The sequence below is a fragment of the Hylaeus anthracinus genome, unplaced genomic scaffold (assembly GCF_026225885.1).
Source record: "Hylaeus anthracinus isolate JK02 unplaced genomic scaffold, UHH_iyHylAnth1.0_haploid 12001, whole genome shotgun sequence".
NCBI lineage: Eukaryota > Metazoa > Arthropoda > Insecta > Hymenoptera > Colletidae > Hylaeus > Hylaeus anthracinus.
In genome coordinates this window covers 11945401-12089579 of record NW_026534348.1, presented here as the reverse complement: position 1 = coordinate 12089579, position 144179 = coordinate 11945401, and the positions used below count along the sequence as shown (strand labels likewise).

The 144179-nt window shown below is 39.9% G+C and overlaps 2 protein-coding genes across 8 annotated transcripts in view; one reads left to right on the top strand and one right to left on the bottom strand.

The window, feature by feature from the left end:
- Positions 1 to 24222, bottom strand: part of LOC128890965 (glutamate receptor ionotropic, kainate 2) — a 276750-nt gene extending 252528 nt beyond the window's left edge. For 3 of the 5 annotated variants that reach the window (XM_054150022.1, XM_054150027.1, XM_054150026.1), the window contains exon 1: positions 23728 to 24221. The gene's annotated coding sequence lies outside the window, so the exon portion shown is untranslated. Of the gene's footprint in view, positions 1 to 23727 lie in introns of all 5 variants that reach the window. The other 2 variants (XM_054150023.1, XM_054150025.1) reach the window with 1 other exon arrangement.
- A 32077-nt stretch (positions 24223 to 56299) lies between these two features.
- LOC128890728 (glutamate receptor ionotropic, kainate 1-like) lies at positions 56300 to 124295 on the top strand. Of its 3 annotated transcripts, XR_008460665.1 has the most exons (17): positions 56300 to 56503; positions 72344 to 72457; positions 99276 to 99431; positions 100806 to 101017; positions 103617 to 103916; positions 111191 to 111289; positions 114705 to 114878; positions 115459 to 115677; positions 116191 to 116406; positions 116860 to 116944; positions 117019 to 117157; positions 118279 to 118416; positions 120802 to 121000; positions 121273 to 121501; positions 121618 to 121883; positions 122302 to 123607; positions 123682 to 124295. XR_008460665.1 is itself a non-coding variant. In XM_054149506.1 (16 exons), the coding sequence occupies exons 2-16, from the start codon at positions 72364 to 72366 to the stop codon at positions 122536 to 122538; spliced, it is 2763 nt and encodes a 920-aa protein (XP_054005481.1). In that variant the 5' UTR covers positions 56300 to 56503; positions 72344 to 72363; the 3' UTR covers positions 122539 to 124295. The 3 variants fall into 3 exon arrangements, 2 of the variants coding, with proteins under 2 accessions (XP_054005481.1, XP_054005482.1); XM_054149506.1 differs by having other exon boundaries at positions 122302 to 124295; XM_054149507.1 differs by lacking the exon at positions 103617 to 103916 and having other exon boundaries at positions 122302 to 124295.
- The last annotated feature ends 19884 nt before the right edge of the window (positions 124296 to 144179 follow it).

Sequence of the window (144179 nt, the reverse complement as noted above, 5' to 3'; positions counted from 1 at the left end):
TAATTCTGAATTTACAAGTTTGGATATAATGCTTATAAAAGAGTACAAAAATTATTTTATCAAGCAACATACAATTTCTATAAGTATCGAGTAGTTCAATGTAATCCTTTTGAATGTATTAAGTCTAACAAAAATTTTAATTCTATTAATAGTAGGTCCATGTACTGCGATCGAAGAGTCAATCGATAATATCGTTAACTTCTGATGGCTTATTATGATATACATAACGTTACACCTTCTTGAACAAAGTACTCTGGAGACTGGCCTGCTGAGTTCAATTATCGATCCCGCGTTCCCGTCATTTTCCTGTACGTACTGTAATATGGACGGTTAATCACGCTAATCGTGACTCGCAGCATTTTCCCTGAAGCACTTTATCACCTACTCATTAAAGCTTTAAACGAATTGCGTTAACAGAAATTGACGCGATCTCTGCGAATTCGAGGTCAACGATGAAACCACGGCACACGGTTTATTGGCTTCCGACACTACGATTAATTAATCTACAACCTCCAAGGGTTAGGATAAAAAGATATTATCCTTTTTTTTTTGTGTTTTCCAAATAGAATTTTTGTTCCTTTACGCTTCGAAAAATAAATTACCTTTGTGAATATTTTAGAGGGAAGGTATAAGGCTGATTTTTATTTGTAAAATCAATATAGAATTCAAAGAATGAAAGTAAATAAGTATTGAAATTAATGTGTCAAACGGGTGCCTTCCAAAAAAAATCTCAAATGTCATTCAATATTTAAAGTTTACAATAGCATTTATAAAACTGTCAGAGCAGTGTTTTTCGAACTATGGTCCATGGAGCCTCGGGGAATTGTCAATGCGTCGATGAACGTTCTTTCACTCTGTATGTTTTAAAAAAAAGCAATTACACAGCGGAATAGGAAGAATATTTTGCATAGGAAACATTCTCACTGGAAAAATATCCATTTGAAATTGTTCTGCAATCAGCAGCAAAAACATAAAACAAGGGAATGTCGCTCAATTTACTCTTCAAAAGCATGAATTGTATTAAATATGAATTTACCTAATTTTCTTCAAAAAGTCTTATCACCGTAGTTTTGTAATTACATAATATTCGTAAATACATGTTATAGAGATATTTGATTTTGAATCAGTGCATATGTTTTGCATACGCTTTGCATACAATCGCTACATTTTAATTCTTTTATTTACGACTTACAATCGTGCAACCTTGGGAAATTCAAATGCAGATATTCCAGAATTTGACTTGTGCTCATTAGCAATTAATTTCATTAGGAAGACCGGCCATGATCGTGTCAGGATTAGAGGTTCCTTTAATTATGACCCTTTGGTGCTCTCACGCATACCACACCGTTTGACGAAGTGAATTCTCGTCTGAAAACCCTGGCGACAATTCTACTCGTTTCGTGATGCTACTGCAAACTTCAATGGTAGTTATAGGGAAATAAATGTTATAATCGAGATTTATTTTAACACTTTGCCGGCCGCACTGTTTTTAAATATTTCTTCGCTTGACGCCGGCACCACTAACCCTGTTATTTCGCTTGTCACCGGCTGTTGTCAGGCAATACATTTCGAAGGTCACCACTGTGGTGTCGCCGGACTTCATAGTGTTAATATATATTTTATATTTATTTTATTTTTATTTCTTTTTGTTTGTTACTCCACTATAAAAGGTTGTTTATCCTTTATTTCCCACGCAAGATTTTTATCCAGGTACTAGTTTTGCCTGTTCCTGAGTGAAATTGGAATCGTTTGCAACACCACGAAACCATCCACCGAAAGAGAAGCAAACACGTATTACAACCGAGTACGTACTTGCAGTTTCTGTCTGGGAAATACGTAACCCGCCTTGAACACAGCGCGTCCGTCTTCGGGAAATAACGACATCGTTTTATTATCAAGAAGAAAAGCGTTGTCAACATTCGCATACCGTTCCGATTTATCGGCGAGTCGAAGGAAAATTATGCAATGAAGCACGTGGATCTCAAAAGAATGTGCGTTCATATCGAGACCGTAGATTTCCAGGAATATTATATAATCCAAATTGAATAACCGCGAAGTAGAATGCGAAAAGTTCAAGAATGGAATTTAATACAAAGAATGTTAAAAATCATTGCAATATTGGACTTGAACTTCACGTTTCTGAACAACTACACCTTATGGAATTATGTTTAATATATTCTAGTTCAGGTTTCAGCAAATCTTCGTGAGACCAATAATACAATATATATAATAAAATACAATAATAATAACAATACAAAGCTATAACAAAAACATGACACATATTTACTTGTATATTCTTAGACATTTCTATTCGAAAGAATATAAATAAATTCATAGTGAGGTAGGTACTTACTTTTGGTGACCTAATTAATACATACATTTATACGGTTTTACATACGGAGCACCTGAAGAGTCCACTTCGAATGCGAAGTTGTTCAAGTTTCCCTTTATTCCGTCCACTCGTGAGTTTTTCCCACCCATTTGTTCATAAATATTCATTCGCCTTACATGCACTCCGAATTGCCTCGATACAAAATTGTGACCATGCTCACACAACACGCTTCTTTCGTTGTTCCGACCGTTTCCTGTTGAATCCCAAACTCACATTTACATGCAAACGAAAAATTCAGGAGTCTCTGAGCGCTATGCACGTGTCGCGCGAATCGATAACACTCGACCGCTCGGAGAAACATGCAAATGCGGGAACAACTCGGAAGTGAATAGTTCGGGTCGGCTGGGAGATTCGATTACTGCTATATTTCACGAAGTCCGCTTTGGGAAAAAAACTTGGACCAGAAATGGAACGCGCTACGCGGCTGAGTGATTAATACTTCTTGCACCCTTATCGTGGACGCCGATACTGGCGTTTCGTCGCGATAGTGGAGAAAAAGCATCGATAAAAGTAAAAATTAAGAAAGTTCTTAGAAAATAAATTGTTTTTGGTCCCTTATTTTTGTTGGAATAAACACAGAGACGATTCGTTAAGATTTCATTAGATTGATTAACCCTTTCAGACCTGGCGTTCAGTATCGAGGACAAAAAATTGAAAAATTACCGACACTCTTATACCGGCATTTTCTATTTCGATAGAAAATACCTAGCTAATTGCCTTTTAATTATCCACGGTTAACTGTGCGGCGGTGATTGTGTTAAATTCTCGCTTTATCAGCATACCGTTGGCCTTTCAAATCCTGAAAAGTTTCGGAGGAGCGAGTTAAGTATCAGAAACAAGGGAATCCTTTCAAGGACGCCTAGCGTTACGTAAACGGAAGTTTCAGGATTCTCTTTTACGACGTTGACGTTGGTCGAATGACTTAACGCGCCATCAATGCTCCTGTTTCTCTCTAACACCCCTAACACCCATTGGGGAGGGGAGGGGGGGGGGCTAACAACCGATGCATTCGATTTACAAACAGGCACAACGTACCGTGTTATTGGACACGTTCCTATCTGTACCCATTATTCGTCACGCGTGCACGCGGTGTCCGCGCTGTAAATTATGCCAGCCTGTACAATGTCAGCCCAGATCCCTAAATCGAATCAAAATCTCACGTTCCCCCGATTGGCGGATCCCGTCTGTAAATATTTGTCCACGTCGGTGTCCCCCGGTGCAACAATCCGCGTCAGAATGATAGCTTTTGGGATTCTTGTCCTTACGAAAATTAATATTGTATCGTTTTGCTATTATTTTTAACGATGTAATGGTTGCGCCATCATACTGTAGTGTCCGCGCCTCCCATACCCAACATTAAGGAGTCAAATAAGAACACGAAACGTAGGGTATGGGATTGGTCGCGTAGGTAAAGCGGTCGACTGTGGATCCGAGGATCGTGGCTTCGAATCCCTGTGCCTTATTTTTCGTTAGACTCCTACAATACGGACACTTGATTGTGTAATTAAACGGTGTAACTTGTACTTTATCGATGATATTTTATATTGTTTATCTGGGAAGCCCATGTAGATTTTTGATAGGCGGCACAGGGTTGAATATATCGGAATTGTTGAAAACAAATAACCTGTATGCATCCCTTAAAAGGTAGAAAGGTTATGGAACAAAATGGTACCTATGTAATTCAATAAATACATATCAAAATTCAAACGTGCCTTTGAGTTTTTCTTAAAAATCGTCACGAACTTTCTGGACAACATATTTGAGCATCCATGCATATAATTATAAATTTCCCCATATTTTCATTTAAATGCATAAATATCCGCATTCTAGTCGTCACGAATGATATAATCCAATAAAATTCATTTCGAAAATATTCCACGTGCAAGCACACAGATCGCTCATCGTTATTCGCAGTCCTTTCTCATCTTTCTTTCATATAAAGCCATTCTCAGCACACAATAAGATTATTCTCTGGTTACCTTCCTTCTCCAGAGCTCAGATCCGAAGATTAAGATCGAGAATAACTTCTTATTCTCGATGCTACTCTTTTCTATTCGGTAAACGAACGTCAGACGAAATTTTCGTCGTTACTACGGTATGTCGGGGTAACAGAGATTTACTACCAGTTCATTTGAAATCACTTTAACGATCCTCTCGTAGCACAATTAATTCCACTGCGAGACACAATTCACCGTAACACGAGCAGAAACGGCTAATGCGTTGTCATATTTTCGTTTCATTGCTGCCGTTTGATCCGAGGCAATTTCCGTTGAAAGCAGAACCCACTTGACAATGTCTGTAGTGCGCCGGGGAAATCGCGCGCCCTTTTCTTAGCGAGCACTCTCAGTCCATTAGCCAATAGCTGACTTAATGCTCGATCATTCGATTACAGGGCGTCGAGACTTTTCCCGTCCCGTTTTCGTCGTAAAAGTTTCAAGTTCCGCCTGGCGATTAAGTTAAAATGCAATTTTCCCGTTCGAGCTTCCGGCGACCACCGCCCCCTCCCCTCTCTTGTACAGGTGTTCCCGCCGTTTACCGCCCCCCGCAGTCTTCATTTTTGCTCAAAGAGCTCTGATTCGACTACGAAAAAAAAAAGAAAAAATGGAAGAAAGAAAGAAAGGAGGAAACGAGCAAGACCGGGAACTTTTGCCGCGAACGGTTAATTCGGGCCGATGTTACGCTTATTATTCTTTTATTCAACGAAACGAGGGCACGAGGGGACTGCGCTCCGCGGCTGCGAGTAGATGAGGACAATCAGGCCTCGTGACCGCGGCGAATGAAAATGTTGCGTCAGTGTCGGAGGAAGGAGCCGACTAGGCGAAAATTGCGTCGGTCGCTGTGGATACACAAATTCGATACTCTGCTAACGATGTCTTGTTGCTTTTTTCATTACTGGTCTGTCAATTATAAGAGGGGTTACCTGTCTTTTTTACTCTATTTCACTCTCTATTTCACTGTATTTCACTCTCTGTTTCACAGTATTTCACTCTATTTCAGTCTGTTTTACTATTTCACTGTGTGTACAAACCTTTTACAAACTGCTTATAATTAAGACTGAACTGGCATACTTCATTTACTTTTGTACATAGTGTACATCTTTTGAGGAATTGATTATACAAAGAACACAGTCAGACTCATGAATATTCGTACCCTCTATATCTATTAAAGAAGTTTGTCTAAATTAAATAATCAGTTTGATGTTTTCAAGTAAATGTTTCGTTAAAAAGATGTACATACATGGATAAAATTTACACTTGTAAATTGAAAAATTTATTTAAAGAAATGGGTAATAATAAGTTGTATTTATTATTAAGTTCTTATATTTGTGTATATAAACTGAAACGAATGGTGAAGAATACAAAAAAGAGGTCCACCACTCCCACGCTGACAAACAAAATCCCAAGGCTTCTTTACTGTCGCGCATCGACGGTCCTCTGTGGGAGGTCTCGCCAAGGGAGCCCGATAACAATTCGAAAATAAAACTAACGCGGACAGAAATTCAAAGATGGAAGCCCACCCTCGGAGGAAAGATGAAATCGCCTCAAAAGACCGGAGACACAGGACCGAGATACGAATTTATGGCCGTGGCATTAATATAGACACTCGGTGTTGTCTCGGGCCGAAAATGTAATAGAAACGTAAGAAGTTTGGCCCGTTGAAAGGCGAAACGGACGGAAAAGAAACGGGCAGCCGCGATGAATGGCCGCGGAGGGGTGACTTTCTTATTCGGGCCAGTCACTTGAAATAAAATAATGAGCAGCTCTGGAGGAGAGAGAGAAAAAACGGAGAGAACGAAAGCTCCGCTGGGAGAATGATGAGTTTTCCAGTCGAGCCTCGCGCCTCGAGACGCGTTATTTTCTTATTGCCCGCAGACAACGAGCATTGTTGTTGTTTTCCCATCACGTGGAGAGGGTTGAGAGGGGGTTCATAGTTAAATACTTGCTAAAGGAATTTCGAGATTCCCCTGGAGGGGTTGATCGAACGCGACAGCAGCGAATAATGCGATACGCATAGATGGAAGAGGGTGGGATTCCTGTAATTATTTACACTCGTTGTCGTCGCGAAACAATGATTATTCAGCGCGTCTCGGGTCGAGTTAGCGAAGGTTTTCGATACGTAACGTTAATGAGAGCACGTAGACGGCTCCGGGGAAAATAAAAGAACAAAACGGCGAGACGTCAAATTGTAACCAGCGCTGCTCCGACTGACAAATAGCTGCCACGGAGTTCGTCGAATACACGAACACCCGCGTCCCGTAAACAATGTTCGACGAAATTTTGTGAACATCGGGAGAGGCAACGAGAGAAACGCGAGTCCATCGGAATTGCTCGGGATTTCAATTAGTTTCCGCGTTCAGTAGGCTCGTAGGCTCTATCGCTTTTCATTTCAATTTCCGATTCGGAGCCTGATAAAAGAGGGCGGCATAGGCTGATGGAACAGGTGGCAATCCTGGTAATGATATGAATATCAAATAGTCGCATCGCGAGCTGAAAAGCAACATCTGAAAGTGAAACACGTCTCCTCAAACGAAACGTGCCTTTGAACGTATGATTTACCTTTGTCTTTGACTACTGTCGGGGATATTTCAGTATTATAAGTCGACGGGGACGGTGTTATTACATACATAGTTTCGCTGCTTCATGCTCCGATACAGGGTGTTCCAAAGTTAAGGGGGTGCGTCTGACAGGGTGAAGGTTTTTTCTTTTAGGTGAAAATAGACATTCTTTGAGGGCGATTAAATGGGCTGAGATTTATACCATTTATGCTTTTGTGATACGAACAATATTTTTGAGGGTGAGACATTAAAAAATGGCGACGAAATTAGTAACTGAAGGAAGGCAGTAGGTTCTAAACCTAGATTCTAAAACCCATTTAACCATATAATTAAAAACCATAGTTTCTTATAATCGCTAGTTATCCCTTTATGGTAAAAACTAAGATATTTGCAGAAATTAATATACAGTCAGTCTCATAAATATTCGTACCCTCTATGTCTATTAATGAAGTTTGTCTAAATTAAATAGTAGTTTCGATTTTTTTAAATAAATGTTTCATTATAACTATGTACATGGATAAATTTTACACTTGCATATATATAATGAAAAATTGATTTGGAAACGTCAAACCTGTCATTTAATTTAAACAAATTCCTTTGGTACACACGGAGCGTACGAACATGGGACTGGCTGTATTTACTTTCATAGAATTTTATTTCCAGCCAGCGAAGCGAACCACTTCTCGAAATTGACACGAAAATCCTCTTATACTAATAGCCAAGGACGACTCAAACCAAGAAAATTAATTTCCCATTCCACCCACGAAAATGAATCCTAAAATCCTCATTGTACACACAAATTAAGCACCCAACCCCCTGGAATAACATTCCATGTCACTCTGTGAGCCCCAACAAAAAGGTTGATATCCCACCGAATCATTTCCACTGATTGAAATCCAGCATTACTCGTTTCCAGATCTAGCAACGTCATTCGTTTCCTCTACGAGCGTTTCGAATGCTGTCGAAACGCAACTGTTCGCGCTGTCGTAGCTTATTAACCGCACCTGGCTGACACGTGTAACGGTTCCGCGTCCATTTTTTCCACCTGATCATCCGCATGCGTTTTCCATGGAAACAACCACCTCGCTTCGATGGGCGAAAGACCAGTGGTCGTGGTCCAAGTGGAAATTCAATATATCGAGTGCTTCGCTTCTGTTCAATCCCAGGCCCTTTCCCCTCACCTCCGCCCGCAGCTCTGCCGCCCCTTTTTTCCCCAGTCCACTTCGATCGGGATGAGTGCCCTGTGTACGATGTGTACAGTATCTACGCACCGGCATTGTGCAGAAGTCACGCTTCGCTTTATTGAAAAGCCGCCTTCTCTCTGGCGAATGGGTCGTGCCACAACGGAAATTGCAGGTGAATTCTTTGTGAACAGTCGGGCCGTGAGTCTACGGCTCGGTATTCGGGCGAGAACTTTTTCAGAGACACGTGAAAGGATAAATGAATGGACCCGGAGGTGTGCACGTTGATTGAAACGGGCATGTATCGCGACCAGAAAACGCTCCAAATGCGACGAGGTGGCCGCGAACATTCCTGGAACAGGGAACCTGACAACCAAGGAAATTTCAAAGGAACGCAACGCGAAATTTGGTAGTGTAATGTAATCGCGTGGACGGAAACTCTTTTTCCAAGAACAATCGCGCGAACATGTTCGTGGGGACGAGGGTGGATGGCCAGGAGTGGAAATTAGCTGTTTTCAATATTGATTCGCTGGACGAGCTTCTATGCGGGACACAAAATGTAAATAGAAGTGAGAATAGACAGAAAGTTTTCGATAGAAAACTTTAGAAAGAAAGAAGATAAGTTAAATTGCAGGAATCAAGCACAATACGAGTGGTAGATGAAAAGTTATGAAAGATAACTTTGAATAATGGCGCATGATATTTATAAAGGGAAAAGGAATTTAAACAATAAGCTGCCCTTTGAAAGAAGACGCCTTCATCAAGGCCCCTAGATAAAACGTACAGTATTTTCTCCTTTCGGTTCATTTTATATGCAAAACATTTTTTAATTAATCGACGAAGTATGCTGCCTGAAGCGTCTAGCGTCGTATCGGACCAACGAATCATCCCTGTATCGAGAACGCTTAACGGAAATGCAATTTCAATTACAGTTTGCATATTTTACTAGTAATTACGGAAATAAACGAGATAGCAGCCCACGATGTACGTCAAGTGTAAGCTTACATGATAGCTTTTAATTAATTTTGTTTGTTCTATGGATCGTGAAACAGAAACTGTATGTATTGCTACGTGGTCATAAATTATTTAGAAACATTAAATGAAATTATAATTGGAAAAGGGGGGAACACAGAATTCCGAAGGATTAAGGTCTTATACGTTTGAAATCCGATACATAATATATTCGAAATTGTATTTATAAATGATTCAATTAACAAAAATGAAAATTATTGTGAATTATTTATAAAACTGTAATTCTAAAGCAATTTGAATAATTTTCTATATGAATCAATGTCAATGTAGCTCCCAAATAAATGCTTAGAAATGGCGGCGAAGCGGTGATATAATGGGTACAATCCATTCAGTTTGTAATGGTCTTCCACTAGTTATTATAATTTAGCTGTTGGTAGCTCATTCGCAAACCAAAACTGCGACGTCGCCTCATTACATTTACAGGAAAATTTCTCTCCGACATTCATCCGTTAGAAATATATCGCCTATACATTAATTTCGGTATAACTGTACCTTAAGAACAAAATTAAAATGATCTCGCTCGGTATTTATTGCTATACGCTTGGATATGACGTTATTCAATTTATTTAACACGACTCGCGCTTTGAATTCACGTGTACACGCCGCGAAATGGAGGAATATGGGGAATATAAAGCAAAATCGATATCGTAATATCAAGTTCACTTTGAAATTATCAACAATTGCTGGAACTAAGTACACACGTTCAAAGTTGCCTTCGTGTGGTGGTGTTACACACATTCTAGATGGATTGAAACACATTTTCCTATCAAGAAATATTCAAAATCTGCAGAAAATTGGCAGGGATATAAAATTTGATAATATATATTGTATACACTGCTGCAAACAATGTGTAGCTTGTAAATACAAATTAAAAGCAATGTCGATATTTTGCAAGACTGAAATACTAGACTCCTATCGTAGAATATATTAAAATATTTTTGCAATTTGTAACACGTATTCGCGAGTACGTGAGGCCATTGATCACGGTCCAAATTGACTCATTAAAACAATCGTGTTCGGATCATTACAATTGATAACATAAACGTAACATCCGTAAATATTTGACACAAAACGCAAACGGATGTTCGTTACGTGCACGTGGCATTAAATTTTGTCAAGTTTTAATAATTTGTCGATAATTCGGTGGTATTACGAGTGCAGCGAATCATGCGTTTAATTTACCAGCAAAACATTCAAATTACATATACCCACAAGTTGAGTGCTGTTCCAATCACTGTTTCATCGACTATTCGGTACGTCTAAATCGGAAATAGAACGCTATATTATATAATAAAAGGAATAATTCAACCCTAACCCTTTCATTCCATTTCAAATGCAATAAAGATTGATGTATTTAAATATTCTCACGACAATGTTTTCTTATGAATTACGAATTAATTTTTAACGATAAATAAACAAGGTAACAAGGTGTGTAGTACACAATGTGAAATGTGTTGTGAGAAGGATATGCCGTTCACATTTTTCATTTCGAACGTTTTAGCTTTTTGCGATACTCGGTATGCAACCCGCATGTAATAAATATTGAGAGAAAATACAGCATCGTTGGCAAACAGTATGAAACGAGTGTCATGCATTTGGTGGATTAGCTTATGAAAAATTTGGCCACCGTGGCGCCAGGAAGACGTCGATGACAGTGAATGACAAATTGAAATTGCAACCTGAAAGAGCGTGCATTCGGATGCGAATATTTATTCTCCTCCTTGGGCTGCTTACGAATTCCATATCCATTCGTCCCTATGAATATTGCGAACACATTGCTAATGTATCTCGTATACAGCGATATATAAACGCCGCGTTCATAATAAACGAAGTAAAGAAACAACATAGAAATACAATTTTTAATTTCAAATGGCAAAAATACTACGTTCTCCTTCAAAACTAATGAAGAATGACACGTTGAAGAATTTCTATACTCGTCTATTTTATAAAATTACTTCAACTTTTAAGGTAATGCTTTTACGAACTTCAAATTAACGTGAAATCGGCGTGAAAGATCAATTGGAAACGTGTATTGACTTATTAGCTTCGACACAATTTTCCAATGAATGTACAACCGGCTGAAAATGATTTTCCGAAAAAAACCCTTTTCACGTGCCGTCGAAACAAGTGGATGCAGGAATAAAAATCAGCGATATATAGGGTGCTTCGGGACGAGTGGCTGGGTAGAGGATGATTCCATTCATGAAAATAGATCCAAAATGTGGAATAAAATTTTTTCGTATGAATCTCGCCGTCCGACGAAATACGAGTCTTAAATAACCCGTCCGACCATTATTTATTATTTCTACTTAGGATGGCGTTGGTTCACTGTAATTATATGATATCATTTGGTTTATCTGATTGAAACTACTTGCAAGATAAGAAAAAATAATAAAAGGGCAAAGTGTTAGTATAATACTATACGTTAATGGTTGGAGACACCTGTACAAGTAAAAATAACGTTCTATGGTCGGACGACTATTCACAATCAATTTCCACACAAATGAGGGCTTGTATAAAAAAATTTTCGATTCACCGTCACACATAGACTCGCGCAATAATAGATTCTACACACTGAAACAGTGTGTGTGTGTATCACAGGGAGAAGACGAGATCAATTCTCGAAGGAGTAGTGGCTCGTATTGGGTCAGACATGTCAGTCAGTCATTGTAAGGCCTGCAACTAAATGCAGAGAAAAGTTATTCGACTCTGTCAATACTCTATTCATTCATACTATTACATTCAAATCAGGACTAACCTTTCATTCGACCTACAATACATACATGACAATTTACTTTATATAACCTCAGTACTAATAATGAAGCTTCACTGTTGCTTTCATAAATAACTTCAATTGCATTGTTTTCGAATATGAAAAGTTAATTCAAAACAAAGTATTGTCTCACGTGGACGTTAATGAGTTTTATAAAATCCTCCATGTAAAGGTAAACATATTATCACACGCATTGATTTTCTTTTACTTTGTTATCCGAAATGGTCTATCAGAATCATAAGCCCATGTAATTTAATACAACGACATCGCAGTAATTAAATTTTGTTTATAAATTTGAGGCCCCGAGATATCGACATTCGAGTTTTCATATTTTGTTCACGAGTCGAGTAAAAATCAGTAAATATAAACACAGGCTGCCTATCAAGAGGAGAAATCGCGTTTTAGGGAATCGTTGTACAATTGAGCGACACAGGACAAAAGTGCTACCCCGAAACACGCCTCTCGCACAATCGCTTCGATGGTTCGCTGGAAAAATAAACCAGCCTATCGACCGGCTCCGCGAACGTTTGATACGAACAATCTAGATAAATCCTGTGCGGGATAAAAAATAGGAGAAGGGAACGGGTTGGCGCGCGACTAATCGTTTCGCCGTTTCGCCCTGCGACCAATTAAAACGATTGCCTGATTCATTCCGCGCGCCTACTACTTTCGCGTTCACAAAAAATTCGAACGACGAATCGCCATTGTTGCGACCGAGTTGCACCTAAAAGGGGTCGCGTCAATGGGTAGAGGGGGGGGGGGGGGGCGAGACTCGCTCTTAATTAGTCGACGTGCTCGGGGCACTGCGTGCACTGGTCAGACAGAGTTTACGGGTCTTTGTCCGGTTTAGACAATCAAACGAACCCACTTGCCGCTGATTATTTTCGAGGCGGCGCGGAAGCGCATTTAACAACGCTTTTACGATCGAACGACGCGTTGATTACCATCCAACCACCCCCATCCATTCCATTTGCATCAACGCCGCTCACACTTGGTCCGTCGATATATTCCCTGAACGTATTGACCGCCACCGTTTGCCTCTACCAATACTAATTTCTTTTAGGCTGGGAACTAGACGACTTCGATTTTTGGGGGTGGTTTTCACTCATTGGCAAATTCAGGTACATTTATTTGCGTACGAGAATCTTATGTTTATCAGTCGAGATTCATTTTAATGTGTATTAAATTAGAATACAAACTGGAGGATACACAAATTTTTAAATAAATCAAAAAGCTAGGAAAATAATTACAGTCAGTCCCATAGAAACGTCAAACCTATTATTTCATTTAGCCTTTCTTCAATAGGATACGAATATGTGTGGAACTGACATTGTACTGTGATTTTTTGTTATATCCTCTATTATCAAGTACTTACACATGAAACTTACATTTACGCTAAGTAAACAAACATTTCTTGAGGTTAATGTCATGGTAATCTCCAAACTCTATTTTATGGGTGTGGTGGAATTAAATGTATACATCACGAGATATTTTCAGAATCTTAAACCACAATTTCACGTTCATGCGCCCCAAATACGAATATAATTCCATAGAAGAAATACCCTGACCATTTCCTGAGGGGTATATTTAAAAATACCATGCTAAACGGAGTTTAGAGAATCTCGTGCTCGTGCAACTGGGAAATAATTGTCAGCGACACGTTTTAACGGCAGTTTCGGTGATCGACGGGGTTCATTGACGTAAATGAAAAGGGAATCTCGGCCAATGAGAGAACATTATCCGTAGCCCCCCGAAGCTCGGTTTTTGCACGCCTCGTCGAATCCGTGTTCCGCTGCAATTGCGTCGCTGATGACTTCGGGTATCGATTAGTTGACCTTATCAGTGGTTTTTCCCTGGTTTGGCTGCACTCTTTCAATACTCCTTCACCGACGATATGCATCGCGACGACGTTAACTAAGAAAAATGGCGCTGCTCCTGGAGGAGCTCGAGAAATCTCTTCGCGATGTGATAACACAGTTTTATTAAATTAATTTCGCTGTTCCTTGGAGTAGGAATATTGAACTTGTAGGATTAAGGAAGGAATGAGAAAATTGTTAGTCTACATTAAATAAATATTTGATGATCTTAAAAGTATAAGAACAATTATAAATCCAGGCTTTCCATTACTCTCAAAAGACAGAGTCAATAATTTTGTCATCCATTCTTTGGTCTATTATATAAATTACATACTGCAATACTAATTAATAACTATTCAAAATTTCAGAATCAAAGAAACTCCAAGAACTCAACTACTATTTTTCCCATTCTCCAAGCTCCAAAAACTGTGTCAATTCTATAACAATGCAACGTTACGCAAAAGTCAAACCCCCGTATGAACTGTATCCACAAATATTCAGATACAACGATTTCTTTGGATCTCCGCGTAATTGGTTATGCGATACAAGCGTGCACGAAACTTACAGCGACGTTTAGTAAGCAGCCAGCGAGGAGCGTATACAACCACTCCACCACAGTTTCCAGAAACAGCCAGAGCCATGGAGCGAGAATAGTTTCGCATTTTTTTTCACCCCTGTTACGTGCCGTGCGAGTCCTGCGGTCCCATAAATCTCTCGTTTCGCGTCGACTCCGCAGCGCTCGGTGTAATCGTCCATTTCGTACTAGACTCTCGTCGAACGATGGTTCCTTTATCCGTTCTCTCGTGAAAGTATATCGAGTATAGCGTGCACAGATAGACGTTTCTTCCTTTCGTGGTTTCGTTCGGTCCGTGATATATATGATCGTACCTTTTTTCCCCCAACGCCAGAATCGCGGTCAGTATGCGTCGGTGATAAAGCTGTTTACACGTCGAGAGGTATTTCATTTTCCTGTTCACCCCTATCGACGGATAAAATATTCAGATATTAATTAACAGACTGTTTTCGTTTAATATTCGTTTATTTCTTGTTTTAGAAATCTTACTAGAAGTCTATCGAATTATCATAAATAATGTCATTATTCTTTATTACATCCAATGTGTTTGAAATAAATAATTTCGAGCATTCCACGTTGTTTTATAAAATGAACACTTTTTATTCACCATAATTGAAATATTCTGTGACTCTTCCGAAATAAATCAAATAAAATAAGAAACTTTAGCGAACCTCAGGAACTTTCCAGAGTATACGATCACAGTCACGTTCGATTATTCAGGCAGGCGTTTCAGGAGTCTATTATAAACAGTATCATCGCTACTTGGGAACATTCAATGTCTTAACCATCGTCGAAGGGCTTAAAGTTAGACAACTTAAGCTTGGAAGTTTACGGCAAAGCGAGGGCAGACATCCCCAAACGTTTCGTCAAAAATTTAATCTGCTTGTCCAGCGAGCGGTGAGGTCCGCGCAGAACACCGGGACTACATTAATTAGACCCACAATTACGGTAATGGGGGAGTTCGTGCGTTGCAATTATCGTAGCGCTGCGAAGGCAGTTAATTAAGAGAAATTCAATTAAGCTCTTTCGGCGTGCACCGCGCTCTACAGCCGTAAAAGACAACTGAAGTCGCGTCGCACGCACTGGGCCGATTTCCAAGTGGATAAAATTCGTTTCGTCCACCTCGAAACTCCGCCTCTTCGATTACCATTTCGTTCGTACTGGTACTAGCCTGTCCTCGAAAATTCTTTTCGTTATTTGCACGGCTAGCTTCGTTAGGCATTAATCAAACCATTCATTTGCCGTTTGTGTTACGGTTGGGTGTCTTGTATTAGACTGATGATGATGGAGAATGTTATATGCAAAACTTTGGTATTTTAAATATCTCTATAATAGTAATTATTTGTAATTTGACATATTGTTTTGCTGGATCAGTTCGAAAATATTCGGCGTGGTTAGTAATAAGACTCCTTGGCAGTAAGAATCATTAAGGAGTCTCATTTCTAACCACATAAATATTTTGTTCTGTCTACTCCTTCCTTGAAAAAATTAATATTCTACGTTTAAAAAATTCCCCCACAAGAAATCACCTCGACCATATTTCCCATTTTCAAGACAATTACAGCGAGTGGCACCAGGCCTCTGGAGAAAAAAGTTAATATCAAACTTTAGTGATACACCATAACACGAAATTTTCCAGACGAACCCTCAACAAGGACAACCCAATAGAATCGGGACATCCGACAACCAAAAATCCTGACAGAAATTCCTTTCGCGAGCGTTCGTTACGAGTGCTTAGAGCTGAAATACTTTCGTGCAATCCTCGAAACCACCGATGCTTTAGGTAATTGAAACTGTTTGTTTGCCGGCCACGTAACAACGCGTCGTGAGATAATTTGCAGGAACCAGCAACGAAGGATCCTGGATCCCCGTCGGGTTGCTTTCGAGACGGGAAATCGATATGTTCAGCCGAGTTATGGGATTGGCCGATGCTTAAACCACTCGTTCTATGGCTGAACGTTTAATTATCGAAGGATTTAGCCCCAAGACATTCGTTCGCCTCGGTCGATATAAACGCCGACGTGATGCGGGTACCGAGGAGACGGGCTAGCTTTAAAAGTGCAACGTTGCGCCGCCACTTCAAGGAAGCGAATTCGATCCCGTTCGATGATGAAACTTGGCAATTTGTCCCGGAACAAGTTACCAACAGGTACCGGTTTCTGTTTTCAATTATATGGAAGAGATCGATGGTCGATCGCGCGGGTGAAAAACAACCCTCGCCGTATCGAGTCGCGACGAGGCTACATGTTCGCCAGGTTTCGGACTGCAAAAACAATTTCTGTCGGTGACATTGACCAAACAAGGGACACATGTTAGCTTGTCAGACATTTTTAAAGCTGATGACATCGGGGAGATCGAGAAAGGAACTATTAAAGGAGCAGTAACTACAATGTGCAAGGGACTTTAATTTAAGTTTCTATTCTTCATTTATGTTTCCCAACTAATATTTCTAATTACAATATTTTTTTTCAATCGATAACTTTGAAGTAACATTCCCACCTTAAGTATGAACCGTAACAAATAAAAAAGCCACGCGTACAATATTTTCTACTCATTCACTTGCGTGCAAGGTTTCATTAAAATTCGACGCGCTTAAACGTGGTTTCTTGCAAGAATGCAAAGCATAAAGTTTAAAGAGGATAGCACAGAGCAGCGACCCCCTCGGTTTAATGCATCACACAATTCATTAGTAACTCATCCTCGCCTAGGCAGTACGTCAGCTTCTCGTTTGAAGCAAATACGTTGTGGTTGTCCATTACAGTAGCCTCCTCGCACGTTGGTTGTCTCGACGGATGACCGCTATGGTGGCCACTAGTACACAGAGACACCCCCGCGGACGGCTATCAAAGTGAGCGTCGGTAGCGAACGAGGTAAGCGAATTTCTAATGAATTAAATACAAGGTCTACAGCGGGTAACGTATTCGGAACAGTGACACTTACCCTGGAGCTTAATAATAATCGTGCGGGGTTTGCATGCTTGTTTGAAACAAAAGCTGAAGTCGTTCGCGATCCTCCCAAGCGTGGAGTTTACCGTAACGCTTTCGACCTGATTATGTCGGTCTTTCTTGCCGATGCAGAATAATACGCGAAATTACATGTGAAAGATGTCGAATGTGGAAGTGAAAGAATCTTGGCACACGTTGAAGTAATTAGAATATGAGTATATATTGAAGAAACAAATCAATTTTAATTCAGACTATTTTCTGTTGCAACAGTGCATTTTTTGTGTAGATGTTAAAAGTTATAAAAATTATATAAGCGAAACATGTAAATTACAGTGTAATCTATGTATACGATTTTCTATGTATAAATTGTATACTTTCTAAGGAGTATAAATAATGGCATAAGAATTTCAAAATAATAATGAAATATAATCGAGACTATTCCCTATAGCAACAGTGCATTTTTTGTATAGATGTTAAAAGTTATAAAAATTATATGAGTGAAACATGTGAATGACAGTGTAATCTATGTATACGATTTTCTATATATAAATTGTATACTTTCTAAGGAGTATAAATAATGGCATAAGAATTTCAAAATAATAATGAAATATAATCGAGACTATTCTCTATAGCAGCAGTGCATTATTTGTGTGGATGTTAAAAGTTATAAGAATTATATGAGTGAAACATGTGAATGACAGTGTGATCTATGTATATGCTTTTTTATATACAAATTGTATATCTTCTAGAGAGTGTAAATAATGGCTTAATAATTTCAAAATAATAATAAAATGCGCTACAATTAGAGCTTGAGTTGCATCGAATTCATTTATGTCTGCACTTATAAAGAGCCATTCGAATCGTCTATATTTTATTCCAACCGGCTGATAGGTTAACCAAAGTGCGGGAAGCGTCGATCACTGTGCCGTTGTCGATTACTAGAACGTTTACCCTATGGCGAGCGACATGAAACAAACAGCCAAGCGTGGACAGTGGGCCGCGTCTCTTCCGCCGTCACGCCATTCATAGGAGTGGCCTCATATACGGAGGTCGTTGAATTAAATACCGCGATGGAATACTAATTTCACTCATGCGCACCTTCAATTGTCGGAATTGGTCGAGGTTCTCACCGCGGACGATTGCGGCCCAGTGACACACTCGCGTTGCCATTCATACTTTTACTCTCTGGATGTCGTTCAATTCAACAGGGGGTAAGTGTTGGGATCCTTCCCTTAGGCATTTAACTCTCAACAAGAGTTCTAAGTAACTATTCATCCTTAAAGAAACTGAACCTATTTTCTAAAGCTTTCCTTAACACATCCCCTACGATTGAAGGCAAACTTTCAAATTGCAACTCGTTGCTCCACCTACCATAAATTTCATCTTTCTTGAGAAATTGCTCATAACATTCTGTGATCCACCAGGTAGCCTTTAATTACTGTAATTGATGTCTTACTTACTGTAATGAAAGCCTTTCATTACTGGAATTAATTAATATCTCTTCGCATAAATCTACCACCCCGAGAAGCTAGTGTTTCCTATTTTTCAGAGGAACGAGCTCTTATCCTTGGAGCATTTCTAATAAAGAAATTGAAACAAACGATTTTGTGCTTTAAACGAAAAACTCGTTCGAAAATCACAGAACATAGAAAAATAATTTTCATCTATGAACCATCGATGATATTCGATGTACAATATTTGATACGCGGATGATTGTTTAGAATTCGCAACAGATAAAGTTTGCCACGTTTCTGCAATAACGATCCGACCTTTTTCGCCGACCACGTACACGCAAATTTCAATTTAGACGAGAAGCTGCTCGACAAGGCGGCGACCAACGGGTTCGGCAAAATCAGCCGAAACTACCAAACACGGCGACAACGCGCGAAATTTATTGGCGACTATTCAGAATTTCGTTTGATCCGCGCGGTACAGTGTTCTCGAAATTGTTGTGGTTCCCTTCGCGCTTGCTGCGAAATTGATAGTCAGCACCGTTCGATTCGAGCATCGACCGAGCGCTCCTCGATTCCCGCGATACACCCAGAACGGTAGATTGTCGCGGCTTTAATGACGAAACGTTTTCGTGTGACGGCGAACGCTGTTGTTACGCTATTCGTTCGAAACGTGTTTGGGGAAAGGACAATTCTCGGAAATGGCTATTTTCGGTACGGGTCGGGAGTAAAATAAAAATGTATACAACACTTACACCCAGCACATAACTGAAAAGTTTTATACTGTAATTACTCAACGTAAATGCTTTCGTTTAATCCTTGAAACATAGATTTTATTATAGATTTAATCGCTATTCAAATTTTTCAGGTGGATCCTTGTTTTAAAATAGTTATTGCAATTACCATCTGATGATATGAAGAAAATCTTGGCCTACTACCGCCTTAAAATAAATTACTGGCTTTGGGATGTCCCCTCGAGAGGAGTCGACAGGTGCCAATAATTTATTGGTATTCTTAGAGTATTAAATAAAGTCGAGAGTGGAAACTGATGTTCGATAAACTGAAAACAGAACCTGATACTTTTAATACCTTAACGTCCGTCTCCATATTATCGACAAGCGCGTTAAAGTAATTATGAGTAACTCTATCTGACAAACTTTGTAATTCGTGTACAGGACGATAGAAAGAAGCATTTAAGGCGCGTTCCGCTGCATTCACGGCTCGCTAAAAGGGACGACAAAATTTTAATAAGCGTGAGCTCAAAAACATTCCTTTTAGGCGCGGGGATGAGCTTATCGTTAACGATTACAATTTTCCTTAGTACCTGCTTATCTTCATGATGGCCTTTTACACCTCCGCATTCAAAGAACTGTTTACAGTATAAAAATAGATTTTTAGATGAACGAAACTCACTCGAATTTTTCAGCTAGGAAATATTGATCTGGGGTCGTAGATAAAAAGATAACCTGGAGGCCTAGAAATATGACAAACGTTATTATAGCTTGTAATCACGCGTGCAACCAGTACCGAAAACAATATTTGAGATTTGGAGATACTGATACTATTAATTTTAATAAATCAGTGTCATGTATTACGAAGGGGTTTATAAAAGAATCTTCCAAATTTTGTTTATTAATAAAACGTACGTGGTATGCAATATACTCAATTCTTTTATTTTAAATAAAAGTTAATCAAACGTGGAGGATAATATTCAATTGTTTACTACGATACAGATGTGTATTGTATTATTAAAAAAGAATTTTATTCCTTAATAAAACATATGTGACATGAAACATATCCATTTTATTTATCACAAATAAGAATAAATCGAACATGGAGGATAATGTTCAATTGTTTGCCACGATACACATATTAACAAAGAATTTTCTTTATTAATAAAACGTAGGTGGTATGAAATATATCCAATTCATTTATCTCAAATAAAAGTAAATCAACCGTGATGGATAATGTTTAATTGTTTACCACGATACACAGGTGTATTGTAGTATTAAAAAAGAATTATATTTTTTAATAAAACACATTTGGTATGAATCATATCCAATATTTTAATTTCAAATGACAGTAAATTAAACATGGAAAATGATGTTCAATTGTCTGATACAATTACGCAGGTGTATATTATTATTAAAAAGCTCTTTAAAATGAAGTCTAACATAAACCAGGACCGTCTCCTCTCGATCGCCACTCGGGTCGTCGCTTAAAACCCAGTGGCGACCGAGTGTCGCCCCCTCGAGTGCAAGGGTCTAGAAAATCCCGATGATGCCTCCGTTCCAGAATACTCTGGGCAGATCTCACGGTATATCCAAAGCGGGTTTGCGAACGGAAATGTGCGTGGGGAGGCCTGGCAGTCTGGCAATTCCGCGAAAGCTACGAGGATGGAAGCAGCGGGACTCAGAAACGGCAGTTGTTTGAGTTCCAATTTGCGTTTAATAATTGCATTCGATTAATATTCATTGGAATGCAAAACGGTCCTGTAAAACGGTAAAGCCAGCTTGGCGAGCGGTCTACGTATACTATATGTGCATCTGTGCGCCGAGAAACGCAGCTACGCGGAAGTTCGCTCCTAAATCGCGGATTTTACCGTCCAGAGTGAAGTCGTTGCTCCAGAATGGATAATACAATTCATTTGGCAAATTTATCTCCTCTTTCTTAAGCGTGTACCACTATCGCGCAATTATACTTGCATAAACTCATTGTACGAATGGCTTGTTGATTAAATTACTTTAAGTCGTCGCTATTCGATTCATTTTCTATTAATTTCATTGTTTTTCGTTTATTCGATTTATTTTTGACGTGTTCAAATGTTAACTGTCTATGGGACCGTGTAACTTTCAGATTTCATTCTGATATATCTACATTGAATCAAATAATTTCAGTTTTTTCACAAGAGGACGTATACGTCTTAATTATAGAATGTCTCTAATAATCAATAACTATATTAACCACTGTTAGCTACACTATCAATCTGAATTTATCAAATTAAATGTCTTGTAAACGTTTCTGTAGACAAAAATTCGTCACATAGAGAGTTAATATCCCTGTAGGTATGAATCTAAAATTTGTCTGTCTATTCCTTCTAATGACAAGATTACTTCTTGATAAAACATGATGCTCAGCTACTTTATTCGAAACGGAACGACATTCGCAGACACAGATCCTAGAATTCTTCTCATTATCGTGAAAGAAGTATATATTTGTTAAATATCCATCATTTTAAGATTGAATATTCCCAAAATCATAAATCCGAAATTTGTCCACAGAGATTTCCACGGTAATCAACAAGTACACGTCTATTCAAGCACGTACCTAGCTGCAGCTATGATCTTCGTTTCTAAAGCGCAGTTTTTGCCATCCAGTCTGGAGTCGTTGCTCCAGAATGGATAATACACCCTATCTCTTTCCGCTTCCGCTAGTTTTTACGCGACGACTAATGGATTTCGACCATCGGGGTACACTTCACGTGATTTATTCATAGCGGCGCAACGGGGAGCCGCCAGGAAGACGTCGATTCTCAGTACAACGATCTCTGATTTCCTTTTGGCTATTAAAACGAATCAAATGTGTTACACGGACAGTTTGGATTGTCGACGGTGTCGCGGCGGTGTATCGATGCGTGATTAATAGGTTTACGTCATCCATCATTCTCGTTGCGACCGAGTTTACTTAGAGGAATATAAATGCTTGCTGCTGACAGCTTTCTTTGGCACGTCGCATGCGAAAGTCGCCTAACAAAACACGTTGAAAGGTTATCTCTCCGATGCCTGGCTTCTTTGCTGTGATTTAGGGGCGAATCGCGAAGTAATCGATTAGGTAGATCTGTGCTTCGACGTCTTTGTTGTTTCTTGTCGAGAATTAATCAGGTTTGTTTGTAACTGACACTCGCCACTTTGCAACATGAAATTTCGTCACAAAAACATTGTGTCGTTTAAAGAAGAAATTATTCTATTTTTATGTATATAATCATTGGTTAGTTAACATACGAATTAAAGAGTGAAAGGGTGAATCTGGATGGCTAATAGATGGTCCATAAAAAACACTTCAAGAATATCATAAAATTTTCTCGGAAAACTGTACAGCGATTGTTTTATACAGTTTTGAATCAAGGAAATTGACAAATGTAGAGTTTTTATTAACACGTTTGACCAATCGATTTTATGAAATGATTTGTCTGTGGGCATTTATATTCTTTCATTGTTTTAGTAATAAACTCAATTATCCTTTATTCAGGAGGATCCTTCACCCAGCTCTCTTTAAAAAATAAGAGAAAAATACTATAATTAAGTACATACTTGACAACCTTATAGTTCTAAAAAAAATTGATTAATTTGGTTTAATTAATTAATTGATTAATCTGGTGTCATAAAACTTCAACTGTGAGCTACTCTCACTTTAAATACTCTTTAAGCTGACAAACACGTTGGCTGCTGCACCCTTGTGCTTCATACGACTACATAATGTCACCTCACTCCAACTATGCTTGTAAATTTCAATAAAAGCTTCCATGGAAGCTACACTTTCGCTTAGTCATTGGATTTCAATACCACGCTATTTCTATTTCAATAGCACGTTGTAAAATTCGATACCGTAGTAATCGAAACATTACTGTCACCCACACGCTGCCTTCCAAAAACTTCGAGCACCCTCCGAAATCAATCGAAACGAAGCCTTTCCATAAAATATTATCATAGACACATATAAAATCCTCACAATTCTGAGATCGTTCAGCGAATTCGCGACCTCGACGCGTGCAAAAGGGAAGTCTAATCCATCAACGTGTTTCCGGCTCTTCGAATCCTCGCGCGTTCGAGGCATCAGCGTGAAAACAATACGGCGAAAAACATTCATCATACAGAGGATCACGTCACCACGAGACAGAGATCCTTCCGGACGAAGATCACAACACGCCGAACCCGTGAATCGCGGTTTCAAGATCGAGCGATTCTCTACCTTTCTGGATCACGTTGATCAGGAACCACTGACGTGCCGAGTCTCACGGATTAACCTAGTCTTCCCGTGCTTCGAGGATGTTCTTTCGTGAAAACTTGGTCCGGAACTCCTCTGGATGCCTCCCTCGAGGGCAGTAGGAACTGTCACCGAACCTTGGAGTATCTTTCACACGATTAACCACCAACGCGATACGGTCACCCGAACGAGACAGTCCCGAGTGGTATCCATGTATCCAAAACGCGATTCGCGAAAAAAAAATACGACAACGACACGATCGTCGACGATTAGGTGGTTCGTCGGTCAGGTTGCGTGAAGCATGGAAACGCGACGTCCCGTACTATGCCAAACGGGAGCGGAAGGCAAACTGGACCGAGCGGCAGAGTCTGCCTTTGGCAGCTGCGTGTTCGGTCTGGTGCCGCTTTCGCCGGCAACGAGGACGGGTACGACGACGCCGACGCCGACGCCGACGCCGCTGGTAGCAACGATGGAGCGACGTAGGAACCGCTAGCCAGAGCTCTCTCTCGCCCCCTCGTCTCCTCCGATTCTGCACCAATATTCCCTCACGACCTGATCCTCTTTTCCTCTCGTTTCACACCGCTGTCCATCCTCGTTCCTCTCTATCGTTCTTTCCCACTTTCGGCCCTCTTCCGTCGTCGTTCCCGTTTTCCATCGCTGTCCCTCCCTCTGGCCTGTTCTCAGCCTCTCTCTCCCGCCTCTCGTCGACTCCCCACTACCATATCGATCCTACGGGAAAGGCCCTCTGGTGCGTTCCATTTGCTTCGGCCGAGTGCGGAGGCTACGAATCGGTCTCGCACGGCACCGAACGATTTGTCGGTGAAAAGAGTCGACCTGTCGGCATCCCGATGCCCGTTTCAATGACTCCTCGTTCCCTGGTGACCATCGAGACGCTTCCAACCTCACCCCTGCTCTCGTAGGATCGACTGGAGAATTTTAATCGTCGCTCGTTTCAGCCTCGAGACGACGCGACGCGACGCGCTCAGCCTCTTCGCTGGCGACGCGACGCACGCCGAGACGCGTGTTCGTCAGTAATACGAAATTAAAATACAAAATTTCATAGGTTTAATTCGTATTGTAACTTTGATTTAGGTAAAATTTCCTGATATGGACCTTGGAGATTTGGATACAATCCTGCGCCAATATAGAGCAAAATTATTGGGTGTTGTTGCTATTAGACACGCGTAAACTCATTTAGGTCAAATCTGAAAATTTCGATTTAACCCTTTGAGTGTCAAGGAGCGATATATCGCTGCTCGAAGCTGTAAGTGCTATAACTCGTTAGAAAATCAATTTTTCTTTACGAAAATAAAGTAACAGACAATAAATTATGTTTACTTACAAAGAAAATTCGAGTTCAAGTTTTATAACTACTATTTCGCGGTCGATTAGCTCGCTATTACTCGCAACTAAGGATTGTTCCGTTCCGTTGCGACGAGTCAAAGGACAGGAGGTGTCCCTCAGGGGATGACACGAGAAAGAACACCCCCAGCAGCTTCGCGATACTCTTTTACAAGATTTCTTCTCGGCGCGTGCTGCGCAAAAAACAGATCGTGATCACGACTTCGAGACACGCCGAAACAAGACCGTAGCGCTCAGAGGCGTCCTCTTGAAAATTGCTGCCAAGAGAGGTGCAAGAAAGGGCGGGATTACATTAATTCTGGGTGAGATCCAGTTTCAGCAGTCCTTAGCTCTCCCTGCTGGCCGCGAAACTGCTCCAGCGGATCGACGTCTGAATCTTAATCGAAGCTCGCTTCGGAACGTTCTCATCGCGACTCGCGGGGTCGTTCCCTCGCGATCGCCGCTGGAATATTGTCTCTCGGCTAGGTGTCGAAAGTTTTGCAGGGGGAAGCGCCACGAACGACGCAGGAATCCGAAAATAAAGTTCTGGGCATCCCCGATACACGTATTTGCTTTCACGTGGCGTTCAACGCACGGAGAGATCCGCGCCCTTCGGTCGAATCGCCGAGATGAGAAACGCAGTCGAAAGCAATTCGAATGAAAAATCTTTTTAAAGTACCATGCCTCTGGAGGAACGAGGGCTGGCGGGTCGAGAGCGATCTTACCAGATCACGTACGCGATACGTATGCTGCGAGGGAACTCGCGCTGTGGGCATTGTTCAGTTTCACGAAATAAACAAAAATGAACGCGATGCATAATTCTCGTTCATGTGCGTGTACCTGAAGGGCGAAGTTTTGTGTATTATATTTCTATTTGCTATTTCTGCTCTTACTGACTTACAGTTAGTCTCACAAATATTCATACCCTCTGTGTTCATTATATATATACACACATGTGTTAAGTTGATCCATGTACAACATTTATAACGAAACATTTATTTGAAAACATCGAACCTATTATTTAATTTAGGCAAACTTCTTTAACAGACGTAGAAGGTACGGATATTTATGAGACAGACTGTAGATATTTTAATGTTGTATAACTGAATGTTGTATATCTAATATCTACTCATAATCATTACATTTAAGAAAATTTCTTGGGTGGAGTAGCTGTCACAGGCCAAAGTCGTGAATTTTTTATAGTAGCAACTACAATAACTACTAGCTCTCGATGAAGGCCATCTGCATAACTTTAAAGTCGAGTTCTTAATAAAATACTTATGTCGTAGATTCTACACGCTTCGAAACCGATTCCGTGACACCGATTTCGCATGAAGAATCTTCCCCAAAGCACCATCGCTTGGAGTAGTCGGATCAAGAGATTATTATCAGGAATATCAGCCGGTTATTCCAGCGAGGAGAAGTCGGTTCGTAACCTGATTAGAGGATGAGATTTCTTTTATCCCTCTCCTTCAAACGTTGCTCGTGATAACTCCACGGATGAAAGGATTACGAGCAGAAATTTGAGTGCACCGAATGAATCTGTTCTTACGAGTCCAGGCTTCGTCAGAGGGCGAAAATAGACGAAAGATTTGAAGCATTCCACTTTCCGCTGCGAAAATGAGAAAAATAATCCACGCGGATGAACAGAGGCTGCGAATTGCTTTGGCGCCGTTGCACAAAGCCGAAACGAGTAGCCCGGCCCCCGTAACGCAATGCACTCTGCGCGCCTCTATTCTCCCGAGTGCCACGCATCATCGCGCGAACGAAAAACGGAAAAGTTATTTCCAAGGAGGAGTTACGTTTACCTTCAGCGCGATACGCTCGACGTCAGAATTTTTTTCATTCGAGTTACACGGCGCGATTAACCCCCTTGACACTAGATCTTTAAATATTTCTTATCACCACGTTTCAGTATTTGGTGGCATCGGCATCACTGTGTAGTTCAGTAGGCTCCATTGTTATTTTTAGGATCGCTGAGAGAAATTTTATGCGGAGTTATAGCGTGATTTTTGGACTCCTTTCTCTAGTTGATTCTACTTTTATATTTATGTCAAATATAGTTGTCTATTGTCTAAACTGTCTATCCAAACTATTGTCTACAACTGTCTATTCTATTTTTATTCGGCATAGAAACGGGCGCGGGGGGGGGGGGAAGAGGGGGATGAAGAGGATCTCGGTTTATAAACATTGGCGATCTCTGAGAATATTGTACTGCGCGTACTTAAAAGGACATTGTTAGTTCATGGTACGGTGATGGTCGAACTTTAATCAGGATTTCCTAAGAGTTCTCCTGCTCAATAGGGTACAACGCAACTTGACCTCGTCCTCGAGTTAACAGACGTGCAGGATCGACCGAACAGTTTAGAACAGATTAAGGAGCTCTTCTCCTTGGATGAGATCTTTTGCCACGACCCTGTCATGCATACCTGTGCGCTCAAGGAAGCAGATCTTCGCAGACAATGTGCAACAGATTTGACAGTGACCAAATGCCATTACCGGATCGTTGCGTACCTATTATGAAACGCAGACGCTGTTGCTGAGGGAGACATGAGAGAAAAGAAATAATTGAAATTGAAGGGTGAGAAACACAGACTATAAATTGTGATCACTCGCGTAGGCTGATAAAGAGTCTTATTTCGTTTTTTAAAGATTCATATCTATTTAAAGATTTTGCTTTGGTGTTTGCAAAGTTTCCTAAAATATATCATTCTACATAACAATATTTGTGAACAAAATTAAATTCCGACGTGTCATCAGGCAACTTGAAAAAGAGTTTCACAAGGCTTTGAGAAGTGGAAAGAATGCAGCCGATTCGTTAGAGAGAGGAAACTTTACGGCTGACTTCCGTTTAATCTTTGGAAAAAAATCGCGGCAAACTCGAGGGTGGAGGTGTGGGATTGTCTGAAGATTCCGGAGATCGGCGCGTCATAAAGTGAAAAGGGGAGAATGCGATGCATCGAAGGGAAGAGGTCTTCGAGAAAAGCCGAGGATCCGTTTCCCCTGAAACGGGATCGAATGCTTCAGTAAGCAACGACCCCGATGAGCTTCAACTGTTTCGTGGAATTTCGTGGAAAAAGCATCGATCGAAAACGTCGGTGGAAGCAATGAGAATTTAGCAACGTCGGTGGAACTTTGAAAAATGTAGTCTTTTATGAAACCGTTTTCGGTAAACAGCGAATTCGAAAATATCCGTGAGACTTTAAATTCGCCCAATGGAAACCAGGACAAAAAAAATACTTTTGATGGATCGTTTAATTCCACAGTGCGTTTTCCACTTGCTCCATCTACGCGCGCAAAACAGTCGAGATTTCTTACGTAGCGTTGGACCATTAATCAACGCGGATTCGCTCTCTAATTATTGCTCTTATATTAACTGGCTCCTCCTATCAATAGGTTTCTTTTCGAGGACAGTGAAACGTGGAAAAACGCACAGTTTCGACAGGAAGTTGAACGTTCGCTGATACGGGGAAAAGAGGTACCATATCGAGGACACTCGACCTTTGTCCTCGAATCAAGCCGAAATTGACAGGGTGTAATTGTCTCGCGCCCAGGATCTATTCACGTCAAACAACGAGGAGTAAACATGTTTCACGATGAACCTCCTCCGGGCTTAATTGAACCCCTATACTTTGGAATCCTTTTGTCAAATTCATACGTAAATAATATTTCATGATACATGTATATGAGACAAGAATGATCGTATTTATAATTCTGAGATATTTATATATTTAAAATTGTACAAATTATCATTTCTAAATGCACCTAATTATACAGTAGCTTCCAGTCTAAAAAAAGTAATTTCAGTAAAAACCCTAGTCACCTACATCCAGCATGGGTTAATTAACCCATCATGTTCGATTCAGTGAAATACCATCCCATCTCCGTCACAGAGGAACCAAAAGTTCCCATTGTCTCCCGAAAATGTCTGATACTTCTATGTTCCGACGAAACCAATTTCGTGGCGGTTCGATTCCGCGGAAAAGAAAGTTCAGAAAGATGGGACGCGCACCGCGGTCGGGTGCACGCTCTTAGCTGGAAAGAGGAGGACGCCAGAGGGTTGACGAGCGCGAGAGAGGGAGATAGAAGGACTCATCGGAGGGGTCGAAGTTTCGCGAGAGTGGAAAGTTCGATGATCGTGGCTCGAGAACTACCGTAAGATCGTCAAGAGCTTCGGCCTATTCTCGACAATTTGATTCCGGAAGAGACACTTCTCTGTGGAGTACTCCAGTGTCGGGGTGATTGCACCGCGACGCTCGGGGAATTCGACGTCGATGTCTGGCGACTATTTAATGTCGAAAATTGATCGGATATGCTAGAAACTCGGGCAGAGCAATCGAGACGATCCCCTCCGCAACCTTAATAACTTCTAGCGCATTCCGTGAATCTATTGTGCAATTCGGTCGGAAAATTTACGTAATCTTAATGACACGTTCTCGACCAGCATCGCTAACGATCACTCGAGTTTAATTGGAACCATAAACGTACCTATACGTGCCGCGATCATGTGATACACTAGTGCACCGAGATTTCAGAAAACCAAAAATTTAATAACGTTTCACCCAAATCAGCCACTATGCTCGAGAATTCTTGAGACTCTTTAATTTAATGTCGTTTCGGGTCCTTGATAAAACAATTTTCGTGTTGAGACTCTTGATGACGATTTTTCACGATCTTGAGATATTCGGGAAATATATAAAGTAAATAAATGGAAAGAAAAATTAACGGTAGTCTTGACATCCACTTTCTTGAGATCGAATATAAAAATAATTACACATCAACAGCATGTTTCTTAGAAACAAGAGTAAAATAACGACTCATAAATATCTAAGGATTACTTTCATTTAATTTCAGATTCAGCTACTAATAAAGCTCACAACGTCATCCTTGATGTAAGGACTGGCGCGACCGAAGGACACAAAATTAAAACGAACGACTTGCCTATTTAGAGGAAGCGAAACTCGGGTGACAGTTTTCGGAGTCACGGTAAATACCGATGTTATCATACGCATCGAAAATTCCGGAGGAAAATTGTGTTGCGACAAAGTCCACGAGCTGGTAACAGGGTGACCCGGAGGACACTCTGGTAACTCCTTGGGAGTTTCGGCGGATCGAAGAACTTCGTCGGTCCTTTGGAAGTTGCCCCAGCCCTGAGAATACGACCACTTGCTGCTCTGCTCTGGCTCTACTAGACGAGAACTTTTGCTTTTCTGCCAACGGCGTTACCTTATCTTCTATCCGCTATCTTCCGTTTAACTGTCCCTGTCCCTCGGCTAACCCACCAGAACCCAATCTTAATTACGCGATTACGCGAAGGAAATCGCGCCCGCGTATGAGTGAACTTACACTCTTGGCTGGTAAAATCAGAATGGCAGGAAACAAGGCAAAAGTACTCGCGAAGTGTGGCACATCAATTTTAACCTCGCGAAGGATGATAAATTTTGGTTCGCGGGGTTGGGACACTGTTTTGAAGCTTTTTTTGTAGCTAGGCACTTGCTTTGTTGAGAAACTTCGTTTTTTCGGAAGAATATCTTTGGTGATGTGTCAGATGAAAATTGGATGTCTATTATTATTTGATTTTGTTATATCAAAGCTTTTTGATACAGTCCCTTAAAGATTGACATACACTCACAGAACGTGTTCACCTTTAGATCGGGAATGCAAGCAACAGCAATGCAGCGATAAACGGTAGCTGTGTTAGTTCAACTTAATACACAAATTTCTGAGGCGTGTTGCAGTTTGTCAATCAGTAGAGGAATTGCTCAGCCAATCCGTTACAAGGAACCGGAGTTCAAACTCCGTTTGATGTCTGCGCCTGAGGTCCGACCTCTTCGCTTTAACTATTAATGAAGCTGCAACAGACAGGCCGGTTAATCGACCGCGGGGATTTTCTAATCAAGCACAACACCGTGGACAAACCAGAGGAAATTAGCCATTAACGTAACGTAACACCTGTCTTTCCCGAGTCACTTTGTTCCCTCCAAGAACGAATTACGAACAATTCTGCTCGAAGCCTGAACACATTGTCGTGCTGACAAAAGGACTGCGCTAAGTGTTACGCTCTGACTCTAATAAAACGTAGATGAACGGGGAATTGAAAAGTACTTGACGTTGACGAGACTATTAACGCACCAGAAGATATTTAACGTTTCCAATACCGAGTACTGACGAAAATAAAAAATTCTGAAGCTGGACTAAAAATTACAAAATATGTTTTGAAATATAAACGTTGTATAAAATAAAACGTTGTAAAAAATAAACAGTGTATAAAATAAAATGATTTTCATAATTTATTTGTTGATATCCAGTGCGTTCTTAGACCATTGCATTATTGTTTGAATTTTTTCGTAAAAGAATACAATTTCTCCTCATAAAAAAAAAAACGGTTCATTTCTTAGATTCCCCATGAATGGAGTCTAATTTGTTAAAATTTAAACAAATAGTGAGTATACAGTGGAAGAGAAACATTGAATTCTAATAAAGTTTGCGGCAAAATGATCTCAATTATGAAAATAACGTCGACCGATGGTGTAAATCGATTATCTTTACCTCGAAGCCGTAAGTCGATGAAAATAGTCGCGACTTCGCCGATCGCTGGGTAAAAGTATCTAAAAAAGAAACCAGAGGACGGACACTGTATAAGTCTGTCCTATTAAAAACTAAATTTCGATTACAGCGATATCCTGCATCGCTCGTTTAATCGTGGCCCGAGGCCACTCGTTTTCTCTATTTATATCGAACTTTTAACGATATTTTCAGGAAAATGACGCACGTTAACGAGCGTGAAACACGATATCGTGAAAGGTGTATACTCAGAAGTACCTAAGAGAAACGGGGATCTCACGTTGCGCTTTATGAAAGTTTGACAGTGAATATCGTTTTCGGCCATCGGGACCCTCTTCGTAAAATTTGATTCTAGAATTACAAATTGCCACATGTTGAACACATAATGCAACATTTATCATCGTCAGAAATTAATTTTTTACCAAACAGAGTTGTCTAATTTCAAATATATTACAATGTACACCACTTCTGGGGACATGAAGAAGTTAAAAAAAGACATTGCATTGATATGTCGATTATTAAAAAAATTCAATTTTATTCCTTAGAAAGAATAAGAGGAAAGAGGCCAGTTTCTTCCTCATCTGTGACGCGAATCTCCGCGAGTGAGGGGGAACACAGAAGAATATATCGTTAGAAATGCGAGACGGGCATCTCGACCGCCCATTGAGGAATCGATCCGTCCTTCATTATCAAGTAGACCGACCGCTTTCGCGTATCCCGAGCGACCCTCTGCAATTTCGCTGGAAACTTTTCAACGGGCGACGTCCGCGCTAAATACGCCTGGGCTTAGCTCAATCACGCTAATTGAAGACTTCTTCCAGCGTCACTATGCACAAAACCGCCCCAGACGAACCTCCTTTCCCTCTGCTTTCCGTTGCGTCAAATTGTCAACGCTGATTGCAAAGACGCCGCGCAAAGCTTCCGGGCGCATCCGACTAAGTGAAAATTAAAACTCCGCGGGGCCGTCGATTAACTAGCTGGCAGGTTGGTCTGTGCTGAAAAACAGAATAAAATATAGTTGTGTATAAAATTGCGATTAAACGTGTGCCAGGGTGAATGCAGGATTGGATTAATCGATTTAAAGTGGTATAAGACTGGTGGAACCCTTAGGAGGAAGGTACTTTCAGAAATTCTTTTTGAAGAAACTATAGGATAAATTGTTTTCTAATTTTGGTTGTGATTTATTACACCAGGATTATATTTTTGGCCAGTACAGCAATAAATAAAACAAATGTTTGAGGGTATCTAACAATAATCATAACAATCTATACTGACCTTCAAAAAAAAATTGGACACTATATTAAAACGTCATTACTCAGAGATTTTTCAACCGATCTTCGGGAAACTTCGTGAGGTTTAGTTTTGAAGTGTCCTCTGGGTGTCTGCAAAGTTGTATTGACGAGGGTTAATGAAAAAGCGTTAATTCATCCCTCTAAAGCGGTAATGCAGAAAAACGGCACTTCAGAAGGGTCCAGGGATGACGGAAGGGGGTAAAAAGATCAAAAAAACCTTTGAGGCGACTCTGTTTGATCCAATGTAATGGGATCAAATGCGAAAAGTGACCAGATTTTGATTAAACTTGGTATACAAAAGTATATGGAGTCCTATGGGTCGAAATTGACCCAGTTATGAATGAAGCCCAGACCTGAATCCAATAGAACGTGGACTGACCACGTACGAATTAACCCCTTCACATCAACCCTTACCAATGCAACTTTGCACACACCCAGAAGACACTTGAAGACTATTTCTCACGAAGTTTCACCGAAATCGGTTGAAAACTCTCATAATTATGAACATTTAAAAAAGTGTTCCGCTAATTTTGTCCAGTAGTTTATATACAAACATTCTGTTCTTCCGTCCCGCGATTGAGATCCTTTTATGTCCACGTCTTCCACCTCGGAATCCTGACTTATCTATACTATTCTTACAGTTTCCAGAACTTGGAGAAATTCTAGGACCGTCGAAAGTTCCAAGAGTCAAGGAACTTGTAGACTTTCAAGGTTTCGAAGGGCACTCCACTCGACCGAAAATCCAGATCGTAAGCACAAAGCATGTTACACGATAGGAAGAAAATTCTCTAAAAATTCTTGGTAAGATTTAGCAAAAGAAGTCCCTTCGTAGAGCTTTTTTAATTACAATGCTCTTAATGGTGGTCCTTAATTTCATATCCACTGCAAATACTTACATTGTAGTTAAAGGAAATAAATGCTGGAATTACCACCAAGAATATCCTAATCTAATTTTCTCTCAAGCATATCGAAATGCCATTAAAAGTTCATTCTCGGTTTCAATTTGATAGATCCAAGTATTCACATTTTTTTTCTTCAGAAACTGCGAGCCTAAGTATCCCTATCTCTTTCGATCATTTCAACTCATCCTGTCGTTTCACAAACTTCAAAGCTTCAAAAATCAAGAGTGACGGATTAAAGCGTCGTCTTTCAGGCTCCGATAACGGAGATTTTACTCTCTGCCACATCGATGAAAAGAAAGGACTGTTGCATTCAAGTTCACGCGGCACGATGCTTTCCTCTGCGAAAGAATTCTCGAAAATCTCGCTTGCCAACTCCACGGCGCGGGATTTAAGACGAAAAACAAAAATCGTTTCTCGCTGGTCTCTAAATCTACTTCACTGATTTCTCGAAACTGAAACAAATGATCTCACAATTACGTTCCTCGTTCAGTGGACCATTCAGTCTCTACTTTTTGGCATCGAGTTACTCCGGGAAACCATTTCGCCATTTTCTACTTCGAATATGTGGCAGATTTTAAAAAATATTTCTGTTTTATTTACACTGGGATGCGATAATTCTCAACTTTACTCAAATTTTAAGTATAAGGTTGTAAAAAGGACTGCGAAAATTATTATCGTGTACAAGTTTTGAATAAAATTATTTATCTAATATTTGTTAAAACAGAAATCCGAGTTTTAATATTTACGACGATTCGATTCGATTACGACTTCAATTGCATTTTTTAGATGAAGAGGAAGTGACTTTTTAACCGACTTCGAAAAGGAGGAGATTACTCAATTCGACATGTATATTTCTTTTTCACGTTATGTCTCGTTGTTGAATGAATCGCTACGTGACGTAATTCGTGTAACGTAATTTCCAAAACAATTTGATAATACGGCGTCTGTAGTTCATTGAAAGTCGTCCCTTGTTGGCGAATTAAGCCGTAAATTCCATTACGCCACGCAGGATTTTGCTAAGGGTTCGCGAAGTCCTCCCGTTGGCCCATTTTATTACAAAGTTGGTCCTCGCCTGGAAGCGGCTTTCAAACTCGCTTGCTTTATCTGCGCTTTCACTTCGACGACCACGGGTGAGCAAAGCGTTTTAACAGTTTGGAGACACCCGACTTTCTGTCGATACGAGTCGTTTAACAGATGAGAGGGAACCGTGTGTGACGTTCGATTCGATTAGTCGATGCGGTCAACGCTTCGGTAGGCGACAAATCAAAACTAGAAAGGACAAATTTTAGTCTTCCTTGTTTAATAGAAACGTGTTTAAATAAATTTATCTATATTTTAAATGCACGACGGATTTTCAAATTGCATAGTGAATAATTACTGAAAGGGTTGTTAGATCCTTCGAAATAAAAATTGATGTCATTCATGGTTCTTCGAATACTTTATTAAAACATTTTCAATCTTATTAGTAACAGACTGAAAAAATTAATTTTTTTGTACTAAGTCTTTAAATAAACTCTATGCTTGAAATTTCATCAACTGCCAAACGACAAACTAGGTCTGTTCCTTTACGAATCACGAAGGGAGTATTTCGGAGTCGCAAGTCGAAAAGAAAACAAAGCGAAGAAACGTTACAAAGCCGAATGGGAGACGTTTAATAACATTAGCGAAGTAACTTGTTCGATGTGCGTTTGCATCTGCCGAGCGAACCACGAAAATAAGGTACAATAATGTACACATATTTCGCGATATTGTTCAGCGGTTGTATTCAACGGATAAAATTGCGCACATTGATCGAGAAGTTTGCGTTGTGTACCGTTGAAAAATATTCCCGATGCTTTTCATTGGATGGATTTATAGCCGATATGCTGCCTCCTATTCCGCGTATGTAGAACGAAACGGTCGATAAGTATATTAAACTTTTCGCTGTTGCCTTATTTGCACGCTCCGAAAGGAGTATGTACATAACGTGGAATATCATAGTGAAACCGGGAGACCTATTTAACAATGGAAGGCCACGATACACCGTTTTAATAAATAATATGGATGAGTGGGCAACGATAGAGAGACTTGTATACATGAATACAAGGGTAGCTATTGGCCAATCTTACCGAAATGTTTTCTTCTTTAGAAATTATAAGATTAATTTTATAGCGGCATTCGGTCATTTTCAAGTAATATTTATTTGGTTTTTAATTACAGTTAATGTGATTTTGTGTGGTTACCTTCAACGTCTTTTAGATAAAATTATTCCCAAAGAAGATTGGAAAAATTCTTTATGTAACATGAACTCTTGATTGCAATTTCTTCAGGCTTCTGTGGCTCTCAATAAACAACCGTATCCAGAGGAATATTTCTGATGACTTAGCATACAAGTTTAGAAAGAAAGTATACAAATTAAAAAAATCGAGTATACAATGTTATTACAAGCTAACTAGCTTATTGCTAAACTTTCAATAAAATAGTAAAACTTAGCCAAATGTGGGATAGTTTATAATCCACCCAACATCAACGAGATATAGCATATTGCTTGCCAATGGATAAATGAATTCACATCCTAAGAGGACGTCCACCGACGCATCCGCATGACAAAATTCAAACCCGAAATGGAAGATGCATTCGATTTATCCCAATGCAGACACTCATACTTCCTGTTACTATCGCTGTATTCAACGTCCACGACGAGAACCTTCTTGAACCTCTAAAAATGGAAGGAACCACTACAAATCGCCAAGCATCAACAAATAAAAAAATGAACACAGAAACATTGTACCTCCGCATCCAGAATCGACGCGACGCCCAGCGTCTCGGAGGTACTGTCGCGAAAGAAACGTCGTTGGAACATCGATGGTTGACGAAGCGCATCGAGTGGCCGCATGAGAGACGATAAAAGGATTCTATTGCGCGAATCCCAGTGTTCCAGTCTTCTCCTGGCTGCTGTACGGGGGTTATCACGCTTCATAAATCTTCCTCCAGGCGTGGAACCGATGCGAGGCTCTCGGAGTGCTCGCACAACTCCGCGAGCTACAACGGTCTCTCGAAGTTCAGCTGATTTCCAACGAACTCACCGGGTGACACGAATAACTTCCCGGGATGCGAAGCCCGGGCATCCCGAGTTATCTCCAGCTGTAAATCCGCGTCGTTACGGCGATATCGAGTCGCGCCGCCCCCCTCGACGAGATTGCGAAAATATAAAGAGGAAAATAGGAGAACGGCGAAAAAGGATGTGTGGCTGCCAACTATACGGATGGCTTCCACGCAATTTGCGGGCCCCCGGATATATCGCCCACCGAGTATTATCGGTAACGAGACCAGAACGAAAGTCTGCGACTCCCTTCGTGTGGCAGGATGTCTTCTGTGAGCGCATCTTATTGTAAGTTCGCGAACAACCCCTTCTTTCGTGTGCATTTGCTAGAAAATTTTGCATACTCTTTTACCCAAAACAAATATGTTGACATCATCGATTTTTGTTGATCGTTTTTAACTTTGTGAACGTAGATTAGTTAGATAGCTATTTGGTGGAGGCTGTTTGTGTAAACGTTAATTTTGCTATGGTTAAAAGCTGGTGATTGTAGATCATTTCTATTTAATATTGAAATGTTGACGTTTCTATACAGAATTTACGTAGTATAGAATCTTTACAGATTTCATATAGTATATAAACCCTCGTGGATCCAATTTCTTCAACTCGACGAACTCCGAAAATGAGACGTTCCGTAAATCACAGAGACTTCAACCCAACGAAAACGTGATCGCTTACTTCGCGGGTCTCGTTATCGTCGATACGCAACGTTCGTATTTCCCACATATTTCAAATTGCATCTAAACGTACACAGGTCGTTACGACTTAAGGGTGCACTTATTTCTTCTCGTGCAATGTCACTGTACTTTCTCGCAGGTTCGCCATTCCGACCTTATTCAAAATTGTCAACCTGTTAAATTGATCCCGCAACTATAAAAGTTTAAAAAAAAAAAACTAAAACTGTATTCTCGTAGTAAAAAGAATTAAAATTGAATTCCTGTAGCTTTGTTATTCAAAATTGCCAACTGATTAAACTGATCCCCCAACTATAAAAGTTTAAAGAGAAATTAAAGATAAATTCTTGTAGCTATGTTTATTTGCTTCGACGAATGTGTATGATTTCCACGATCTCGTCGAACGGGGGAAAATAAACGAAAAGCAATCGCAATTAGAATAGTGAGCTTCACAGGCGCAGTTTAGTTGAAACGTGTGTGCCCACTTAGGACCATATAGGCTTTCCGTGTATTTGTGGCAGCGCAACATTTATAACATCTATAAATCGCAACACGGGCAATCGTGCGAGGCAGGACTTGACCAGCTGTTTCGCACGACGATAAAAATTTTACAACACCGTTAAGATTGGCGCTCTCTACGGGGACGGTTTCCGCGATATAACCTGAAAGCAAACGTTAATTCCGCAGCGGAAAATGTCACGCCGTGTGTGACTTTGCTGATAAACTACGATACATCGAACGTAACTCACGAAAGTATCGATCGATAACTAGCCTCCTAAACCCCTTTCGTACTGAGTTATCTAATTGTGATCGTTTCGAAAGTATAATTTACTTGAGGTTTGAAGAAAAATTAAATTGATGATGCATGTAAGGGGAAATCTATTTTATCACAGGGAGTATAATTATGTTTAACAAAGGTGTGGAAATGATGTATTATATATTGTTTCGTATTTATTAGTTTAACGATTCTGATGCAAAAAGAAGAAGACATAAGTTGGCGAACATAGATTAAAATCGCGTAAATGCCCAGAAAGTCTAATTTATGTAACGTTTTCAAACAATTGTTTCGATTATTCCAAATAACAAGTTTGCCATAAAATCATATTTCCCCAATATTATTCTATTCGTCATCTACTATTTGAGTAAATTTCTGCCTTTCTCTGCTGCATACCATTAGAATAAATATTGCTCGCTAACGGATTAATTATCGCATAAAGGATATCATCAATTCACTTTCCGAAAGCACACTCGATACCCGTCAGCAGGACAAATCGCAAAAACCGAGTGAAAGATGCATTCGATTTATCTCGGATACTTCGTAAACATACTAAAAACGAAAAGTATCGTTTCGTTGCTCGTAGTACACCGAAAGTTACTCCCTAGTTAAACACACGACGTCCCTCAAGATGTCGTAGAGATTGCACATACATTCGGTTCTTCTGGTCTCGGAGCTGCAAGGCATTAAGAACCGAACGGACCCGACGAGTCAGTGTCTGACAATGAGTAACAGGAATGAATAAAGAGCGTAAGAGAGGAAACGTTTCTTTACAAGAGCTTCAAACAGTCAGTAAAGAATATTTTCCGTTCGAACAAAGTGAAAATGTAACAAGACCGAACGTTTCCTCGAGCACAATTATGAAGCCTGGAAAAATATGTTGAGCGTTCGCGAAGAAAGCGCATCAAAGGATAAAAATTCTAGCGAAACACGCCGCCTACAAGGGTGAAAGAAAATCGACATTTAAAATTCGAATGAATTTACCGCCACCGATTCGCTCGTAACGATAAACATATACAATTTTACAATTCAAATCGAGTTTCGATGGAGATTCGATGTTATTTGTCCGAATATTAAAATTTACTTGCTAAATAACACTCTATAATAACACTCGTGTACTGTTCGATTTTGACGTTTCGTTACAACGTTCGCGTCGACTGGTCCAATCCGAGCGATAATTGAATTGATAGGAGATTAATTACGCGCAATATTAGTAATTTTGGATAATTCCTTCGCGATTGACGCGCAGGTGTGTAGATTTAATTAAACCTTTGATCTCAAGTTTCGCGTCTGGCACGTGCCTTCGCGGCTAATTTCACGAGGAATTATCCGGATGCTCTAATATGCTACCTTTCTAAAATGTCAAGATCAGAATCAGCTAAGGAACTCGACAACAGTTTATTGCTTCCGACGTCGCAGTTTATTACATTCCTCGTTCCACCCGGTGGAAAGAACCTGCCGAGACAGTCGTCCATCTCTGTAACGTCTACAGAAATTCCCCCGTCGCTCTATTTTTATATAAAAAAATCAAACCTCCAGACATGAAAAGCAAACCTAATATTTCCTCTCGACGCAAATATCGCGATACAATTTTACAGGGTTGACAAAATTTGTATGCGGAGAAAGTAATATAAATGACGTATCTTTAGTTCTTCCTGAAAACTTATTTTGATTACATTTAAAAATGTATCGAAATTACGTGAACCTAAAATGTCATTCCATTTGAATAATTCAACAAGCCTGGATAATTAAATAATAGATCTTAAAATATTTATTCTGTATATTATGTAAGGTACACAGATTTTCGAATATTCAAAACAATTTTCATACGTTTCATTCGACCTTACAATCTACATTTTGATTTTTCTTCAGTGCCTACACATGAAATAAAATATAATATGAAATCTATTATTCTTTTAAATATGGAATGCATGAATGAAAAGAGGATCCTTAATATTTCTTAACTGTAAATGTAAGAGTGCCATAAAATTATTACTCTTTAGCCATTCAAGACACGCTTGACCTCCCCAAAGATTAATACTGTCGAATAACTAAAGCTTCCCGACCTCCCAACCAGAGGTCTTTAAATTTACAAAACGCCGGTACAGTCGTTCTCAGAAACATTCATTATTCTTTACGTAACAGACTGCAGCAAACTTTTCGATAGCCCCAAGAAACGCTCCGGAAGTCTGTTGTGTAAAATCTTTCTCTCGCGTACTTCACAATTCCTTATACTTCAAGTTCTAAAGAAACTTCCATGTTCTTTTCAAACTTCCGCCGGCGAGTGCAGATGACTGCGTTTCGTCCCAGATCTGCTTCTTTCCATCGCGCGGGCGCACCGCGCTTCATCAGCGATCATAAACTTCCCCCGCTGTCCACCGCAAATCATGCCGACGAATATATATACGCGAGGGGATCAGATTAGAACCTCCAAAAATCCGGGACACTGTGGTATCCATTACCAAGAACTTCCAAGCGATGGTAACTCGTGGGATTTAGGAGAATGCTAGCGACGTTGTGGAATTTGTATTAATTTGTAAAATTAATAAAGGGGATTAAATAAAGGGGAAAAAATAATGGGAGTGACGAAATGTTCACTTTGATCGGCTATGATTTTTGTATTACTAATTAATGAGTGTAACATCTGTTTAAATGAATGAGATTTAATATTTTAGAAACTGTGGATATTACAATTATATTTCGAATAAAACTTAAAAGCTTGGAGTTGAAACGTAATAAATATTATTTAATTAAATTTAAATTTACAAAATTATCTACGTAAAGTAAGAGACCTAATTCATCTGGTCAAATCCACTTCGAAATACCAGTACCGAACGAAACTTCATGACTTTTTTTTCTAAACCACCCCTGAAATACAAGTCAGCTGGAAACCCAAAATCCATACATACTCACCCCGATGCATGTAGAATTTTGTACCAATCATCTTTTTTCATTTCTGTAGCCAGAGAAGTCGAATTTGTTCAGCGACACACTCCCTGTTATATTCAATAACATCCGAGAAAATAAAATTGACGTGAACGTCGTTGACGAGTAATGCACGTCACGTGTGGTGGTCGTTGGGTCGCAGACATCCGTGCAAGGGACTAGATGGCAAACGAAAGAGAGATGGCAGGGTTGGCTTTAATATTCGAGTCCTCACCCCCGGGTAGTTGCAGCGAATTCGGGATAGTTTAGTTTCCAGCTGAGGAATTTATCGTTCGTACGCAAAGGCACGAACAGACGCCCGGCAGTGAGCTACCGACAATGATGGATTCGTCGTGGCTTCCCGGATACGATCGCAGATTATTGCATTTCATATCTCGGCAGCCACTTTCGAACGTCCACCAGCGATGTCAGTCTTGTTCGTTTCACGATGGCCAGATTTCCACAGGTCTGCCATTCCTCGGCTGCTTGGCAGGGAGAATAGGTCGAGAATTCGCGATGGAACTGGGTTGGACGAAAGCTAGGACCCTTGGAACTGAGAAATGGTCGAGATAATGATTTGGTAGCTGAGTTTAACTAAACGGCTGATGGTGAATATGTTTGTTTCTTCAATTTTTTATCTAGGTTAAATCTGTGACACTTAAAAAATGTATTTCATAGAAGTCACTTCCATTCACTGTTTTCTATAACATCTTAATATTCGTTTAATATTCATTCAGTGCATAGTGCGCCAAGTTCCATAAAGATCGTAAGTTCCTTCCAAGACTAATCTTCGTTTCAACCTACCACCCTCCGCGGCTCGCCCACCCTCTTGCAAGAAACCAAGATTTTCGTTACGGGATTCGAACCGTATCGACCTTAGTTGACAAGGCTCTTACTTGTAACGCAAGCAGAGCTGAGTGCAACATTAATATTCCTAGCGGAAGAAACTTTGTTGGAGTGTTTCGTCGATTTCGCTTGAAACTAGAATAGCGAGGTAGCTTTTATTCCCAGTCGTTGCCGCGCCTGTGCAATAATTCAGCGTGTGCCTACTCCGCGGTTAAAAATGGTGGAGAATAATGGCAGCCCTGTGGCATCGTGGAAAAAATTGGTAGGGAACATCCCCCCAACAGTTACACGGAGCACTCGAAAATATAAAGCACACGTTCAAGGGGAGAAATCTACCCTCACTGTTGGAACGAAATGCCATTTATATAATATAACTGTGGTATCACATGATATTTATTCATAATTATTTTTAAAAATTATAACTAGGATATTGAACAGCAAGTATTCGCAAGAAAACGCTCCGATCTTGGCGTTGCGAAGATCCGCTCAGAGGTTGGTTTTGCGAATAAAATACTTGAAGAAATTTGTTAAAAGTTTCAGAAAAATTTTCTTCGCAGGAAAAGGTTCACAAAGATTCCGTAAATTAATTTCCACGCAAGCAAGGACAACTGTATTTCTCGCATCGTATTTGTCAAATTCGAAAGAAGACTTCAGCCATTCGGGATTTTCCACCACTGCGCGCCACAGTATCATCCAACGTATTCGCAATTTCGCGATCTTCATTGAACGAATTCCGTGGAAACGTCGTGTTACTTAAGCATCCACCAAATATGTGCGTGCTAATGCAACGACATTACCGGCTAAGGGGATTGCGGAGCAACAGAACCCGCGCGACGCAGTATCTGGAATTTTTACTCCCACCGAAATGGGATTACTCGCGACTTAAAATTTAATCTGCATATCAAACTTTACGCAAACTCGGAGAACCAACTTTAACCTTACTTCCTTCGTTGTCTTGAGCGACTTCCGTGGGTGGTCCGATAAAGAATAAGCCGCGTATGGTTTACTCGAAAGTTTCTAATGACCTTAAGAAGATCGTTAGCCCTCCTCCCCTCCCCCTTTATACGTATCTCGTTACCGTACTCGATTGTAAATTTTAACGAGTTCCGCGCGAACGAATGGGCAATGACTCGAGAAGGAGAAAAGAAGGGATTACAAATTAAACCTTTTATTGACCCTGGAAGTACACATTGGTCGTGTGGAACGTGAATTGTTTCATCGTTTCCTTCATGTTTAATTTATATTTGTGTTTTCTTGTACATTTATTTTCATTCAACCATATCCACAGACCATGTTTTTTCATAACCAGGAATAGAATTTGAAGTGACGTGAATTCTGGCCAGAAGTCGCGAATGTGTTAATACACCTTTTATAAGTTTTTGAAGACAAGGTACAGAGATATGCTATCAAGTCCGTTAGAGATTCCTTCTTTTCTTGTTACACATTTTGTTCCCCTCCAAAACCGCTATGTAAAGGTGAAAGCATGCCATTAATCGCGTAACGCTTCTCGATGTTAGCGAAAACGACATTATTAAGCGCCTCTCGCCACGTTTTACAGCCTGTTGGCCGCATCAGAGCGCCTCGTTATCTGACGATCTATATTTCCGTCGATACGTGTTACGTATCCACTGAAACGTTTACTGAATTTAAAAGATCACCTGCAGACATTCAAATAGCTCGCTAAATATTGGAGCACGATTTTATGCGCGTCGGGCGCCACGTAACGAGGAGGAATTATGCGATTTTAATTCAGAAATGGGTCGGGCCAATTCTATTCGTCTCTACTTAATGTACGATTGGTTCGATTCCTCTGTAAACACGAAAATCGAGATGGCAGAAGCCAAAAAAAGACTTTACAATAGAATAAACTTAACGAGAAAAGTTAATATTTACCAGATTATTCACTAGATATTTAATTAGAATTAATATTGAAAGTAGAATTATCTTTTTCTAGAAAAAACGTTAATGAAAATGCAGACATTTTCAGTTGTTCGTATTGACGAAAGTAGAAGAATTTATTTTAAGAATATTTAAAAATATCTATAAAAAAAAAGGAATCTATTTATATTTTGTACATTTTTATGTAATTCGTTTTTCGACATAGATAATCGAGAAGTGAGTTGACGAGGAACTTCAAGAAGCTTGGAAACCTCGAGAAGTAGATTAGAAATATCATTTAATTTAATAATTTTGTGCTGTTAGTGTTCGATTTAGAGTTTCGTGAAGCAGTAGCTGAAACCAGAGTAAGATTATCTACACTCTCGCAAGATAACATTATTCCAGGACAATGGAAATCTTATCGCGGCAGTCATTGAACGAAAAAATAAACTCAATCATATTCTGATGAACCATGCTCCAATATTTTCGCTCGATACAATTGACACCTGTAAATCCGTCGTTTTCGTTTCCCTCACGAGGTTGAAAATGGAACGATTTTCGCCTTGAGTCTGCGATAAATTCGTTTCGACCGACACGAATATAACTGTAGAAGCACTCGCTGTGAGACACGTGGATTTATTTTTAAATAAGAAACAACGGACCCTCTAACAAAAAAAGAAATGGGTAACTCGGAAATCCAACGAGAATTCCAATCAGAATTAATTATTTAAATTGTACAGCGAGAAAATGTTTACATTACTACTCAAAATATTGAACTATAATGACAATTGTTATTATCTTAATATTAATCCACAAATATGATAACACGTCCAGAGATATCTCGGATTAGAAATTTTTATGGATTGAAACGGCAAACTTTATGGCGTCGATACCGTTTTATTCCGTATCTCTCATGGCCGCTTTTTGTTCATTTATTGCACGACCTGTCCGTCGTTGAATTGCAAAATACCATTGAGCATGGCCGGTTGCTTGCCGTTTTTATTTGCGTAGGTGCGTGAGCTGAATTCCAATGGAATAGTATGTGCATATTAAAACCGCCAAAACTTTGAATGGCCGATGTATCGATTAAGTGTTGCGTAAATCATGGGACAGAAATGAGAAACTAACCTAGTTACCGATGAATCAAGGTTTCAACGTCCGAAATAGTTCACCGCGAAGAAATTCAATGCGCAGCATTTAACATGCAAATTCTTCATTAAAAGTTAACAACGGGAGATTGCAATTATTGGGGAACGAAAATTCCTCAAAAACTGAAAAATCAATCCAGAGATTTTTTTCGATTAATAGCTACACTACCAGAGAAAGGGGGAATGCTCTCGTGTCACTATTTTAGGATTTTTTTTGACAAAACTGACACTTAAAAATGTAGACATTGTAGAAGCGTTGTATACATAAAAAAATCACTTACAAAATTTGCAATATTTTTCTTTAATTTAATTGGAAATTCTATGTTCACACCTATATTTAAAATATAAAATTTGTGTGAAACTGTCATTAGCATGGTAAGTTTTTATTGAGTGATTAAGTATCTTCCTTGGGCTTGGTATCATGAAGGTTAAATCTAGATATTATATTGTAGCCAATGAAATGGATATCGACCAACACTGTATCTCTATAGTTAATGATCAAATTTACACTTCAGCTAACATAGCTATGCTATTCGTAGGGCAGAAGGGCAGAACTGTAAACCGCTCGCGTTAATTACTTTATGGTTTAAATTGCTTTACATAATTATTCCAGCGATAAAATATCGACGGAATTGTTGCTAGCAAATAATATGGTTTCCATTGAGCGATCGTTAACGACCTGTGAACCAACGGTTGCAAATTTCAATTAATTTCGTATGATAAAGGTGTCGTCGCTTCACGACGTAACACGATCCAATTTTCCAAATTTTCGATTCGTATTAATGGCGAATCGTAACCATCGTCGTGCAACAATTCCGTACGTTTAATTTAAGTCTGTATCGTGTGATGCGCTCGATCGGAAACACAAAGCAAAGAATCTCGGTAAATTTATCACGGATTAAATCAATTTTTGGTTACGTTAGGTGCCAATTATCGTCGTGTTGGAAAATCATCCTTTGTCAAGAGCATGTTTCAATCGCTTGCGCGCTGTTTGTGTGTGTTACAGTTTCTGCGAGAAGCAGGATTAAATATTCAATGAATAATATAGACATTGTATTAATTATTTCATGTTACTTCAGTTACGCTGTTGTGTTCATCATACATAAATGTGATACATGGACACGCATTCGAAATTATTCGTTATAAGAAATGTAACAGAGGGTTATTTTATATAACTTGATCATTCCAGCACATTTAATCACCTTTGTCCCACATAGCATCAGTGATGATACTCATATGCTCGATGTATTAATGTTATCGTTAAGCATTAAACGGATTAAGCTTTTCTCTTACCTGCGTTTGAGAATCCCGAAGAACTTTATTTAACTTTGTTCAACGTGGCGGCGCTTTAAATACGGCGCTCCCTGTATAAATTTCTGCTTCGCGTGAGAGCGTATATTATTTCGCCAGAAACAAAACTATCGCGAAAAAACTCGGTTCCGAATGCAAAGAGAATTTAATTAAAGGGAAAAGCTGTTTTTTTCCGTTTGTCGGGCGTGCATGAATTGGCTTCCTTACGCTGTTTGAACACCTGCGGTTTTACCTCGATTCCAGCTTGCATCCCCCGTGTCTGTGTTCAGTTCAGCCATCGCGTTCGACTCTTGACAGCTGATTTCCGGTATATTAAATGCGTTGAATAAATCTAAACAGCGCCAGTTAAGCGGTGTATTGAGAAATTAATTCCGGGGACACGAGAAGTACGGTTGGAATATTCTTGGACTGCATTTTTTTTATCTGGTTATTATTCTGAATGTGAATTCATGAAAAATGAATCGATGAACTTGCTGAAATAATATTTTGTTCAGCTTATTTAATTATCGTTCATTTATGGTGAATTAGGGTCTTATTTATTCGGTACGATTGGTTTAATTAGATTCTTGAAAATCCAACTTTATCCTATTTAAAAATTTTATGTAGAAACGACAAGAGCGTTAAATACTTCTAAGCTTAATATTCTTTAAATGGAAGTGGATGCTAAAACATGAAAGTAACACGAAGTTAGCATGAAATAAATTTCCCGCGGTTATATACCACATTCATGCATCAAACGCGCACCAAAAATTTATGTGGCATAAAAATTACAAGATCCAATTTCAACGTTGTGAAAAATGAAGAACACATTTTTCCGTGCGTGACCAAACTTTGCAGTAGCATTTTCAATTACGAACAGTTTACGATATAAAAATTTAAACGAAGTAAAGAAAAATACGTAGTCACATTCGCTGAAAAAAAAAAAAATGATTGTTCGCTCGTCATAAATTCAAACTCAAGTGAGATCCCCACAGAGTAAACAGAATTTCTTAAATATGGTCCTTCGAACCACAATGAACAACTAATAAAAATTTCTTTCAATCTTTAAGGTATGTATTTCAATTCCATAAAAGGAAAAGTTAGAACTTGTCACAATCTTCTCGCAATTAATTCTCCAAGAAGTCCCCATTTCCTGAACCAATTTCAACATCAATTTTAATGCCTAGTCCCCTTAATTGTTCCCATCAGAAATATTCGCATTGAAAACTGAGTGGAATTCGTGCGTCTCCCGCCCTCTCTACCCCAGCACTCACGAGGACAGACGAAATTCTCAACGTTGCTCGACAAATGTCCCGCCGTTTTACGTCGAATTTCTCGTTAATTCACTGCCGCGTTCGTTCCCTTCTTTACTCCCGCGGAAAATTGAGATCCATACATTCCACGCGTCTTCGCGAACCCCTATCCTCCGGAGAAATTACGCCATTATCGTGCAATTTTTCCGACAAGACATTTTGCGAGACGCTTAAGACACTTTCCTCGCATCGCGGAGCACGAACAATCGCCGTGAAATTTGTTTGGCGCGGGACGGAAAGCCCTCGCGACCGGAATAACTTTCAACAAAATACAAGCTCCAGATTTCATCCAGCAGAAGTAAAAAAAAATGGGTAAATTCCTTGCGTTTGCAAAGGAGATTCTATTTTCAGGTACTGAAGAAGACGTAAACCAGAGACATTCGTAGTTGTCAAGGGCAAATTTCAAGAATTTTTTCTCAAGTATTAAGCTTGATATGTAAATATTTTCGTTCGAATGTATTCATAGATGAGCAAAATATACCAAAGAAATTATTCTGTTAGAAGGTGTCAAAAATATCACGGCAATTTTTAAATATATCTTAACAATAATATTTAATAATATTCTACGCATCATGCTCAAGATATGTATACAATCAATCCCATAAATATTCGTACTCTCTTTTATATATTACCAGATTAATTGTTTCTTATAAATATGTATATGAATAAGCTTATGTATGTATATATTTATATATATAAATATACATCAACATATTTATACAAACATACACTTTAGAACATCAAACCTACCATTTAATCTAAATAAGTTTCTTCAATAGACATAGGGGGTACGAATATTTGTGGGACTCACTGTATACAAATCTTGAAGAAAAATTCTTGAATTTTGCCTGTGAGAATTTAGTACACCCTCTTAAACAGGAATGCTTGCATTCACTACCTGCATTTTCAATGTATCACCCATGAAATCCTTGTGTTTGCAAACAAGATTACACTTTCCCATATCTTAACCTTTATTTCTGAGCCGTTTTACCCGAGGATGACCATAAACTAGTCGCAGCTCTGACGATTCCTTAATAAAGAACGCCAGGCCGCATTTGTTGACAACAATCATTATTCCGTCGTAAATCCTTTTCGCCCTCACGCAAGAGTATTTGCAACGGTTTATCCTTCCATGTTTCGCTCAAGATTTTATTCATTAATTTAAGAGTTCGGCGAACTCCGCCTATTCGCGCTGAGACAGGCGGTGAAATAAAAGTACAGGTGAGACGTGACGAGGGAAGAAGCCGTAAAGTCACGGCCACGGGAATTTCATATTCCCCTTCTTCGACGCGTTCCCGCGAGGGTGGCAGGGGTTTGAGGATCTTAAACTGGAAAGTTTACCCGCCGAAGTGGTTAGCCAGCCGCGATCTATGCCCTTGCCCGGAATTTACAAGTCCTTAAATCCCGCGGAGAGGTTTGTTCGGGGGCGTTGAATTCTTCGCGGATTTCGCAATCGGAACGTCGATGGCTACGTTCCGCCACTTGTCTGAAAGTCCTTCAGAATTTAACGCTCGCGACGGTAATTGCCGAGACCCTCGCTACTCGCCAAGATATTCTCGCCCGTAAATTGCGCGTCGCCGTTTCGTCGCGGGTTTCGCGTTAAAAACTGGGGCGTACACTGTCGGACAAAATTTTTGGGGGCACTTGGTAATTTTCATGGAAATCGAAACTGTAGGAGGCTTTGTTTTGGTGTAATTGAATTTCATTTTTGGAGGGTACGCGAGAGACTTGGTCTGAATGAGGTTCAATGATGACATGGTAAGCTGATTCAAGTGGTTCCAACTAGTTACAAGTTGATAAAATTATTCAAAATACAAATTTATATATGAGTGTATAGAATTAGATGTAACAGATAATACCATGTTCTGATTAATACAGACCAAGTAGAAACAGTGAGAAGTCGACAGACACGTCAGACGAAGCACATTACATACATACTAACCTATTCTGTTATACTACTCGATATAAGCATTTAAATTGCATATAATCATTGGTTTAAAATTCTAAAATGTATTCTACAACACACTCAGATTAATTCATATTAAAAGCATTGAAATAACATCAAGTTATCAAATACATATAATTCCAATATCACTCCTATATTCTTTATAAATATTCTGTACTTAAAAAATCGTTTCATTGAAAATTGTCAACCTTGCGTACCATTTGAGACGCGTTAGAAAAGATGCGTGCACTCGGTGCAATATCTAGCGACGCTATCCGATAGAGATCCTGATCTCTGATCGATTGCAACGTATGGGAGGTTCGACCGTTCGATAGACGACTTCGAAGAAAAGCGTTGCGACGATGATTGATAGTCAAAAATACGGACGTGCCCGCACGTGCTGAAGCCATTAGGACGAGCACTTTAACGGGGCCTGTGCTGTTCGACGAAACAAAAAGGACCCCGGCAGCGTTAGCCATCAATAAGACGTTACGTCCAATATGCGAGCGTTTTTCGCCTAGACCTTTGAAATTATTTCGCGGCATCGACGCCTATCACCCTCCAAGCAGGGGGTGGAACGAATAAAGTGAATCCACCAAGGGAAAATTATTTTTCAGCTTGGTATAGTGCTTGGCCTAATTCGATGATGTGAACAATTGTTAGTAGACGCAATTGTAGGTTGTAAAAATGAGGCTGGGTCACTTTTGACACCTGATACAATTTTTTATGTGGTTAAGAGTATCTAACAATGATAATAACTATCTATTTATTAGATAGTAGAAATTTCGCTCTTTAATTTGCAGTTCGTTAGAATCAAATTGGACGATTTCACGCTGAGTTATGACACTTGAAAGTTTCCTATTTCCTAAATCTGAACTAAAACCTTAGAAATTCAAAATGCCGAGTCCAATATGGCGACCCAAAATACATAAAGTGACTGGATTTTAATAAATACCACATGATATAATATAATATTAAGTATTTAAATGCTTATAATTTATAATACATGGAATCCAGGCCTCAAGTATAAAAACATTCTTAGATCCATCACTACTTCTAAGATTTGATATCACTCGAAATGAATGCGAAGAAAAATCGGCAGGCGTATTCGACGCGAATTCATCGCCAGCGAATTATTAATGACCGATCAGAGCAAAATGTCTGGTTCAGCCGCGCATAGGTTCACTGGTACGATTATCCGATGAATTAGTACTTCCGCGGACATGGCCGAGTAAGCGATTAAATTTGTAACTCGATCGACGTTCTGAAGCATCGCAATTAATCCGATTTACGTGATCATTCATCCAGTCGTTTATTACTCATTTCTGCGATTCTTTCTTCAACACTCGCGTCCGTGCATTTGCATGGGGAGTGTATATTGTTGTGCATTACTGGGATGTAATTTCTATATTCGTCGACTGGAATAATAACAGCGACAGAAACGCTAATTGAGTTTCAGTCCTACTAACCACGGTTTCGAAAGTTTGAATGGGGTTATTAATAACGTGTATATGTGAAATTTCGATTGTGTGGTATATTTATTTCGTGCACCGGTTTAGTAAACCACTCACGGAAAATTAAAATCGAAAAGTATGAAACAATTAAAATGAATTAAAAACTCTTTAAGTAGGTACGTGAAATTAAAGAATAATAATTAAATTCTACTATAGGAAGTCCATCAAAAATGATATTTTACCAAGAGTTTTCACTGAAATGTTCAAATTTTAGAGACACTGGTCTCACAGATCTTCATTTGTAGTCGACGAGAACGATTAAGTAGCACGCTCCAGATGTGGACGCTCCAGATTTAGACATTTTGTCTAAAAACAAAATGTCGCGATTTACCCGATGAGTGGCGACAACTTTTTATCCCGCACGATGTGAAACCACCAAACACGATACAGATAATAGCCAATTGGATTAACGTGGCTGGTTGAATTGAATATTCACACGCAGACGTGAGCTACGTTCGTTTTTCAGCGACGATGATTAACCAATTAGTTCCTTCGGCGACGGCTCTTCACAGCATTTAATTGCCCCTCTATCAACGGGGGCTTTTAATCTTGCATCCTCCCTTATTTCGTTTTTTCTCCTTTATACTTTTCAATCCATAGGAAAAATATGGTGTTCCACAGAAATTTCGAGGAAATTTCCCTTTACAATATTAAATTAATAATCACGAAAACCCTGTTCAATTTAAAGAGTTCCTTTCTAAAATAAAAATGCTGTTGCTGTTAGCGTGACGCGTTCACAGACACCCCCACGTATTTACTTCTAATTATTTTTCTCTTTTTTGTCATCCTTGTCATCATAGCGCCTGCGGAATTATGCGAGGCCGTCGCAAACTTCTCGTGGCTTTACGCAATCTTCCATGAAACGCCGTGAGAACTTTCGCGCAAGAATCCTGAGTTACCCACGGTGATGTAGTACAGCGGGGCTTTAATTTTCCGGCGGCACCGTTCAAAATTTCTATCCAAGTTTTACAATTCAACGGGGCTCCTCCTTCGGCCGCGAACCAATGCGAATCGCGGTGAAACAATCGGAAAGTTAGCGCCGCTAACTGCCCGAGCCGCGAAAATTACAGAGCGAAGAAAAACTTCGCGGGGTGGTTGAAAAATGGGGGGAGGGTGTTCTTGGGCGCAAATTGGACGTTGCGGCGACAACCCGGCGTAGATCACGCGAAGTTACGTTTAATCGATTCATGAGAACGCTCTTCGGTCGAGTGGGAAATTCAATCGGCTGCAAGAAGTTCCGGTTGTTGGGTAACTTGGTGTCACGTGGTGTTTCGATGCGCCGCAAGAAAAAATTTGATTGAATTTTCAGCCGCGACGTGGGAGCATAAACATTGTATCATACATGGTTAGACGGTTATTGATTTAACAGTAAACCGACCACGACCGATCAAATGACCGTTTTCCAACTTTTGTGTACAGTTCTTATATACAATATACAAATTATATACAATTGTTTCGTGTATTATTGAATTTAGTATCACGTGAAATAATTTTGCATGCAATTAGAGAAAATGTCTTTAAGACCCGCCATTTAAGCGATTACGGTAAAAATATGTAAATACAAATAAATGTCGGTAGGTTTAGTGTTAAGGGATGTAAGGGTTCAAGTATAGATCTTTACTGAATATTTTGAGCCTTGGGAAGGAACAAGATTAAAAATATTATTTGAAACTTATGAACGTAACTAAGCCTTATCTCCATTGTCTCGAAACCATGTTTTATCAGGCACGTCGACAGCATACCTGGATGAATAATTACTACATGGGATATTTTATGACGGAGCATTCTTTTTTTAAATTTAATATTTTATTCTCTATGCATATAAAATAGTCGCGTTTCTCGTAAATCTACGGAAGTATTTTTTCAGACTAGTCCCAAAATTGCAATTTTTAATTTTAGAAGTAAATAATAATAATGGAACCAAGCGATGGACATTTTATATATAACCCAAGATTCACGCAACAGAGTCGACTTGTGAATATTTCATATTCCAAAATCAAAATGCACGCGACATAACCAAGCTTTGAATACGTTATACTACAAAATAAAATGCAGGATGTAGAAGCAAGCAATGCATATTTCACACCATAGAATGAAATTCAAGCAATGCATAAATAACGTCACAGAATAAGATTCAAGCAACAGAACCCACCGACGCATAACTTAAACCGTAAAATAAAATTCAAGCAATAGTGGAGGGTGGTGGTTTTCGAAATTCGTAGAAGTTCTAGTCGCCCGAGAAAAATGATTTTCAGACTATGTCACCTGGACGAGAGCATCTTTGAGACCGTTTCCTTGCCTTTCGCGGGTTAGTAAAAATTTTTGCTCAACAAAGACTCGTGCACGGCGAACCTTTGTCGTGGGCAACACGACGGAACTCCTTTCCTAGGTGGAAGGACTCGAATTTCCCAGAGTCGCGCGCGCCACTGCTTTTAAAAACGTAATCCTCATTAAATTGCATCCTGCACAGGTTCCCGCGGTCCTATTAAAGCGTCAAAGTTACTTTAACTTTGACACGACCTGGTATCAGACCCAGCCGACTCGAGCAATTATAGAATAGTCGACGTTGCAATTAACTTGAACATGCATCAGCAACGCGGAACATGTTGCAATCGTATAAACACGTTTGTTTTTCCGATTGGCCAATTAACGCGTGTCGGCCGCCCGTGCTCGAGTACAATGAAATTACAATTAACTACCGTATTACTAAATAATTCCAGAATCCTTTTTAATCGCACAGAAAATACGCAATAAGTGGTTCCATAGCTCGCGTTCGCACTTTGGAATTAAATAAATGTCTGGAATAACTTTCCAGGTAAATTACAAATTCATCGGGTTGGTCATTTTTACGGGGCTGGTACGTACTATCTGTGACATTTTAATAGACACTGATTTTCGCAAAGTGACCAATGTTTAGAGCTACAGGGATTTAAAAGGATACAAAGAAGTGAAATAGTAGAGTGTCTCCTGCTTCGTAAATAAATTTGTAAAACATACCTTTTTTTTTTAAATTTACCTTCGACAGAATATTGTATTGTTCATGCTCTACATTTTGCGTAGATAACAAATCTTTCGTGCATCCTGCAAAATTTACCTGCTGTAACAAGCAACAGCGTGTTCCAATCATTTATTAAAATATAGAGGAGGAATGTACCGTATCTGCTGCAGCTCAGAAATAAATGATATTTTGTACCATGTTTGTCGGAATCCCTTTGTTTGTTTTCAATGAATTGTGTAACAAAACTTCGGAATCACCCTGTACACCGAATCTAATTAAATACCCACGAAATGTGCGATGGCAGAGCCAGTGAGAAACTAGGAACGAGGTTAAAAAAAGACCTAGGTAACCCAAGGTAATTTCAAAATGGATAAGCCGAAAACTGTCCGACGTTGTAAAGCGGCAGAAATTATTTTAACCGCCATAAAGTTTTGTTCCGGCTGGACAAAAATTAAACTCCGTCACGGTGAGAAAAATCCCGCGATATACGTATGTATAAAAATGATTAAAAAGTCGAATCCACCCTCTGTTCCGCATTAATACGCAAAATGTGAAATTGTAACGAGAAGAAATTCGTATTACATGAAGTAACGATAAAATTGCGGATGTAGTTCCTGTGAGCACTGTTTAATGTACTTGGATGTTTTGTCGGAGAGACTTCCTATTAATGATTAGGTAACGAGAGGTCAAACGAATAAATTTTTGCTTAAAGAGAAATATGTAGTTCGAATCATAAACAAAATTCTGTAACGCTTTTCCTATTTTCGAGATAATGACGTATTTTTTCTTTATTAATAGGAATTATTTTTCTTCTTCTTTTACTGCTGATTTCATTTTAATATAAGAACATTTATAATTTTCTTTTATTTATTATATCACTGGTACACATTCATCAAGTAGTATCCAATGTTGAATAATGCCTTTCATCTTACAATTAGTGTAGGAAATATTTCGACCCTTCGTCGGTCATTTGAAACGCAATTGTATTCCACGTGCTTGGAGTTTTCGCGTAGTATTTGCCTATAATTTGAGAAGTGTTGTTACAAGACCTGCCCGCCCTCCCCGTTTCCATTACATTGCTGTATTTTCGCACACACAGCATTAATATAGCAACCAATCTATCGAAGGTAAACGTGCTCTATCCGAGAGGAGCGTATCGAACGAGCGAACCAATTAGTGCACCCTTCCCAACGATTTCTTCCGTTTCCGCGAGTTCGCCGTTCGCAAAAAAGGGAACCGCTCGGCCAACGTAATTCATAATTCAATGAATTCGTAATTTTGCGTTCAATAACTAAAAGCACCGCGTAATAGTTTCATAATTGAACCCCAACCGAGCAGGAATATTTAATCGAGTTTCGCGATTCGCCCTGTAATTCGTTCCTCGTTGTTAACCTATACATCAATAACCAAAATGGTCGCGGTTGTTCGATAGTATCCAATAGTTCGTACTGGAACTTACGTGTCCTGTTTAGTAAATCTGATGCAGGACAATAATGACGTTTCTATGTTGTTTAGAATGAAATGCAGACTAACCTTTAGAAATTTTAGAAAAAAAATTGGCGAAACCAAAGTGTTTTCTGAGAGGTTTCAGAATTTTATACTTTACGTCATTCGTTCATTTTTAAGAACAATTTCACAATTATTTCAAATAATTATGCAATAATCTCTTTTTGACATATTATTTCAGATAATGTCATTCTAAAAGCGGTCGCAGAAAATAAGTATGAAATTTAATAACGTATTATTTGAAATGATATGTCAAACAAAATCATTTCAGTGACCGTACCTGTTGAACATTCATAGGGAAAATATAATAAAATATCCCATAAGAAAATATAATCAAGCATCTACAAAATTCAGCGTAAAGCAGTGTTATTCGTCAACCACGACGACTGATCATCGATTATCAATTTATTTATACTGTAAATCGCGGTAGTTAATGATCGATCGCACTACATTTTCCCCAAACGCTATTGACGATGAAGTAGAATCGTTTCTGTGGTGATTCTTCGAGGTGGGCGATGTCAGGCGCGTATTTAGGCTGGTTCAGTCTATATTTAAATCAGTTCACCGTGGGGCCACCGCACGCGAAACCTCGCGAGACGTTCGCATCGATTTGGACGCTTTATCGTCTTGACGTCCCGACGTTCGAGAAGGTTCCCGTAGTTCAAGTTGAAGCGAGTTCCATTTTCCGGTTTTTCTTTCGGTCGAGTGCCAGGAAATGGTGGGGTGAAAAGGTGCGCGTCGATCGACGTTCGACGAATCGATATCGACAAGGTGAGCTCATCGATTTAGTGACGAAAACATATGTGTGTGTGTGGGTGTGTGCGAGAGTTCAAAGCAGATTGGCCATGTATTTTTTTAGTGACGTTAACGTTACTCAACTGCAATCATAAGTTCTCAATGAATTTCGAAAGCCTCCGTGGATTAGTCCCGTTCGAAATAACTTAAATTTTATTAACGTTTATACACGATACTCCTATGAAGGGAAAATAGAATTTCGACGAACCACGGTTGCGTTCCATTCTGAATTTATCATGAAGTCAAAAATCTGCTTTCGACGTTCGCGGGAATTAGAGAAGCAGATTGCGCGGCTCAAATCGGCGGCGATTCCCCGAAATGGAATTGCAATTCGAGTATTAAACGTTTCTATAGAAAAAAAATGCATCGATTCTCTGTATTCATGTTTGGGTTTATTCTGTATTATCTTACGTAACATTGAAGCCTGAAATAACAAATGTCGAGGTTCTGTATTATTCTGAAGAATATCTGAACAGCGATGGGGAAAAAAAACCATATTGAGAATTGCAGCTCGTAAATCCTATTGAACGATTTTCCAAGCGATGCTTTTCTATACTGTGGTATCACTGCCAGGCCGATCGTATCATGTTCTTTTACCCCATCAACTATGAAATCATACATGGACTTTGAAAAAAGATTCTCAACTTGTATCGAAGAAATGTTAAAATTTAAGATTTGCACTTTAATCCTGCAGCTTCGAAAATCGAGGTTACAACTTTGTTTCGTAAATTTATGACAATTTGAAACGCTCGTTGTATTTTTTTAGACTTACTTTTTTAGACTTACTTATGAAAAGAAAAATTAAATTAAATTGCAATGTCTACAGTTTAACGCTTCTTCGATAAAAGTAGAAAAAAAAGTAGTTATCAAAGTTCATATTTGATCCTCAAAATGGAGGATTTAAAACAATTTGAAATCGCATAGTAGGATTTGAAAGGTGAGTGAAACCTTCAAGCTTCAACATTCCTCATTAGCTCTCGTTCTACAGATATTTTCTTCCAAAATTCGGAGCGTTAGTAATCGTTATTTTTATCGAGGTCTCCATTTAAAAAAAAATGAAAGAACTATCCAGTGAGTGGAAATTAAAAATATTTTCCGTATCTCTAGCACAGAAAGCATCGCTTTTGGCGAACGATCGAATGATGACACGGCATTCGTAGGTTAACAACCGTACGCCGGATTAAACGTACACCAATTCCACAACTGCAATATTTGTTAATGATGTTCGTCCATCTGTTAACTTCAAACACTGTTACGATCGGATTCGCGATTATTTACGTTCGAATCTCGATACGGGAGGGTCACGTACACTGTCGATTCAGCCATTTCCAAGCACTCTTTCGTCGATTCTTTCCCTCCCCAATTTCCAAAAGCTTTCGAGGCCGGGTAAAAATCCGCAGGGTACAAATTTCGAACACAGACAGAATCATTCCGAACACTCGTCGAGATTTATCGAAAGGTGTCAGAACGCCCTCGCCAATTGCCATCGACGGCTTCGAGCTTTTACGCCCCCGCCGAGGTCGGGGCTGTCACTGTTACGCTTTTTAACATTGCGTACAAGAATTTCTCGATGAAAGAGTTCAGAAGAAAATTAAATTACGAAAAATTCGAATTTTTAGAATTACATGTAATATCTAAAATGTTTAAAATTATAGATTATATGCAGTACTTGAAAAGTACTGTAAAAAAGTTTTCATACGTGTGCTCTGTGGACACATGTTACGGTTTCACATTACTTATTTCATTGCATGCATTGTATACATTATAGAGAGAGATATTCACATTCGAATTAAAAACATTTCCTTCTTCCTTTTACTTTACTTCATTATTCATCTACTGCGACGACAACACCAAAATAAAATATAACCCCCGTAACGAGCAGAATAAAAAATCAAGATTTAATAAATGAGGTCATTTTACAATCCACTCCGATAAATATCTGCTGACATAATTCCTGCTACCAGCAAGAATTAACTCGTTCGTTTGGCGCTACCTTTTCTTGACCTCGTATACACTACTAACCTTTTATTACATTCTGAAGATGGCGTGGAAACGGAAAACCTTCGCGCCGGTTAATACCTACGAGAATGGTGCATTTGAATTCATGTACAAGGACATCGCGCTGTTCGAACGCTGGTTTCCCAGCGCATACATGGACTCGTCGAGTTATCGTTCGTGCAAGCGCCTCCTACCTTCGCGGAACGAATTTCCACGGGATGCTGATTTTTCCCAACGATGGAGAATTCGAAGCCCCCGCGTTTCTGCTGGCTAGCTAATTATTTTCATTTCCGCAGTCGTTGAAAACTAGTTCCGTGCATGGCACGCGCGCATTGCGCCGAGTTAATTGGGCAAACATTCCTGTTTTCGTCCTCTTGTTCTTGTCCGCGCTGACATCGCTAATTCCAATTTCCGCGAGGCGCAACAATTTACACGCCATAACTGCGATAACCGTAAGAAACGCTCGACGGAAATACCCCCGTGAGCTTCTAAGGCGGCAACGTTGGCGAGAATCCTCTCGCCCTTTTCGGTTCGTGGGTCGTTCATTTCAAACGAGCCACGCGTCTACGTCCTCCAATTGGCGCAAAAAATGGTTACGTCGTGATTTTTTCACGAATTAACAAGAAAATGAATGTTGTTTAAGCTTGATAATTAAATTCTATTTTCTATTTTTTTCTATTTTATTTTGTATGTAGATTGTGCATCTATTTTTCTATTATCTCCGGCTGAATTGCAGACTGTCAGATTAATACTAAAAATCATATTTTTTAATTTGGATTTCCATCTTCATATTTAATAGAATCTCGTTTTATTTGAATTTTCCATCTGCTTCTAATATTCCCATCACTATTTATATAATATTCTATAAGCTCAACCACTCTTACCAACTAATAATAACCATCATAAATGGAAAACCGCGGATATAAATAAAACCATAAGAGAGTCCACCAATCAAACAAATTTCAACTGCTCTATACTACCAAAGAACCACATACGTACATCCTTCATTTGATATTCCAAATTTTGTATCCAGAACTACACCCCTTTCGATTCGAGTGCCGTTCTTTCAGTACCTTGCACAAACGTTTCCGCGTTCCCTCTGCCGCCACTTTTCCCCAATTTTCCCAATTTTCCAAACCACGAGGAATCATGATATTCATAATCTCGACTGGCCATGGAGGAGCTTGAAACTCCATGGAGGGTGGTTTGACCTACGAACCCGATATTCAATTTCTGTACGAGCCACGAGTGGTTAGAACGCCGTATTTCCGGATCGAGAGATCGCTGTCCGGCAGGCGAACTCGATTCTCGTGTTTGAATCGAGCCCAATCCGAGTATTTCGTGGCTGGAAACCGGAGAACGGCGTAAAAAGGAGAACCGAGTTTATGGTCTTGAGCACATCGGCCACCTGTTTTCAACCGAATATTCCTACTGCACGAAAGGGTAGTAAAGTAATTTTGTCCTGTTTTCTTTTTTTTTTTTTTTTTTTATTATGAATGTAAAATCACATAAGCTCTCAATGCGTGATTTTGAAATTGTTGCCATTACAGTAAAAAATTCCAAATTCCTTTTTATTATTACTATAAATTCGTATAAAAGCCGAAGCGCGCTTGTGCTTGTTAACATTGTCATCGTTATAAAGGTTTCGCTGCGCATTTTGGATATAGTAGTAAAAATAACCAATAATAATCGTCGTGTATCGATATCCCCATCCCTATAGCGCCATTGATCCTGAACTTTTTAATCAAAAATTCCTGCAACTATTGTATCAAATATTCAAAATTCAATTTCACTTGGAATTTTTCACGCGCTCGAATTGGATGAACGATTGCATTCTTCTCTAATTTTAACACTTCTACCGTGATCGGTAATTAATACTTATGAACGTCACCACGGTTGTTCGCAAAGGCTCCCTCATTTACCACGACACGAAACATAGCTCCTCTTGGCGAGCAGTTAATAACGGCTCGATCGAAGCGGGATATTGTATTTTCTCATATTTTTCATTGGACAGGTTCGCAGTTACCTTGTTAAGTCGTTCGCGAGATAAAATGAAAGGTATGGTAATTAACGAGGCATGTGATACGTTTCAGCGTCATAGTTGGCAGCGAACGAACTTTGAAGGATGGGAAATCGTTAGAAAGAAGCGCGGCGAAACATGACCTCATACGGAGCGTCAATTTTCACAACCTCCCAATCGTCTGTGCGCAATTTCTCGGGCGATTGTCGCGCGACAAGATGCACACGCGAGGACAGAGTATAAAAATAGTCCTTTGACGTCAACCACATTCACTATAGGCCCGTTTGCCGTTCACTACGCCCTTAAAACGAACATGTCTGGCTCGGTCTTTCAGATTTGTTTACAAGCGAAATTCACCGCGCGACCCGTCTCTTCTCTGCGCCATTTTCGCCTCGTTAAACTACCGCTGCACTTTAAATTTCGAAAATGAACGCAATTAATAAGCTTAGTAGTTAATAAACGCGGTAGTAGCCTCATTGTAGCCACCCGTCGTAAAATGGTATCAAAAGAGAGTTTAAAATTATGTTCGCGTTCCAGAGGACTTCGTATGGATCGAATCAAAAGAATTTTTCTTTTTGCAGTGGGAGTGCAGTGGGTGTAGGTGTGAAATGAATGCAATTTCTGTTGCGAAGGGCGGGGCAAGAATAAAATTACTTTATATTACTATCCCTTAGTTGTAGATTCTTTTCAGGGAAACAGTGTTGAAGGGAAAATTACAATGCTGTTACAAAGTAACTCGAAGTGAACGGGGATTTTGAATTAACACGAAATAAATAGGAATTTTACATTGACTCGGAATAAAGGACAATTTTATAACGTGATAATGCGGAATGAATAGAAACTTGTAACGGAACAACTATATTACATTTAATTAAGATCACATTTAAACAAATTATTACACCATATCAGGCAGTCAAATTATTTATTTTTTTCCTGTAAAGGATGCAATACAATATCAGATACCCAAGTCCTTGGACATATGACACCAAGCAGTAAGTGCAGTGAGTTTAGGAGCCATCATTTTCGCAACTCCGTTCCGTTTCAGTGCCCACTACCTACACTTATTACCATCGTCATTACCAGCATTACTATCGCTATCATTACCGCGACATTCGCCATTGTCGCTCCCCTAATCTACGCGGCAGCAAGACGAGCTTCTAGACAATGATGGAGACACGCGATCGATGGGCGAGCCCTTGTCGCGAGGCCGTGGTTCACGGGCACGCACAGACACACAAGGGATGCATGCAAAACGTCCAGGAAATTTGGCCGCGTTCCACGCGAGCGTAAAAGTTCGATCGTTAATTTATTTAAGCGACTAACCAAACGTGAAAACAAATATTCGGGGTCCGAATGTTTCCGTTGGGAAATTGACGAATTTTGTATTCGAATTATGTAAAATATATATAGAAATAAGAGAAAACATAAACATGGTGTACTTCTTCTTTCAAGTTTGAAAATGCGAGGGGATTTTAAAGGAGGATTAATTTAATTGCACATAAAATATATGACTACATATTCAATAGGTAAATATGTATATTATTTCTGAATTATTTGCTCTGAATTCGTTTGTTTGGTGTCCCGATAGTATTAAAATATTTTATTATAAATATTCTGTAATCTTTTCTATGGTGTTCAAACTCCATTTTCCCCCAAATATCTGCGAGGATTTTCTCCGAGGCACTTTTTCATGGAAATTCCGAAATCATACCTCTCGTAACGAGTGCGCCGAAGTTTCCGCGAATCCTCGTCCCCATTTCGCCGTAAACTGCGTGCTTGTTCGTCCGTTCGCTCGCATGATGCACGATCGGAGACGTCGTTTAAACGGCGCGGCGGGAAGAAAACTCTCGGTCTCTTTATGGAGTGCTTTCGTTTCCGCGCTGCGGGTTCCTTTATGCGGCAATAAACAGAACCGGACCGCGTTTTCCGAAATACTCGATCATTGTTAGCATAAGACAGAGACGGTTCTAAAATTCCACGAGGAATAAAATTACGCACGGTCAGTCGAATAGTCAAACAAAGCATCTCTTGAGCGGATAAAGGAGAAGCAGCTGAATCAATAGCGTTTCTCTTCGCAGTTTGCAAGGGACGCGAAGTGGTTCCCTATTGGATTACTTCAGCCATTTGTTTGATGCTTCGTCTTCGATCAGGGCGAGGACTAACTTGTACTCCCCCGATTCCGTTGTTCTTGGTTGATCAAAGTATGGAACTTGCGATGAACTCGAGACACGAAGACTGTGATGACGCTACGTCGAACAATATAGCTAGATAAGAGGATATGATAAATGCAATGAGTCATTTCGTAGCTCATAAAAAAAAAATGTGTGCCAAGTTTCAAGTCTATATCTCGACGCTGTGTAATTAAAGAACAAAAATCTAAAATCACGTTTTCGTACAATTTAGTATTTTATAATAAAATTTTTAGGACAAATCTGAGATATTTCGAACCAAAAGTTTCTATCCTATAATGACACGATCATTGTTTTCACAATTGGCCCTGGTAATAATTACTTCAACTCTTATCGAAAATTAATTCGTAGTGACTCAAATCCATGGAAATGTTTCAAATTTTTATGAAACGTTTGAAAAACTATCCAAACTATGAATGATTTATTGAACACGCTAGCGTGACATGGAATAATGATGCAGCATCGAATAAAAGGAACGGGAGCGTCGGATCTCGAAACGGACAAAATTGAACGCCACGGGCAGGGTCTGTAGTTCAAGTACTCAATTTGGAATCAAGTGCCCATCCACAAACGTTCGAACTTTAACAAGGAAGAACAGCGAACTGTGGAGCTGCGCGAACGCTCCCGCGAATAACATAGCAATTAACTTGGAATTTTTCGAATACGTCGACGAGCTACGAAGAATGTACTAAGCGCAATGCGGGTGCAATAGGTAGCCGTTAATTTAAACTTTCGAGAGTTCGCTGGGTTGTTCGAGCAAAAACTTCGAATTCGAAGAGTGCAAGAAGACTTCGTATGCATGAATTTCTAAAGGCAGTTTCATATGTGATCTTGAAATTCCTAACATCTAAGACTCAGTCTCAAGATTCGAAAGACAGAATAATTTCGAGTTCCCATTTATCGCCTCAAATGATTCATTGACATTGTACCGATTACTGTATCGATTACTTACGACATCGAATGAAAATCGTAATTATTACAAATATGACGCAAATAACGTACGGTTTGCACGGTGTCGATCAACGGACCAGTGTCGGAAAATTCACGCATCGATTGATAACGTGCATCGCTGGAATTATTATTATCTGCAGGATCAGTGAATATCGAAACGAGTGCCATTAATTTACCCCCGATTGCAAAGGTTTGCCTTTGTTTCTCCGATAATCCGACCGAATTACGATATATCTCTCCCGCAGTGAAATTATGTAATATTACCTCGGCCCTAATAACTGAAAAATTCTCGTTGGAAGTGCGCGAACGCATATTCCCAGAGAACAGTCATTACCGGCGAACACAATTTTCCATATCGCAAGCGAAAATCCGTAATTACGTTTAAAAAGTCTGCGCCGCTTCCTGCTTCCTTTTTTGTACGTATTACGGAAAGGAAAAAAGATGCTTTGAAGAATGTATCACGGAAAATTTTGAACTGGATGCGCGTGGAATTTTAATACGGCTCGAGCACAAAATATATGGAGATGTGATTCGGGTAAAATATACATATATATGTGCGTTGCACGTAAAAATACAGTATTGAAATGCTTAATTTAATTTCCTTAATTTTTTTTTTTAACTCTATGGAAACCTACGAAAATAATCTGCAGTTTGTTTTATTGTTGAATGACTTGATTTCGATTCTTGGATACTGTGTAGGGAACGACACTGATATTGATCCGTTAATTTTCCGACTTTGTATGTGACCCAATCATTTACGCCTAAATGCTTTGATTCTGTCTTTGATATTGGCTCATGAACATTCTGACTCTGATCGTATCTTTGATCTTTTGTAGACTTTGACCCCAACACGACGCTTCGTTGAAATCACTTTGTCTGTACACTTTGACCCCTCTTTGATTTTTCAATACTTTGTTGTAAAAGCGACGTATACGCGTAGTTTATGGCTTTGTGTATGAAGCCTGTTTGTAGAGATACCATGAAACTAGGAAAATTTTGATAACGTTGCAAACCCTGAAAATTTGATGGACTGAACAATTGATTCCAATGAGTTGACAATAAACTACACGAATTACACGACAACGTTAGATAGACAATAAATTAACTGCATTCACTATTTTAAATACAATGTATGTTCTATACAAATATTTAAAAATGTAGTGTGCGAATGCAAATAAGACTTTGATGAATGTCTTCTTGGATACACAAAAGACATATTCTTTATAAATTCAATTAAGTATATTTCTAGAAATTTAAACAAACAACGAATGGGTATCAAAACAATAAAGCTTCATAGAATTATTATTTCGGTTAATCAACGTTCCACTGTATTTTCGAATAGAAAACAGTGGGAAATGGAAACGTGTATTCTGAATCGTTCTATTCCCTATTTATGTAGAGCTCCGAGTTAAAGTAACTTTAAACAGACCCTGCAATTCCTAGTGCCGTGAAAAATAGTGCAAAAAATAAAAGACGTTTCTGATAGAAAAATCTGTACACTTTATTATACACTTGATACGTCTGTACACTTGATTTCAAAAGTATAATATTTGGAGAAAGAATGTAATAAAAATCAGTTATGAATATACTTCCTCTAAATCTGTAAGATTTTTAACAACTGATAAACCCAATGCATACAGATGCTAAAGAGAATTCGTATAAACATTAATCACTATTTGTTTTTATTATGAATTAACTGTCAGTGGTTAAATAACATTCATTGCAGAAGGTGAACTAATTCCACTGAGATCTGTACTCAAACGTTCCATGCATTCTCTCGGTGGCCGTTTGTGAATGCTTTATGATGTCCCATGAATCATTTAGTTCATTTGTATCAGCTCCTTCCGCGAGGGTACGTCAACTTCCAACACGACGTAAAAACAGCCATAACTCGGAGACAAGCTCTGATACGACCAACGTTTGTACGAACTTTTTTTATTAGTTTGCGTGTTTCGTATACCCTTGAAGTTATGACGATACTTTGTGAAACGCCTTGAATATAAAAAATAGCGACAGGCGTATAACATGAACAAGCATTCCATACGCAAAAGTAAATTGAAAAACCTGTTGTATAGTCCTTTGATACTCCGTTTCGTTAACGAGAAAATCGATTCTGAGCATTCATCGGACACGCGTGAGATTTAGGACAATTCAACTAACATGTCTGACCATAATTCATTTTCTCCGCTTGTGTTGGCGTTTGCTAACATCGACGATGGGGTCGTGGTATCTGTTTTCCGTCAATCGTCGAACAAGTTGGAGCAAGTTGAAACAGGCGATACCGTATCGCCGTTAATCTTTCCAAACGTTAACGCAAGTGGAATTAACGAGGAACGGTCAGACGCATTAGGCGAGTAACAATGAATCCCAGGGGTCCTCGACGAATATTCCAAGTGAATCTTCTTGTAAACCGAACATTGGGTTAAAAGCCTTTATTTCATATTTTCTTTTATTTACTTGTTTACTGGGAATCACTTTGCATAAGCGTTGATCCGTGCAAGAGGTGATGTAAGTAGAATTAGTTAGCATTGGTCAGACACGGTATCTAAGTCGTAGTGGAAAGCACATATTTTCATCAAATTCTTCAAGTCGACTTTCTTGTCGAAGGAATATGTTATTAAGAAATCTCATTCTGCATTTTGGACTCTTTTTTTATATACAAATTAACTTACATAAGATTGTAACTCATTTTCTAAAAATAATTTTAGAGTTCAATTTACACAAATTCTAACATCTTCCTTGTCATTGAGTTTTACAGAATACAAAATAACACGAATTAAACAAAAGTATCTCAATTACTCATCATTTTCTTATCATTTAAGTAGTATAGTTTAATCAACAACAACAACAAAATAAAAGTCTATGACTGTCATCCAGCGAAAAATCTACCTAATCTAATGAGCAGCTGTTAAAGTTAGGTAATAGGATCGAATGATACTTATCATTCGCGACAATTACCCGAAAGTACGAGAAATCTCTCCAGTGCGTTCATTGACGTACTTAATATGGCCCGAGGCGTCGCGACGACCCAAACGAGGGAAGAAACTCGTGGCTCGGTGAAAGAGTCAATTGAATGAATTTCGCCGGTCGCGGATCATTACGGTTTCCGGGCCTTCCCCGAGAACACCGCCTTTAATGAAGGTTGACACAGATTTTCAACGAGCCGAAGGGTGACCGGGGGTGTTCTGTATCCGATAAAAATCGCGCGCCGTTGAAACGCCTGTCGGTGTTTCCTCATCTTGACCTTCTTTCTCGAGCCCGAATCAATCCTCCTGGTATTTTTCTCCCAAGTATAGGAAACCTGAGCACTGCCAACTTTTCTGTTAAATAAACGCCAGCTGCTCCCCTTGGACCGAAACAAAACACTTCCATCAGTCCCCGTCGAACAAATATTTCGATGAAAACTTCGACATTAACAATTGATGAACCCAATGCATACAATGCTAAACAGAAATCATATAAACATTAATCTATATTTGTTTTTATTTTGAGTAATTATCATTCAACTAGCAAGTAGCATACAATCATTCTTCTTTTTCATGACTGCTTTGAGAAGAGATGTAGTTCGATGTAAATAATTCCTGTTTTATTTTTATTAGGAAAAAAATAATACTGTAAGACTGGTTAATGAAGTTTTAAAATAGGTGTATAAATAATTTAGTTTGTTCGACCATGTGTGGATGCTGTTTTATTGCAATTAAATGTGTCTAAAATCGAAGTCTGAGTCTTCAATTTTTTTTCCTATGTGAAAAAATATAAACATGTTTCCTATCCCATTGCGACACCGAATGAACAGTATTATTTAGTTTCTCTGTTAACTGCTCAGTCATTTAGTTCAAGCTTTGCTTCTACTGTCACCACCAGTTTCTAGCACTCGAAGTTAGGGCTGAAAGTTGCCTATGTCTCGACCCATTGGATTCACGAAAACTTCGACCAGGAACGTTCGATACGTTCCCGAATACATTGGTCCCTTCCCGACTAAAGTTCACCGAGGAAAATAAAATTTCGACAGTATCGCTTCATTTAATTTCTGACGAGAGCGCGGAACGTGTTTCCCGCGAAGTTCCAATAATCGACGACGCGAACTTCCTAGTGGTTCCCTTCCTAACATAATTTCTCGTTTTGTTTCACGCACGAGAGCGCTTTCCACCCCCGCACAGGAGAAGTAGACGTTCCGAAACTACCGCGAACAGTATCACGGCCAACTTTCCACTTATCGCCAAGAAATCGAAAATTCCTTTCGGTTCGAAGAATACCCGGGTCTTCCCGAAGAAATTTCGAAAAAGTTTCGCTTCCATTAGGCGACCGAGCTCCATCATGTTGCGGCTTATTGTGTTCGTTAAAAACTCAGATTCGAAACGAGCGAACTTTCGCGCAGCTCGTTACTTCCCCTTGGTTCCATTCAATTTAGGGGTCACCCCGTTTGCCACTTATTTATTGACTGTTTTCAATTTACGACCAACGAAAGTTGGCTCAATTCATTTAATTTCGTTTAGAAGGGGAGGCACTGCAAGGACGTAGCTAAGTTTAACGAATCCTCAGCTAGAAGTCATGTTGGAAGTCTTACATTTATTGAAATAAATCTTAATTTAATGCTAAGTAGAAGGTGACACATTTTAATAATATAATTGAGTATTTCATTTGGGGGAGGGGGTGGCTAAAATAGCGTAGCTAAGTTTGAAGTCTCATTTTTATTATAACAATTCTTAATTCGATATAAAGTAGAAAGTGAGACCTCTTAATAATGTGAGTATCTCACTTGCGATTTCTTTAGAAGCATCCCAAATATTGTAACTCCAATAATTCCACATGTTCTGTACGGATGAATTTCGTAGTGTCCCGTTCTCGACGAATGCGCGCCGTCTGACTCGTGACGGAGCAGTTTAATGATCGTCCTCATTTGATTAAAGCGTTTTACGGCTTTGTTTGCAATCGAAGTCTTTGCCATCGACTGCATTTATACTGAAAAACAGCAAGTGCCCCGCGGGACATTTTAAACTTTTGTTTTTTATCATTATTGCATTGTTCCGACTCGTGCGTGAATAAAAATGTGACGACGTAAAATCTACGAATTCATCTGAGAAGTGTAGAGACGAAGGTAGCCACTAAAAAGTTTTTAGAGAGAGCTAACGTAAGAATTTTTCTCGTTTAATTTAGAAAAGTAAAACGTACGTATTTTCTGGAGCAGTTTCTAACCCAACATGGCGTGAGAAAATTTAATTTCGCTTAACACGACATTTCGTTTTGAAGAATAATTAATCCCCGAGGGATTAGCACGATCTTTCAATTACACGAAGTTCTTCAATAGAGTGTTTCATTACTAAATTACACGCGCACGAAATAATTACAATTAGGGTACATGGGCAGTGCTCCTTTATACGCGGCACGCATTAACAATACGAATTAGCCACGAGATAATGTGACTAATGAGGCGACGTTTCAACCAACAAAGAAACTGTTTCACAAAGACAAGAATTCTATAATATTTTGTTTCGTATCTACGTTCAAATTCTAACTTAATGAAATAAATTTCGTCAACAAAATTTGAATTTTCTTCTTATTCATCCTATTTATAAATTTCCGAAAAAACGAGCAAAACACGAGTTTTCCTAATACCGTTAGCATTAGGTGTCATATCCAAGAGGAAATTTACGTAGAGGAGGCTTTAATTATCTTAAGCAGTATAAAACTAGTTGATCACTAAATGTCAATGCTTTAAAGTTTGAAGGTTCCGTAGGATAACAACGTTAGCGTAATTCAATTAAGCCATAAAGTACGAAAGCATAGAAGCTGATAGCCTTCACGCTATACCGAAGCCTTCCTTAATTAGTAACGTTTTCCCAGATATTCGAGACATTCAACTCGTGATCTTTTCCAAGAAACATCCTTCTACCTTCCCCCACCTAACGTAGATCCGCCCTACAGCCAATCAGATATAAGAATGATTCGCAGCTTTCACCCACGTCTGAACTTTAGTCACGACCACTGTATGGAGTCACAGTCAGTCTCGTGCAAGCTTATGGAGGTCTTGGTTCGAATCTATCAAAGTCTCATTCGTAACCTACCACGTGTAAAGTAAGTTTAAATATTTGAAATTCAATCTGGATTTATTTAAAAATATTGTCAACACCCCTGTGCACAATAATTGCACTCGAAGCGAACAATTATCACGAACAGAATCGGCTACATAAATTCAAGGTTGGAGTTTAAAGGTAACGAGTTCTAATTGATTAAAATCACAGTGAAGTAACGAAATTTGAAAAATAGAATTTGTATTTATATGGAAACTATATTTGCATTAAATGTAATCTTTATAACGAAACATTTACAATATTTTAAGCTTCATAGGAGTGTCTAAGCATGACTAATTGCACTTTACGAATTCTAACACTGAGACCAGCTGTGGCTCTTTTCTAAGGGATGATACAAAAAATTGAATCCCGCAGTGGGGGTATTTTTTGGTCATTATATTTATTCGTGTGCAACGATGTAAATGCATCGCGCGTTTGCATCTGTTTTTCAAACGGAACCATGCATTTTCGCACGTGAAGAGATTCCTCTCGTTATTCTGTGTATTAAAAAAGTATTAAGGTATGCTCATAGGAAGTGGAATGCTTTACGAGATATTCCATATTTCGTATTTGAAATACTTTATCCGAGTCTTTAACGCGTTTCAGCGTTACAGTGTAAACATTTCCTTACTGAATGCATTATATTTTTCGTTGAAGCTTTAAATCGTGTAGCTGTTACACTCGAACAATTAATTCTGATTTTAATCCATGTCTATTTTTGCTCTGGAATAAATTTCGCTTGATACATTGTTCTCTTTTTTACTACAAAGTAATTTAACATTACGTGGTAAAATTTATATAAGTACAATAAATTCGATACGATTATTAGATTAAATATGGGGACTGTTAATATAGAAATTAATAATGTTAAATGTAAAAGTTATAATTAAATTCAGACATTCACTAGTTGAGTGTGTAAGATAGGTTCGAATTGGTCAAAATGTACTTCTAGAATGCATACCTAATGATTGGTCCACACGTGGTACAGGGCTAAAGGAAGTTTCAAGAAGAAAATCGCGACATGTAGATTCCCTTGTGAATAGACCCAAACACCAGGCAAAGGGCAAACAAGCAGAGCCAACGGGTGGGCACGTAATCACTCGAAACCCTGTCCGATCGTTCTCGACGATCAAACCGTTCCCGTGAATCACGATTGACGCTAGTAAAATCGCACGGACACCGATTTCACTCAAGTAGGACCGCAAAGCGAACGTGACGAGTGCTCGCAGCCCCTTAAATTCGGAAATCAGAAAAATCCACGAGCCGGGAAATCACGTACTATCTGTCCACAAAGTTCTCCTCTCTTCTACCTCGGCGAGTCCTCGTTCGAAACGACACGACTCGATGATTGAAACACGCGCACGACGTTGCAATCGTGGCTGACTGACCGTCTGAGGTCAAAGAGGAGTTTTCAGAAGCGTTAAGTCCTATGATAACAGACAACAATAATGCGTGTTATATTTTACTTTAAACGAATTTTTTGTATAAGAATGGATATTGTTTCAAGGAAGGTAAAAATCGTAGCTGTTTCTGATTGAATATTAGGTTTTGGAAATGATTGCAACGAATGGAAAAACATTGTAGCACATTTTTTTTTTTAAATTTGTATTCGTTGAACCTGTACGTGTATTACTACAGTAACCTCTCACTTGAATTTTTCTGAGTCCTTTTTTGGCACGAGTATATTAAAATGCAAAAATAAAAATATGTAATCTAAAACAATATACAAAGATGAAATTATATTAGAATTGAATATGAAAATACAGGTACAAATCTGCCAGAAAATATAAATCTTTTGGTATTACATAAAAAATGAAGCTCCCTTTAAATAAGAAAATCGTATTTTTAGTTTTACACAGTATTACACCCGAGGGGTTTCGCCAACAATTGAAAGAACGTACAATGTATTAATAAAACATAACGAAACATTCCACTCTAGAACTGAAAATACATCCAGTGTATTCGAGGCTTTTTGCTGTTCACGGAAAAACAATTCCCGCCCTATAGATCGATCAACAAGGAAAATAGAAACGGTTAAAAACTGCATCTGGGAGAAACACTCGCAGCTTTCGGTTTTATCTTTGAAACTGCGATACGTATACCCGGTGGACAGTTAAAACAAGAATCGATATTCGGAGGCGGAGTAACATTAAGCGAGGGAATGCAGTAATGGTAGATGGTGAATATCAATTTCCATTGCAAAGTTTCAATTGTTCGCGACACGGTGCTTCCTCGCTGTGGATCCTTTCGCTGGCGAGAACAATTCAAGGGTGACTTTACGCCAAACAAACTATAACTTTCGTGATGACTTCGCGCTTTTATACGTATTTGTCGCTCGCGGTTGCGTTGTAAAATATTTATTGTTACACGCCAGTAAACGCTACTTCGGAAAGTGAGTCAATTTTGTCATCAAACGATCGTCGTTCTACGATTCCAAGGTTTTTACGCGATATGGAAATTGCGAATAAAAGTAGAAACGTTGTTGGTAATTCGAAGGGTTGTGCAGGATAGGAATTATTAATTTTCGAAAATTATGTGTTTTCTTGTAGTAACTATATATTTTTAGATAAGTTAATATATTTTTCAGATTACTCTCGGGTTCTTGAAATGGATCAAAGGTTCTCCACCGTTTTACTCGTCGTCGTCAGTTGGATGATAATTCTGTCAGCAAATTATGGAGCTTCGCATCGCATCAAAATAGGTGAGTAATGAATATTTATTTTCATTAATATTCCAGGAAACTGAACTTCCTTTGCGTTGGTTTCTCAAGAAAAATTATCTTAAATCGTTGATTAAAGTCTGCATTAACTACATCAATTGTAATCAATATTAATTGCAGTTATTACATATACAACACCTCTCGAACTCTATATTCGTTACATCCATTGAATCCTAAAATCACATTCACCGGAATTTCACATTTATCACGTTTAATAAAATACGCATCCATTACATTTATTAAACTCCAAATAATAACACGAATCGAAATCCAAATAACATACGATATACATGGAACATATTTTATTTACCGTCCAAAAAATTGAATACCAAAGAAATCGAACACGCGATATCCACAATATATTTTCAGCAAACATGTTTTATTTATGTCTCATTAATACAGTGAAAAGCAGATAAAATATCCAATTAAATTCTCCAGCGGAAAAATTGCAAAACGAGAAAAAGATTGAATCGAACAAATAGTACAGCGCGGTCGTGGATAAAAATACTACGGACCGGTTAATACGCGCAGAATGAATTTCCATCGTAAAATGGAGTAAGAATGTCGCAAATCAAGCATCCCCCGTGTTACTGGGCACGGATGTTAATAAAACAAAACCCAGGAGGAAACACGAGTCAACGTTTTCCGACGGTGAAGAAACAATGCGACTTACTTTTTGCGCTCGGCAACGACGAGATACGAATACACTTTTACAATAACTATTCCCAGCGGTGCGCGCGAGCACGCGTCTCCTGAAGCCAGCCCGACAGAAAAGAAATGAATATCCGCGATGGTATCCAGTGGGAGGACAGATGCACCATGAAACTAATGAAGCCTCACTTTCAGCCTGGTATTGATTTTTTTATTTAGGTATTATTCGGGAGCGCGAAAGAAACATTTTGTTTGTTCTTGGAAGATAGCATGGGTTATGTAAATAAATTAAATTTGGTTCATTTTAGTCTGAAAACTAGGAGTGTACATTATTTCATTCTAAAAGTAGCGAAACAAGATAATGCGCGGAATAAATTGAACGTACAAGTTTTCGTTAACTTGATAATTCAGAGTTATTAATAACAATACAGGTGCAATCGTTCGAGTGAATATAAAACAAGAGTAATTAACTAAGAAATTTTGCATTTGTATATACATTTTCGTAAATAAGTTATAATATGTTGAGGTTTTGAACTGTCGAACTCGTGCATACCGATTTCAATGAAGTTTGTGTTTCATCAAAAATCATGCAGCTGTCCTAACGCCCCTTTACAATCATCTGCTTTCACGATAGTAAAACTCGCCTTGCATAAAGTATTTTAGGAAGCAGCACAGGCCTGTCAGAGTACCATATTTATCCCCGACGGAAAATATTCCGTCCTTTTACGTCGAATCGAGGTAATTCGTCAGACGGAACGCGTCCGATAGCGCCGTGGAGCGTAAATTGCATGTATCTCGACGTTGGCTATACACCAGTCGAGGAACACCGGCAGTGTTTGGCAGCACTTTAGTGCCGTATTACACGACTGCTCTCACCAAGTCACGTACCTAGCCGCGGGTTACCGAAGAAGTACGCGTTTGTCATAGCCCCGGCTTAGCAGAAACTCCCCTTATGAAAATGCCCAAATATTTAGAGAGGAACGGATGGGTTTCATAAGAGGTCTGTTCCAGCGTATGCAGTGCCTGCATTTACCATGATATGTACACACCGGCTGCACACATTCCTACCTATACCCATGGACGCGAATGGGACGCAGACTGGATACCCGGTTGAGTAGCCCTTGCTGGAAAATCTCGCGAAATACATGCTTTGGTGCGCCTGAAACGTTTGTCCGAAGCGTTCGACCTCCTCTTGCACCATCTTCCAAATACATGGAAAGAATTAATCAAATTTCAGCATCGTGTCTATTGTAAGCAGTTACACTTCTGACACGCGGCATTCCACGCATCCACTTTTTCTTTTTCCTCCACTCGCAGCAACCTTCACGTGGTGAGACCTGGTAATCAGTATTACTCGCGACGAACGATTGTTCGAACGAAGTAATAGCGAGCTAATGGCTGCGATTTTGTAATAAGATCTTTAAATATAAAAAGTGGAATACCGCGCGTTAGAAGTGCAAATGCTTAGGCACAATTCTGAAATTTTATCACTTGTAATCCCTTGCATCTCGTTCTTAATATTTGGAAAGAATGAATAAAATTTGACGACTGTGTCTAAGAAGTTACATAACGCGCGGCATTCCATGCACCAACTTTTTTAATTGTAGACCTGCGTAGAATTTGTAATCTTTGAACTCGGCCTCCTAGGATTATTTTAATTGTAATAAACGTGTCACAGATAATTACATGTTGAAAGATGCGTGGCGATGGAAGATAATGAAAAGTTATCCAGCCATTCATCACTGTCTCCTTAAAATTACGACAGCGACCCGACAACGTGTTTGACGCTGCGTCCCCTTAAATTATCATTTGCATGATCCCCGGTTGATTTGGTAATTAATTTGCACATTTTTCAACTCTTTAACCGTAATACGACGCCAAGATAAATAGTTCGTGCTCGGGGGGCGCAGATTCGTGGAACCGTTTCAGCTCCTTGCTCCGTCGAGTGAGGATTCCCTGTGGCTGACTATAAACGGACCATTCTACTGCGCGAAGTCGAATCCTGTTCATTGATACACCGCCCACTGGTATGACTTCGGTACCAATAATGATATATTCCTCAGACATGTATGCACCTTAGTAACAATTAATTTTACAATTTCAGTTTATGTATGCACTCCGAAAGAAAGGTAATTTTAACGAGGAATATGTTACGTTTTTAACCTATCTTCGTTCGACTAATGAAGAGGGGTATTATTTATATATACTTAAAATGATTTGTTTGCTGAGTAATATCAACAAATCGTTTCTTTTCTTGTTATGTGTAATGAAAAAATGAAACAGAAATATTGCTATCGTGCATCACACAAATGTATATAACAAAAATGAAAATGATACAAGAGTGTATGAAATTACATGAAAGAATATCAATAAAATTATAGTTAAGCAAAATGGGGGTCGAATAATACCTAAAGGAGCAATAAATTTATTTAAATTACCTCTTCCAAATAATTTCGAGTTTACATCATTAATAACAAATCACATAAACATAAGAATGAACCTGACAGTAATTTGTATCTCGAATAAAACAACCAGTAGAAGCACCAGTTGTATCTAGTACGTATTTAAATAATGGATTGCGACTGCTTTTACGTCTGAAATAATTTCACCATTATTCTAGACTGTTAGCGAATAGTGTCGGATATAATCCAGACATTCAAACAATAGCACGCATAAAGGACGGTAAACTACAACTGAATGAGACACATAAACGTCCATTGAAGGCCTGTTTCCACGATTTTACGAGCTCTTGTCGGAGGGGGCAGCACGCGACTCGCCCTTCCCAGCAAAGCCGTTGTTGTTCACGAGAATTCCTGGTCATTCGAAGGGTTTAAGCAACCCTCGCGGGTGATTCGCTGAAATTTCCAACGTTACCTAGCCCCGTCGCGACAGTAAATAAGGATCATATTCGCGTACGACATGTCACGAGTATAAAATTCTGTGTTTCGCATTCTCTGTTTCATCGGACAGTTTTACTTACCGAGCTGTAAACTCCGTCGAACGTTTGCGAAACGATTTTGTTGCAAAATCCGAGGTACTATATAGTAGCACTCTTCAAACAATTGTAGGTTCGAAACAAAGGAGACGAATTAATTAAGAAAATGTTATACGCAAAGGATGATATTGTTTAACTTGATGAAATGGAATGAAAATTGCGGTGGTGATATTTTATAGATACTGGCAATGTATCGCAAGATTAAATTTCGGTGTTACGGTTTTCAATAGTATCTCCGATAGTAATATCGAAACACTGTATGTATTAGAATCAAAGAAAAAGGAAGGGAAGGTTTGTGGTAGGAGATTACTTTTGTGTATTTTCGCATGTGTGCAGTATAGGTGTAAATTGAGGAATGTCACAAGCTTTAGACATTCGTGGTGTATTGCTATTATTTTCGTAACAAGTTTAAATAATACACATTTCAATAAAATTATTATTATCATTACTGTAGCGCCAAATATTATATGAATAAATCTCAAACAATTTCAAGAAATTTCATATAACGATTTGACACGAGAATATCAATTTCAAAGGTCGATGTATCGATACTATCGGAACACGTCTCAGAGCCATCACCAACGATACGTGTAACGAGTCGTGCGTCCCGTTACCCAACAGAGGCAACGTCGTCCGACAAATCTTATCGAAAGGTGATACACCTTATCGTAAAAATGATTACTAACGCTATAACACTTCTGTTCTCAAGCTGAGCTCGTGCAGAGTATCTTTCCAAATGGTCGTTGAACAGCCATACGGGTTTCGAGCTGTCGTTCATCAAACCTGCAGCAGAACAGATTTCACGACAACAGCCGCGATAGTAAAGTTGTTTAGTAACGATACGGGGTCAGACGTCCACAGGGGATCGTCGATTTTCTACGCTCGAGCAGCTTCGCGGCTTCCTACGACCGGAAGAGTGGGGTAACGGAACAGGTAACGACTTCCTTTGCCCACCCCCTCCCGGAACACGCTACTCTTTTCAATCGCGGCATGCCATCGCGAAAATGCCCTCCTCCGAGTAAGTGATTACATCCCTTTCAGACGCGTAACAGGATCGGGCATGCGTGCGCGTCCATTCACCGGGAACGGGACCGGGAGACGCCTTTTCATCGCCGTTTCCCCGTAGAAAAACCATTCCCTCCTTCGACCCGCAGGGAACTTCTGATAACGTTATTAGAAGTTGTCCCTCGATCGACCCGAACCTCCGAGGAAACGACTTTTGTGCTACCGTCATCAGGGGGTCACTTTGTGCTACCAGGGGTTAGATTGTGACAAATGGTGTTTCCGGATGTCCACCCCTTTCTAGCCCCATAGAAATAGCTTCCTCTTTGTGCAGACTCGAGCCTTTAGGCTGCATTCTACTACAGTAGATACCTTGAGCTCTGGATTTATTTTTTGTTGACGTCTATGGTACAATTATACTTATTTAAAGCACTTTGCACTATTTTATTTTAATTTATCTAGGACCTCTGTACTGGTCTATATATTTAATTTCCTTTTTATTCACTAGCTTAGATCTACTCCATTTAATTTTATTTCGTGTCCCTATACTAGTATAATTATTTCATGTCTGTGCGTCACTATTTTATTTCAGTGCCACTTTTTTTGCCATAGAAATCTGTTTATTCCATCTTCATTTAATGTCATTGTTCGAGTATATTTACTTCATTCTTACTAAACGCTTATAAACTACTCTGTTTTATTCTCATTTTACACCTCTCTTGAAACTCTACTTCATCTATTTTTGTATGACGTCCTTCTGCATCTCTGCTTTATTTTCATTTAAGGCCTTTGTTGCACTGGGCAACTTCTTTTATTTTTATTTCCCTTCATCGTGTTACAATATTTACTCTACTTTTAATTAGTCCTTCTACCCTACTCTATTTATTTCATCATTATTTGACAACCCTCCCTCTATATTTTCTCTTCGTCTAAAATAATTAATCATCCCCCTTAAATTCAAAGAATACTCCCATAAAATGACAGCATCTCGCCTCCAAAAACGGCGGTACTTTGCTTACCCAAAATAAAGTCATCGCGACACCGACGACAGAGAGCAGAAGAGGGTTAGAGGGACGGATAGAAGGAGCTGGAGGGTGTTCGATCGATATTCAGTGGTAGATAAAGGTGTGATGTATCGTTGCGGTGAATGTGGGAATAGCCGGGATGGTGCTGGCATCGTTGACGGATGCTGCTGTTGCGGGAAATGATCTGTGGTCCAAGGTGAAGAAAATAGTGGCTCCCCGGCAAGGGGATGCTATGGTGGACGCCACCGAACCGGTTTCCATCATTCCTGGTAATTCTTACACACAGAAAACAATTTAGTTCTCCGTGCACTGTAATCCCACAAACTCTGCGCGCCATACGCGGACTAATAAATCCAAGAGAACCAGAAACATTCCGACTGTTTTGTTTAACTTTCACGGTTGTCGGTGTATGGGGTGGAGGAAGCGATTGTTAAGATTTTAATTAAGCACAGTTGCTCGGTAATTGAAGACCGCCGCTTGTCGGGCCTGTCAAACTTGCGAATTTAATTATTCTGATTTTACTTTAATTATGCCGCACTTCTGGAATTATTACAATGGAACAGCGGTCAGAGTGCTCGTGTGAATTGCGAAAGTGTGTTTCGAAATGTCAACATTTTTAACGATGGCGTCCTTTAGATCACGCAAATTGTTAATGTTTCTCGTCGTGGAAATGTTTTACCGGACACTTTATGGCCACCTTTGAACCATTTGAAATTTGATAGAAAAGTTTTTTTTTTCTGGAAACCACAGGGAAAGAAGTTTATAATAGGTTAAAAATGACTTGGTGAAACATTTTCTTAGTACATTCTTAGTAAACTATTCATAAACTATATAATATGGGCAAATACACCCAATAAATTCCAGCTTTCAATGTGAAAATTCTTAACGAAGATGTTCTTTGATACTTACAACGAAAAGTATGAGATCAGAACTCGTATTCCAACACCTCCAGAAGATTCTAAATTTTGATCACAATATTCCAGAGATAGTATGACCATTCGAAAGCGATTCGTCTAGAATACCGATGCACGAAAATATCAAATTGCAAAGCCAACTAACCTACAGAGACCGAAGTTCCTAATAACAGTTTAGTTCGCTTCCGTCCTCCTTGGGAATCGTAATTACTCCGTGGAATAATTTAGGGGTAATACAGATATTCCACCGACAGGAGTTGATCGTGCCGCTCCTAATGAAGGATAATGATTAGCCCAATCACCGACTATTCACACCGTACGCCAGCCAACGGGAGTATTTTCGGTGCAGTCTCCTCCATTGTACAGGAACCGTGTGCGTTTTACCGGTGTACAATCATGTAACGAGAAACGTTTAATTTAATTACACTTGTAATGATGTAACCTGATCGTCCACTGTGCGAAAAAAAATTCGGTTTGAAGTTACTCCTTGTCGAACATTTGTTTCGACAATAAGAATAATTATATTTGATATTAAAATATCATGACTGAAGTTAGACCAATCAAACTTTCTGCATAAAAAGCAGATATAACTGAAACACATAGAACGAATAAGTAAAGCAAACTTCCTAGCCAGGTTTGCTCAAATTTTTTTCGAGTAGATTTGCGAATAATAAAATCACCCTGTAAAATGAAAACGTTCTCATTGTGTTCTGAATATTCGAGTCTTCGTTCCTGATCAAAGTTCTTCATTTATTACAGCCTTCTTTTTTCCTCTCGGTTACCAATTATCACACCTCGTTTTTTGGAGAAATATTAAACGAAATAATTTATTTTGGCAACCTCGCTAATTATGCGTGTACAAATATTTAACGTGAACCGAGCGGCGGCGAGCGCGGGAGAGAAGGTATTCTCAAAATTTTTAATAACGAAGCCCCCGCGGAAAATTAATTACGCTTCCTTTGAACAGGTCAAACATACAGTTTCTTTTTTTTTTTTTTTTTGATCTTATGAAAAACGCAGCGAGCCGCGCGAAAAAGAAATTCTGCAACGTCGAAAAAGTAATATTGTTACGTGTTCTTTTATTCCTTTTCATTATAATTTCTTCGCCGATATTATCGTTGAAGGAGATACGGAAGTTCCCCGTTTCGTCTTATATCTACGCTGCTCTTTGCTCCCTTTGTGTCACTCTATTGCCAGCCCGATAATAGCACGGCTGAGCTCGACTTTCTGGATAATAGTTATAAGTTTAATTAAACCAGTTCCTCATAGCGCAATCCTCTATTCTTCCTTTGGAGTATCGCGGTGCGCGGTACGCAGGTGATTCCCGTATCAGAGACGAAAAATTGATGGACGCGCAGTAACCCATTGCTGGGAACCGTGTCCATTCAAGACCAATTCGAATCCTGAATAGAATAAAAACTCGGTTCGTTCTAATTAAATAGAGAGAGGAGTTTTGAGCAAATCAAAATTATATTCACTCCTGTTGAGGACGGAAGAAATTTTAATACAATACAAAAAAATATATATGATCACATTAAACTCTTTGTTTTATCTTTTTTTTAACTTTTTTTTTTCTATCCCACCTATGGCTTAGCTTTACTATTTTATATTTAAAGTTTTTCATTCGAGTGGCAATACTATGATTTAACGCTAAAAGTACAATAAGTGCAATCACAAATGTATATAAGTCAAAACGTGTTAGCGAGCTGTTGACTTTCTTTCTTCTTTCGTTCTTCTGTGCAGCTTTTAATAAAAAAAGAATTTCTTATGAGGTTTCTCCTATTTATTACAAGCATCTTTTTCCTCGAAGCATTTCTTCCATTAAACTATTAAATAATTGAATATAGAATTAATATTTTAAGAAAGTATGTGAATTTCAAAAATCGAGTATCCAATGCTATTTAAAAAAACGACTCCATTTTCTACAGCAATAAATTCTACATCCAATGCCAGAGAACTTTTGGCATTGGATGGTGCTTGGAACAGCACCATCGTTAAAAGTCCAAACGCCGTGGACGCAGCTTCGCGATCGGTCCACACAAATCTAGAACCAGTGAAAATGATTTGCCGCGATAGCATCGAGCCTCGGAAGTCCGAGTCCCAGTATATGTATATCGATTCCCGCAGCGCGCGGACGCGAAAGTTTGAACGAACGGATGCTGAAAGGGAATATTTTCTAGCGGTTCCAAGCTTCGTCGTGAACGCGACGCTAGTCAAACGAGTCGCTAAGAGCGACACCAAGGGAAAGAAGAATCCGGAGGCGAGCGAAAGTTGGGTTTTTTCAGCGAATGAAATTAAACGGATCCGACGAAAAACTCGTTTAAAAACGTATTCCCTCTTCCATTTTCGAGCGGCGTAAAAATGCCCGGAGCACCGTCCGAGGACTTTTCGAGGAAACATTAAAATCCGTTAGACACATGGAAGAATCCCCGCTCCCCTCCCCCATGGACGGGATGGGTGGTTTTTTTTTCTTCGTGGAGTTAAAGCAACTACGCGGCGAACCGTGAAAACGTGACTCGTCGCTTTGGAAAATTCCTTTGCGCCACGGCGACGTCTCTTATGATTCAGTGCTGCAAAGAAGCATTTGAATATTTCAACGAGCCGCGCAATTTAACTTGAAATGATACACTATTTCAGGACGTAAACGTTTAGATGTTTCGACCTCTCTGCTGTCTTGTGACATTTAATAAGTGTGGTACTAATCTATGTCGCGTATCGCAATAAAATATCCAAACCATGTCCAGTGAGTTATTTCATTTTAATTTCTTGTTTAATGTTTAACTAAGATATAATCATCCCTGATCAGATCGTTTTTGTTTCGAGTCAGGAAAGAATACCGAGGTGAAAGAATAATCGAAACGGCTGCTGGATAGACGAGTCTTCGAATAAATGCCGGTCGAGTATATTCATTATCCCTCGACCAATCGTTTCTTCCTCTCGACCCTATTCATCGATTCGTTTGCTCGACGCTGCGAACAGTTGGATTGGATGGGATGGGATCGATGAAAGTGAAGAATCAGGTGAAACGAAAGAGCAAGGCACGACGGAACGAAAAATCAGGCTTATTTCGCGTCCGAGGTATGAAATGTCCGCGATAGGGCTGGGATTGCACGATTATTCGAAGACGAATTAAACACAATAAACATTTCTTCATCGGTGCAAATGTTGCACCAAAGGTTCGAGATTTTATATATTTATTGAGTAACCCTGGTTGACTGTCTGGAAATTGAATTTTATTTTTGGACGAGACCCAGTTAGAGAGAGAGAGAGAGAGAGAGAGAGAGAGAGAGAGAGAGAGAGAGACTTTGCTTTGTTGCTAACTAAACGACGTTACACGATTCCTTTTAGTCCTTAGCTGCCTCCTTTGCATCGCAGAGCGCTAAGTTCAGTAACACGGAATTAAAGAAAGGATCCTTGTTGCTTCTCGCTGGAGGTCCAATTAGCTTCGTTGATTTATTATGTTCGCGGGACTCCTTTCGTCATGGAGAACCAAAGGAGGTCTACGAGAAATCTCTCTGTTCGTGTCAAGGAGTTAAACGTAATATCTGAAACAAGACTCGCTAGTATTTCTTTCCCGATTCCTGATTTAAATCTCGCCAACCAAAGAAACGTCCTCATTAAGCGATCCAGAGAAGCAATTTTCATTCGCGAGAAAAGTATACATTTCGTTTCGAGGTATTTCTACAATGGTTTCATTGCGTATCCGTACATAGGAGAAAGATCCTGATAAAATCGTGATCGAAAGTCTCAGAAAAAACGAATTAATTTATTCCAATTGATTCTTAGATTAGGGTCACGATTGTACGGAGGGCGACTGAACCGAAGAGAAGTAAAGTATGAGTATTTCGTGCTTCGTGGAATTTTTTAGCTCGAGAATGTCGGATTGGCGCAGAAATATTGCCCAAACGTAGTGCTAACTCGCGTAAAATAAGGTCTATAAATTTTATTTATAAATGATCTTGTACAACTGTAGCTCAGACTGCTAAACGAGCTGTTTGAACACAAGTTTCTCTCGAAGTGTGAGTAAACTGTAGTATCTTTTTAAGCTCAATTAACGCCAAGAAGCAAACTGGTAGATATATTTGTTTTATTCAAGGGTTGATCGAGAGTATTGGGTTGTTCAGAAAGTTCGTGCCAATGTTTAAGAAAAATTCAAAGGCACATTTGAATTCTGATATACATATACTTATTGAATTATATTTTCCTCCACAACCCTTCCACCTTTTAAGGATGTATACATGTTATTTGTTTTCCAGCATTCCGATATATTCAGACTTCACCACCTAATAAAAATCGACATGGACTTTTTAGACAACCCAATATATGTATCCAATTTGCGTAATTCACTTTATTTCGCGTGCATCCATCTTACACCCACCATTCGTTTCAAGTTTCCAACGAACAAGCCGAGAACAAACTTGCTCGATTTTTCATAGCTCGTTCTTTCCTGGAACAGTCTGGCTCGCACGCAGCTGAGGGTGTTCCTTGCAAACGCAATAATAATCAAGATTACGACCGCTTTAAAAGTTCATGCTAAATGTAACGTCGGTCCCGTTCCCCTCTTTTTCGCGGATAGCGCGACTTTTCACGTGCATCCCCCTCGTTCATGGCGTTTCGCTAATGAGATACACAAGGTTACGGAGATTAGGTCAATTTTTCTTCATCTCGCGAGGAGGATGTTTCGACGCGGGCTGTTTCGTTCCACGGCGTTTCGAAGTTCCCATCGCGGGGCATTATTGTTACGGGAAAGTTTCCACCGCTCGGAGAATGGAAGTTCCCTTCAAAGGACCGTCGTAAAAATTCACGAGAAATTTTCGCAAACAGACGCCCCTAGAATTCTAGCTCCTCCAGTTTTCATTAAAGATTCAAGATATACACGGTCGATCCGTGTCGGATTACTAGGTCACTCGTGGACCAGCTCGAGTATCGTTCAATTTTAACGAAGTTGTAAGCAAATGCAGCTCATTCATGCTGTTTCAAATAATAACTACCTGAATATTATTCTAACGTCTGCAGATTTTATGCAATTATGGTGTACAATATAACAGAGACGCACAAAAAATACTCATAATGTATATAAAATCTATTTTATTACTTAATCCCTTGACCTACGCGGTATAAAGTTTCCAAGGTATAGAGTTTCCTTTTAAATTGCGAACTCTTCCCAAATTAGATCGATAGTTATTATCAATTAACGTCATGGCCGCCAATAAATGCAAATTAGGTGGGTTTCGGTGCCACTTGAACGTTAAACGAAGACATCTCTGCATTTAATCTGGTCGGGTGGCCAAGACGGATTCAATCTACAAAATGACTGCACAGTATCCGCCGAGTTATACAAGCCAGTGCTCTCGGGTACCTTCTTTCCATTCATGAACAGCGCCGGAAGGTTCCAGTCGATTGCGCGCTATCGATTCGACGATCGGGACGCGAGCCTGGGCCGCGCTTTATTTTGTTTTTCATTTTGCGGCCCCAGGAATCCCGTGAAAGGTGACTTTAACGCCGGTAAGACTTTAAAGTGGCCCTTTAGCAACGCAGCCTCGGCTTAATGCCGCACCCAACACTTTGGGGTAGTTTCACCTCGTTGCCTCGTTCAACCCTTTCAGTCGTCGTGGCCTATTATCCACCACTATTAACAGCATTATGCAAATTCTGTTTGCCGTCAACCGACTACCGCGCGAGGGAAACGGAAATAATAATTATTCGAGGGTTGAAATTTTTACACCATTCAATATGTACGCGTTTAGGTTTGTTGGCGCAGGGGATGGATCAATCTTTTTCCCTTTGGATTCGTTCTCCTACATTTTTAATTATTTAGATAAATTTTAATAGGAATAGAGAGGTTTGTTTTGCCAGCTTTTACTATGTTTCTTTCCTTTAATCCTCAGTATAGTAGACGAGCACTTTGTTTAAACCGTTGTCAGTTACATAAATCCATTCGGTATAGATTTTAATTTTGCATCGTCTAAAAGCTTCTTCTAAATATTTTGGTTAATTCACAACACACAGGACAAAAAAGAAATAAATTTCCTCGCATAATAAATGGATCAATACTAATCCCAAATACTACAAAAATCAGCAGCCCTACAATTGATTCCAAAGTTTTCGTTTCATTCAATTCTTGTTTGACAATCCTTTCAGTTCCTGGCCATCGAAAATTAACGAAGCGTCCCTTAACGATGACAGATCGTATTAAATCAATTTCAATTACCCCGATCCCCAAAAATCCACCTGCCAGTCATTCTTCTCGACCATCGATGCTCGAATGCAGACCACGAGAGTCCGATATATTCCATATGTCTTCGTTTCAAGAAAATTTGTCTCAACCGCGCGATAATGTCCGCCCACGTTTTTATTAAGTGACTTTTTCACGCAACAAGTGCCAAGCCATATATTATTCGCGGTTCGCGTCGATATTCACGCGAAACAATTCACTTTTCTGGAAATGATTTTCGATAAACCCCGATGCTCGCAATATTTTTCCCGGTTTCGTCGATTCTTCCAGTAATTCTGCGTCGTCATAACTTTTCATTTGCGCCGATGTAACGATACACGTGTCTGTTTTGATTAAAACTGACAGTGTCACGTATCTCAATTACGAAAAGGGATCCATCAGAAAAGTGACGTCTAAACAAACCTGGTTTTGGATATGGAGATGAATTTTCGGGGAGCAAATCATTTTTTTTTTCATTTTACACTTTACACTTTACACTTTACAAGTTCGCAGCCATTAGCTCGATATTATTCGCAACGAAGGATTGTTCGTCACGAATAATACCGATTACCAGGTCTCACCACGTGGAGGTTGCTGCGACTGGAGACCCGGAGATAGAAAGAATCACAGCAAAATCATATTCTCCATTATAGTTTAAATAATAAGTCTTGTTAATAATTAATTTAACTACTGCCAGATATTAATATTCAGTTGGTTTAATCAAGAGACATTAAAATATTGACAAATTTCTCGTGATTAATGTCTCGAATGAATACTTATTCTGAACCGAAATTGAAATTAATATTTAATCGAACACTGAATGATACTGTATGTATCATAAATGTTTAATTATGTCTGATTAAGTTTTAATTGTTCCAATCAATAGATATTAAAATATAGAAAAATATCTCACGACAAGCTGCAAACACATGTGTAACGGGACATATTTAATCTGTTATTACCCACCCATTTCATCGCCTCGCAGCACTTTTCATCATATAACATGAATTTCGGCTGTTCGAAAATAAAAAGATTTTCAATCTTAAAATAAAACACTGTACCATATTCTACGCAACAAATCACGGTGAATAAAGTAAACAATACCTAGAAAAGGTCGCTGCCCTGAAATCCGACCGACTTTACGTCCTCCAGCAAAGTGGACAATTTCTTTCGTCGTTACAAGACAAACATACTTCTGTCGGAGATCCCTCGGCGTCTCAGGTCGCCCCACTGCGTTATCTATTCAACCCTGCGTCTCGTCGTTCCTCATCTCGCGTAGAAAGGGCTTGATCTTCGTCAAGCTCGCCAGCGATCGATCCTTTCTTCTCGCGTCAACTTGCCTCAGTTTCGATTACACAGTTCCTTACGGGCGGTGGATACGTCGACTTGGAAACTCGGTAATCTGCGCCCGGATACGGACTTAGCGGAACGGGGGATGAGAGTTCAAAGGGACTTGGAAGAAGGAACGGTCGTTGACCGGATAACGGACCAACTCGTTCGCATACGACAATCGTGACAAAGCAATTATGCGCCATGGATCTAATTAAGCGAGCCATTGTTACAGCTGCTTGTGAAATAAACACGATTTAGCGAGTTAATCGCGATTCGTTCGATAGGTGAACTGTGGTTATCAATGGTGGACAAAGAAATTGAATCTCTGTTTTTAACGGATTCGCGACGGGCAGATATTTTACGTTTCTAATACCGAGTACTGACGAAATTAATAAAATCCTGAAACTGGACATCGCAAATTTGTATCGTTAGGGCGAGGATAAAAATTACTAAATATTTTTTTAAATATCAATGTTGCAAATATGTAATGTATAAAATGAAAAGTGTATCATAATTTTGTCATAACCAGGAATAGAATTTGAAGTGACGTGAATTCACGTCAGCGGTCACGAATGTGTTAAGTATCGTTTGTTGACTATGTGATACACTGATTAGTTTCATCTTGGTATTCTTGAATTAAAATCATATTTTGAATGCATAACAAGGTAGACGATACTGTTTACGTTGAAGTTAAATAATTCATTAGCAATACTAATGTTGTACTTTAAACTTGTGGTGCAATTTATGTAGGCACTACTGACACGGCTTGGAGATTACTCTCGAGATCAACAAGGAAAAATTCAATAAAATTCAAAATTATTTATGTGCAAGAAATCATATGTAAAGAGTTTCCATTCACAATCATCATACACAATCTCAGTCTGAAATGAAAACTATTGCAATGCAGAGAGAAAACGCTGTTACTCGAACGCAAAGTGGAACAATTTTTGTCAAACATGCATACAAGAAAGAGTTTCCAACTAAAAATGACAATAGTTCGGTAATCGATATTATCAGATCTAGAGTTTCCCGGAGCTTCGAGGTATCTGGGTCAAATTTATAATGGCCCACAGGGACAATGGCGCAAATTTTCATAATTTCTGCGCCCAAACAATTACGCGACAGTTATGAAGTGCGCGTCGAAATGGGAGTACAAGAGAAACGTGTGGAGTAATAACGCGCACATTCGAGTCTCCGTTGTTTGCCTGATTTTCCATCTGGCGGAAAGTACTATCGGCTACCTACGAACGAACGTTCACTTCGGCTGGTGTCGCACGGAAACACAAACTTCCCTGCTATTTGATCGAGTTAAATTAAACAAACCTCGCGGCAATGACCGATTAGAATTATGTACATTACGCGGCGTGGCTCCCTCGCCAACTCGTGTATTCAAATTCGAGCCACTTTTGCTCTCCACTATTAGCGCATTACTCGAATGACATTAGCGAAACGAGTGAAGTGAATGAAATCATTGAGGGGACATGAAACTAAAATAGTGTGATCTTATGTTTGCTTGTTTGAGAAATTTTCGTACATAGTTGTGCACTTTTAAAGGGCCCTATAGATAAAATTGAAAATCTACGAATACAAAGGAAATATTCATTGGGAGTTGAACATCAAAGAACTTAAATTATTACAAAATTTACAGCAATTCAAGAACGTAAGATGTATTGGCGATTCAAAGAAGTAACCTATTCTTTTACCACCTTTATTTTTTTTTACTCGTGAGTCCTTGTATGACGATTAATAATCACAGCAGCGAATTAAAATAAAAGTTCCAGTGTAGCCATTTGAAAAAATTGCAGTATTTAGTATAGTGTCGCGAGTGAATCGTGAAAGCGTCTATACAGACTGAAATTAACATTCACGGATAGATAATAAATAACAACGTGTGATAGAGCGACTGTAACTGTACCAGTGTATCGTGAAGGCCTCTGGGTCGTCTTGAATCAACCCCAATGGCTCCGATAAAATGTCTCTCTTATTTTCAATTTCTTCGGCCACCTCTGGCAGCGACGAAAAACGGTCAGTCGTACAGGAACGTGATACAATTTTCTTTGAAACTTCCGTTTAGTTCGCGCTGTCACCAGGGGGTTGTACGTACAGTTGAAAGAGACTCGGACGTCGTAAAAGCTACCTTTAACTCTTTCTGCACAGGAGGCGATGCGGTTCCAATTTAACGCAGCCGTAAACCCACAATGTCAAGAATTATTGAACACTGGGGTAAATTATTCGTCGAGGACATGGTAACAGTTGTCTTTGAGCTTTGTACTCCGTTCTTGTCCATTTGGGTCTCTTTTATAGGCACTGAAACAGTGTTTGCTGGACGCTTGAAACCTCGTAATATTTATTTAGCAACCTCGACGGGCGGTAACTCCTCAAATACGGTAATAAACATTTAATACGCGGTACGTGCATGTAATTATTTACGGTCCTTCGTGCCGAGGTTAATTATTTACGATAATGTTGGTTGAGACTTGCGTCGGAACGGTCCAAGTCGCTTGTAATTGTCTCGAGCATTTTATTAAATTAAAATTCATGTACAGTACGAAGTACAGCACGTATTTAGAATTAAATTAACACAGAGTGCTGTGGTAAAAATAAAATTTGTTTATCTTGTGGATGTATTTACTTCATAATGTAATATACTTCAGATTTAAATATGTAATACGATATTCATTGCTCCTGATATAATGACTTCATTGTTACGTTTACCTACTCATCGTTGCGATAAACATAGAATTCCGCTGTTGCTCTAAGAAATTGCACCCACGCATAGACGCAGGACACCAGCAACCAATTTTTTTCTGTATATTACATTTTTGACCCCTCTCGATAACAGTATGACACTTTTTCAATGCTTTAGTGCGCGCTTTCTATCTCGTACAGATAGTGTATTTATCGTCGCCGCAGTTTTTTGATATATTTGGTCGTTAAAAAATGGTGTAAACGAAACATCGACCGCTTTCAATGAGAAATAAATTGCCACCTAACGAACATCGACGTTACATTGTGTGTCATAAAAAAGAACCGTGATCGTTTTTATCTGTTTTGAACAAGGATTGAAACGAATGTGTATTATTCCAGGTCTATTGTTGGCTGTTTCGAACACCTCGAATATTCTACCAACGTTTCCCTGTTGAGTACTCCTTATTCGACGAAGGAACGTCACTATATGAGTTAACGACCGTTTCAACTTTCGGCGCGGGGCGAGTTGGATGCAATTTAATCTCGGGAATTTCTGTCACACGTTAATACGGACTAATTGAACGTGAATTCGCTTTTGGGCCGCAAATACGTGTCGCGCGGGTTGTAAATATTCCCAGCGTAAGGTAAACGTCCTAATTATCGAACCGTTTCTTGACATCGGTGCCAGAAATGGGAGCTACGTAACATTTCGTTCGGTATTCGTTGAATGGTAAGTTAGATTTTGAGTTTATTTAGACGACCAAGGTGTTGAAGGATCGAAAAATAAACGGGTAAATTATAAATATTTTTTATATACTTTTAAATGAGGATAAAAGACGCCTGTATTAACGTTTCTAATAACAGTTCATATAAAATGGACATAATAATGATAATTTATCGAGGTCCACGGTTTCACGATGAGAGTGCGTATAAAATGGGAGATACGGCCGATTTCCATAAGAGAGCGGCGAATCACGTTGTAGATATTGATTATTCGATTTTACGAGACGCGAACGCTCCATTCTCCATGGAATAATATTGTCCCGCGAAAAAAAAACAACCAAACCTGTGTCAACTGTGACACCAAGAATTGCCACGAAACCGCGTTTACACAACGTATCAACGAGGACACAGCGAGACGGAAAAATCGCTAGATTCAATTTTATGAGCCAATGTTCCGCGATAATTCGGCTATTTATTTATTATACACCGCTGCGAGGTTTTGGTATTCGGCGAGAGTGGCAGGGAAGAGACAAAGGAAACACGGGAAATACGTTTGGAATGTTTAATTACGCGCGACAACATTTTAATGAAGACCTCGCCGAGACGTTTCTACCTTTCTACGTCGCGACAGTAGAATGTCAATAATTCGCCCAGCGATACCGAAATCGAAATACGTCGAAAGCATTTATTTTTGGTCCTTCGTAGATATTAAGACTTGGGATTGGATATGATTTGGGATTTCTGTAATTTGTACAAAAAGGAGTGGGCAAAAGAAATTATAAGAGAATTATAAAAGAAAGTAGGAAGAAAAATGTTTAGCAAATGTCGGTACGAAGGCAATGTATTCGTTAAATTCAAATTTTATATCAATATTTATATTTATACTAAAGTTTTGTCGAAACGATAATTATTAATCTTCTTCGCATACATTTATTATGAAAATTCTAAATTCAATTTGATTTTCGGTATGATTTTAATTAAAGCTTTTGATATTAATCAGATTTGTATATTCACGCGAATAAATAAACAAAAATAACCTCATTTTACCGATTCTGGACTAATTTATGACAGAATACGTTACTTCGGAACGAATTGCTAGCACATAATTAAATATCGCGCGCAATTACGTATTGCACAATATATTGAATAAACCTCGATATCATCTCGCCAAAAATGACGTTATACTAACCTGTACACCAACCCACACCTGCGATATATCATCCCTTCTCGGTACTACAATAGTCGCAGATTTAATAATTTTATCCAAACGATAGGAAACACATTCTCACAATCATCCGTCGCGTCAAATGACCTCACTCTCCCCTGGTCATCCTAAACGCGCGCTTCTTGGCCAGCGGCTGTGTTCTGTAGAAGGTCGAAATTAAACCGAAACCCTGTAGTGTTGCAACTCTCGCGAAACCTGTTGAACACGCCACCCCTGTATCGACAGGTGCATCCGTCGTCGCTCCTCGTCGATTTCCCAGCCGAATACGCGTCACGTTCGCAGCATCGATTTTCCTTATCACTCGCCGCTGAGTTGCATTTTTATCACCCGATGGGAAATGAAAGTTTTCGCTGGCAAAAGTGACGCGAAGACAAAGGAGACGAATCGATCACACGCCCTCCCAACCCTCCATCGACGCCTTCGATTTTATTGGCCTGGGCACTTGTAAACGCTGCCCTCGCGAATGGAAAAATTTCGGACCTGGTACCCGTCTCGCGTGGAGCTAAGTTAAATGAAGAATCGTAGACGACGCCCACGGGTCGTCCGTAACGTCACACCGTTTAAGGGTGTTTAACACTTTTATCGTCCTACCAAACACTCGGGTCGTTGCTCTCGACCAAACGTGCACCCAAACTCGAAACTCGCTAACTTCTTTAAATATACGCAGGAAAGTGAAGTTTCGAAACGAAAGTCCTCGTATTTCGAAAACTTACCAGACGCTTGGATTCGACGTTTGCGCAAACTTCACAGCCTGTTTACCGAACGGACCTTTTCGCGCCCGTTTCTATGGGGATACAGTTCCGTGGGCGATCGATGAATCTCTAGGTTCATGGGAACACGAATTTTTTTCTTTTTCTTTTTTCTTTAGTAAATTTATTATATTATGTATCGATTTATGAATTTATACGGGTTTATTGCTGCTTTCAAAAAATATACTCGGTGCGTTATGAAGGTCTTTAAATATTTGTATGTTACGGATACATTTGTAAATGTGTACTCACGGGTATTTATAAATTCATGAATTTTGTACGAGTCGATGAGTGCATTTGGAAATTTAAATTAAACTTGCTACTGCTGAAGTATTATAAAGTCATTTATTTATGTTAAATTCAAGCATCGGACTACGACAGAAATTTAATTGTTTCGATAAAAAGGTACTCGTGGTCTACATGTTCGTTTTTCGAGATCTGTATTAAAATGTACTGAATAATGAATTGGAATAACTCAATCATATTTTTAATTGTTTGTGAATAACATAAAATTGGATATAATACATTTCGTAAATTGTAGTGGTTACACAAAATGATATATTATGTATTTCACTCATCCTTTGGATATGAAGTAACATGAGAATTAATAGGACGCATCAGTTTCCAAGTTGCATGACACATACTCTTCTATTTTTAGATAATTAAACAACTAATTGGATCGTTCAGTACCAGCATTCGGTACAGCTCAGGTTAGCCATAAATAAATGTTGCCCGAAATAATTAACTACATCGTATTCCGTGGATTTCATATAAATAAATTAATGTATATTCTGTACAATCTGGAAGTTTAATTTAAACGATTGTATAGAGCGAATTACTTAATTGTTGGTTTGTAATAAATTCTGTATTACTTTATAAATGTACCAAATTGATTACCTGTCAATATTTAAAGCTTTCGGAGTGAATCGACTATACTAAAATCATTTCTCAAGGTCCACATCAATTTTCTCTGCTTTTTATTTCGTGGAATTTATCCGTCTAGCTCGCTACACTCCTAAATGAAAAACAATATAACCTGTGGGAGAGGTATCTGTTATCAATCGTAGATTCTTTGCAGAATCGTGCGTTCGAGTCTTGTTGAATTCAATTAGATTGCCGGAAAATATCTGCACGCCTTCCGCGGTCTGTTATTTGATTCGCTGTCGATATTAATCGTTGTCGACACGATCCGAAATTCTAATCTATCGTAATGAAATTAAAGCGAGCCAGAAGAGCCGAAAAAATGAAGAGGAATGGTAGAATGATCGATCGCTGAACGATACCGTTCGTTCGAGTGGTATCCGGAAGCATCGAGCACACGTAGAATTTAATGCGGATCTGTAAAAAATGGTTCCTCGCGGAGGTACCATTTTTCTAGCAGAATGAACCTCGCAGAAATTCAATGTACCATCAAACGGTGTAGCAGTCGTAAATCATTTAAAATTATTTTCTAAAGGGACGCGCGTTTTTATCGCGCCGAATACTGAACAAACACATACGTTCGCGGAACGATGATGGAAACTAGCGGTCTCGGAATATAATTACGACTGAAAAATGAAGAAAATAGTGGCCAATGAGGGATTCCCTTTCAGCTCGTACTCGAATGAAAAATTTCCCTGTGGACAATTTCCCCGTGGGACAATTGGTTCACGATTATCGGATTTGTTTGAATGCATCCCAATCCTTTGGTAACAGGATGCACTGTATTTTTGTAACTAACAAAAATAGTCCTGTTCGTGTTTGTTAGTGCTTTCTTTTTTGTTTGTTTGTAAGTCTGCGTATATTTTACCGAGAATTTCTATTTTAACTTCGCTGAAACAAATTTCCGTACTGCAACTTTTGATAGCTTTTCGATTACGTTTCATTTTAGAATCAAAAAGTCACCTGAAACATTATTTTATCTTTCAAGTGTCGGATCTATTTAATTTGTAGTACCATTGAGTATTACATGCAATACAATAATTATTATTTAGACTCCACGGAACAAGTTCAAACTCTTTCGTTTAAATTTTCTTTGTAAAAGGATAGATTGCAATATTAATTCAAGATAAAGAGTTCTCCAAGTCCTGATTAATTCAGCAATAAAAGAATTTTAACGCGTTAATCGTAGGATGAAATAAAATGGGAGACGTAAATTGGGAATAAAAACGCTTCGCGAAATAATCGCGACTACGTTAATGCACTTCTGCGTACGGAAAACAGCTAAAAACAAAACTCTCCATTAATCAGAATGCATGAGTGTTGTGAGAATTCGTTGTATAAAAGTACGCAAGTGTTCTGTTTATTTCGAAAAACACCGTTGACCATTTATCCCGTTTAGTACACATTGTAAAAGTGCAATCATCTCGACTTCAATAATCCAAATAAAATTCAATTTGCTCGGCAATGCAAACGCGAAGGGAATTTTATTAGTTTTAAAACGTACACGTGTACATTGATGAAACGTTTTCAATCTCTTCCGGGGGCTTCATCGGAATCTCATAAATCGTCTTAAAAAAAATAACAAATGGGTTTTCGATATGATACAGAAAATTATAGAAGAACGAAAATTAAATTTAACTGTATTTCCTCTCGAGTTTCCAAGAATAATGAATTCTAATTGAAGTATTTTTCAAACACTCTTCCTGTTCCAGTTTGCCATGTTTTCGATGTTCATAAAATTGTAATGAAATCGTTAATAAAACGTGTAGGTATTTTTATGCTACGCGCAATGAAAATTTATTTTAACAAATACGCGTTTCCCAGCTCGAACTCGAATCGATTCCTCGTCGAAACATTATTTCTGCAACAAAAGGCATAATACATTCTAAATTTATTTCACATGAAATACCAAATGCTAAATATTGATACCAAAATTACTAACAGTCGATGCACTCCTATATCTTTCATTTTAAAAGTGGTATAAATAAATCAATTTATCGATAAACTTACTCCTGTATCTCGATCATTGTCGCTTAAAATTCTGAAACAAACCAGACGCCGTAACGAAGACGCCTGACGTTCACAGTGAATTTTTTCCGTTGTTTGATCACCTTGCTACCCTGATTCATTTGCACTGGCGCGTTCTCTTCGCCGTCGCTATCACTCGACAAATTGAAACTGATTACGTCTCGCGGTCTTGATTTCAACCACCCTCGAACAGCTTTAATTTCCATGAAAATTAGATGACTCTAACGACGAGCACGTTGGTGGAGTGTTGTCGGAAAACCGACACGGTTTTTCCTCTTTTGGATATCAGCGCTCATCGGGGAAATATCCTATGCATGTTAAGTATACGTGAGGAGCGCCTGAGTTGAAGGGAGGGGGAGTGTTGATGGCCGTCGGTTGGAAACCGCGAAATTGCTTCGAGATATTCCGAGTAAAGGATGTCCGCTTACCGCGGGATCGTTAAGGTGAGCGAGGCTGTACGTTGTTAAAATTTTAGGAACTGAAGAGATTGAACATATGCTCAGGACTGGATGTCGCTCAGTCGTAACTGGAGTCGACGATTATTTTAGAATTGAAATAATTTAATCGATGGGTGAAATTTATACTAAAATATTTTGGGAACATTTTTAACATATTTTCAACATTTATATACGTATTTAAGTGCTTGTGATGATTTAAGAATGGAGAATGAATATGTAATTCATTTTCAATTTAAAAGATTCATGTCAGTAACAATGACAAAAATGCATTATTATGTTAAATGATTGAGAGTGTTCAGCATAAATTCTTAAGGCACGTTTCTTATAAGATAGGGACACCCATGGATATCGCAAACCATGAATACGACAATATACTCCGCACTTTGCGAATGCACACGCTTAAGCAGCGCCAAACTGTAGCTGACCTCATATTACTTTTTAAAATAGCCAATCGTAAAATTGTATGTCCCAAGATACTGGAACTATTGAAAATTAATATTCGTAGCAGACAACTTCGAAGCAGCGATATTTTTTACATTGATCCATATCGTACCTCAATTGCGAAACAAAATTGTGTCACAAGAATATGTGCGATGGCTAACAGCCTTAATATGTCTGTCGATCTTTTTCATGGCTTACGTTTAGCATTTGAAAGGTCAGTAGTTGCAATTTTGCAGATACGCAATCAAGGTTGAACACGTTACATCATAGTGATACCGTATTCGTCTCCATTTTTGTTTTGTTTTTTCTTGCGGTCATGTTATCACATTGTACTTGATATCAAGGATAGGTTACCCGTAAATAAAGTATTATTATTATTAAAAGTAATTGATAATACTAAAACGAGTATTATATCTCGAAAGCAACCCTTTACCAGACCCAACCCTCCCTGAAATGGATCCTGAACCGTCTGTCAGATACGAAGATCATCGTTCCATCTATTCTATTATGGCTACATCCCCGTCGATGTTAAACATGCTCCGTGTATCGCCATCGATCCTAACAGGAAGAACCCTAACTCGATAATTCTTGGGTAGAACAGCACCTAGAGTGACATCCCATGGTCTCTTATTGATTTCACGACAGTCAGGAGCCATTATTGCTGGCGTAATCTCGGCGTGGGCGTCGAATCACGACAGTCGACGCGACAGAGGATTACGGGACAATGTCTAAGTATCGATATGAAATACGATACCCAGTGACCTGTCACTCAGTCGAGTTTGGCCACTGCCTCTGATCGGTTCATCGTCTAATCCCACGGCTGCTACCCGAATGATTGAAATTATCTTCATCGTCGACATGGTCGTGTTTGCCTTGGCTGGTGTTGTGCAAATTGACGGACGTACATGTGTATGCGTGTACACATAACCCCGTGTCACGTGCGTAATTAGTATGTCAAAATATGCATTAAACATCACGCTAATTATTCGTATCGTCGCATCGAACGTCCCACGGGACACCACCGTTTCAATCGAAGGAGGGCGATGCATCGTTAACCGTGCACTTGAAATTTTTGTAATCCAAACAGATTTATTGGGAACAGAGCTGAGCGAATTTTATTCCGAGGGGGTTGAGGAATAAAAATTTCGGATTTATTCGCAAGAATAAAAACAAATGAATACTTCAGCCGCTCGTCTGGAAGCAGGCGACGTTGAGCTGCTCGTGAAAGGCTTGTGGGTTTCGCTTGTTTATATTTCCACGAATATATATCTGGAATTTTTATTAAATTTGCCCAACCCCGATATAAAATTAGACGATAGGAATTAAAAATATCGCGCACATAGAGGCGACGCAACGCGATGATAGTAACTGGGGAAATGTTTAAAAACGTATGTGTTGCGCGTTAAATATTTCGGAATAAAATTTTTATGATTGCAATTTTCTGCCTGGGGTCGAACATACCACCCTATTTTGACGCAAAAAGCTTGACAAAGTGAATACACGTTTCGATGGTACGAACGTCAACCTCGATGCTTTTGAAAAATTAAAATCAAATATGGACGAATTTCAAATAAATTCATGGTGGGTTAGCGAAGCAGCAAATAATGGAATAAAGGATAGTTTGATCAATGACAAAGGTTTAACGATGAAAAATATATATCACACTCTAGATGAAAAGCTGGTGATAGTATGGAAGAATATTTCTTTAAAACTTTTGACACTACAAGGAAGATAGATATGAAGGTTCATCTTTAGTTCTTAAAATTCGTGAACTTATTTTTATATTTTAAAATTCATTTGACATTTAGAGATATGAGAAATTAAAAACTCTTCAAACTATACTGATTTGTATATATAATAATAGTTAAAATTAGATATACAAATAGTAACTGAGAGTTGTCTACAGGCAGCAGGATGATGAACAGTAGAAAAACAGAAAAATGGACTGAAGAAAGAATGATAAAAGTAAGACTCCTTACTAGAGAGAAAAATGGCCGTTCAAGCTCATGCAGTTGCTACTCCCACCATTTGGCTACTCCACTACTTCATCATTCATCTTCTCGCTGCACATTATGGTTTGGTTGTAAGACAGAAATTCGCTGCCATTTTCACAGTAACTTAATTAATGTCTATATTCTCCAATTCTCGTTTTCATTTTGCTTCTATGATACATGTTCACGAGCAATTTGTTTCTCTACGAAAAGTAAAGTAGTAAAACACAAGAATAAAATAAATAATCACCCCGTCAACTAAGTACGGTTAAAAAAATATAAAAAGTGACAACAACAGCTCACTTCTTGTTCATCAAAAAACGAATTTTCCTTTGAAATGAATATTCAATAACAGTTTTGTATTTGTTTACTGTGAAACTGATACCCCGTGTTGAGCAATAAATTGCATCGCGGTTCTGTGACTTCGACTACAATATTATACTTTCGTTTTGAAAAGTAAATCACGTAATCGGACACTTTTCTGTAAAAAACGCGTGTTTTATCCAATCTCTCTGACACGTATTACTTTTAATGCGATTTCACCACCGCTGAAATTGGAGTCACACGTTTCACCTCTCTCTAGTTGTACAATATTCTTGTTGGCTTTATATGATTAATAAATACATTATAGTATTTAAGGGTAGGCGAGATAATGTTTGACATATCTAAAGATTTGATGCTTAACATATTTACTCTAGAATTAGAGAAACCGTTGGACAGAATTACAGTACCGGAAGAATAATTAAATAACATCAGAAGTTCGTAAACAAATAACCAGTTCCCAAGCACCGTTATCAGCAAATCCAGCCCAGAAAATGGTCCAAAACTTCGCGACGAGTATTTTGATGTGTGCACCTTCGAGTTTGCCAGCGAATTCGAAAGATTGGCCGAAATCGCAAGGAGCTCCGACGAAATTGGACAATCTCTCGCCCGGGCGAAAATCGCTTTCTTCCGTCGGATATCCAACGATGCGAGCGGAAACGATTCGTAGAATCGGCGGTAACGGCGAAGTTTGAATTTATTTCGTCAGCTTCTCGACGTAGCGATAGTTGGAATTAATTTGCGCCGAATCTACAAACTACAAACTTAACCCTCTCTGGATACACGTTACTTTAAGGTTACATGCTAATATTGATAGATACTTTACCAAGTAAATCTTAATAAAAGTGTCCACCTATCCTATTCCAAGTACACATGCATATTACATTAATTTTTTTTTAAACGGACCACACGAAATCGTCCAAAAATTGTACTATACATAAAATCATAAGACGTGTTCAATCTCAATACGAGAATGGAAAGAACTCACCAACCCCTAATAATTAAATTCAAATTACTCGCTGGAGTTTCGCGACGCTCGAGAAAAGTTTCTACTTTGCCAGAAGGTGGTATCTTTGATAAGGCGTCCCCGACTAATACACCACGTCTCTCGTTTGTTGTCAGGCGCAATCTTCCACGCGGGGGATGAGGAGCACAGAGCGGCGTTTGAAAAGGCGGTGTACGAGGCGAGATTCGAGCGCATCGCGCCCACATTCGAATTGCAGGCCGTCATAAAGGAGGTGGAGGTTAATACCGACAGCTTCAAGACCGCCGCCGCTGGTACGTACGGATCCACTCGATACGGCTTATAAGTAGTTTAGCGTGGCAGACAGCCGCGACGCAAAATCAACCCCCGACGTTCGGGATTAAAACAACTAATGAACCAATTAACGGGGCGTATAGACGCGGCCGTTCGAACGGGAAACTTCGACGTCGCGTCTTGATTAATTGCACGGGCGCTGGAAGGAAACGCGAGTGTCAATTACCAGGGCGAACAGTGTCGGGAGAGGGGTGGCAAGGAATAACTATCTCGTTTGTTACGGTTTTCGCTGGGGGTCGTCCGGTGCCGTGGACTTCGACGCCAGTCGTCGCTGTGGCGCGATAAATTCAACGTTAAGCCCTTTCAAGGGAAGATGGCGGCGACAATGGAGCCACCGAGGAACTTCCCTTACCTTTGCCACGGGGATTTGATACCCCAAGGAACTCCTTTTTCATGTCCCTCCGTCAAATAGGAACGCCTTCTCTTCTGTGTGCGGCAGAGTGTCTCGATGCTTGGGTATGGTAAATTTAGCGAGTTTCGACGCGTGTTTGGACGATGATTTGAATGGTGATAGGAGATTATGGGAGTGTCAGTTTCTACGTCTTGTCATTTTCAATGACGGAGTGCTTGGAGGGAATTCATTGGTCACAATTTGCGTAAAGAATGGATGAAGAACCTAAAGAACACGTGTATAATGTAGAGAACATGCAAATAACATAGAGAATTGGTAGTGAATATAGGTAATTACAAATATGTGATTAGAATATATTTACGAATGCAAAGTGTACATGTTTAAAATTTTCAAAAACATTTTGAAAATTCTACACAGAAACTGTATTAACTGTAATAAAAAATTTTCACACGTACCATCGCACTTTTAAAAATGTCCAAACGAAAGTAACGAATACTGGAATAAATATTTAAAATAAACGTTACACGGAAATACAATTTTTAAATAAATTATTATTGAAATCCCGCTTATTTTTGCGATATTGATATCAAACATCAATATTTCACATATGTCCTATAATATTTCAGAAAAAATTACATTCGTAAAAGCCATCGTACATTTTACGCATTACCCCAATAGATATATCCCACTGAAAATCGATATGCAACTCGAAATTTAGCTTGCCAGTTCAATAGTTACCCAATCATACGGGTCCCGACTTGTCAAAAAAAAAAAGAGCAAAACTACGGTAACTCGAATTTCCCTCTGCAATAATATCCATACAGGTGATAATATCGGTCCCAACTGCCTGAAATTGATCTGTATACACGCAACGGCTTACGTGGCTCCTCTCAGATTCCAATTTCGAGGGTGCTCTATTTGCATGCTTAGCTCTACGTAAGTAGCCTAACTGGTAGTGTGGAAGACACCCTTAACGTTGCAGCCTGCGAGCTCGTCGAGGAAGGTGTGGCGGCGATCTTCGGCCCCGTGAGCTCCTACACGCATGGAATTGTCGCTAGCATCGCGGCACGCTTCGATATTCCGCACATTGATTACACGTGGCGACAGAACGAGGAACTCCAGGTCGACCAGGAACCGAAGAACCCGACACCGATGACCATCAACTACTACCCTGACAGCGAACTTGTCGGCAAGGTAAGTTATCGATTACTTTGTCAATGTTTTTAGTCTTTTTTGAAGCATTCGAATAATTTATAGAAGAGAATAATAGTGTAGTGTTACAAGCATGTATTCACATTTGACCCGTTCACTGCATAATTTGATTAACTTCGCCAGTCTCATAAAAATTGTAACATTACTGACAATTATTTTTTAGCTATTCTTTCTCATCAATTTTATGTACCGTTCGATGGCAGCTACATCTGTATTTATTTATTCTACAATATTTATTCGAATCTGTATTATAATTGGAATTTTAAGAAACAATGTACATTATTTCATCGCATTTCTCAACTTTTTGTTTTATGGAGTTAATTGATTTATGCGATAAACGGTTCATTTATTTATCATAGTTTGCATGTATTATTAAAGAGATAATCGAGGAATCATGCAAAGCATATCAATACCACTTGACTCTTTAAATGGATTCTTTTTAAAACAAGACGCTGTTTAAGTCTTGAATAATTCATCAAATTGTGTTGATGATTCAAGAGAGTCCTTTTAAATAACAGCGAAAATAAATTGGTTTCAATATGATCCTGTGAGAAGATGAGAAGTTGGTTCGCGAGTCTGACTAGTAACGGTACAATCTCCTAGATTTTAGCCCATATAAACTAGTAGATTGTCCTGTTGCTGTCCATACCTACAATTATCACGTTACAACCACAAATTTTCAGCAATAACTGTAAACACTACCGTCATTCAACCTTAAATAAACAATATACAGTAATTCTATATCAGTTGAGCCTCTGCAAATGAAATAACATTTCGTTGATACTCTGGATGTTCTCTAACTGCCGATTCCCAGACTGTGGCTTCAGTAATCGTTGCTTCGGTTATGTTCTACGCAGGAACCAACATTAAACGAATCGTAAACGGCGTTTCAAAGAACATCGGAATGTGCGGAACGTCAAGAAATTGGCAACGAGGAAACATCGTTTCGATGCATTTTAAATTACGCGCCTAACGAGGCGAATCGAGCGATTTTGAAGTAGTTGGAGCATTAAACCGGTAAACCGGAGCTAATGAGCACGATCAAAGACTGAACTCCAGCTAACGACTCTGGATCAGTTTTTGTTCTTTCGTATTTAGACAAGAGAGAGAGAGAGAGAGAGAGAGAGAGAGAGAGAGAGAGAGAGAGAGGCAGTGCGATGGAGGAAGGAGAAGAGAAAAAAAAATGAAATCGATCGCTTGGTACAAATTAAACGACTAATCGATTAAATTTAATTAAAACGAGCGAAAGAATTGTTGCGCGTTTTAATTTTATTTCGTAATTAAAACGACGGAGGGGGTTTGGTTCCGCTCGCGATAAATAGAATTACGCGGGGTGCTTTCGTGTCGCATTCAGAGGCTACCGTTTGCACGAATACTTTTCAAATATTTAACGCGATATCAATTACGTGTTTGTTCCTTCTCGATGCCCTTGATCCACGCGTGTTTTCGAGCCACGAAATATCGCAGTTTTATCGGTAAATTCCATCGTCGGGCGACGTGAAAATGTCTCAACAGTCTTCTGTTCAGAAAGAGGCGAAATTCTTGTATGGATACAAATTTTTGATAAGAGGTACAACACTTTTTAGAGATTCGCCAGTTTTCATAAGGGATGAAATTATATTTTGTGCGAGTACAAAAGCTTAGAATTATAAAATAGAATTAGGATCACTATTTATCAGTCTTAGATAAGTTTGTTTGTTGCAAAAATTCAATAGACAAGACTGGTTTATAAAATATAAAGCATGTCAAGCTTGATAATTTGATTTCGACCCTCAGATAATTAATATAAATAATTCCTGACTATCTATAGGGTTACCTGGACCAATTGTACGTAAAAGAATGATCACAAATCTGCATTGCGGGAGTCCACGTTAAATCCTTCCGAACGACACGCGGATATATTACTGAAGTTTTTTAATTTAACGTGACCGAAACAGTGGCATTCGCCGGGGAAACCCGGGAACGTCAAAAGTAAAATTTCGCGGGTTCAAATGCAATTTGACGGACGTTTGAAATATAATTTCGGAGCAGTAACTAGAACGTTTAATTACTGAATCGTGATACACTGAAATTTCCGTACTAGGACGCTCGACTGTTTTCTCCGCGCGAAAGCCTCGGTTGTGGGGAACCGTTTCACATCTGACACCATTCGCACTCAATTATACGATGTAATTATAACGAGTCTCCAAGCAGGGAGGCAAGCACGTAATGAGATGGAATTACATGTTTTCTTTTTTATATTTTACAATGAAGTACTCCGACATTAAGTCTTAGACAGATTTAATATACGCGTTACATAGAATGTTGGTGGAAGTTTTAAAAAGACTTGAGAAATATACCAAAAGACGTTCTATCGATCATTTAAGACACGTATTAGGTATTTCAAGAGCTACTTCTTAAATGTATTCAAGGCATAAATATTTATTCTCTGAGAGGATCATAAATTCTCAATTCGAAAGAATTTATTGTATTACATTGTCGCTCTTTGCTTTAAACAAATTGTTATATACACAGTGGATTGTGAAGGTGACACATCCAAGAAACGTAATTGAGTCTGAAATACAATGAAAATTTTTCGCAGGCGATCGCTGACTTAATCGACGCCACGAAATGGAATGCCTTCGTCGCGATTTATCAAACCAACGATGGCCTGTCGCGAATCAAACAGGCCCTAACGCTTAGACGAAACAAGGACAGCGTGATGACGCTAAGAAGACTCGGCGAAGGGCCAGACTATCGAGCTGTTCTGAAAGAGATCCACGCGCTGTCCATCTGCAACGTGATCATCGACGTTGATCCGAACATCATCATCGACGTGCTCTATCAAGCGAAGGAGGTCAAGCTGCTAGGGGACTACTGTAATTTTATAATTACTTATATGGTATGAACCTATATTCTATTTCATTCGCGTTCCTTCAAATCTAATCTACATATAATAACTTACCCTTATTTTCTGCTTAATCGATACCAGTTAGGTAACGATGTTAGGGTTCTTCATTTATTTTCCTTTTAAATGTGAGACATTAATTAAAACTTGTAGTAAAAAGATAGATTTTGGCATGTGTTCACAGTTCAAAATGGAGTTATTGCATATCGTTTATTAATCGTCACAATCAATTTTTACATGAAATAAGTAGAATATTCTATAATTAGTTGATAAAGATAAAATAAATACAAGCATCAGTCGTTTCGTTCGTTTCCGTTTTCACCCGCGGTAGAATTCATACAATAATTTTTTGGAAAAAAAATTTTACCGACTTCAAAAAAGGTACAGTGAAAAATATGAAATAATTTCTAGTTAATTTATATGAATACGCACTAGCTCTAGATATAATTGTTTAAAAGTATGGGAAAATGCAATGACAAGCTTGAAATAATTTCTAGTTAACGTATATGAATCTGCATTACCGACCGAGCACTCCACATTACCGACAGAGTAACCTGCATTATCGACCAAACACTCTGCATTACCGACAGAGTAACCTGCATCATCGGCCGAACACTCTATATTACCGACAGAATAACCTGCATTATCGACCGAACGCTTTGCATTGCCGACAGAGTAATCTGCATTATCTGCCGAGCACTCTACATTACCGACAGAGTAACCTGCATTATCGACCGAACACTCAATATTACCGACAGATCAACCTGCATTACCGACCGAGTACACTGCATTACCGACAGAAGAATCTGCATTATCTGCCGAGCACTCTACATTACCGACAGAAGAATCTGCATTACCGACCGAGCACTCTACATTACCGACGAAAGAATCTGCATTACCGACCGAGCACTCTACATTACCGACAGAGTAACTTGCATTATCGACCGAACACTCCATATTACCGACAGAGTAATCTGCATTATCTGCCGAGCATTCTGCATTACCGACAGAGCAATCTGCCTTATCGGCCGAACACTTTGCATTACCGACGGAGTAACCTGCATTATCGACTAAACACTCTACATTGCCGACAGAGCGCTCTGCATTGCCGATAGCGCACTCCACATTATCGACGGAGCACTTTACATTTTCGACCGAGCACACCACATTATCGACACAGTAACCTGTATTATCGGCCGATAACCTATCAGACATAACTCTAACCATCCAAAGCATCTGGCGGATTGTTTCACAAAAATTGTGTCGGTAAGGTCGATAATGCAGATTACTCTGTCGCTAATGTGGAGTGCTCTGTCCGCAATACAGAGTGCTCTGTCGGTAATGCAGATTCTTCTGACGGTAATGCAGATTCCTCTGGCGGTAATGTAGAGTGCTCGACCGATAATGCAGGTTGCTCTGTCGGTAATATTGAGTGCTCGGCCGATAATGCAGGTTGCTCGGTCGGTAATACAGACTCTTCCGTCGGTAATGTAAAGTGCTCGGTCGGTAATGCAGATTCTTCTGTCGGTAATGCTGTGTACTCGGCCGGTAATGCAGGTTACTCTGTCGGTAATGTAGAGTGCTCGGTCGGTAATACAGATTCTTCCGTCGGTAATGTAGAGTGCTCGGCCGATAATACAGGTTACTGTGTCGATAATGTGGTGTGCTCGGCAGATAATGCAGATTACTCTGTCTGCAATGCAAAGCGTTCGGTCGATAATGCAGATTACTCTGTCGGCAATGTAGAGTGTTTGGTCGGTAATGCAAATTCTTACGTCGGTAATGCAGAGTGCTCGGTCGGAAATGCAGATTCTTCCGTCGGTAATATAGAGTACTCGGTCGGTAATGCAGATTCTTCCGTCGGCAATGTAGAGTACTCGGTCGGTAATGCAGATTATTCCGTCGGTAATATAGAGTGTTCGGTCGATAATGCAGATTCTTACGTCGGTAATGTCGAGTGCTCGGTCGGTAATGCAGATTCTTCCGTCGGTAATGTAGAGTGCTCGGTCGGCAATGCAGATTCTTCCGTCGGTAATGTAGAGTGCTCGGTCGGTAATGCAGATTCTTCTGTCGGTAATATTGGGTGCTCGGCCGATAATGCAGGTTGCTCGGTCGGTAATGCAGATTCTTCTGTCGGTAATATTGAGTGTTCGGTCGATAATGCAGGTTACTCTGTCGGTAATGTAGAGTGGTCGGTCGATAATGCAGATTCTTGTGTCGGCAATGTAGTGTGCTCGGCAGATAATGCAGATTACTCTGTCGGCAATGCAAAGCGTTCGGTCAATAATGCAGGTTATTCTGTCGGTAATATAGAGTGTTCAGCCGATGATGCAGGTTACTCTGTCGGTAATGCAGAGTGTTCGGTCGATAATGCAGGTTACTCTGTCGGTAATGTAGAGTGCTCGGTCGGTAATGCAGATTCATATACGTTAACTAGAAATTATTTCAAGCTTGTCATTGCATTTTCCCATACTTTTAAACAATTATATCTAGAGCTAGTGCGTATTCATATAAATTAACTAGAAATTATTTCATATTTTTCACTGTACCTTTTTTGAAGTCGGTAAAATTTTTTTTCCAAAAAATTATTTTATTTCACTCCTTTTAGTGGCAATTTATAATCAATAGGTTTCATGGAATAACAACAGTTAAGAGCAATACAGAGGATGACCCAAAGACGTTGGAGGTCCTTGAAAAGGCTTGTTCTCCGGGTAGGGGGGGTTGAAACAATTTTTCCTTAGCGAAAATGTTGCTCGAGGCTTTGTTAAGGAGATATTCCAGAAACAGAAGCTCCCGACCAATCAGAGCGCGAGTATGTCGGTGGAGCGCCTGCGGTAGCATAGGCCCCGCAGGCGCTCCACCGGCACTCTGATTGGTCGTGGGTTTCTGTCAATATCTCCTTAAGGAAGCCTCGAACAACATTTTCGTTAAGAAAAAATTGTTTCAAATCTCCCCCCCCCCCCCCGAAACACCCTATTCAAGGACATCCAACATTTTTTGGACACCCTGTATAATTGCAAATGGGGGATTATCAGGAATACATGTGCAAATACATGTGAAAGGATTGATTGCGTTTGGTAAATTCCTTGTCGAGCTACACCAGAGCATAACAATTTTGCACCAACAATGATTTTAAACAATAAAAGTGTCCATAAATTTTTGCATCTGTGATCATTGCGAAAACCTCTCCGGCAGCAAAATGTAAGGGGTTACATCAATTTCATTGGTTTCAGGCCAAACATACGTGAAATAGTACGCTTTTTGCGATAAAAAGTGTTATAATGTGGTAAAAAATAAGACAAGGACAAATGTTTTATTATGGGACCAAATGGCAAATGCTCTTCCAGATGCAAGAAGTTTCAATCTGATTGGTTCATCCGTCTCGGAGTAAGAAGCAAGACAAAATCTTTCTGTTTAAAAAAAAAAAAAACGGGTAAAAAATGGCAAATCACAAAAAGTCTTGACAGCAGGATCACCGGGGGAACTTGTTCTACAGGATGCAATACGATTCATTCCGATTGGTCAAGCCATCTCGGCGTAATCGGTGAACAGACATTTAAAAAAAAAAAAAAAAAAAAATATACATGTCGAATTGAGTAACCTCTCCTCCTTTTCGAAGTCGGCTAAAAATAGATTTTCCGCGTTCTGTGGACACTGTTTGCTGTAACAAGGAAGGAGAGCCTATTTCGAGAAATTTACCCTTCGTTTAATGTTGATCCCATGTTTGAATGCAACAAACTTCGGGCAACGAGGAAATATTTATGAGATTGGAATTGAAGCATTTTACGAGTTTACCTTTACATTGCGCGAATGTGGATTTTGCGAAGTGTATGTATATTCGCCTCTACGAGTAATTTTATGAAAACCATGAAATTGGAATATTTATTGCGACGCGGTGTGCAATTTGACCCTTGAACGATGCGATTGCGTTATGGTTTATACGAAATCGGATTAACTTTTACTTATTATACATAGGGATCAAAGCTGTTGAAGGTGTTTAGGTACGATACGTGTTTAGAGAGACGAAACAGATACTTGAAGGGACAAAAATACAATGTTACTGTTTCATACGAATGCTTCGTTCTCGAGAAAATTAATTTCGAAGCTGTTGAGCAAACTCTCTTCGAAATAAATGGTCTCTAGGTAGACATTTTAATCCACATGTTTGTTTCTATACTGAATGTAAAATTAATTATACACATAACAGAAACTCGACAGTCGAGAATGTTCTATGTTTATTATCAAACTCTTGATTCAACAAAAGCAACCAGGATTTACCTGAACGTAGTCGTTAATCTATATCATTTTTCAAGATTAATTCATTAATAAATTCGCGGTTACCGGTTTACCGTGTCGAAGTAACTGCGTTAACCGTTAAAATTGCCAGGCTTTTTACTAAACGGTCCCATAAATTGCCGCGAGTAATTGTTTTCAGCGATACGCCGTTAATGTCGCGCGGTCCGAGCTCTCCTTCGTTCGCCACCGCCCACGGAATCCGCTTTTTATGACGCATTACCTACGAGCACGTAACAATGCCTCCATAAATAACGACATTCGAGGTGCGTCGAAGGTTTTCGCGCCAGCCAGTATCGTCGCTTTTTTTTTCACCGCCTTCTTTTTCAAAGCAAAACAATGGAGCAGCATCCGCGACGACGACGAGCGTCTCTCTTATCGCGTCTCAACGCGTATGGACGAAGACAATGCAGCATAGTTGGGATGAAAGTTGTAATTCCGCGCGGTTTCTAACGAAATATGGACAGGAAAATGTCACGAGGCAAATGTCGTAGGAGATAGCGACAGGGCAGTGTGGAAAATATATGGAAATAATTCCAATTTTCCTATTTAGTAGAAAATTAAATGATTACAAGAGATGGGGATGTAGAATTCGAATATGGAATTTCTTTGGATTACATTTAACCATTTTAGCAAAAATTTGTGTCGAAGCTACCTTAAACCTTTTTAGATCACTGGTACACGTGGTTACTACTAAGGAAGGGGCGGGAATTTCGTATTTTTAAATTTATGGTGTAAGTAACTGGATTATGACAAAAACAAAAAGTGAAAAAGAGTCCAGGGAATTCTCCCCTATACAGGGTTAAATCTAGTACGATAACTTCTATTTGTAATGTATATATCAATACCACAACACTATACAAAAGAATTATAATGGAGTGATGAGGTGTTAGCACAGTCGCTGCATTTTATTTCGTAACGCAGTCTGACATTGAGGATTGCAGTAGATTACCAGGAAAGTTTCGCGGGCACCGTTGCCATGAGTTTTCTAAATGGTCGCACCGCGACGCCAAGTCGACGCGTCTCTTTGATCGCGGGGTGTACGACGGAAGTTGTTTGGAGGCTTCCCTTCCGTACGCAAATAACGAAATTTGCCCGTGTACACGACGACGGGCGGAGAAAAGGCGTTCCGTGGGAATTCGTGAGAAATTTCGCGATGCATCTATATCTGTCCTGGCTGCCGAGAAATTCGTGGAAGGCGCCTCGTTGAACGTCGGCATTCGGCAGCCCGAGGTGAGACATGGGGCGGACCCACGTCAACGTCAGTGTTTCCACCGTCCCGATGCCGCGATTTCGATAACCTTCAACCACTACGTCACCCTGGGGATCGACCTTTACGCCTGGCAAATACGGTCTAATTATTGCGCGAATAAAAAAAATTGGTCGTAGGTCCGATCGGGTCGAACGATCTTCAGACGCAGAGAACATCGACATTATACGATCTTAAATATATACAGGGTGTCCCAGGTTTTAATCGACAAACTTGGGGAGCATATCCTACAAATGGAAATAAGACAAAAATGTTGCTTAAAGTTTGCTCAGAAACGCTTTATTACAAAGATATAAACAAATAAAGTTAGAATTGATGACGGTAAATTTTACTTTACTGAACATTTAAAGGTCGACCGTAATAAACAGTCTTAACTTAAAACAGTAATAAAAAATTTATTTGGAAACATGAAACCCATCAATCAATTTAGACAAATGTCTTCAATAGACATAAATGCTAAGAATACTTATGGGATTGACTGTATAGACACCCTTGTTCTTTGAACAACGAATAGTATCAGTTATTTGCTACGAACTTTTTACTAACCTTCATCCCTCTATATTCCATTCATTGTCCTCCTCTAACCCCCTCTACTTCCAACAAAAAATTCTCCATCCGTGCTTCGCAAATTAATAATTGCGGAAGCAATTTTCGAACTCCGCGCAAAGCTCCACTGCGCCTGTGTTCGCGAAGCAACAGGAAGGTGGAAAAGCGTTCCAAGACGCGCGGAGTTTCCCGATACTTCGAAGCAAGAACCTATCCGAAGAAAAACGCTCGGCCCACGAAGCCGAGACGAAGTTACCCGATACGTCTCGCTTCCATTTGCAAATGTATTTCTTATCGCTGCCTTCTGTTCGCCGGACTAGCGCGAGTTTCGAACTTATTCCCCGCTTGTTGCACCGAGACAACAGGAAGCGGGGCGTGCGTCATCGATTCGAACCCTCGCCTATATTTTTCGCAATTTAAGATTCAGTGGAAGCGTTAGGATTGGTGGAACAATTGAGTGAGATCGAACATGTATAAAGTTAATATAAAATTGAATCATTGCACAAATCGATTAACTCCATGAAACAAAAAGTTCATCGAGCTCAAAGCTCATCAAGAAAGTACAGCCAAAATTGATTCTGTTTTCCAAAGCATACATCTTTCATAGTTTCTGTATATCAGCTATGTCTGATTCAGGTATTATGCATCCGACACATCGATATTCGTCCACTTGGAATAGACCATCTTTCTCTCCATCGTAAAAATAACATTCGCTATAGCAAACCCTCAACCTTCCACTTGACTCCCGGAGTCTTGTGTACTTCTTCCTTGAAGGCTTCTCGGGCGAATCCTTGCCCTCACTTCTCTGTGATGGAATATCCTCCTTTTACGAGAAGGATTGCAATCCTTCCCTCAATTTTTCCTGGGAGAACTCGAACGGCCGCTTCTGATTCCATAAATGCTTCAACTTTCTTCACTGCTAGTTTGAATGGATAAATCGGTGACCAAACATCTTCCTAAGGAGAATTATCGTGGGAAACCTTGGGAAAGTCAGCTGGTTACAAGATTTATTTCCTTCGAGCCTTCAGATCTGTTGAACATTATAAAGTAAATAGATTTTAAGATAGTTCATAGCTCGATCTATCCTTTTTTTCGAGTCACACCTGGAATTAGTAACCTTAGGTCGTTGGTAACAATATTTTTTTTATCAAATCCGCAGGACTCAACGAAGGTGCCAATCTCGAGCGTGCGGAACAACACCGCGGCGAACATCACGGCGTTCAGCTTGAGGGAGAACGACGTGGACGGAATTAATTTGGTAATTGGAAAGGAGATGTCTATCTTTTAATCGAGTCGCCACCAGCCTAACGTTTTTCGTCGCTTTGAATTCAGCTCAGAGTCCCGATCGCGGGGTCTTGGAAAATGAAATATTCATGGGATACGCGTGGCGACGAATCGAGCTACGTTTCCTTGTTAATTAGGATTTTTATCGACACCAGATGGGGGGTACTGGAAATCGGTATTTGTGAAGATGAATGGAACGTAGTTCGCATCGATTTTCTCGAGCGACCCTGAATAAATATTTTAAGCATTTCTATTTTCGAGATTCAATGAATATTAAATATAGCGAGACTCTGTGATATTGTTAGAACTCGAGCAATCTTAAAGGGGACGTTCAACGATTCTTCTTAGTATAACAAAATTTGTGAACTTGATTGGAAATTTTTTTAGAATCTCCAGAATATTTCTACGTTCCTATTTTCAACCTGGCATCGAGTTCACTGTATTTAAAGACTTTAGTAGTAAATAATATTAAATTCACGTTGTAAATTTAACTTTGAAGAGGACCAGGAATGTTGAAATGGAAGTGATAACGTGAAAATATTCTGTATATTTGAATAGGAAGCTTATCCTTTATTTACTGTAACTAAGATACCCAATAGAGTACAAAAAACGATCCCATTCATTAAAAAATGTAAGTTACTCATAAATAACCTTTTTTTCCTTTTGTTTAAGTTACCCTTCATGATCCGACGCTAATATAATTTATCAGCGTTCGATATTAGCAGAAAATGTACTTTTAATCAAGCCAGAATAAACTTCATCAGTTTTTAAGCTATTTTTTCCTAGCAATGCGCTCATATTATATTAAATTCCACGATGAAAATAGCGAGGAATGGTGGAAGAAGAGATATAATGAAAGCACGAAGTACTACATTCGATATCGCCTTAAAGAGGATCTTATAGTTATAACCACTTCAAAGTCTCTTTAACATTTTGTTCGACGACAGTATCAAAACATCTCTTCAAATATGCATTCGTCGATGTTACAATGATGTCTGCTTCTCTCATTTGAATTAGTCAGGGCTCTAACAATCCTCTTACGTAAAATAAATAAGATCCTACGGAGCAGCTTTAACGTGGAAATTATCGTAAATTGCTCTATGTAATGATAAATAAGATGAATGTTTCCGCATTTATCTTACGTTTGGAAGCGATTAAACGTAACAAACATCAAAGTTTCCCTTATTAGGAACTCATGAAAAAGCAGTATAATAAATGTAAATTCATATTGGAGAGTTTCCACTTATATAAATCAGAAGAAATAACTTTGTACATTTAAAATCAGTTGTGAATTAATAGATAATATGTAAAGTATTTACATACATATAATATCCATGGTGGTGTCTCTGTCTTGCCTTTATGTTACTCCTATATCTAAACAGCAATCCGTATGACAAACAATTACCAAAAAATGATACCAAATAAAATCCAAAAGTAAATATTAACAAGCCAATGTACCTAAGATACCCAAACACAATAAATAAATTTCTATATGTATTAAAATTCCTTCAAACACAATAACAATACCAATTAAACAAAAGACATTTTTTTCACAGTATACACCAGAAAGTATATTTCGTTAATGCCTGTTTTCTATTCCTACGAATTACGAGTGCAACTCCACCTTAAAGCTGCAACCAAGCGTTAAGATAAACAACATTCTGCGCGCTGAATCGAAGCGGTAATTACGAGTGGAAAACAATTCTTCCGTTCGCTGAAGTCGAATTCACCCCTTTGACACTCGAGCGCTCTTTTTCCACCGTCCTCGACCGATTTCCGCCCCGCATGTTCGCACAGTGTGCGCCATATCGACGTGTTTTAATCATGACTTCTTCACCGTATGCATAATAAAACCGTTTGCGACGTCACTCGCGGAAGAATCGTCTAAATGCGCGCGGCTTCAGCCGTCCTGGGGTAATTTCTTCATTAACCCCGCGGCATAATGGAGCAACGCCGCTCCGCGCCTCGAGGATGCAGCCAGACCACCCCTTATTCCGGAAAATCCACTCACGACACGGTACTTACGAGCAGCTGACGGGCTGCCTTAATTTTCGTTTCATTAGCCGCACCGATTCGCTTTGTATCGCGGCCACAGTCTCCGGATAGAGAGGCCACTGGCACCCCCGACGGTTTTCCCTTTCTCCTATATGCAAATGCAAACACCCCCGCCTCCCTCTGGAACGATTAAGCATTGTTGCTTTATAATTTTGCAAGATTGGACCGACTTAATGCTTCACTTCTTGTTACAACGTCCCTGCTACTACGAAGGAAGTCGCTTTTTAAGAAGGGTGTAAGGGAAACGTTGCATCTGGTGGACGGGGTTGGCTGTGATTTTTATTCTTCTTCAGAGTCGTAGAATGGCGTTGCAAAATTTTTCTTCGATTATGGAGATGGGTCTGGACGATTCCAATCCTAAGAATACCTTCTTTTATTTTGTATAATACTTAAGGGGTTGAGGGTACTTTGTGTCCAACTAATGAATGTAATTTCTAACAGCATTATAATTTGAATATACCTAAGGGCAAGAAGAATTTAAAATGAAGTAATACATAACAATTAAATTAACAATGAATAATTTTATTAAGAATGTTTTCCCACATGAAACGCCAAACAATTCTGTCACTTTTAGTTTGACTCAGAGAAAACGATGTTCTTTTACAACCACCTTCTCCCATGAAAACCGTGTCTCCCTGGTAATGGAAGTTCTATGTATTCGGTATATTATCCACATTGAACAAATCGAAGTTCGATTACATCTACCAGTATCTCTGAAAAACGAGTCGTAAATATGTTTCGAGTAAAATAGTTATCGACCAGAGTCACGATTATCTCCATCAGCAGCTATTAGTGATCGTCATCCACTTTACTCAAAAATAATGGTCGCTCGGGAACCGATACAGGAAAAAAATGTAACATCAAAGCAATTCGGTTAAACGGACTCAGAAAATTTTCATGCCCTTCCGTTTGAGATACCCATATTCCACGTATGAAATGTTATTGCGGAGAATTCAATATTAATTTTTAAAAGTTACATTGTGCGTCAATGATGAGATTGTCGTTTAGATAATGGCTGCGCTTGAATATTAAACAGGTTCATGCCAATTTTGTAGCTTAATATATTTAATGATTTTTTAGGGAATTATTAATTGACAGATCAAATGTTATCTCTCGTAACAATAATTATACGAAAAATTTGTATTTCTTCTCAAGGAAAGAAGTAAATAAAATTTTTTTTTTAAACTTCATTTATTGATTACCAACACTATATTCAATTATGGAAACTTCTTTTGCAATGGCTAATTTAATTTGTGCATGTTATTATTAAGTTACGTATAAAATTGTAACCTGATAATAATGGAAATAAATATGAATTTCTTTATGCAACCAAGTTGGAATCAGCCGTGATGTATGATTCGGTGTTCCTGCTGTACAACGCGTTGGAGGGTTTGAACGCCAGGAACAGCGACAACGAAGATCCTGTAACCATCGAGCCTGTACCGCTCTCTTGTGCAGGAACAGAGAAATACAACGCAGGTCCCAACATTACCAGCCTCATGCGCGAGGTAAAGCCACCACTGGCTTCTCACTGGACTCTCAAACCGCCAGCTTGACAACTCCTAAAGCCCCGTCATGGAACTTACCGACTACATTCTCAGACGGACAGAATTCTTATCTGAATCAAATTTTCGAATAACGATTACGTCCAACAAGGTCAATAAATAGGGGAGGTAGTGGGTACACTCATAATTATTTAGGGGAAGATTGGTTGATTATAATCATGATTAACTGGCTCCTAGATCCTAGATCCTATATATGTATAATGAAAAATTGATTTGAAAACATCGAACCTATCATTTAATTTAGACAAATTCGATCAATAAACACAGAGGGTACGTATATTTATGGGACTGACTGTAGATTAGCGTCTTGAATGGTTTTTATATTGTACCTTGTGGTTTATGATTTGATTTGGAAGATTGTTGTCTTCTTCTGTGTCAAAAACTGCCAAAACCCCCAATTGCTAAGTATTAATATTCTGGAATTTATTTAGACTTTAATTTAGGTTTTCTAAAACTTTACAGCAAATTATCATACGACAATACGACCAATTGAGAATTGAAGTTAATAGGATGTTATTTGTAGGTGTCCAAGGAGGGCAAGATCACAGGAGAGATGTCGATCAACGAGGATGGTCGTCGTAACAACTTTAAACTACGCATTTTGGACATGAGGCCAGGGGAGTACGTTCAGTTCGGATATTGGGATCCAGAGGGTCTTCACACGGCAGGCAGCGAAGAGGAACGCGAGAGCTACTGGTACAAATCCATCGAGCAGAAGAAGTTCATAATTAGCACCAAAGTGGTACGTATTTATGACCAACTGACTGCATGTCTCTTTGAAAAGTAGTTGCACATTTAGTCAACACTGCAGATGTTCCATCATCGAAATAAATTTTTAAGAGGATTTAGAAAAATATCGCGTGTTGCGTAGACTAAAAGTGATACATTTTTCAGAAAACTTATAAAGTTACGAATTTTTAAATAGATTTAGGAAAATGTCAACTTTTGAATACATAGAAAATTATGAGTTTCTAAGTACACTTGGAAAAAGTGTTTGTAAGTAAACCTGGGGAACAATCAATTCCTAAGTAGACTTGGAAAATAGTCAGTTTAACAACGGACTTGGAAATATATATCAATATCAAGTAGATTTACAAAAATATTATCCTTGAGAGAATTAATTTCGAATTAGACTTAGAATATGATCAATTCTGAAGCGTCCAGTCGTCCTAGCGATTATACTGAAGTAGTGGTGGCTGATGGAAGATTCCCAATGAGAAATAGAAGTTAAAGCGAGGTAAACCCAATTCACCAGGGTCCACCGTACGTAATGGAGGTGGAGAACAGCACAACCCGTGGCGTCCTAATCGAGCAAACGCGTTACGAAGGGTTCTGCATCGACCTCATCGAGGAGATTTCCAAGCTATTGAATTTTAAATACGAATTCGAATTGGTGCCGGACAAGAACTACGGTACATACAATAAGGAGACGAAACAGTGGAACGGTCTTATCAGACGTTTGCTGGATCGCGTACGTAACACTTTCCAAGTAAACAGCATTTAACTAATCGAGTAAACGCAATTTAACTTTGCCTGGGCGAATGCGGTAGGGTTTCATTCGTGGTACGTTCCTCTGTTCCCTTTAGCGTTCACTTCCAAGTTTCTGCATACCGATGTCAATCGGCGCTTCTGCCACTTTCTTAACATTGCTTACAACTTCTAAATTAATGGAGTACAGCTAGATCGGGGGCTACGCTGAATTATTTGAAGATACTTTTCACTGTGACCAATACTTTAGGGATTGCGAAACATGAAATATAGTTGAATTTTAGTTCGGGGCACCCAAATTTATTGACATCTTTTTTACCATTTAGCAGTTTTTGATACCTAGAAACATTCAATTTTCTTTTTAACCATTCAATGGCTGTGAATGATTAAATAAACTACGTCAATTCGATAATGCTGACACGAATACTCATTACAGGACGCCGATCTCGCCATTTGCGATCTTACGATCACCTACGAACGGGAAAGTGCCGTCGACTTCACGATGCCATTTATGAATCTAGGTACACTGTCTCGTTATTTACTATTCGCAATTTTCCCAGTGACACTGCTATCTCATTCCATGTGTCCGAGCCAGGTATCAGCATTTTATACAGAAAGCCCGAGCAGAAGGAGCCAGACCTGTTCTCGTTTCTGTCGCCGCTGTCAACGGACGTCTGGATTTACATGGCGACTGCCTTCTTAGCAGTTTCGATAATGCTGTTCGTGCAATCTAGGTAAGGCGGCGAGAAAAATAATAAGCGCGTCTGGAAGTTCCCGTCGTGGTGAAACTTCCCATCTCGCATTGGTTTGAACGCTTGATCCCGAGGAATCATAAAATTAATTTCCATTTAATATTTCACGTTGAAGGCGTTTATGCCGCTGAATTATAGGAGTGGATTCGTTATATCACTCTTTTCTCGACAATTAAGCGAGATGAATGAATATTTTTATTATTACAGAATGTTTCGTATTTTATTGCCTCTAAATAATAAAAGTATGAACAATTATCATTGGAGAAAAGAGTGTTTGAAGAATTAAGAACTGAAAAATTCATGTCATGAATTTTATATTCGGGATTAATAAAAAGAACGAATGTATTGCTTGAGAATAAAGAGACATAACTTATTTACACACATTTCTTTGGAATTATTAATAGGAAGAATTTCGAAGTCGCTTTCGCGTATTTATATGAAGCCGTATATCATAGTAAAATTTGCCTTATAATGCATTCCAGGACAAATTTTACGAGGTAAATAACGTGCACTTCTGACCCACCCCCTACGAGATAATGCCACGAACTTTGCCCATAAATTTACCATCATCTTCAACCTAGGATAATTATACTCGCCCGTTATTGCATATTATTAGCCCCTGTGAATGAAAGTGAGCTGAGTTAGGGAAGTTGGAAAACCGTGTTGCCAACATATTCCTGATATAGTATTCAGTACGACGTTACTTTTTCAAAGTCAAGAACAATTTATTAAAGCAGTGGTGAAAACGTTGAAAGAATATACGAAGGAATCATTCCAAGCAATTCATTCATCCCTAATAGACATTTAAACCGTGCTCTTTAATGATCCTACTTAGGAGGATCTCCTTATAAATATTTGTTTCTATGTGTGTTGACAATGAAGAAAATAACATTTTAAGAAGCATTGCAATGTTACACACTAAATAATAAATTGCTGAATCTGCATGGCTGTTAGGTTTCCTAAATAAATTTTTCAAGAATCATTTACATCAGGTTCCTAGTGAAATACTTTACGCAATAGAATGTTACCCATCAGATTGTCTTCTAAAAATCAAACTATCTGTGAATTATGTTATTCGAGGCATTTTGACTATTTAATTTCAGAATGGCGCCCGGCGAATGGGACAACCCTCACCCCTGCAACCCCGATCCGGAAGAACTGGAGTACAATTTCGATTTGAATAACTCCATGTGGTTCACCATCGGATCCTTAATGCAACAGGGCTGTGACATACTTCCCAAGTAAGTTTTGAATCGAACCAAGCACCTATGTCACCGCAGCACACCTTACCCGCACGCAAAGCCGTGCGATAATTACGGGACCGAAACCACGGCGCGACTGCGACTACTTCGTCTGTGCAACTGCAATCCAGGTATTAAGCATTCGAGCCACTCCGAGTGAAATGGAGTCTCCTCGGCTTGATTCAGCAACGATTAGCCAGCTTTACCTGCAATCGCGACGGGAATAGTACCACGACAATATCTGTAAGAAATTCTGCAAGCACTTCTGTATTTTGTCCCCTTTCTATTTTTATCAATATTATTGTATTTCCCTTTTTATTCAAATTTATGGGCACAGCAGTCGATATCTTCGAAAAACTTGACTGTTTAAAAGACATACACCTTTTGCACTTGACATTGTTTTTTTTTTTAAATGAAACGAGTATAAAAATGAACCCAAAAGTATAATTAATACTTTCGAAAGTATTTGAGGGCTTCATACGTTCAAAAATAGAGAAGTGCAACAGAGTTTGGATCCTTCAGTATCTTGAGCCTGGAGGCGCGCGGAGGGTTCGCGGTAAAAATCCTCCGCGCGCACCGTCGGCATCCCCGATCTCATTATTCTACTTAAGGGAATAAAATATCGCGGATCGCTAGCAGAAAAGCCTACAGAGACGGTGCCAAAAGCAGACGCGGCGGTTTTTTTCCCCTCCCTCCGAGCCGTTCCCGCGTGTCCCAGCAACCCGAGGCGATCCTCCTTTTTTCACGACAATTAAGCTTAACGAGCCGCTGTTTGCCTGACATATTTGAGGCGGCTTCCCACTTATTAGCGCCGTCACGGCGCTAACTCTTCGCTCGTAACGTCCCGCTTGTTTGCTCGCTACATACTGACGACGAACCGACTAAAGACGACGTCGGCTAGGAGGTGGACAACCAACAACACCGCGCCTCCTAACTGCTTCCTGTACGCCCTTGTTTATGCTACCAGGACGCGGCGTGGATTGCCGTGATTTGCATGTAAGTAATATTTTGGGTATAATTCCGCGTCCCACTCGACGCCGTGCACGGGAAACCGCGCCGCCATTGTTAATTTCCCGCGACGGTAACGGCTCCGTCGTAGACAGGCTGTCTGGTAGCTGGGAATGGGGATGATGCGAATTTAAGATATCTTTAGCGTTGTACTGCTGAGATGTACTCAGTACAGATAAAATAGTGGAACTGCTGGCATTGAAATGAATTTCAACTGTTGAATACAAGGCTCTCGTGGCCAGGAGAATGAAAGTAGAGAGCTGGGGATGAAGATTAGATTGGTAGCTTGGAATTCTTGGGTTTTCGACGAGTTTTTTTTTTATCGTTTTGTAGAGATTAGTTCGTTTAAGCTACATTAATCTGGAGTGGAAATATACAGGACTGACTGTACATATTATTTAATAACTATTCTGTCTACCACTTGTTCCTCAAAACATAAATCTTCCTCGTCCGCCAGTGACTCAAGTTTCATCCTGGCTATATTTGAGTGTATTAAAATACCTTTTCAACCCTCCCTGTAATTCGGAAATTAATTTCCATGACTTCTAGAAGCCCCCATCGCTCATCGATGCGATCTCCATCGCATGTTCGCAGCAATTCAATCGCAATTTATTAATCGGAAGCGCCGTTTGCGAGGAAACAATGTCCTTTGTTTCTGTTTACCCAGTCCCTTTCGATCCGCACGCCCGCGCAAGACACGGATGGAGGATATCCATGTACATGTATACTATTCTCTGCAACGTCATTTGCATACGCGAACCTTAACTTGCGCTTAATTAGGAAAGCGCGGTGCGTGCTTCTCGCGACGCGTCGTCTCTGCCGGCTTCTGCGCTCGAAATTGAATAGCAAAATAATAGGAATTCCCTCAAATCCCTTCCAATTTCATCCAATGATTGATTGCAATAATGGCAGATTGATCTCAATGTAACTTAAATTATAATTCAGGATTTATTTCGCTATACTCAGATTGTCGTTTGTGTCGACGTCATACTAAGTCGCTTCATCACAATTTTCACGTGAAACTCCTGTTTGGTGGAAGCAATCTCGCTATCAGTGTGAGCTGATCTGTTTTGCAGATAGTCGAAAGTTCATCAGCTCGTTTTAACTACTAATTTTACTGATATTAGTTGAGAATTTCCGTTGAACGCCTAAATCTCTATAGTATCGCAGCAAAATGCTATTGTTTAATATTCACGCAAGCATTTCATGGGGTTATATACACTTGAGCACTACGAAGGAAAGGTTAACTTGGGGTGGAGTGAAAATAATACCTGCACCAACGAACGTGGAATAAAATTGTGCAATTTTCTCACCCTTTACGAAAACTTTTCTCTCCTTATAAATTATTGATTTGATCGTAACACGTGTACTTTTCAGGGCACCCTCGATTCGCATGGTAGCTGGGATGTGGTGGTTCTTCACGTTGATCATGGGCTCCTCGTACACTGCCAATTTGGCTGCGTTCCTCACGGTCGATAAAATGGACAATCCGATCAAGGATGTGGAGGACCTAGCCAAGCAAACGAAAATCAAATACGGGGCTGTTCGAGGCGGAGCCACGTCTGGCTTCTTCAGAGTACGTTTCAACCCCTGTCGAACTTCTTTCACTTTTTGAAATATTTACAGCCCGTTACAGAAATATATTTCAAACAGTCTGGTCTAAATGTGACGGAAGTGCTTGTTGAAATTAATTACACAAAGACTAATTTTAGATAAAAATTGGAACGTCACATGTGACCCTCTTTAATATGATAACATCTGTAATAATAATGAGACGAATAAAATAAAATTGCGATAAGGGAAACGAGAGTATTGAATCGATTATGTGCTGTCTTGTTCTTCGCACAGGACTCAAATTACTCAACTTATCAACGTATTTGGGCTTCGATGATGGAGGCACGCCCAAGCGTTTTCACGGACTCCAATGACGATGGTGTCAAACGTGTCCTGAAGAAGCGCGACTACGCCTTCTTCATGGAGTCCACCACCATCGAATACAGGATGGAGAGACAGTGCGATCTTGACCAGGTTGGGGGGCTTATTGATAACAAAGGATACGGAATTGCTTTGCCGCGAAGTAAGTTAAGATCGAATTATTGTTATGTGTGACACCTTGTCCATCAAATTGCAACATCAACAGTACGACAGGTCGGACCTCGGCTCTGATCAATTTTAATTCATACCTTCTTGTAGATTCCCCGTACAGAACACCTATAAGCGGCGCGATACTGATGCTACAAGAGAAAGGGGTGCTGCAGGACCTGAAGACGAAATGGTGGAAAGGGCATGGGGGCGGCCAGTGCTCGAAGGCGGATGCAGAACCTGCGAACTCGAGCGAGCTGGGGTTGGCCAACGTAGGAGGTGTGTTCCTGGTACTCCTGTTTGGATGCTGCGGGTCGTTCGTCATCGCCATCTGCGAATTTCTTTGGAACGTACGAAAGGTCGCCGTGACCGAAAAGGTGATTAAATTAACCCTTTCCGCTCGGATATTCCCTACGAGGAGATATCGTTCACCCTACGTCATTGATCGCAGAATAACTTTAATAGTTCCTTCTCTTACAACAACAAAAAAAAAAAGTTGCCTCCAAACGATTCCCTAAAAGTTCGAGACAAAGCTCGCTTCTTCAAAATCAGTCTAAAAACAAAAAATTACCTTCGTGGAAAGATCGACGATTGACTCATTCATAACACCGAAAGGAATAAAAGTCAGGATCTCGGGAATCCTTATTGCTTGCTCCTTCGAGCTGTAATGGACAACAGGGCGGGGGGGGGGGGGAGTTTCATTACGCGATTAAAACGCGACCGGCCGAATAAACGACGCTGACTTAATTAAGCGGTGCCCCGACACGAAACGATTTCTCGTCGGCGTTCTTGCAGGTCACTCCTTGGGAGGCGCTGGTAGCGGAATTGAGATTCGCTATGAACATTTGGGCGGAGACGAAACCCGTTAAAATCTCGAAAAGCAGCGGCACGAGTTCGATGGAAGGCGGGATCGGCAGAGGAGCGTCCACGGCTCGCTCTATAGTCGGTTCCTTCCTTCGCCTGGACGTGTTGGACAAATTCGACAAAGATAACAACACGAACAATCGCAGCGACGATCGCAAGATCAATTAAGACGAAGACGAGTATTTACGGACCCCTCGGTGCTGTGTAACAGGAGCCGTTATGGCGGTTATGGTGGTTGACACTAGGTTTATGTTGATTTATGTCGTGTTATGTGGAAGTTGATTTTCTAGAATTAGAAGGCTTAGACAAAAATGAATTTGTATACAGTTAGTCCCATAAATATTCGTACCCTCTATGTCTATTGAAGAAATTTATTTAAATTAAATGCTCGATTTGATGTTTCCAAGTGTGTGTTTGTGTAAATATGTTGATGTATATATTAATATATACATCTATAAGCTTATTCGTATACATAATTATAATAAAAAATTCATTTGGTAATATCGAAACTATTATTTAATTTAGTCAAACTTCTTCAATAGACGTGGAAGATACGAATATTTATGGGACTGACTGTATATGCTTTATGGATAAAAGTCAGCATGAGGGCTCCATAAGCCTGGTGTTAAGATCGATTGCCAGGCCGCTCAAAGGTGGATAATAATTTTGGAAGAGGAGTGGGGGATAGATAACTTTTTAGAAATAAGTAGACAAGAGACTTGGAATGAAATAGATTGTAGGAGGAATTAAAAGTAGAGAAGAGTCAATTCATATTTTGTTCTTGCTTGATCAGTGGATCGTTTGGTAGATATAATTTCTGCAAGAGCAATCCTCCGGAGAAACAATAATTCTCCCTGTGGAGATAAGATCTGATTGCTCTTCAACCGTGATAAATTACAAATTATATCTCCATCTCAAAAACAGAGTCTGAATTGTAGAATTAAATGTTTGACAACGGACAAATGTGTCCTTTTTACATACTACGTAACTTAATTTATTGTACCAATAAATGATCCAAAAAAAAAATCCAAAGAAACATACCTCGATACAGTTACCATTCGTATAATTTAACCGATGACAAACGACCAGGATTAGGCGTCACAAAACAGCAGAGCTCGTGAGGATGACTCAATGAGCCATGAAAGAAAAGTGTCCGTCTTGTGCCACCGCGCATGAAGTCGTCATTCTCGTGAACGGTCGCACAATGATGACGTCGTGGAAGGCAGAAATCTTCGCTGTAGGTCCAGAATGGAATCCAACAATATTTGGACTCGGCCACAATGGCGCTAACGAACCGTGCCCTTGGTTTAGGAGATTTTCGTCCCGAGAGATCACCTGGAGGTCCCGCGATACCGGAACCCCCGTGAGAGCAGGCCGGCATCTTTGTGTCATTATTACCAAGAGACGTTCCTCCGCGTAAGCACATCGATCCTCGGCGCAAAGGACACTTTTAACTTTACCGACCCGAGGCTTGCGTCAGAGGCAGCCCGACGACTGGTCACTTAGGCGACGCCATAAGTCTGCCGATTTTTCGTCTTCCATCGCTCTTCAAGAGGGGACATCGTTGAAGTTCTGTGGACACCCAGGAAGAATCTGTTGCAAGATAGCTCTCGTGGATGGTTGTTTCGAAATAATCATCGTAATAATCATTGTCTGTAGATAGGTACATTATAGGTACATGTACGGCTTAATTTTAATATTCTAGGTATCAAATTTTAATGAGCAAAACTTTGAAAGAACCTCTTATGCAAAAATTTCCGAACGAGGTCTCGTTCGAATTATTTTTATTACAATCAAACACAAATTTCCTGGGTATGACTATCGCGATCGCTTATAACACCGATGGCGAGTTGTCTCACTTTCGTTATCAGGAATTTTTAGAAAGTAACTTAATATAATTGTATAACTTACAATCCATTTAACATTGAGCGATATATTGATCAGCCACTTTATTGATCACTTACAATAATACCGATGAATCGTAAATATAATTGTCATTTTTTGTAAAGTTTCTGAATTTTTTACAGCACATGTACGTCGTTATAAAAGTGAATACTCGTACAAAAAACGTTTTCATAAAAATAATAATGACATTTGGTTCGTTAAGCCCACGATTTTGCTACATCCGTGCTCGTTATAATCACGTTCGACTACATCCATTTGTCGAAGAGCTGCTGAAAAAATTTCAACTGACCATAACTAAAAATACTCCTGGTGAGGTTGCGTTTGGACTCATTTGTATCAAGAAAATTCTATTTGTCCGTTTAAACGAGCACGAATATGCAATGAAAAATGTACAAATTTTTATTTTGACCAGTGAAACTTCGATGAACGTGCCTTATCGCTTCTTATCGGTGTGGTTTCCAAAACTCAAATGCATCGATCCTACAACGCAGCTCAAACACGACGCGAAGGATTTCGGCGAATAATATATCCTCCAGCATATCAAGCTCTAAACGGTCTGAGCTTCCCGGCGGCTCGTAAAAGACACGTCACCGTGACCGTAAAAAGCTGAAAGTTTCGTTTCATGAAACGCCCGCGATTATGAACGTCCCGTCGCGAAAAATACCGTACAGTTAACAGCTCGTTCGGCAGCCATAAATGTTGCCCGTAATCGTGTTACGCGCTTTTATGGCCGCAATGAAAAGGAGTATTAATTGATGTCCTTACACCTTTATCACCAAACTGCTGGTAGGCACGGCGATACGACTTCATACTTCGAAATCCTTTGATTCGTGCCGGTGGAAATTAACCGCGTCTGCGTTTCGCTTTGTGAACGCCTCGCCGCCACCGAGGATCGAATCAATTTCCGCGTATTTCCCGCGCGGCGTAATCGCATGCAACCGGGAGAATTCGCGTGTAATTAGTGGGTGATTGGGAAAGACTCGGTGCATTCTGAACGGATGGCATTGCATCGGTACAATGCCCGTGCCGGACAGCTGAAGAGAATAGGACCTTGATGGAACTCAGGCTGGAAAACCAGATTTTTTAGATGATTGGAAATCAGATATTTACAGCTGTTCAAAGCTGACGTGTCATAGTATTTTTTTACAATGGGAAAAATTGAATATCTTGTACCGATAAAATGTTTATTTTTCGAAGCCGTAGCACCAGAAGAAATTCATAAACGATTGTTAAAATTATATAAAGACTCTTCATCTTAAGTGCCCCACCATTTTGATGGACCGTAATGCATGGTGAGACATTTTTAATCCCACCTCGAAATTTTGCAATAGCTGCATGTGTATAGGTGTGATACCTTTATTAATAAAAATATAACAATTTTGTTTGATTTAAAACGCAATAAAATTCCTGTGTAACATGGATCTATTTTATGACCTGAATTCCTGTACCGCAAAGAGTTAAGGGGTTGAAATCATTCTATCAAAGACTCGCTAAATCGTTTAAAGTCGCTATGTAGTGTACCTCACCCAAAGTGTCATCGAGCGCAAAAGATTGAGGCGGTCCAATTGAAGCTAGCAAAGCTTTCGCTATCCCCTAATCACCCAGGAACACCTTTTTACACAACATCTTCCTCGAAGTAGCTTGTCGGCGGTGTGTTTTAACGTTAGTCCCGACCATTCACCGGGACGAACGTTACATTTCCCTGTTCCCCTGGTCGATCGGCTGCACGAGGGTCGACGGAGTGGCTCCGCCAGTGGAAAGACACCGGGAGACGTACGAGGATACAATTTTACGATCCTATTTGAAATTCGGCGCGGTCGTAAAGGACATGGGAGCGGGACGTCAGATCTCGAACCGACGGTCGTGATTCCGTGCACCTGTTGTTTTCGCCGGGACGAGATAAGATCGTGGCTCGCGCTCGCGAGTACCATCGGTAGGAGAGTGGCTTCAATTGACCGAGTCAGCCATGCGAAGATGAAGATGTATCGTAGATAACACCGCCCCGTACACCTGCGTAACGGCCGCACCGCGCTCGTACCATAAAACTTAATTAACCCCTCGCACGACGATTTATTCCCTCGTCGATTAAGGGGATACCTCGATAATCTGAATCCGCTAGACGCTTAAATCCTCGCCCGTTTAAATTACACAGATCCCGAGTTTTACTAGTCACGTTTGCACGGAATGGATTCCGCCTGGTGCTCTGCTGCGAACGCGACGTTTTATTGGACGAGGGTATCGTTCGAGGGGTCCTCTCAATTTGGCGCTTAAACAAATGAGGCACCTGCCTGGAATTTATTTTTATTCCAAGGGTGGGGTTATTATATGCAAGTGTCGAGTACATGGGAATCTGAAGTAGCGAATGTGGACTGCGACAAGGAAGGTTGCATTCGGGTTGCTGCAATAAAGTTTTCCTTAAATGGAAAACTTACACATTTCTTGATTCTTACTTGAACTGGATGGGGAATATTTTATAATTAGTGGTTCCTCGAAGCACGAGGAGATGGAGACCCCTTGGCTATGATTTCTTCAGGGTTGATCTGGGATATCTGGGATACTAGAACATAGCCAAAGGGGTTCTTGTTTTCCCCGAGAAACAAAGATATTTTCAAGGATACTCGCGGTGGGAACCGCGAGGAGATGGACCACATGGCTCTGACTTTTCCAGAACTGATCTAGGATGCTGGAACATAGTTCCACCACCGTCTTTAGAGACTCGTAGTCACTTTTAAGCCAAGTGCCAGAAGTCCCAGTTCAATCTTTCCATCCCCGACCCCCATACGTTACATTCACCCCCTCGGCAACCTAATCGCCTCTGGCGAATATCTCGAGTCCCGATACGAGCAAAAGCCCCCAGACGAAAGCGGTCTTCCCGTCGGGGATCCTAGTCCCCGTTCCCGTCGTTTGGAAATTAGATATCACCGGATAAACCGGCGCGGTATCAGCCGGCGGCTAGCCCCTCCGTTCGAGTGACATTCGCGAAATGGTCGGCATACCACCGCGCAGAGGAACGACGCAGGTAAGATCGGCGAGCGGTGTCGTCCACATAAAATCCGAAGGTGTTAAGCAAGGAAGCGTGCATGGAAGCTCAAATGGTGAGACCCTCTCAAAGGAGAGAACCGCGGCGAGCTGAGAGCGCTGTGGCTCGTAGGAATTGAAATTGATTTCGGTCGACTTCCATTACTCAAAGGGGACCAGGGAACGCGCACCGACAAAAGTCACAGACCGATCCAACGTGGATAAGAGGCTTGCCCCCGTAGCGGAGACCCGCTCGAACGAGACGAGAGGTTCCAGCCGGCCGTGCCCCAGGAATTCCTGGCGAGTTTTGCCAGCAGGAGAGGGAGCCGAAACTTTCCTCCCTCCCTCCTATCGCGAGCCGTCCAAACGGTGGTGTAGAATCAATTTTTGGGTGGCTGAGATCGTCGGGGATGAGCTGCACCGGTTCGCGAGCTGGCTATTTTTCGAGGGAATCTCCGCGAGGTGCGATCTTTTGTCCCATGGAGAGATTGATTTGGATTACAGCGGGAGCTTTCAAACTTTTTTCGACGTAAAGAGGCTTGAGGGAACAGAGGGCTTTGTTTGGAATTTGTGGACACAGGATGGGTTTATTTTTTTATTGATTTTGTGGGAGTCGAAATGGATGAGGAGTATCCTATAAATGGATAATTGAGAGCATTTTTATTGCAAGAAAAACTCGTTGATCTGATATATGAGTACTTTAGGGAACAATAATGTGCAGCTTTCTTAAAGGAGTATATTTTGTGTCTATTCTTGAAGAATACCCCTGGTGCATAAATAACAAGAAGTGCATATCAAAAATTATATCTTATTTACGAAGGAGGAAAATTTCCAAAGAAATATAAACAAGAATTAACGAGACATTTATAATTATTGTTAGTTATTCTAACCTTAAGTCATTCCGTATTTATTTTAATTACGTTATGATTCACAGATGTATATAAATGTTGAACGTAACTCACAGCGGTCGCTAATGGCTTACAAGCTGATGCGACAATAAATAAATAAATAATAAATAATAATACCTCTCTGTTGACTTTCAGTCCTTAGAAATCGCGTTCTGACATTTGCGTACCGCTTCATACTCCACGGGATAACTAGCGAAACTAAGTAGGGACGTAGCCAGAGGCCAATTGAAAATAGACACTAACCGATTTCGTTGAACCCAAGTGGAAGAATCTCTCAATTGTGTTGCCTCATTAATGAACAAACTTATCTGAAAGTCTTGAAACTATTCCGAAACAGGGGTTCGTCTAATTCGTATCCCGCCAGCGTTTATCGTCAACGTCCAACCATCTGCGCTCCATATAGTAAAGTAATAATTTCGACACGTTTCGTGTTCAGAAGTTGCTCGACGTACAAGTAATACGAGAGGAGTCGACGCCTCGGCGCCTCCTCCGTTGAAATTCCTACGATCTACGATAAACTATGCGCGGCGTCTTTTGTTCTGGATACACACCACGGAATACGTATTCGGAAGCGTCTGAGGCATCCTCGGCGTATTCAGATTCCTGTATGAATAAATTCCGCGAATCGTACAACCTACCGCCCTACGATGGTTAATTGTAAAACTTGTTGATGAGTGGAACTGAACGGGACTTATTGGGATGATCCACTTTCAGAGAATCATGCTTTATATAACATGTTAGTATTTAGCTTTGAAGTGTCAAATTCACGTCGTGGATTATTAATTTAGAGTTAAAGTTACTAATTAGATTTAAAACTTGATCCATATTAATTACAATTATAAATTAACTGATTATGTCGATATAAGAGCAAACAATGATTGAAACTATTTAGTAATTTCCCACGATGTTTTATATTGAAATTGAGACGAATGTACAGTTAATCCCATAAATATTCGTACCCTATATATCTCTCGAAGAAATTTGATTAAATTAAATAATAGTTTTGATATTACTAAATGAATTTTTCATTATAAATATGTGTATGAATAAGCTTATACGTGTATATAATAATATATACATCAACATATTTATACAAATATACACATGGAAACATCAAACCTACCATTTAATTCAAACAAACTTCTTCAAAATAAATCGGGGGTACGAATATCTATGAGACTGACTGTATATATTTTTTCCCAATCTTGAAGTGTATACTTTCTCTAAGTAATTGAAAATAGGAAAAGTAGGAGGTAACAAAGTCTTCATCGATGCAACGAGTTGTAGAAGATTCCAAGGACCTCGAAAAACGTTGAAAAAGACTTCCCATCCAAGCGAGGGTTTTAAAATCATTTTCACGCCGACGCAGCAATGGCGTCTTCGAAGACGTCGGCGCTGTTTCTCTGTCCAGGCAGCCGAGGTCAGAATTCCCGATGGACACGTCAGATTTTCCCATTGTGTCACAAGGCCCCGCGCCCTTTATGACTGACGGTAATCATCGGAGAGCGGAGAGACCACCCGGTAGGTACCACTCCAGAACTTCCGGAATCTTTCTATACTCGGGCTTCCCGGTAAGAGAGTCGGACTCCCGCTTCGGGGAAGTCTACCTGCCAGGGGACTCGAGGAACTTTCGCTCGAATTCGTGAGTGCATGAGTATTACATCGGTACACGGACCCTTCAACGAATCGAAGAACGAATCGTGAGACGTATTCAACCTTTCACAAGCCGTCCGATGAACACGGAATGTTTGACGACCACTTATTCCGACGAAGGGGCGAGATGTTTGTTGACACCTCAAAGGTTGACAAGGTTCACGGGTTATTGGAGGAATTGGCGTGTTCGTCGGGTGGCGAAACTTAATGTTTTAGATAATCAAATTCCCCGGAATTTAATATGTTAGGAATTATATATTTGGGGACACTTCAAGTTATCGTGAAAGAAGAATTAATGTCAACCCTCCTCCCTTACGGTGGTTACCGATCACGCATTTACTGCGGTTTGGTCGGATTCAACCTTGCCATATTTTTGGGCCATTTTTTTGTACTCTCATACTTAAATACAACAAAATTTTAACGGATAGAGCCTTAGTATTTGTATACGTGAAAATTGCTCTTTCACCCTTCTTTCCGACACTGACCTATCACACCTTATCCTCCACGTCGTATCGAGAGTGTCAAAAGACAAACATCCCGTTCTACTTATCTTACATACCCTAACATTTCAGTACTTCAAAAGATTAATTGTAGATCAGTGTGCAATCGCTACCCTCCACCCCCGTTGCGTACGTACCACTCACCCTCTGTCGAAGTATAAAGCGAATGTCGCGACGATGATCCGGTCGCACGGGAGGGACCGCGAGGCAGGAAGCTGTAAAATTTATAAAGCGAACGGGACAAGGATGCGGTTCATTCATAGTTCACCGTTCGCCGTCGGAATTCAAACGTAGGAGACGTCCCGACGCGGCGGCACCGCGCAGCGGTATGCAAAGCCAAGTCCCGGGGCAGCAAGCCTTACGATGGTATCGGCGCTTGTTAAGGGGACTCCAGACTATCGCAGCGGGGTGCTTCCCTCGGCGGCGAACCTCCAAGAGAGCGCGAGCTCCGATCCCCGGCCCTCGGGAACACCGCGCGCATCCAGACGGATCGTTAAAAAGTAAGAGAAGTAATGGCCCTATGCCGAAAGTGGCGTCACGGGTTACCGCCACGGCGAATCGTCTCCCTCCCGCGCGAGCATGCACCGATTTCGTGACTGGAGGAAAAAGCCGAGGGGATGGATCGGAGGAAACTCTTCGAAGAACTTGTCTCGAGGATTCCTCGAGTTTCCCTGATTTTTCAGCTATTTACCTATATTTTACCTTTTATTATAGGAATCCTAGTTCATACGCGATACGAAAGAAGGCTTAAAATCAAATTTTTATATGGAAACATTATTATCGTATTAGTAATGTAACTTGTAACTAATTTTTTCTGTTAATGTTTATTCCGAGAACTACTTACTTTTGCAAAAAAGTATCATTGCAAAATTGTTCAGAAAACAAATATTTAATACCAAAGAAAGGTAAAAGAATACTTTTGGAAGTACGCATAAATAATATTTATTCTGATTCGACGTTTTCTAGACATTGCTCACATGTAATATTTTAATCAGAATGTTTTTTACAAATGCATTGATAACATATATGCTCCGAGTTACAATGTTCCAGTGTAAATACATGGCTCAACACTCTCGAAGACTACTGTTGATTACATGAAATATTTATGGTAGTTGTATTAGCATTGTGAAGAAGCCAATCAAGCCATCCCTGTATTTTCACTCATAAATTCATTCCACCATACACAAGAAGAAACTTCTTCAAAAACAGGAGAAAAAATTACAACGTTTCGTCCTGGATCTGCTGGAGAACTCTTCGCAAATGCTTTTCTCTAGCAGATCCCCCCTGATCCTGCCTCTAGACGCGATTCATCGTTTGAACGGTCCAGGATAAAGTCTAGAAAAGCTTTACTGGAGAGTCCTCTAGTAGATCCCGAATGTAATTCTTGCTTCTGATTACCAAAGGACTTTTCCTACGATAACGTTTACAAAGATCCAGTAAACTATAATTTTTCTTAGTATTAAACGTTTCTACCCCTGAATACCAGACCACATTTGCTCATCTACAGGGAAAACAATTACACCTCCACGATGGTTCTCGATTGGTCCATCCCTCGATGTCCGTTTCCTCCATCGGGCGGCCACGATTATTATTTCCGTTTCGCTCCGTTTTAGTATCGCCTTAATCGTAGCCGGTTGGAACTCCAACGTTCTCTTCCCCCCGAAAAAAAGTGAAATATCGTTTTATGATAATTCACGATGCGTCGTATATCAGGCCCGTGTTCATTTCTTTTTCGGACGTCCGCTTTAGGTACACCATAAGCCGGCCCACTAGGCATATATTATATATCAGTTGTGTTTATTAGGGAGCGAAAACGTGTCTACTGTGCTCGCCCTAGAGGCGGTAACTACAAAGGGAGCCAAGACAAGGTGGTTTGTTGGAGAGCGGCTTACACGAACCAACACGAGCTACTTGTTTGCACGGACGGGGGGCCGGTCACCCACATAAGTCTACACGAGCCCCACCGTGCTCGCTTATCGCCGGCTATCCTGTTTATCGTTATTAAAATACGCTTAACCTTTCCTTGTAATCCACTCCGTTTCGAGGTTTCGGGCTTAACACTTACGCGACGCTCGCTTTGGCGCTTCTCATTGTTCGCTCGCGAGGATGGGTCGATTTTGACCCTTTGCGCTCGATGAGATTTTGGGTAGAGAGACCTAGCAGCTCCGGACGATGTTGCAAGTTTTCTACCATTTCATCATCTCTCTTCACTATAGAGACTTCCATAAGGCTTCAAGGCTTTCGTAATGGCGAAGTCGCGGGCACCTTAATTACAAAGTTGCAGAGGTACTCGGTCGACTCGCGGAGCCCAGTCGACGTGCATCACGGTGAACAAAAACCAGCAGATGTGTGCAAAGCATCGAGAGATAATCACTGCCACGTGGCTGCCGCCACGCAGGCTTGTTTTTGCGAGCATTACGTATCCCTAATCCGGACCAACGGCCGCCATAATTGTATCGCTCCCGTACGGCGTTCACCACCGTGCGTAATCCTGTGAACTCCTCTTCTGGAAGGTCGTGGAGCGACCTTAGCTTATATGGTAACTTATTCTTAGTTTTCTGGCACTTTGTATATGCGTTATGTAGTGTATTTTTACACACAAAATTGTTCGAATGTAGTGGTGATCTTGGAGGATGAGGACAATGGGTGGTCCAGGTGAGTGTTATTCCGAATTGGGAAATCCATGTGAGCCAATTAATTATGAAGGTGTTTTATGTTGCATGTACATTTATTTTTACTAGAAATAACTACAAATACCAGAAGTGCTACTTTTTACTTCCATAAAAAGTGATTACCGATGGATAAACTGATGAATGAACTTACAGTAAAAAAATATGAGAAAATAAAGGTATACAAAACAGATCAATACTTGAAGTTTCAACACCCCCTGCAATGTTTATGCTAGAAATAAGTATTAATTATGTTAGGTCACATTATTATTCTTTTCATTTATCACTTGAAAAAGAGTACTTCTGGCTCTGATCTACTCAAAGTAGAAGTACGTCAACTTTCACCACCTGAAAAAGGGGTACTTAGATTTTTTTCGAAGAATACTTTCTAAACCTGATAAAGTGTTTCTCGCGAGAAACCATTGTCACCTGTTTTAAACAAAAAACAATTTACATAATTCCCTTCGCGTAACCTTTTGCATATTCCTCGAGGGCTTTTGTAAACGGTCTCGTTTTTGTTTTGAAGCAGTCCCGGCGGACCAACGCGGCTATCTTTCGATCTCGTTCTTTAAATCTCCTTCATTTATAAGCGCCTCTTAACGATCTCTTCTCGACAGGATCCGTCGATTTAGTGCACGCGAATGCAAATGCCTTTCGGTCGAATTTGTCGGCTGGATCTGACGAACCCCGGCGAATACCAATCACGGCGACCGTGGACATTTCCTTATCGCAAATGGCTTCTTAGAACGGGTCCTTATCATTTTTACAAACCGGTCTGGTAATCTTTATTAATTGGACGCCACTTGCGGGGCCCATTCTACTTGCGTTTCGGCATTATACTGACGTACGCGCGTGCACGCGTATGGTTCGCTTCATAATAACATTCTCAGGCGGCAGAAATTCCGTTCCAATTATCGATGAGTTGCAGTCTCGAGTTCCCTTTGAGATGAAATAATGATGGACCGCTTCGATTCTTTATTCTAATGTTATCCTTAAAACCTCCATACGTTGAAACCGGGTCGAGGGTTGATATGTTTTGTTTTAGGGGTAAATAACTTTTTGAATGGGTACATTCATTCCTTACTGACTTGAGAAAAAGATGAAATGGAATGTGTTGGTAGAAATGATGAAATTGTTTGAATCTATCACTATTATGGAACATTCAAATAGCCGTAAAAGAATATAGAAATAGAATATGAATAAAAATAATTCAAAAGTAGAGAACATTCACTTTGCGAATAAATCATTGCAAAAAAAGTGAATGTATTTATTTTTCAATTTTCTCAGAGAAAGAAGGAAGACAAAGTATTAGAATGTATTAATAAAATCCATGATATATCTTCAATTCATTCGTATTATGAACTATGAAATATAATATGAATTGAAGTAGTTCGCGAATAATATAATAATTCTCGATCGTGTCATAATCGTCCTAAAACGAGAAAGGCCGACTTCGAGTATCGGAGTAGGCAAGAAACGGAAGCGCGTCGTGGATATTCGCCGGAAGCTCGTCGATCCATCGACGATTTAGAGGCGCTTGCTTTCGCGTGGCAAAAAAGCCGTAAAAAACATCCGCCGATGGAATAATCCAGTCCCTGATCAAAGCACGGTTTCGAGGAGCCGACGATGCCGGCGGCTAATTAAGCGCCGGCGGATTTCTCGATGCGGCCGCAGACTCGCGAAAACATTACATGATCGGTCGTCGTATACGATTACGTCGTTTTTATCCGTAAAAAAAGACGCGCGGCCTATACGCGTGGTAGCCGTATTCGTATTGCCTGTTTCCATAGCACGTCCGTAGCCGATGCCGGTACATCAGAGGGAACTTCCGATCTTTTGAATATTCTCGCTCGCGAGCTCGCACACGCCGTGCCGGAAGGGACATCTCCTTATAAGCTCGCGACTCGACGCTTTTTAACGCTCCCACTCTTCTGCTCGACTGGGGCCGTCGGCTGATTTTTAATTAGATTTTTGCTCCCTGTCGCAGCCACCCAACAAACGCTTCCAGCGACACGGGATGTCTTTCGTGGACCAGGGATTCAAATAGATCTCCTTTTATAATCGCGAAGAAAAGTGAAGGAACGACTTTAGTTAAAATTATTATCGGTGAGGATGTTCAGGTCAATTCTGTATTATTTGCTTAGGGTAAGTTTTGGCAAGGAAGATTTGTAGTGTGTTAATATTAATATGCTACGAATAGAAAAATATTTGTTATATTTATATATCCTTTCTGTATATATCATTGACGATAAGACAGTGTTTTCCATGCAGTACGAATTTTAATGGCAGTCAAATTATAACCAAACGTTCCCCTTAAAAGCGACCAAGCCATTTTAAATAAAAAATTCAGTCCCACACTCATCCCGATGTCCCCAGAACCCAAATCCTCCGAGAGAAACCAAAATTCAGCAACACCTCAGCCATCCAGCATCCTGGATCCACAATATTTACTCACCCTATCGATCAATCCTCCATGAGGGAGCCCGCATGGTCGCATGGGAGAAATCCCCGGAAACCTGTTGGAGAACCAGGTTTCCACGCGAGCACCGAGAGAGCATAACCGATCGGATCCGAAATCGAGCACACGAGGTGCTCATTGGCCGTGACAGCGCGCGGCGTGCGGGGGAGGAGAGGCTAGAAGAAAGAGGCCGGGCGGCATGGTTCAAAGAGATGGTGACATGTGACCGGCATTGTGAGCCGTGGAGCCTCTCTATGCCATGTGGTTATGCGCTTTTCTATTGCGACGAAACGGGCTCTCCGCTTTGACGGCCGCCTACGCCGACGTTCTCCTCCTCGGGGCCAACCCTGAAAACCGTTTCGCATCCCTTAAGCCCCGGCAGCGCGCGCCACCGTGTTCACGACGCCGCGGCTACAAACGTGGTTACTTTTGCGGTGCCTCAAAGTGTGCCGCGACGAACCACTTTGAAACGGTACTCGCTCTGCGTTGGGCAGGGCTTTGTAGACCTGGTCCAATGCACTGCCACGGTGTTCACGACGACGACGCGTCCTCCGGGGTGGGATGCTTGTTGGATGACGAGCTCTTGGAAAGCTGTCGAATCGGACGGGACCGACGTTGATCTAGCGATCGTGGAACGATATGGAACTTTCATTATGATTCTTAAAAAGTTGGATGCTTAGGGACGTGTATAGTCGTTGGTAAAGGGTCAAGAATGTTTCGGGGTTGTGATGTACTCGTCACGAGCACAAAGTAGTTTGCTGTTTAAATTGGAGTTTCAGGGGTAACTAAAATATATTTATATGGATGAGATTATAAAGAGGAATAAATGAAGAAATATGAATAATTATTTTGAGAAAAATTTGTATTGTATGAACAGAGTAGTTGTAAAGGTTGTTTCAGTCTAAACGAACGTTTTTTGTATCACTTTCTTTTCATGGTCCAGCACTCCAAGTAAATATACACTATTAACATTTTTGTAATAATATGATAAGCTTCAGTTTTTATTCATTTCCAATAAAATAATTAATCTTTGTAGACAAGGATGGATTTCGTGGAGAACATCAGCTTCCACGGTGTCTTTTCAAGATGCTGCCAAAATAGATAAGATTTTATCTAATTTTTATATGATTCAACCTGGCCCATTGTAGGCACCGAGACCTTATAAATTTTCAATGGAGAGAATCGAAAAGTGAATAGAAAGGATTTAATAAAAATAATTAAACTGATCTTCAACATTGATCTTCAGAAACTAGGATCTGAATTCTAAAAAACGTTCGGTTCTGAAGTAAAATGTTTGCAGGACGAGCAAGCTGGCTCCAGAGAATGGCACGGTATTGAAATGGGTTTGCATTTCAAATTAACACGGTTCGCTGATCAAAATGAAGCATAATGACGCACTTTATACTTCGTCGTAAGCTGCCGCACATTTCGTGCTTCAACATAAACCGTGGGTAACGCGTTTGAAGATCAAAGGGAGCCGCAACACTTCACTCCGCGTTTTAAAGGGCGTCTGCGTTTTGTAACTACTTTGATTTCGACTTTCATTCGGTCGCGGAAGTAAAACAACGAGCGTTTATATGACTTCTTCCTTGAAAACGGCTACAAGCAATCCAACATTTACAAGTTAACCTACTATTTTTTAATAGAAATATAGAGAATCGAGACCCTGAATATTGTACATATTTTATTTTGAAATAAAAATAAATACGTAGGAAATACTACGTCTTGGTAAGGTTATTGTCCATATTGATGGTTATGATAGTGAAAATATTCGTTTAATCATAGGATGCTTTCTGTCAAGTTCAACTTCTAGGGTCATTTGAGACTCCGATGTTTAGCTCAGGTTCTAATCGAGGTTCTATTTACGATTTTTTCTTAAGCAGGCCTCGACTATACACTTCTTCAGTTCTACGACCTCTATAATGTCAACTCGAATGATATAGGTGCATATTTCTACATAATTTATACACCATAAACTCGATGATCACATAACGCTAGGACAAAAACAATAACAATCGAGATTCTATAGTCGAAACAACGCGAAAACACCTGGGGTTAGTACGGACACCCCAGAAGTCCTTCTCCGAGGAGTAAAGGGAAGCTCTGGTTAAAAACAAATCCAAAGAAATGCGAGTACAAGCGGGACCACGAATCACTGCCTGAATAGCGACCTTTCGACCGAAGATAGGCGAAAACAACACCACACCGTTTCCTTGCGGGTACCTAGAACAACCGTAACCGGTCGCCGGAGCAAAGGATCTTCGATCGTGGCCAACCAGCGCGGTCCAATTCGTGGAACACACAGAAGACACGTATCGCGGCGATCTAAAGACGAGGCAACGATATTACGGCGGGGCCACGAAAAGGACACGTGTTCCGGACACGTGTGTCCTCCTCTTGCAGTTATCTAGTGGCCTATCTAACCGCATTGTGTCCTGGCCCATTGTAGGCACCGGGGCCCGGCTTCCTATGCCACGAGGCCCCTCCTGTATAAATTCAGATGAAGGTTAATGAAGCAGGCTGGATTCAGTTTCAGATTTTCCATGGCGAATCGCCACCACGCGCCCTCCATGGAAATTCGGATTGTGTTTAGGGTTACCACCTCTGGACGATGAAACTAGGGTTACCATCTTTGAACGAAAAGAAAGAGGGACAAATTTTATTTTGCCTTTCTTTAGAATTAATTATTTCTTGGCTGGTTTGACATAGTACACGAGGTCATGAATGGGCCTGAGTGGTTGTGGGTAGGAAATTGGAAGGAAAGACTATGGGGGATTTTACGTGAAATGTGTTGGATAGATGCAAATGATGATGGTCTCGTGGAAGTTTATAGTTTTTCAATTTTTTTGAAGTAAGGTGAAGTATTGCAATGTTAGTAATACAAATTTACTGAAAAAAACTGCTTCCACATTTAGTAAACATAAGGTAATCACATAAAATTACAGCTCCTGTTTTCACTGCTAAAATTGTTTTAGTATATGCAGCATTAGAATTTTGTCTTGGTGTATTTCTGTGATTCGAGGGAACCGCCTTATGCAAACGAAGAGTTAATCGCCTATAATGGGAATTTCCAATGTTTATGATCGACTTTTCTCAAGTTGGAGACCCCGCGGAAGATGGCGAGCCATCGTCAGATAAAGTCCCCTCAAAGTTTTACTAATAACAATCTCGTGAGACTGGGCCGGTTCGCGAACAGGGAATTACAAGTTCGTAGAGTTGCAGGATTATCGTGTTATTTATCCTTAGTGACTCCGCGAAACCGCTGCAACCCATGCAAATTGCAAGTTAGATGCTTTACTGGCATTTAGTTGGTGGCTTCTCGCAACTAGGTGATCGAAAGAGAAATTACAGACGGTTCCTGTGAATCTGGAACTTCCGAAAATCGGCGAGAATTTGCAACCGACTGAAATTCCACGGAGTCCCTTGAACGAAACCTCGACTGCTTTCCGCTAAAACTCCATTCGGGCCTCAAACAGTGTCCCTTAGAACGCAAATAGAACTTAGAACTATTCGCAAATTCGATTGAAAAACTTTCCCTTTGTCGAAATTCATTTCCAGTTCATTCAATTCCATTCAACTGCCGAAAATTCTGAATTCGAAATCGAATTCGTAAACGTGCTCGACGAGAGTGGCCACAAGTCGATTATATTTTCATGACAGAATTGGCTAATACTTCAAACGAAACTCTCATTAAATTTCTGATAATATTCTGTATGAATGACGTTGTATTTTGAATAAAATTTGATACAAACGTATCCATATAGCCCTATTTTGTATCAAGAGTGATTTATGAAAGTATCGTGAATGATTTGTTCAATTAAATTAACTATTAAATCTTTAAACAAATTTAATGAAGTAGTGAAGAAACATCAAGGATATACACGGTGGCTTCTTTGACAGAGAAGAACAAATTAAGATGTAATTTAAACATTTTTAGTGAGAAGTTTCAATTACCGATACACTGATCCTCAGAATCAAATTTCCAGTTTTCTCTTCTAAAGGAAACACGTACAATTGTGGGCATCATCGCAATTACACAGAAACAGCTCCAAGCTGCTCGAATTTATTCGCTCGATATTCACACTTCGGCGCGAATTCTCAAAGGGATCGCACGAAGCGGTAAAAGAACACACTCGGTGTTTATATTGATCGCGCATTAACTTGTAGCGATCAGCGGGCATTACACTAATTTATCGAGTGCTCGACCGCTACGCGGAGTGCGCTGGCGTGGAATACATCGCAATAACAATAAAATAAAGGCTTACGGGCCCCTGGTCGGGATCGTTTTCGCGAAAAGGCAACGAAACGGCATTACCGATGTTTATTTAACCGGATCCCCCCCGTAGTATTTAGAACGATTGCTGGCATTTAGGCCCGTTCGACGCCAATGTCGGTCCCCGCCCACCTACCAACGAAATATCCGCGTGTATACGTCTGTGCGAGAGCGTACCGTGCGATCGAATAATAATTAGAGGACTCATCGGCGCCGGTGGTCGCGCTTTGCCATAACTTCTCCTCCCCACCTGTGTGTTTTAAAAATGCTTTATTCGCGATCGAGGGACACGACGAACGAAGAACACGTTGGAGAATGGAATCGTAGATCGTAGTGGGTCAGAATCCACCAAAAGAGGCCATAATTTCTGATCACATATTGAATATCTTGAAATAAAAGCGAAATATGATAATATAATTAATTGTTTGTGTGATATCCAATAATATGAGTGACAGTCAATTTTAATCAATATCTGAAACGTTATTATAAACTAATTGCTTTAATTTTCAACGATCTGCATCACTGCGTAGCATTATAATTAAGAATATGATGACTCTGTTGATAGAACCATACGTCTATGGATACTGATTTGAATGAACAGTATGGATTAAAACAATTCATGTCTAATATGAATGAAAATACATTAGTTCTTATTTAATATGAATTAAAGGAATGTATGCCTGATTTATCCTCCGATTTCATCCCTCTCGTCCCATTCCTCATCCTTTGTGCTCCCTCTCCACCTTTGATCGCTCGCCCTTTCACCCTTTCGGCTTGCTACACTTTTCCCTCATTTCTTCCGCGTAATTCCTGCTTCCGGCTAGTCCCCTCCTTTTCCCCTCGACCTCCCCTTCGTCCATGAGGAGTCTCGGTCTATCCTTCGTCTTTCATTCAAGCGCGACACACGCATCCAACGTTCCTGCTGACGGAGCTGCGTGGCGAACATCAAACGTGCCGACAGCCACGACGCGCACCTGCCTCCGTCACGCGTCCAGGTAAACGGCTCGTTCCATCCTCCTCTTGCCCCTTTACGAGCATTCTCATTACTCCCACTCCAGGGGCGCCAGGGCCGTATCGCCTCCCGTAACCCGCCCCAGATAACCGTGCCTTTAATCTTCGGGCCGCTCCACTCGCCAGAACAAATCTCAAAAGGCGAAGTCGCTTCTTTCTCCGTCTCGTGCCTACGTGTCGCCATTTTCAGACACTTCATGCTGTGCCTCTACCGGCGCTGTGAAACCAGACGTCTGCAAGGGCGCGTGCGTGAGTGTGCAATTGTTTACAGATATTTGTAGACTGTAGGGAATCTTTTGTAACTTGATTGGCATTTGAAAATAATTTAGTCAAGTTGGTGGTTCTTTTTGGAATTATTAGGTGTGGTAGGGTGCTCTTCACCTTTTCTGACTCGAAGATCCTAGTTTACAGATATTTGTTGACTGCAAGGAATCTCTTGTAACTTGATTGGCATTTTAGAATAATTTGGTCAGGTTGGTGGTTCTTTTTGGAATTATTAGGTGTTTGGAGGGGTGCTTTTCATTTTTTCTGACTCGAAGATTCTAGGTGGCATCGACATATAATAGAATATAAATAAACATAGGAAATGTGAGAATATGAATTAAAATAATTCATGTCTAACATGAATGAAAATAGTTCTTATTTAATATGAATTAAAAGAATAGATGCTTGAGGTGAATTAAATAATTCATAGCACGAAGTAAAATAGATCATAATATAAAATAGGATAGTTCAAGCCTCGTATCAATAAAAATAATCCCTGTTTAATATTAATGAAAGTAAATCATATCCAATATAAATGAAAATATTTTCCGACCTAATGTGAATTAAAATAATGCTCGAATAAAAATACGTCTGAACGCGAATAAAAATGATACTTTTCCCATAGAAATTAGTTATAGATTGGGGAAAACAAAGGCGTCGGGTGGTAAATTTCGCGTTGCAAAATCGGGGCACGTCGGCCGCCGAGGTCGAGCAGTTCTTCGCCGAAGAGGAGAAAAGAACGGAAGGAGCGTTGACTTCGCGGTACGTAGTAGGACACGTAACACGGTGATTTGACACTAACAGGAGCGGGATACGGGAATGGCGTCGTGACCAGGTGTAATCGAGAAAAGGGAGCCGCAGGAGGGGAGGGATCTTAGAGGGCAGTCGGCGCCTTTCATCCCTTCCACCACGGCTTCTCTCGTTTATCTCTTTTTTTCTCGCTTATCCTCCCTCTTTGTCGCTCGGCTCGGTAACGTTCACCTCGGCGATACTGCTCACGATGCCTGGCCGAATCGTCGTTTCGAAGAAACTGATATCTAGGCGTCATCTGTTCGGCGACGGAGAATTCGTGGAAGATGTGGGAAATTCGTTGGAAAAATCGGCCATGGGGGAGTGGAGACCAGGAGTCACCAACAAAGGTGGACAATAGTTTAGGTGGATAATATAAACGAATTGGAGCAACGAGCGGTTCGAGACGTTCTTCCTATTGAACAGTCAAATTTTCAATGATAGCATAATATTCTTTGTTCTGTGAGTATAATTTGCAAAATCAGAGCACAAGGTGTACTTGGACTGAAACTTCGACGTAAAAATAGGACGATTCATTATGATTGTTTCTAAAATGAAAATAAATGAAGGAATGTTCCAGGAATATTTTCTAGACATATAAGAACATAAAATCGCCAATTATGTAACAATTTTCACCTCTTCTGCCGAAAGCAACATTCAAATTCCAGGCTGGAAAGCGTCGAAGAACTGTTCACTTGTGATCCAGGGGTGGCGAACCCATCCAAGAACGCAACTCTTCCACAACACCTCGAGGCTGTTATCATCGTTAATTGTTGACATTTTCGACCGTCACCATACCCTCGGAGTGAAAATTGATAAAAGTAATGCTTTTACTATCGAATTGTAAACGTTATTCCCGAGGAATAAGCGAATAGCCACGAAGGCAGTCGCATGAGCTTCGTAGGTGGTCCAACCGATGGTGAAATCTTTCGTTCCTCTCGAGCGTAACGCGTGGAAGTGGAATAATAAAGAACAGTTGTTAACGGTCGGTCGTTGTTCGCGCGCGTGTATCGGCTTCATACTAATTAAGAGGCTACGAGGGGCTCGTTATAGTTTCTACTTGACGATAACGCAATGAGTATCCTTCACACCTTCCGCCTCGGAGTATAAACCGCTGGGCTGATTGTTGTTTAATCTCGGAGCTTGAATTGTGGCTTGGTTGTTATGGTTGACAATGGTCGCGAAAGGCGATGCTATCGGCTGCTGCGTGAGAAAACGTCTTGTGAACGCGACGGTTAGGTTTGCCAACTGCGCTACGAGTAAAGAAAGGACGTAATTCAGTTTTATTATGAGTACTTCAATTTTTTTTTTGGTACTAGTCTCTTTGGTGGGATTCTACTTGGAAATATAATCTTTAATTGTTAAAATTATTTTTGATGGATACGGTAGAAATATTGTTGTGAACATCTTGAGAAATGCTTTAGGGTTGCTTTGACATCATATTCATATATTGTGTTGGGGTTTAGATTCCTTGATTTGAGTAATACTCGAAATTTGTAAAGGGGAATGAAATTATACTAAAATTTTCATAAGAAATTTATACATAATTCGACTGGAATTATTTATAAATGAAATCATAATTGAAAATGTCTCAGAGATAATTCCACTCGCGCTAGGTATGCAAATTTAATTTAATTCTTTCATTATTCACAAATTCGAGCCAAAGACCCGAAGCACCGCTAAAGTAAAAGTTTCCTCAAAATATTGCAAGTAGTACGCCCCTTCCACCACCAAAATACTCCAAAAATGGAATTGTTCGGTAGCCCCAGCCCCAATTCCATCGCCCAAAACCGTCTGGCGCTTATCTCGCGCCGAGGGCGTCGCAGATCGCCGATTATCGGACCTCATCGCGCTATCCCATATACGCTTCGCGGTTCTTTCATCGGCGCGGTATCCGATCTTAATCGCAGCTTCGTTTTTCTCGTCGATTATCATTTAAAAGTCCGCCAAAGACGGTGCGAGCTGCCCGAATGACATCCTCGCCCCGTGATCATCCCGACTCTCGATCGGCCTCAATTGGTATCGACCGGTTCGACGATGACTCACGGAATGAGATTCCTGATACGGTGACTACGATCTTTTGCTTATCGTTAATTCGCCACGATAACATCCCGACGACACATTCTTCGTTAATAACGTCATTTCGGTCGCCTGCGAACGTCGGCTTCGCGAAAAAGCGCTCGTTTAAATGGCCGTCGCTCAAAGGTCGCCGTCGCTACCGAAAAAAAAAATCAATCTACTCCTTGTCGGGGATATCAGGTCCGCGTATGAATGTGTCCTGGAAACACACATGCCACTGTATTTATTAGGTAGGCGCGAGAGGGAATGTCGTATTTCAGTGATACGATACTTTATGGCGCG

Coding starts and splice junctions, on each gene's coding strand:
- LOC128890728 (XM_054149506.1), top strand. CDS start 72,364: ATGGATCAAAGGTTCTCCACCGTTTTACTCGTCGTCGTCAGTTGGATG. Junction 101,018..103,616: donor ACAGCGAACTTGTCGGCAAG/GTAAGTTATCGA, acceptor AATTTTTCGCAG/GCGATCGCTGACTTAATCGA. Junction 116,407..116,859: donor TCAGACGTTTGCTGGATCGC/GTACGTAACACT, acceptor TACTCATTACAG/GACGCCGATCTCGCCATTTG.